Consider the following 144,179-nt stretch of genomic DNA (forward strand, 5'->3'; position numbering starts at 1 on the left):
TTATTTCTCCTTGAAAATGCATTTGTGTTTCCACCTCAGGTTGGGTGCTCACGTGGTCCCATCCCCATAGTCCCTGGACACCTTGTGTTCTTTGATGTACAACTCTAACAACCCCTGTGAGAAGGGAATATGCTGGTTTTTCCCATTGGGCAGATGGGGAACAGAATCCCAGAGACAAAAGGGAGATTTCCCCAAGGCTACATGCTGCCTCATGCACTGGCATCCTGGACCAGCTCCTCCAAGGAGTCATGAAGTGTCCCAAGACTCCTTTAGAACTACCATTTGGGCCTTTTTCATACAGAAAATGTGGTGCCTTTGCTTTTCTAAACTCTAAAGAGGTCACGCATTGACCTGGCAGTGTGAGGCCAGCACGGGCAGGTCCCACTGCTCCATGGCCACTGGGGGACATGAATGGCCAATACAGTGTCTTTGCCCAGGCCTGTGACCATTCCACAGCTTCAGTGTGAGCAAATGCCTTGGCACAGGTTTGGTCTGCATTAACTAACTCTTGCCAAGAGTGTGTCCTGGCACCGCCTGGGGAGCACACCAGCACAGAGCTGTTCCCAAAACTTATCCTCTTGGCATGAGGAGAACATCCATTCATCCAGCCTCTCCTGTGTGCCCAGGCTTGGGGGACAGCCCCTTGTCCTGTTTTATTTGGATTTTTAGGCATCATATCACTTCACTTGCAAAATGCTCCCATGGACTTCCCAGGGAAATGAGGACACTGCTTGACCTCACACTGGGGTGGGACAGGATGTGAGGAGGAACACAGCACAGAGGGAAAACATCTGAATTATGAGCCCCTTTGGGGGAGAGTGACTTCATACTGATGATCTACAAGCAGAAAAACAGGCCAAATTACTGCAATAAACAATTAATTGAGAGGAGATTGCCATATTGTTACTAAAATATTGCTGTGCTGTTTTTCCACCACTGCTCTCTGGGAAGCTGAGCTATCAGGCCATGCATCCTAGACAGGATTATGCCTTTATTCAGGTAAAGCCTTTGGACTGGCACAGCTTTTGGAGCAGTATACAGGAGGAAGAGCTGGGATGGGATGTGGATTAGGGGGGATTCAGACATCTGAGGACTGTGCAGTTGGCAAACAGGCCACGGGCACTCACCTCATCTCATCTCATCTCAGGCAGCACAAACTCTCAGGGTCTTCTGCTTTGCAGGTGCAGGGAGGAGATGTGTTTGTAGGGCACTTCTTAATTCCCAAGGTAGGCAGATGTGCTTTGAAGCAGCTGAGGTTTCTGAGCTGTTCTCATGGCTCCTCCACTTGCCTAAGGACAGGGAACGGGGCTGGGCTTCAAACGATGAGTTGAATCCTGCCCTCTTTGAAGTCCCTGGCAAAAATTCCCAGCCCCAGCTCTGAGGTCTGTGTGGCTGAAGGGGCTACAATAGAGCAAAATGCCTTGTCTGGCCAGTTTAACTGGAGAGCCTGCGACTGCTTGGTCTGGGGGGACAAGATGGGGCACACCAGCTGGGCTGGTCAGGCTGGGCTGCAACAAGCTTCATGGATCCGTGCCCAGAGGACTCCTTGAAGCACCCTGTTAGAACTTAATACAACACATCCCTGTCTTTCTCTCCTGAGAGCCCACACCTTGCTGCTGTGACCAGCACTTGAGTCCTGGCATGTATGGAAATAGTTTAACAGGCTTCAGGCAGGGTTTGCAGTGTTGAAAATGAGAAAAATAAAGAGTCTCATAGAAACAGAGCCAATTGGATCTGGAAGCCATGGAAGAGAGAGAAAAAAATTATCAGCCTCTTGGCACGGGGATGTTTGTGTGTGTTTGCTTGGCTGTGCTTCTGATAGATGCCTTGAGCTTCTGTACAGGGTGTCTGGCATAGTTGGGGTGGGAAGGTGCAACAGGCAGAGGAACACATGTGACAAGGCTGCTGCTGGTTGGTCTTGACTTTTTGGATAGGTAAAGTGGCCCTACATCCTCCACCTACTTCTGTAAGCTTGTCCTGTGCTTAGTTTGCAATGGTCTGCAAAGTTCTCTATAGTAACATATGGTAACAGACCAGTGGGCTGCAGCCAGGTAAGACAAGGGACTGGGGAGCATCACTGTGGGTATATTACACTGGCCCAAATATGTGAAAATGATTGGAAAAATTGACTTTACTGTGTGGTCACAGGTGACACTTATCAAAGCATTCCAGATGTTGTGCTTGCCCCCTGCCCTTTAATATGAAAGACACCAAGAAGGTCCAGAATCTGCTTTCATTTCCCAGCCCTGCACTGACACAAGCTGCCCTGGGCCCTGCGGCCCAACATTTCCTCCAGCAGCAGCTGCGTGCAGTGCTGCTCCCAAGGAGAATCTGTGCTTCATCAGCTGCATGGATGGTCCCAGCTGGCTTGAAAGGCAACACCATGGCTCCACAATGTGTCCAATTCTTTTTAATTTGTTTCTCATTATGCAAAATTTCAGGCGTATGTCTAATGCCACCTTACATTTAGACCCATCCAGTAGATGTTTGCAGGACTAGAAAATCTGTGAGACTGTGGATTTTGCCCTCTGCCTGTTTGACTGCTGTTGTTGTTCCTCTCTGTAATCTATTCCTCCCCCTGCCAAGACAGATTTGCTACTATCGAAGTCCTGCAGCTGACATATTTCTAATCATCCCTTCATTGCAGTCTATCTTCTGTAAACAATTAGTGAACCCCTTCTGGGATTTGGAGTCATTGTTCTGACTTCCTAATTATTTATCTTTTTTTGGCTCTTTTATTTCTTGGCAAGAAAGATTTAGTGGCCAGGAGACATTAATACACTTGCTCTCCAAGTTCCTGTGCTTTGGTTAATCACTCCAGCTGAAACCTGTTGATACTGGATGATTTCTGGAACTTTAATATGTGAGTCTTTACAGCACATTTAACAAAGAAGCAATAAATGAGCTTGGTGGCAGGCATAATTTCTGTGATGGAAATTGCTTTTCCCTTTGGGATGAGATCCAAAGACCACTGAAGTGAGTGAGATTCTTTCCACTGACTCAGTGGCTTTGCTCTGGCTCCTGATGGAGGGACTGTCACCCAGTCACTGATGGTTGAGATACCTCCTTGCACCCTTGGTAACATCTTGATTCCTGGCAAGAACTGCTGGTGAAAAGCCTGAGTTCCTGATCCTGGATCTCTTGGGGATGTAGGAGAACCCAGTTGATGTGAGCTGTGCTCAGTAAATTTGCTTAAAAAACTTCTCCCCCAAGGAACCTCACTATTTACATTGTTGTTCTAGACTGAGTTGTGCAAAGCAAAATTATTTTAAATGTATTTTTCCTCCCAATGCAGCTGTGATTGTCAATTATTACTAGCACAAAATCAGAGCACAGCCATCAGAGCACAGCTAGGTTTGCTGCATGAGATTACCTAAGGAATCTCCAACCTTTGGTTGATCTCAGCTACATCAGCCATAACAAACTTACTCAGACTGGTCTGTTTTTGACTGTTCATGCTGGCCTTCTCCTTTTATCTCCTCAGATTGTGCCATCCTTGTACCTACACGCTGAAAGCTTTCTTTGTTAAAGTGGTGAAAACTAATTATTCATCAGACTTGGAAAGGTTCTGCTGTCCTGTGCTGTCCAGGCAGGCTGCCCCTCCCAGCTAGTCCAGAACACCTTCTTCTGAACTCTGAGGAAAAGGGATTCCTCCCAACCTTTTCCAGACATTTCAATGTCAGCATTATATAATTAATATATTGTTCAAGCCATGTTAACATGGCTCTTTTTCTTGATTACTCCTTATTAAAGGGCTATGTCAGCATATTAGTTTGTTTTCTTTCCCATTAGCTTCCAAGAGCTTGGCTCAATCCTTTACATACATTAATGCTCTCCTCTGACCAGTTACGGGTCAGTGTGTGAATAATCTTTATGCAGGAAAACCAAACATCCACACACTGCCCTGGGAATTGTACAGGGTCATATTAATGAATTTCATGAGGGGAAGGGTAGAGGAAACACTGAGATTTGGTGCCCAGATTGCTCACTTCCAAACAAAACCATTTGATTAATCTTTTTTTTCAGCACCAGAGAATGTTCCTTGCACTCTGGTGGCCAGGAATCCCTCTTCCTTCAGTAAGAAGAGACACACCCCTCTGGAGGGAAATTTGCACCTTCAGTGGTTGCATTTACCTTCTGGAGAAGCCCATCTCTGGCCAGTGACCACAGGGCAAGCTCATTGGAACCCTTATCACACTCACCACCTCAGAGAAGCCTCTGCCATCGCCTTTGGAAGTTACTTCTGCGAGGACTAGAGGTGTCTGTTATGTCTAGCAGCTCAAAGATTGGACTTGGTCTGTGATGCACAAGAAGAGTTAATAATTTCTGTCCACTGAAGAGCTGGAGAAAGCAGTAATGCTGTGCTTTCCTCACTCCTCCCCATTCCCAGACTTATGAAGTATCCATGTGGGACATGGGAGACTCCCATGAGTGATTTTTCTCTGCTTGATGGGACTTGAACTTGCTTTTCCCAAAAAAAAAAAAGTCCAAACAAAGCTCTCAAAGCCTCTCCCAGATTGAAACTTTTAAAGATGTTCCCATTTGTATAAAATAATTAAACTGCCAGTGGAACAGTCCAGGTCTCTCCCCTTCCCAGCTGAAAGCCCTAATAACAGGGTGTAGTGATTCAGGAAACCTGCCCACACAATCTGTGGCTTTTGTTTGAAGGTCTGAGATCTCAGAGGCTCCCTGTGCCAAGAACCCTTTCCTGGCTGGGTTACCAACCCCCACCAGGCTCTGTCCATCAGACAGGGTTTGTTAAGCATGGTGGTTTTCCCTTCCAACAAAAGCATCATGGACAGCAGCTTGGGACCTCCAGAGAAGTGCTTTGCTCAAGGAGATCACCCTGCCTGTGGGCACACCAGGCAGTTCTCCTTAGTGGATGGCACCTCTTTAAAGGGAAAGCTTGAAAAAAGGTGCTGGTCTGCAGGGAAAGCTTTTCCCCAGATCAGACTCAGCGGAAACTGCCTGGCTCCACAGTTTCATGAGGACAAAAGGATCCCCCAAGAGGGTGAACTTTGTGTGCTCCAGCTCAGTTTTGATTTTCAAGCTTGCATCCAGCGAGGCCGTGACTTTTCCATCTCTGTGCCATAGGTTTGCTGCTGAGGGCAGCTTGGTGGGCCATGAAGACTTAGGCCCATTCTGTAGCAAGCATAATATTTCACTCCTAATTTTGTTTTCCTATTAGAAGTGATATAAATAAACAGTAAAAATTTTTTAATGCAGTCAGTAAGAAGCCCTGTATTCCATCGGCATTTAAACAGGGATTCATTAATGTTCTAGTTATATTTTAACACGTTTTTCTAAGCATTAAAAAAATCCATTCACTTTGCAGTAAAATATTTTATTTTCTGGTTGGGGGTTTCTATTTTAAACACACACATTGTGTGTGAGTTTATATATTTTTATATACATATGTATATGCATATACATAAAATATATGTGTGTGTGTGTATGTATTTTCTATAATATAGGTCTGTGTGTGTCTATATTATATTTGGCCTGTATCCACTTTGGCCTGACTGCCCTGAGCTTAGAAACTAAACAGTTGCAGGCTTGGCTGGTGCTGGGCTGGGGGACCACCTGGGAACCTGGGTGCTGCAGGGACTGGCCGAGGAGTCGTGGTTAAACACGTGGTGAATTTTAGACCACAAAAACTGCGTGAGTGGAAAGAGTTCATTTGGCACCATTTCTGCTGTTGAGCTGATGGATGGGAGATTAAAAAAAAAAAGAAATGTATATATTAAAAAAAAAAATCCCTCCTCCTCACGGGTGGGTGTGGTGGCTTATATGTCTGAACAGCAGAGCCTCCCTACCCTCCGGAGCTTACACTCTGAGGCCTTGAACCTGAAAAAATAAAAACAAATACGATTAACAGTATGCATGTGAGAACTTGAATAACTGTTCACAGGTCTGGAGCTCGGGGGGAGCTCTGAGAACTGTGTAGGGATCCAGAGCAATGCTGGCCCTGAGCATCTGGGGCGGCTCCGCTGAGAAGAGGGTCTCCCCTGAATTTTGCCTTTCTGGCTTGAGTGTGGTGAGGATGCAGCTGGTGCTGACACTGTGGGAGGAAGATGAGGCCTTGGAGCTCCTCTTCATTTAAGGACTGCAGCTGTTTTTTATTTTTTTTATATTTATTTTATATATTTACATATGAGTATGCCTGAAGATCAGTGTGTATGTGTTTCCTGCCATCTCGTCCCTTTGCAGGCACCAGGGGAGGAGCACCCAGGAGGGGTGAGAACATGATCCCAGGTGGTTTGGCAGAAATTTGAGGAGAGCATTATGCTTTGGTTTTTATCATTCCTGGAACTGCTTTTCCATTCCCTACAGATAGGAGTGTGCCTGCACTCAAAGGAGCACAGGGGACACCAGCCCATGGCTGTGGTACAGCCTTGTCCTGACCAGCCTTTGGGATGCTGCTCATCCCCCTGGGGTCACCTCTGGGGTCAGTGGGGTGTGTCTGGGGATGCTGTCCTCAGCCGGGATGCATCTGCTGTGCCTTGGTGAAACCTTTCACACAACCTGCTGCCAATGCTCTGACAAGGATGATTTCCTGGCAGATAGCTCACAGATAGTTATTTATAGCTCTATACATCGCAGGGGCCAGCCCTGGTGCTGCGTCTGGCGGGTTTCACCCCCAGCGCATCGCCCACAAAGGCCCCTGGACAAAAGCAGAGATATGAATAAGGGCCAAGGATCATTACCTTGGGCAACAAAAGCTGTCCTGGAGAACAAAAATAGCACAGAAAGCGCCCACAAAAGGCAGAAAATCCTTCCTTCCTGCCGGCTCCTCTGCAGGCCTTGCCTCCAGCGCAGGGGAGTGCAAGGGCAGGCGATGGCCCGGGCTGCGGAGCCCCAACAAAGAGCGCTCGGCACAGCCCCGGCCCCGGGCTGCCTCCGCCAGGCCCTGCCCTGAATGCCACCCCATTGTGAGGGGACACAATGGCGAAGAACCCCACGGTGACACCGAGCGAGTCACAATGCCAACATCTGTGGGACAGTTCCTTTGCCGGGCCATGGAGAGGAGGCAATAAATTCCTGACAGGCTGACTCGGGCGAGCAGTCACCCATGGCAGGGCCAGGGCATGCGGGGACCGAGCGGCCTATTTAGCACTGCCGCGTGTGTCCCCAGCTCGCTGCCCGCGCCTGGAAACGGGGGTCAAATGCTGCAGCCCCCCTGGGACAAGGAGCTGCCCAAAGTCAACAGAGAATTAGGGACAGGCAGCAGCCACCGAGCCATTTAACTCATCTTCTTGTGGCCGTCTGCTCTTTGTTCGGCTTAACGTGAATTGACCCGGCGATTGTTGGACTGTCTCTTTCTTCAAGCTGGAGCCTGGATGCCTGTTTTTTGGTTTCTTGTGGGTTTTATTGTGTTTTTGTTTTTTTTTTTATTTTAATGAAATGACTTTCTCCAGCTGCCTTGTGTCCTCTAAAGGGGTGAAGCAGCCTGCAGGGGTGATAGGAAGTATTGACAGCTGGAAGTTTGAGGAATGTGGGTTGAAATAAAATTCAGTCGAGTTAGGTCTGGCCAATGCAGATATCTGACCTCCCCTGTGCTTGCTCATTAGATATGAAGCAACAGGAAAAGGATATTTTCTATTTTAAAAAAGTGCTACATGTGACCTTAAAATTGTTTCTCTTCTTAATAGAGCGTTTTTCTCTATCTAATGCAGGTTGTGTGGTATCACCCACTGACTCCTGTGGCCAGGTCATTCCACCTGGCTGAGATACATCAAGTCTTCAATAAGAATGTAGAATTTCAACTTTGGGCTGAGATAATATTTTCTCTTCCTGCCAGATGTCCAGCTATTCATTATCAAAGATAAGTTGCCTACTAAAAATAAGTCCTGGCATTTACATTTCCCAGTTTCCTGAAGATCTTGTAAAGAACACAGAAGCACTGATTAACTATCCTGCTGCTAATTAATTATCAGACTTTAAGAGGCCATGGATATCCATACAGCAGCATGATCCCATGTATTTTAAAATATTCTTTCTGCTACATTATACATCATCCTCTTGGGACTACTCCCCATCTTACTTGGGAAGCGTTACAACTTTCAGCTCTTGTTTTTTGCAAAGACCAACCTCACTTTTAATGGTTGAACCTGTATAAACTTGTGGGAGAGCTAAAGCAAGTTTCCCTTCTGAATTCGAACGTCAGTATTTAGTGATGTGCAAAATTGTTTTTGGCAAAGTTCCTCTCCAGTCAACACACTATCTCAAGTTAATTATTATAATTTGACCTAAAACTGTTACATGTTCTGGAGACTCTCTGAGACTGAAGGGAAACCCTTTGAGTTCTTAATCCCTTAGCATGCCATCTAAAATCAACTAAAAGCTGATGAATTGATCTGTCTTTTGATCTTTTCTCTCTGAGACTATAATAAAACTGCTGATCCATGATACCCTCAATTTGTCAGCAAAAACACTGCATATTTATTTATTTGTTGTTATATGGATCTTTGATTCAGCTTGGTCTCCCTAAATCTCATATCTCCTAGGAAAGATGCAAAAAGAATTGCAGAGGATCCAAAAATAAAAATCCCTTCTAAAAAGTCATTCATTGATGGAGTTACAGTCAGTAGGACCAGGAGGGCCAATTAGATCATCCAGTCTCATCCCCTGTAAAATACAGAGGTCACAGAACTTCATCAATTTACTTTTGTATTAAGCTCAATACTTTGTGTTTCACTGAAGTGTATCTTTCAGAGAAGTATGCAGCTTAAATGTTAACATGGAAAGAGGGAGATAATCCCTCTGGGTAAAAGGTTGAGCATGCACAGAAAGTGAGGAAAAAAGAAGAAATAACCCCTCCATTCCCTTATATTAATATGACAATTTATTTAATATATATTTTGTCTTCTTTCATCCAGTGTCCATAAAACCTTCTGAAATGTGACTTCTTTAATTTCCTTTAACAAATTATTCCATTATTAAGGAAACTGTGAAAACAGCAGCTGACATTCAGACTAAATGAGTTATATTTAATTCTGTTTCCTTTAAATGGCCATACTGGTTGTTACTACTCTCGTTTTATTGCATGAGTACTTATATTTGCCAGTCAGGAACAGTGGTCCCCTGTACCATAAAGGAATTACGGAATAATTGTCCCCCACAGGAATTGAAGCCCCTCTGCCCAGCAAAGAATAAAGATGATCCTTGCTTTAAACAACTCATGCTGCATAATTTTTCTCGTTCAGCCCCTGTAAGTTTCCTTTGCCTTGTCAGCAGTGAGACCCTCAATCTGCCTGCTGTCTTTCCACCACGTGGACACTGGAAAGGACTGAGCCACACAAAGGTCACAGCATCTGAAGGTTTTGTTCAGTTTTACTCTGGGAGGTACAATTGCTCAGTTACGCCCTGCAAGGCTCATCCTGCGTCTGGGATGGCTTGGTGTGATAACAGGGTTTGCCCCTCCTCAGGTCCCAAAGTGGTGGGCAAGCTGCTTTGCCGTGACACAGAGCCACAGAGGTGACACCTGTCTTTGTCTTGCCCTTTCCACATATTTAATTCTGTCCCTACATGGCTCAGAAGAACTGCTTGTCCCAGGGGAGGGAGCTCCTGTTATCTGCTTGAATTACTGGAATTGCGGAGGACCAATGTGACCTCCTGTGTGGGACTGGCGTTTGGGCTGAGTAATTTAATCTCCCACCATGGATTGTGGTGTGAAGCTCACCCTTTGTATGGTGCATTTAAGCTAAAATCTTGAAAAAAGGGGTTGTCTTCTGCTGAGAATATATTCAGTGTGTTTGAGGCTCTCTGGACACACTGAACTAATGCAGGAGGTCAGGGTGTCTCATTAGGCTGGGGAGGGAGGTGGTGTGGGTCTTTTGTCATCATGAATGCATTGATAGGTTGGTACATGTGCTCAGACCCAGATCCCCCTCTTCTGTAGGATCCTGCAGGTTGGCTTGGATCCATGGCTGAGCTGGCACTGCTGTGTTCTTTCATCTGGGCTCAAAGATGGCATGATCCTCCTGTACCATCCCTCCAAAACTCCTGAGAACTTTTCCTATGTGGAGAAAAAGCAATTTTGGCTCAGGGATGATCACAGACTTTTTTCTCCTCTCCTTCACAGTGACACCAATGGCCTGTCCAGAGCGCTCGGGGGAGAGATCCCATTGCCAGCTGTGGGCAGAGGAAAGCCAGCACGTCCAGCCTGGCCCTGCTCTGCTGGTCCCCATGGCCACCCTGCTGTGCCTCTACAGTGACACTGCTGCCATTGCAGCTGCTTGAACTGGCCCTTCACCAGGAAGGCCAGGAAGTCCCAGGAAGAAGGGTTTTCTTTGGAAGTGGCTTAATTTTCTTCTGAAAACTACTTGTTATTCCTAAAAGCAATGGAAATCAGACCTACTGAAAAGGGTTAAGCACCCAGAACACCCACTGCCTGCTCTTTGAAAACTGTTCCATGCCTTGCCTTTACAAAATATTTCAGGGGATTTTGGTGTCTGTCGGAGTCATTCCATTAAAACCACCATAGTAAAGAGTTGAGGATATCTTGTATTACCTAAAGGGCTGATTTTAAAAACTATTTTGATTTTCCTTCTCTTCAAGGCTGAGTGCTGCAGTCAGGAGGCTGCACGCAGCTCTTCCTTTCCTGCTCTCACTTTGATGGTCACTTGCAACTTCTTGGCTGCAAAGAGGTCTTGACTCCTGTACTAGAGGTTTCTCCTTTTGGCTTTTCCTCAGGGTAGTAGTTGAGGCAGGCTCATGGAAGCAATGTCTTTGAGTTCCCTCACCCTGAGGAAGCAGCCAAATCCCAGTTTTTTATTTCTTGGCATGTTGCTGTGGCTGCCATGATGTTGAGAGCTTCCCTTGGGATGTGTTTTTGGTGAAGGTGCCAGTGGCTGCTGTGCATCATTTTAGCACATCACATTCAATTGGCCCTGACATTTCATGCTGTTAGAATTCCCTGCTCAAGAAACTTGTGTATCCCAAATGGATTTTTGCAGGAAATTGTTTTTTCCTGTTTTATCCAAGGAGGAGGTAGCTCTGGGCATGCACAGCAACAGAACTTTGATCACCCTCTTAAATATGATGAAAATGTAATTGATTTCAGCAATTTTTTTTTCATCAAATAGGAAATTAAAAACAAGTTGTTCCTTCAGAGTCACCCCGTTGTTAATCCAATATTGTGGCAACACAATTACAGCTGCCCCAGTGTGGGGTCAGCACAGCGGGATCCGGATACTTGTGACACTGGAGATGGAGAGGAGGGTTAGGAAACCTGGCAGTGCTGTGCAGCAAAGCAGGGAAGCCTGCAATGCTTTTGCTTGGGAAACTGTGAGATAATGTGCAGACCTGGAGGGACAAGCTGAACTGAAAGCTGCCATGACAGGAATTAGTGTTGTGCTAATAATCAGCAGACCATCAGGACTAATATTCTCATAGTTCTGCTCAGTCTGTACTTGAGTTAAATATTTCTTCCTGTGTCTGTGGGTTGGGATATAGCTCTAGAATTCTATCCTGGATACTGGGGCATTGACTTTAGCCATTTATTACTTGTAACTTCGCTCAGACTTCAAGAATGTGTTTAATAAACCCCTGCTTGATGTGTTGCACTGGATTTGTTGTGAAGGGAGTGGAACCACGGGAAACAGAACAGAAATCAGAGCAGCGCAACTCACATTCTCTTTGCTGCTGTTAGATGTCTCTGTACCTTGGGTTTATACCCATCTTTTTGTGCCAAAGAGAGAGATAGCTCAAAATATACAAAGTCTGGTTGCAAGCAGCAGGTTGAGAGCTGGCTTGGGTGTTCGGGCAAGTCTCCACAGAAGGAGTGTGGATCCAAAGTAGAAGACCTCTTTTCTTGGAACACTGTCATGAAAATAAATATATTTGAGTTCCTCAGGGATCAGGTTAACTGATCCCTTGTTCCATATTAAGTAGAATTTGTACATTTCCCCTGCCTTTTCATTGTGTCTCTTCGGGGCTGTGTCAGCAGCTGCTTGGGTAAGTTCCAAGTGAGTGGGGCTGTGCACAGAGAAAATCCAGCCAAGCTAACACTGTGCTTGAAGTTCTGCTATGGATATTGATGGAGGACATGAAGATGCCTGGGCTGGCTTTTGCTGTGGTTGTGTAGGATACAAAATGCCAGCTTGGATGCCAAAAGAGCTATAGCAGCAGGATCTGGCAGAGACCAGTCCAAGTTCCTGAGGGATGAACCCTTTCCCCTCTATCTCTGGCTCCTGTAGTAGTCCCACTGCTGCGGAGCCCAGTGGGACCCATAGTAGCATCAGCCTCAGGAGTTCTAATGCAAAGAGATCTCCATGTGTTCTGCCTCAAACAGGATCCTCAGAATTTGCCTGGGGAAGGTGTAAAAATCTTGGCAGTAGTGAACTCCTAAATCCCTTGGTTTTAAAAATGTTCCCTTTAGAGGATAGCTGCTTTCCCTCTCCTACTCAAAGTACTGCAGCACTCAGCTCCCTCCAGAGATATTTCACCTCCCTCTCCTTGATAGTTCAGCCATTCTTCTCCTCCAGGGCTTGTCCAGACTTGGCACAAAGGTGCTAACATGCTTGTACTGACACATTTCCAAATGAAAGATGACATATTTTCAACTGAGCAGCTTTATCTTTTCCTGCTAACACCTGCTAAAAAGCAGCTCCTTCTGTCCACACTGGGATTTGAAAACCTGCTTGTTCAAATATTTTAGCTGACACATTTCAGAAATGCTCTTTTTGCTGCCATCAGACTAGGCAGCGCACTGTGGGCTGTGTTCTGTCCCCACCTGGGAGTGAGGCTCACAACAAAGCCTGGCTGATTTGAATAGTGCAGGATCAGGTTCAGAAAGAGTGAAGAGTCCCGTTTGCTTTCACTTAGCATCCGGGCTGGGGTGGGAGAGGAAAGCTTCACAAGCAAGGCCCTTAGCTACAAACACTGACCTCCTGCAATTTGACACCTCTTTCAGCTGAGCTTCCAAATGAAAACAATTTGTCCTGACCTCTGTCTTCCGGTTCTACTCCTTTTGAATTGTGTCTTCAGCTTTGACTCATTGCTCCTTGCCCATCTAAGAGTATCTGAACTTAATCAGAAAGATGATTGTTTCTTTGTTTTCAAAGAAACTGGCATCGGGTATCTCTGGCAAAGTGCACTACCTCCCAAGCCAATTGGAGTGAGCTCCTTCCTCTTGCTTTGTGAGTCAGGTCAGGTCAGGATTACCTGAGGTCTCATCCCAAAAATCCTCCAACCTCATCCACACATGGAACTGCTCATGTAAGTAAAGGAAGAGCTCTGGGAGTGATGACTGCAAGGCCAGGCTCAGGAGTTCCAGGTCTTTTGCGTAAGGAATCACTACTCGCAGGAGCCAACCAGCAGAACAGCTCTGCTAACAAAATGTATGAGTTAAGGCTCAGTAATGATGTCTTGTCTGGGTTGAATCCTCCTGACTGAGCTCACTGACAGCACCTCAGGGGATCATGTTTTACATAGCAGGTCCCTTCTTGGGAATAAGGAACTGCCCAATGTGGAGGAGATTGGCAGAGTCCTACCATTAGTTTAGGAAATTAACAACAAGGCCTTCCACTGCTCCACACAATGTGTAAGGAATGTAAAATATCCTGGATCCTGGGTCCAAAAATTTAGAGAGGGCTATATCAAGATTTATTTCAGGGAAAAATCTGGTAGAACAGTGTGCAGTCTCTCAGATTTAGCAACACAACCTCTTGCCTTGTCCCCATTCATGCCATGCCCCAACCCACATCTCCCCAGGCCTTGCTTTGCCAGCCTGGAGCTCCACAGAACCTTCTTTGGTGGGAGCTCTGCTGAAGATGGAAGCCTGTGCTGGGAGGGGAGCGCAGCCAATGGGAAGTCATAGAGCCATAGAACCTTGGAATTGCTTGGGCTGGAAGGGACTTAAAGCTTGTCTTGAGCTAACCCACCTGCACAGGCAGGGACACTTTCATCAGACCTGGCTGCTCAGAGCCCCATCCAATCTGACCTTGAACTCTTCCAGGAATGGGGTTTCCCAGGTCTCAGGGATGGTGATGGATAGATAGGTGGTGGGGCCAGGTGGGTTTAGTTGTCTCTTATCACTGCCAAGAGACAAGAAACCTGGTGAACATTCCTTCACAAAGGCCGTGCTTTGTATCCATGTATTCTGTGGTTGAATAACAAACATTCGCTGTGTATAATCTAGAAAAAAGTCTTTGCTTCCCAATATATTTCCTTGAAGATATTAGTGTTCAATAGCATTAACACGGAAAGGAGTTAGGGAAAAAAATCCTCTCTAATTACAACTGCAGTAAGGATTGACTGGCACTGGCTGTGTTCATTGGTTTTCTAACATAGTCCCCTACAGCTACTGATGTAAGCAGATAACTCTGTTTGTTTCAGCTTTCATAGCTTCAAAGACAGTTTTCATTTTGCACAGGAGGAGGATAGAACTGTTTTAGAGTGGTGTCCTAAAATGGAATTTTTAAATATTACTGGGTTTGGGTCAAGAAGTTAATTAAAAAGAAATCTACACCATACCATTACATTCCTCTAAGATACAGATTCCTCCAGCTTCCAGAGAATGCAAATCCCCCAAATACATTGTCAAACCCAAATGTCTTCACAGGATGGCTGTATTATGATATGATGACACATTTTGAGAAACTGAAGATTTTCAGGGTGTTTCCCTTGCTGCCTTGAAGTTCTCTGCACACATTTGACATCTCACATCACAAACCTCTATTTCTAACAAATTAATCCATGACTCAGCAATTCCAGTAAAGATCCTTGGGTACATTCCCTCACTAATTCCCCCATTAAGAAACTGAGCTTCTTCTCCTAAATATATATGTAAGGCTGTAAGTCTACTTTAGCCATTAAAAGCAGATCTATTCACAGAACAGATGCATTTTCCAAACAGATTAATCTTAGGGGGACGATTGTGCTCAAGTCAATGGAGCTAAGCCAGTTTGCCCCCATAGGCCCCTGTTTTAAAATGAAGTGATGAAAATGGGTGACACAAATGATAATTGCCTGATGATTTTCCTTGCCCTGAGCTCACTGGTTGTTCTGTGTTTTGTGATCAAAGAGAGGCGTGGATGGGAGTGCTCTGCTGCTCCTCACGTACGTTCCTCTCGCGGTTCCTGTGCTGGTTGGTTTGCTGTGGATACATCTTTGACTATTCACACGTCACTTCAGAGCTGGATGTAACTACCAGTTTTTATTTGATGTGAGAAGGAGCAGCAATCATGGTGCTTGGAAGCAAAAGGCACTGTTTGTTTTGTGATGCTCACAGGGATTCCTGTTTTGCAGCTATGATGTGCATATTTCATAGCCGTGTAGACAGCTCCTGTCAATTAACGTGAATTATGGCTCCAGAAGCCTTCATTCACCATAAACCTGCACTACATTAACTCCTGAGTTCCAACCGCTGCCAGTGGCAAACTCATTGCAATGCAGATAGAAATCATTTAGAAACTTATGACTGGAAAGCCTTTTCTCTTATGGGATTACTATTTCTAATGCTGGGGGAAGATTTCTGATGCCTCTTGGGGTCACTTTGCATGTCAGACTCAGGCTGGAAGCTCCTCCTGAAGCATGTGGCTTCTTGCCTCCTATTTTGTTCCCAGCTAGAGAGGGAAAATCCCTGCCTCTGGCACGGCAATAGTGGCACAGGCTGGTAAACCTACCCTATCCATGTGTATGAAGAACAGCTGGAGGGAGAGGAGAGCTCCTCCCAGCAGAGCCCAGGATCCCCTCACAGGAGAACCCAAGAGCCCATCCAAGGACAATCCAAGAGCTCATTTAGGACAAATCCCCAGCTTTCTCTTCTTCTTCCCCCCACCTCTGCCCCAGGCTGTGTGGTTTCCTTGCCCTTCCTGAGCTCTGGGGCTTTCCAGAGCCCAGCAGGCTGTTTGAGAGGAAGATTAGTCTCCTGCTAGTCAAGTGCATTGAATAAGGTCATGGAATAGTCTGTGTGTGGCGAGGAGGTGGGAGATGGAATAAGGGGTTTTGTGAAGCCCCAGGGTTCCAAAGATCATGAGTTAAATTTGCTTTGTCTTCTGACATTGAAGGCTGGGAGCTCTGGTCTCTTGAGAACTCTAAAGACCTGTTGGTAATGTTTGATACCTGTCAGGGGGAAAAGATTTGCAGGTGTAAACAAGAGTAAATCTTAGAGAGAAAAGAGAGATGATTGCCTGCAGGGGCTGTATCCATGCAGTAACTCAGCTTGTGTCTTTTAATAGCAAGGAATTCAGGGTTTGCTTATGTTTACAAGCAGAAAGAGTGGAGACAACTCTTTCTTTTTTGGGTCCACAGACTGGATGCCATGTGTCGGTATTTAGGCAGTGTGCTCAGGCACTCAGCTGTGGAGGACAAATGGATTTCAGGTGGGGGTTCTGAAGTGGAGCTCAGCTGAGCTGCCATCTCCACTCTGCTGCAGGCCCTTTTAGAGTCTTTGGTCCTTTACTAAATCTTGCCTGTGTTTCAATTACTGCCTTTGAAACTAAGGGAAGGGGAAGCACTGATCCAGGCATATCTTTGCAGTGCACAGCTCTTCTGCTTAGGGGATCCATGAAAGCACCTGGGCTGGAAGGTAAAGCAAAAGTTGAAAAGATGGTTAGAAATTTCTCCTGACTGTGAGGAAAAGGTAACTTCAGCCACATGGGTTTTTCTGGATGTTGGCCCAAGTTCTTTGCAACACCATCTCTCTGGCTTTTCTCAATCCAGGGCAAATCTTTCTGAATCTGATCTTTTGACTCCTTTGTTTCCTTTTCTTGTAGAGTTTTCCTAGGCAGCTGAGTAAGACTCAGTCAGGCAGAGGAGCCACACCAGCTGCTCCATACCACTATGTCAGTGCAGAGCAAACCAGAAAAACTGGCTAAGCTGCTAAGGAAGAGAGCTTCCATGGGTTGGGGAATCCTCTGGTGGGGCAGAGTCAGGGCAAAACAATTCCCTCTGCCAGCACGTGGACTGGATTACAGATGGGTAAAGAGCCAGTAATGCCTTTATCCTGATGTGTGACAGGTGAACTCGTGTGGGTGGAGTTCAGGTGATGACAGGAACCTTCAGAGACCTTTGATGGTGGCCTGTGTGTTGACTGAGTTGGCCTTGCCATAGTCTGTAGCTCACCAAGTGAAGCCCAGTTGGATTTGATGCTCACAGGTTACTCCTCCAATGCTGCTCTGATGCTGTTGTGCTGACTGACCTCTGCTGAAGAATAATTTCCTTGCTGCAATACAGCACTCTTGTAGCTTTTACATCTCCCAGGTGGGTTACAGAGTGGGTGTGTGTAATTTACACCTCACAGCTGCTCTTCACTGGGTGTGTGTAGGGAATAAGGAGCAGCTGGAGGAAACATCTTACAGACACAGCAAGGTTTATTAGCTCCTTCTGACCAAGCAACTATTCCTGAGTGTGTTGCTCCTTCTGATCAAGCAACTATTCTTGAATCACTGCATCATTTGCACCTCGTCTATTACCTGCTTGCACAGGTAGAGTGCCTGTAACCACTGGAGAGGGAGCCTGTGCTTCTCAACTGAGTAACATGAGACAGCATTTGCTACTGAAACCTTTACGGCATCAGCTTTGGGAGAGCAGTTTGATGGGCACTGGGGTGCACGCAATTTCCCCCAGGTCTGGGAAGTGCACAGGAAGGAGAGTCATGACTGTGGCACATGCACAGGCATAGCCTGCTCTAGTGTCCAATAAGCCCTTTGTAGGGTGTGTACATTGCTAATTTATCTGGTAAACAGACTCTAGAAACTCCCAAGATGGACTGGACGTCCCAGCAATGCCTAATTCTGTGGAATTTTCCTGGGACTGTGCAGAGCTCCTGTTGATGCTGTTGCCATTGCATAGAATTGCCCTGGCTGAGAGAGGCTCCTGCTGAAGTGGGTGTTGACCCAGCCCACACATTTAAAACCTCAGAAAGATTTTCATTTACTCAGTGGCCACCAAAACTGGTTCCTTTGCTATGGCTTGTCTGTTGTGGGAGACTGCCTTGTGTTGGAAAGAATATTATCTGACGTGCCTTTGCTAGCACCATGTTCAATGCTGCTTTGCCCAGCTGTCCTTGCTGCTGCCAAAGGCAAAGTAAAATTTAATATTGTGGTGGTGTTGATCTAATCATGCTAACGAATATATTTGCTAAGATGAACTTTTCCAAGATGAACTTTTCCACTGTAGACATAATCTGTAGTTCCAGACAAGTTGAAGAGTACATAAATGGTTCATCTCTAGCTGGTGTCTGTGCTCATTGTGGTTGTAACTACCAGATGCTTTTACAGAGATGTTTCTTAGGGAGGTGAGCATTGGCCCATTTACCTCAACAGACTTGCTGGTGGGAAAGGTGGGGGAACTTGGACAAAAACTTACTGCTCCCTCAATTTCTTTTCCAGCTTCAGGGCAGGTGGGATACAGGCATTAGGAAGATGGGGAAAGTCATTGTAGGTACAAACTAAGGAGCTGAGAAGTGTGTTCTTAACTTTTCATTGCTGGTTTTTGCTGGCCTGACTCTGTGCAATGCATACAGTACTATCTATCTTGAACCAGGAAAGTGGATTTTGAAAATTGTTTCACCTAACTCTGAGGCCAAGACATGCACAAGGGCTGCTAATTTATCGGAGTATGGGAGCAGTTATCACTTGGTCAGCCCAGTTCATGGCTGAAATATTAGCATTCCCCAGGATGGAGAAGTTGTGGCTGCCTCATCCCTGGAAGTGTTGGTCAGGTTGGATGGGGCTGTGGGCAGCCTAACCTCGTGAATGGCATCCCTGGCTGTGGCAGAGGGGTTTGGAACTAGGTGGTCTTTACGGTCTCTTCCAACCCAAACTGTTCTGGGATTCTGTGATTGCCACTCTGGTACTAGGGATGCCAGAGAGGTCCATGTGTAACTGCCCATTTAATCTTACAGAGATATTAAGAATTTTATTAAGCATGACAGAAGTGGTGCTTGAACTGGATTCAAGCAACTCAGAAACAGTTTGTCACTCTTAACTTTCTCCTGCAAGCCAAAGTCAGCTCATCTCTTCCTGTGGGAGCCACTTTGAGAGTCACAGAGCAGGTGTGGCTGATAAGAGGGCTCTGAGGGTGACTGCAGGGCTTCCCTGCACACAGAGCTGCTCAGGGCAGTCCTTGTGATCACAAAGGGCTTTTCATGGCATGGTCTGGAATCTGAGGGAGCAATGCACTCACTCAGCTGCAGGCAGTGACCTGGAGCATTTTAGGAGCTGAAGATGATGAAACTGTGAGTGAAGCAGTCCAGCAATATCTGAGGTGCTGCCATCACGTATGCCTGGTGCACTAACTGGTAGGAGACCAGAGGCAAATTTGAATAAAAACACACTGCACAATTATGAGAGATTAAATCAAGCTGGATTTACCAAAGCTGCAGGAGTGAAGGGAAGAAACACATGGCTGCAGTTTGAGTAGGTATTACAGAAACTCCCTGACCCTGAGCATCCCACCAGAGGTAACTCTGAGTAACCAGCTGAAGGGGGCTTGAGAAATGACCCCTTTAGCTTTACTCTTGGACCAGGTGGGTAACTCTGCAAAGGACTAAGTAAAAGGCTTTGGAGAGATTTAAGTAGAGGGGTGTGGAGGTCAGAGCTGAGTCCTGCAGAGTTTGTGTTCATTTCCTTTCTTTGGTGCTGTCTACAGCCTGAGTTTTGATGTCAGCCTGTGCCACAGCAGCCATTTAGATGTCAGGGGTTGGGTGCCATGTGCTTAAACAAAATAGTGGTTAAATAAAATAGTGAGACTAAAACCAAGAAGCCCAGAAAGGCTTTTTGCCCATGTCTGCTCAGAGACTGTTGTTTGCAGCCCCATGAGAAGAACACACAATCTCCCATCCCAAAATGAAGCTCTGAAGAACAACCACCAAATCATAGAATCATTTAGGTTGAAAAAGACATTTAAGGTCATCAAGTCCAACCATTAATCCAGCCCTGCCTAGGCCACAACCAAACCATGTCCCTAAGGGCCACATCTGCACATCTTTTAAATGCCTCCAGGTTTTTAAATGCCTTCAGGAATGGTGGCTGCACCACCTGTTCCTGTGCAAGCGCACAGGGCCATTTAAGAGAAGTTTAAGCAACAAAAGACATAGAATATTAAAGTATTACTCACTTTCATATGGCTGAAGAATAAGTGTGAAGCACAGAAGTGACTGAAACAGCACCTCTCACAGAGGTTTTGGTGGCCAGTCACCATCATAATTCTAAAATACTGTTCTACTTACAGCAACATCATTGTCAGAGAGAAAGAAAGAGCAAGAAGTGCATTCAGAACTGAACCATTATCTAGTTTTGCAAAACTTACAAATACGTTCATGTTTGAAGATTGTCTTAAAAAATACTTTACATTATCTTAAATGTGAGTGAAGAGCAGAGCTGGTAACTGTTATATTTTCTTCCTTTCTTTGAGACCTTAGGTACTGGGATTGTGACACTACATAGTGTTTAGGTGTTGTGAAAAAAAGCTGTCAACACCTCTTGGCTCCCCAAATTAAACAATGAAAATTTAAAAAAAGGTGTCCAACTAGTGGCTTAGACTGAAAAGTAATCAGAACTAAAAGTCCTGCTTCTTTGGGTTGGATTTGCGAATGGGTGGGTCTATCAGTATAGAAAACTGCTATAAACCCTTATCCTGCATTTGTCTGGCACAGCAATGTCTGCTGCCATGCCCATCGTAACAGGACTCCTTGTCTTCCATGGAAATTCAGTCTTTGGTGTCAGGGTTTGCTGTCACCACCAGGGAGTTAGGGAGAGTTGTCCTAGCTGGCCAGACAGCCCATTTCACAAAAGCCAAGGTGGAAGCCCAGGTAGCAATCCACCCCCTGGGCTCTCCCTGAGCATGGGTTCACACGGGGAAATGCAGTTCCCAGGGTGTTCTACATCCACACGGTCACTCCGGCCAGCACTGACCTGGGATAATCACAATAAATGCTTTTTGAAGCATATTATGGAGAAGGAATGGCAGGTATTTCACCTTAACCGACTGAATTAAGCTCCTTTCCTTTTGCAAACTGTTTTCCAAAGTACAGCAGTGTTAGTTTGCTCCTCTTCATTCTGCAGTGAGAACAATTTATGTGGAACGTGCTTTCCCTCCTGTTAAATATTTTTTTCTTAGCATGTCAAGCGTGTACATTGCTGCTGGCAAAAAGCAACCAGACTTGTAGAAAGAAAAATTTCTGAAGAATGTGTGGGGTGTTTGGGTGGAGCACAAATGAGCAGATGTTCCCACAGAACAGCAGGGTTTTATGGTGAATGAGCAGAGGTAAAGCCCTGGCTCCAGGGCAGCTGGATGTGTTAGATGTGCTCCAGTGTAAGAGCCACAGATGCAGCAGGACTGCAGGAAAAATCACTGCTGGGATGTGACTGAACTCTTGAAATGCTGTGTCTGGGTGTTCCCTGCTGAGGGAGATTATTGGGATGGTTGGATGTGGGATTACTGGGATAATCGGTGTCCAGCTCACAGCCACCCTCAACTGACAGTGTTTGGCTTTCTGAAGCAAACTAATGTGGAGTTTAACGTCAGGCAGAAGGATGCCTGTAAGAAGTTTCAAACCTGAGCATTTGAAGATGGGCCATGTAAATCCACATTATTTGGAAATAGTAAAATGCCATTTCTTTGGCTTGTAATTACTTTATTTTTGTAATTGAGAGGTCAAAAATTATGAAATATCTCTTTCACCTCACCCAAGCAAGGTCAAGAAGCCCAGAGTGTAATCCTCCATTCCATCCAGTGTGGTCCCTGTGCCCCAGTTCCATGGGTACTGCTGCAATGTGATCAGACAGTGAACAAAGCTATTGCTTTAATTTGCAATTTATTGAATCTCTCAGCTCTTCTGAAAATATGTGCTTTAGCTTCAGTGTCTGTAAACTATGGTAATTACCTGTAGAAACTCATCTTTCAAGTTTGACATCTTTGGCACCATCCTAAAAGATTACTCAGAGGAAGGAAAACCCCCTCCAGTGCCCCCACTTGTCACTGGACCCTGCCTACATCTGCGTTCCTGGGAGATGTGTTGCCACCTCACCCCATTCCTTGAGCCCTACTAAATACTCTACTAAATTTGCCAAAGTCTTTTTCAGCACCTGTAAGATGTGAAAATAGAGAATTTAATGATTAATTTAAATGTTTCTCTGATTATCTGGTAATAATTTAATTTCTGAAATTCCCACTCTCTGCACATTAGATGCTCCACTTGAAATCTGCAGCACTGGTGTCTGAATTTCAAGGTACCTAAGATGAATGTTGTGAGCTGTGCTTCTGGAGTGTTACTGAGAGCTTGGTGATATCTAATTTCCTCTGTCTTATTTGTATCTTGCTCATACATGCATTTTGCACAGAAATCTGGCAAATGTTTAGCTGGACTAAATTGAGATGTTGCATCTCATCTGATATTTAATGTGAACCATTCACACCTTTGAGGCTGGAATGAAGTGTCAGGTTTCAGTCACTGCAATTAGCAGTTGCTTGAAATGATAGTTAAATTCATTTTCTGAGCCAAACATGTCACTCAGATACTGAGGAAAGAAAAATAAACACAGATCAGATCAGAATTATATTTGATAATTTGGAATTATATGCAAAATAAGATGGAAACTTTGAAAGGCAAAGGGATGTAGAAGCTCATCCCTTTGTAGCCACAGATTCTCAATTCTCAGGGGATAAGAAAGCTGTATTATAAGCCATGGGATGGCTTTGCTAGCCCTGTCTGTCCTGTGCAGCTGAATCCTGAGGGTTGATGTGGACTTTGCAGGGAAATAACTGCAGGAACATTTTCAGGTGATTTTAGAAAGGGGCTGTTGCCCTGATATGAGTTGTGAGGAGCATCCCAGATCAGACAAAAACCAGCCAATTCCTGAGTGAAGAATGAGGTCTCAAATTAAATTGTTGCCTTTTTTTTTTTTTTTTTTTTTTCCCTTGCAGGATAATCACTGGTTGATTTGTCACTGAACAACCCCAGCTATAGCATATTTCACAGGTCTTGGCTATCGCATCGAGTCAGAGTGAGATGCAAAACCTCCGTGGAGGTGTTTGAAAAGCATGTGGCACTTGGGAACATGGTCTAGTGGTGGGCACAGTGATACTGGGCTGACTGGTGGACCCAATGATCTTAAAGCTCTTTTCCATTCTCAGTGACTCTGTGATGAGCAACACTTAAATCCCAGGAGGCAGCATTGCACCTGAGCATTCACCCCTAATGCTGCATTGCTTGACTGCTTCATTGCTCAACTTTAATGTTGCATAAACAACTGTTTTTCTGCCCTGCTCTACGTGCTCACACATGCACAGAGGCCTTGCTTCTCCAGTCCCTCCCACGCAAGCAAACCTCTATTGGCTTTGCTGGAAATTTTGCCTAACACCTGAAAGGCTGGTGTTTTACAGGGTTCCTTGAGGCTGACTGTAATAATGAAGACGTGTCTCCCTTTGGAGAGCTGCCCACTCTTCTTGGGCTCATACAGTTTGTACATTCTTCTCTCTTCATAAAATCCGTGAGACTCACTGATCTGGGCAAGGCAAAGATGAGTTGTACCCCTTACGTGAGGATTGTGATGCATTCAGAAAAATTAACTAGCTCTTGATCGGCCAACCAAAATTATTTTGGGTTCTGTAACCTCAGAGCAACCCCTTTTGCCAGTAATTTCTTGCCCTTTCTCTACCTTGTAAAAATTTCTTAAATTCTGCTTTTGAGTACAAGACTTGGAAAAGTCATGCCAACAGCACTCTGTAATGTAATGAACACAGCTCTTATCTTTCTGTTTTGTGAATATCCAGTAACAGCCTTGCTTTTGCAAACTCAGTTCCTGAAAATGTCATTAAAATAATTCTCAAACAGTGAAAACTGATAGTGGGGTTTTGCATGAAATGAACTTGGTATATGAAGGCTGTCAGTGGCTCAAGTGTCTTAAATTCTGTTTACTTTTTTTAAAGAGAAAAAGAAATGATCATCACAAATAAATAATAATTTGAAAAAAAAACCCCAAAAAACAGAGTGTGCATATATCTCCTATGCTCTGAGACCCTTTTGATGCAAAAATCTCATCACAAGTAATTAACAGTTAGGGGGCACAGATGGAGGTGGAAGGAAGTGCATCCAGAATGTTTCAGCCCATCTGAGAGTTTCTCCAGCTTCAGGCAGAATTAGTCTTAGTGGCAAACATCAATAAAACTGGTAAGCAATACTAAAAGCATCCATTTTCTCAGAATTTTTACCTAACAACAGAATTGTTCCTAGGCTGAAATTGTACCTAGAAAGCATATAGATATCACTATATATTAATTACAATGTACTTGTTAATAGCAGGAAAAAAACACTTGCAGAGAAAAGGAGAGGGATGCACACCTGGCAGAGCTCCAGGTATACCCTCCTGCCCTCTGCACAGATGTTGATCTGAGCAGAAACACCAATTTTCTGCTATTATTATCCTGCAGGAGATCCAGCTTCACTCATCCATCATGAACCTCTTTGCTCAGCCTGTACCAGGAGAGATGGGAGCTCCTTTGCCTTCCTCCCCTGCAGCCTGGAGCCAGCAGCTCTGTCTGGATCTTGGTGTTGGTTCAGCATCAGCCTCACAAGGTGTGTTGCATTTATCTGCTTTTTTTTGTTTTCTTTATTATTTTTTTTATCTGATAGTCACTGCGCTATTCAGGTGCCAGATATGGTGGCTTCAGACCTTGGTAGATGATTTGCCAGATGAAATCCCTGGTCATCAGAGCTATTTTGCACGTCTTCTCTTCTTGAGCTATTTGAAAGACGATAAAACTTGCAAAAGCATTACCTAATTTTCATGTGTCTTTTTTGTCGTACGAATATTTCCTTGGGTAGGGCTTGTGAAGGGCTTTTTGGCAGATGATTTTTATTATTTGGGTGTTTATACACCTCAGGCTGAGGCAATAAGTTGTTCTGAGTGGAATGGCTTTTTTGAAGAGGGAGACTCTGCACGGTCTCATCAAGATGGTGCAGGTGTTCTCCCAGAGTTTGACCATAAATGCCTTTGGGAGGTACTTGCAGAGGTTTGGCATGTGTAAGCCATAAACCTCCAGCAGAAGCATTCCGTAGGAATGTATACGCTGACAAGGGCATTTCCACAAAAGCATTTTACAATGCCAGATCAAAAAGGCCTAAAATTTACCTCCTGCATCCCTTTTGTAGGTTAGAGTTGGCTGCATGGTTTCTGTCCAAGAAAGAATATCACCAGATATTTACATTATGTGTACAATAAGAGCTCTGAGATGGCTTCCAGACTATCACAAATTTGAAATTCTCACACGCAGGCTGTAAATGAGTGACCCTTTCTGACAGCAGCACATTCCCAGCGTGTGAATTCACCAGTCACTGGAAAGGTATTGCATCTTTCTTAGGAAATCATCTGACAGCTTGGAACTTTCCCTCCTTTAATGAAGATGATTCAGCTTCCCCTGTGCCCATCTCTGATCTTCTCCTTTTATTTCCATATTGCCTTTACCAGCTGAACATCTCAGTGCCTTTATGCTGACATGCCCAGCACTGCCTGCTCAGCAGTTTCCTGAGGGTTTAAGGTCCATGGTCCTGTAGTTATCACCTGCTGGGATCCCCTTGGCTGGGCCAGGTGTGTGGTGGAGGCCAGACTGCTGCTGAGGCAAGAAACTGCCATCAAATGGGAGAAGATATCCCTGGAAGATGATGTTAGGCAAAACCCTAGCACTGGCACCGGACATCCTATGAAGCCACTGGCCAAACTGAATCAATTAGACACATCCAAGAGCTGATCCTGTCCCTCTGCTCAGCCCTCATGGAGGTGCATGAAGGCATGAATGAAATTCATGAATGAAAATATGGTGAGCATCATCCAGGTAATGTCAACATTTAAGCACGTGTTCTTCCCACGAGGCAGATGTGTGTCTGTCACTCCAGGACAGGGAGGTGGTGGCTCTGGAACCCTGTAAGGTGCAATGAGCATCTGTCAATGCTCTTTTAGTTTGCTCCTCCAGAATGGCCTCAGGCACCATCACCTCTGGGCCTGCCATTGCCTGTGGGACAGACATGGATGTGGGACAGACAAACGCTGCTGGCAGGCACAGGAGGATGGCAACAAATCTCTGTCTCCTGCAATATGAGGAGGTTGCCTGTCAGCACTACTAAAGCAGGTTTAATAGCAGGGTCTGCTTGAAAACCTCTGCAAAGTCAAGCTCATTTCTTGTTTGGGAGAAAATTGGTTTTTTCTGCCTCTTCTGTATTATTGGTGTGAAAGTGGGAAAATTGGCTGAAACCAATAAATGTGTTTTATGCCTTACTGAGCAGAATAAACAAGTGTCTGATGGAAGGTCAGCAGAAAGAGTAATTTCTTGACTAAGTTTTCTTAACTAAGTTATTTTCTCTGCTGGGGGAAAAGATAACTGCTACCCAGGAAAGACAAGGAATGATTTCTCTTGTGCTGGGTTTGGGCAGATTCAGATCTTAGCTACCACACAGAGTAACTTGCTGGCTCCTGGGAAAGTGGCAAGCTGCTAGCTGGATCCTGGTTGTCCAGGCAGCTGTTCTGGCTGTGCAGGAACACGTCAGGAGTGCATAACAGCACTTCTTCAAGGGGCTCAGTGCTGAGTCTGTGCAGGATGTGAGCACTAAGTTATTCTCCAAAGCTCCTTGAGGCAGCTTCATTAAAACTTGTAAGATTTCATTTGGGTTTTTTCCCCAGTTCTACCAGTCTGGCAGAGCCCTCAAGGGATGTGCTATGTTTTATATTGCCTTTCTCAGCCTTGATTTTCTACTGCCCATAGTTCTGCTCCTCTCCTATTAAGAGGTTTTGCTGGTATGAGTCAAAAGTTTCGCCACTCCTGCTTGTAACCTGCTCTTTAATACAGTCTGTAACATCTGGAAGTCTCTCATTACACCAACATCCATGTTGCCTTTGGCTCAGGGTTGGCTGAACCCAGACCCAGTGCCTACCTGGCATGTAAGGCAGTGGTGACACCTCCCAGCCCATCTCAGTGGGATGCAGAGGGTGCCCAGGCAGCCCCAGAGGTGAGTGTGCATGGCATTTAGCTAAATGCCAGCAACAAGGGCTAGGCAGGGTGTGTTATCACTGGAGAGGACATGTGCTGATTATCCACCTTGTTCTGCCCAGTATCAGTTTGTGCTGCCTGATTTTCTGGCCAAAAGTGTAGGGAGTGCACCCTGGTGTGCTGGAGGTGGGGAGGTACCTTATAGTCTCCTGGTGCCACATTTCCTCTTGCTTTTACTGTTTAAATTTTGTGCCCAATGCCTATATGAATGTAGCACTGGGCTGGAAGATGCACTTGGCTTTGTCCCTTATTTCTGCTCTCTTCTCCCAGCTGGGGTCCTTCCTTCTTGATGGAAATGCCAGTTTTTCCTGCACTGGTGAGGAACCTGGAGCAAACCATGGATGGTGAGTGTGATGCAGACTTTGGCCTTAAGCAAAATCATTCCTGTGCCACCCACGGTAAAAAAAAAAAAAAAAAAAAAAAAAAAAAAAAAAAAAAAAAGTCTGGGACAGGGCTGGTCTTTGATGGGCACCATAACCCAGAGTTGTATGTGGCCAGAAATGTCCCCATGAGGCTCTGGTTGCAACACTGCACACTACAACAATGATTTCTTTATTGGCTTTAGATAATAATCTTGTTGGGGCAGGGCACAACGCTTTTTCAGCTTGACATGTTACCGACACCTGAGATGTTTGTGAAAAACAACAGGATGGTTATGAAACAGAGAAACTAAGTGAAAGCTAACATGCCTGAGAAAGTGAAGGAAAAAGAGGGTATAGTGACAAATCCTTTCCCTGTCTCTGGTGAGCCCATGGTCCTGGGCCACAAAGCCCATGAAAGTTCTTCAGCTCCTGGCATCTTCCTCCGTGCCCTCCTGTCCTTAGTAGCTCTGCTGTGCTGAGCAAAGCCATCATTCACCCTTTATTCTCCTTTTTAATATCAGCACCACATGTCTCCATATTCCCTTTTCTGGAGATTATACAGCCCATGGGAGGGATGAACTTGCTCAGAAGAGTCACCAGTAGGAAACATCTCCTTTGAGAGTTTGAAATGGCACCAACCATCAGGAAACTTTGCTGTTCTGGTTCTAGCTGCCTTCTCCTACTGACAATTGCAGGGCTTCAGACTTTTCTTCCTTTTGCCAAATCCTCCCTGTCTCGCCATGGAGCCATGACCAATGGAAATAAATCACAATTTTAGGAATTTATTTGAATGTTGCTATGAAACGGGTCACGACGGCCAGTGAGAGGCTCTATTTGTGCAGTCACCCACAGAGGAAAGAAGACGTTAGTTTTACTTTGAAAAATAACACTTTCATGTGTAAAGGGCATTTTGGTTTGGGTGGAAGGCTGCAGCCACTGATGGGGAGATGAGTTTCAGTGGGATGTCCACTCAGTCACACAGCCTAACCAAGTAAATTTGCAAAATTTTCCTTGAGGTTGCTTTGTGCATTGTTCAATGCACATCACACGCTGCAGCCAAATGCTCATCTGGGGCTTAGGACTGGATGCACTGTAGGGCAATTAAAAGTAAAATATTACCCTCTCCTCCCTGGGCCACAAGCAAACACGGCTGTGGGTGAAGGCCAGCAGAGGAAGAATGACATCATGAAACCCAAGTGGGAAAGCAAACACCAAGCCAGCCCATGTGCAGGTCAGCCACCAGGACAGACTTTCCTCTTTGTGACTTTGACTTCTGTGCTGTTTGCCCAGCAGACTTTTATTGGGAAAGCTTTCAAGCACAGGTGTGCTACACACCACAGCTCACGGCAGCAGGATCTGGCCCTCTCCTGCTTTTCCAGTCCTGGTGGCGGCAAATGGAGCACAACATCCTCATCAGGGCGAAGTGAGTTCCTCATGAGCCAGCAAAAGGAAATTTAGCCATGCTCCGCTCTGCCTGCAGCCCTGGATGGCCAGGGCTTGTCCTCCGGCCCATGCTGCTCCTGCTGGGGCAGGGCTCAGGGCTGGCCACCAAAGTGTGTCCTTAAAGCATGGAAGCAACTCATTTCAGGCAGCAAGACTCCTCTCACAGCACAGTGGTGCTAAAAGAATAGCATCTTTTCTTACCATGGCAAAGAAATTACCTGAACCCCACGTAATTTTTAATATTTTTTCAAAATCTAGGATGGAACAGTGCTGGTGCCCATCCCAGTGCCACAGATATAACCTCCCTGGATGCATGCCATTCCATGCCCAGCTGCTTACAGCACAAAGGTTTGCTGCTGTGGGCAGGCTGAACACAGGTAAGGAAACTTGCATGCCTAGATCCAGGTGTGTGGGATGCATTTCAGCAGGGTCACTTCCAGGAATTAGCATTCTATGAAAGTGCTGGGAGGATTGGCCCAAAGTCTCCCAAGCTGCAACATCCCCTGCATCAACCAGCACAAGCAGGTTTTACCGAGTTCCCTTGTTTAGCCCCCCAAAGTCAAAGCCAGGGCTGACACCTCTGTGCACACAATGGCTGGTGTGGCTATAAATACACCCACTAACAAATACAGAAGACTGCCCTTCAACCAAACTGGCTATAATTTATTATGAGTACAAAACCTGAATTGGCCAGGACTCTCAAAGCAGCACTATAAAAATTAAACCTTCCTGGCACTACAAGTCCCAGTGCCTGGAACACTTGGTTTTGCAAAGGACCCTCACAACTGGGAATAAACCCCAAAATTTATCAACTTGTTTTTTTTTTTTTTTTTTTTTTTTTTTTTTTTTTGGTAGAAGTAAGTTTCCCATGTTAACAAAAGCAGAATAGTTTTATTTAGTGTTCATCTCACACCTGCGACAGCTGCAGCTGTCAGGCACAGAAGTACAGTATTAAAATAAACTGAACAGAGTTGCTCATTGCAAAAATCACACTATGCAAACCTGTGGATTGTAACATCAACAGTATAAAATGTAACAAAATTGGAACTTTTAATTTTTTTTTAAGCTTTTAAAGGTAATAGTCCAGGCTATAAAACTATATAAGCATTGAATAAGAAATGTTAAAGTCAACAAGTCTACAACAGATACATCTTGTAAAAACTCAATAAATTATATATATATTTATAATATCTAGTAACATTTAAAACCATGCACAGTTTTGTACATTTTCTTTTTTCAGTACAGGAAAACTCTTTGCTTCGAGTACTTGGAATGTACACAATTAGCAGACATTTGTAAGAAAATACCAAAAAATTCTTTTTTTTTTATTCCAACAAAACAAAAATCTATAGAAATCTACCTTCTCAAACTTCCACTGAAGTAACCTCAAACTATAAATTATTTATTTTAGGATAAGGATTCTGTGGCTCTAAGAAGAAAAAAAATCTTTAAATGAGATGTTGTCATCCTGTTATTCTGCAACATTGATATGCAATATGCACCAGAGAAAAATGAAAAGAAAGAATTCAGGATGTAATTTGTTTTGCCTCTTCTGGTAGTACATAAAGAAGTCATCTGGAAAAAAAAACCAAAAAAAACCAAAAAACCCACCCACAAAAAATCCTCAGCCCAAACATCCCCCACTGTCAGCTTGATCCATGCTAACATTCTTCAGGTCACTCCTGTGCTTTTACACAGCTATGTGGCATTGAGGAACAAAACAGCATAGCGTTCTAAACACCAAAAATCAGGCATCACTGGCACTTTCCAACGTGTTAGATGCAAAAGAAATATGCAGCTGTAGCAGCTCTCCTGCAAACAGTGTCACTATTTTGCTCACATGGCATTTCTGAAGCCCAAAATACAACAGTACTGGCAAAGGGGAGAGAAAAAAACCTACCCTGCACCATCCAAAGTCAACATTTCACTTTGCTGCATACTTGTTATTAAATCGACCACAAAGAATACCTTCATTTGAAAATAGAAAAATAAACACCCACACCCCCTTAATGCACAGTGGTTAAACTGATGGAAGAATTCTTGGCCCTGTTTTTCTGAAATATGTAAAAATCATCTCTCTGCTGCTATTTGTTTGGTTTTAACCACTGGTGATGTATTGAAAAATAAACTTACCTTTGCTCACTGCAATCCAGGATAAACTAATATTTTTTTAATGAATACATATATATATTTATAACATTAAATGTGATTTGTTAAAGGACTGTACATCTATACATTCTTTCAATATTTCCCATAAACACAAAAGAAAAACTTGATTAATATATTTTTTCTCCATTTTTAATAAGTTAAAAAAAACCACCCTTAAGTTTGGTGAAATTTAAAGTTTACAGTAACGCTATGCTATTTAAACCAATGAACAGATATGTTAATGTCTATAAATAACTTTACAAATATACATGTTAAGGTACAATTTTTAAAACAAAACTGTGAAGATACAAAACAAACAATCAAAAACATCTTTTCTTTTGCCCAGATCAGTATATCCTAGATTGCAATGCTCGTATTTTGAGACTCTCTCTCTCAGTACTGCTCTATGTTGCATTAGTATTATACATTCTTTTCTTTTTAATATATTTATTTATATATATACACGATATATTTATAGATATATACACAGATTCTCTGGAATAAACCTTTTTGATATAAGTTAAAGGCTCTTGCCTACAGGTACCCGTAACTTCTTTCTCCAAGTCACTGCACGTAGCTGGAGCCAAACCTCTGGCGTCGAGGGGTGGGTGGGGGAGCTGCTCCCCCCCACTCACCCTTGGCAAGCAAGAACAGGCAAACCCCAAAAACGAGATTTGTTCCTTTTTTTCCCCCAACTGGCCGTTCTCAAAGGTCAGGGTGTGACTTGAGATGCCGTGTGGGCTCCAGGAGCCAGGTGTCAGGGCACCCTCTGCTCTCAGGAGGGTGATGCTCTGCTCCCCAGGGACCCCACGGGGTCTCTGCCCATGCCTGGGGTCTGCTCCTGCCTTGGCACGGACCGGTCGCTCCCAGCCCCGAGCAAGGGCCAAGGCTGACACTTCAGATGACTTGACCATCTCTTTTTACTATTTTTATTTTCATTTCTCCATGACAATTTGCATTTTACTTAGCTTTCTCTTCTTCCAAAAAGGATTCCTTCTATGTAGCTGGGTAGTACGATCACGAAGCTATAAAAACGACGACAACAAAAATATAGATATTTTTATAAATATATGAATCCCTGCAGGCAACGTGGCTTTTCAGCTCCACCAAAAAGGTTCATGTACAGATTGCATAAGCGAAGAGTTTCCACATTCTTAACGTTTTTTTCTTTTTTGCGTGTGTTTCTTTTTTTTTTTTTTTTTTAAAGGAAGATTTCTTTTTCTCTTTTCTTGGTATTGCAGGCACAGAACGGTTACTGTGGCACTCAGAACACAAGCGTGGAGGCTGGGAGGTCAGCACCCCCCAGGTTCAACATTCTGCGTAGTAAAGAAAAAATCCCTAACAAAATGGAAAGTAAACAAAAAACAAAACAAACAAAAAATCATCTAGGACAGAGATCATCTTGGCAAGAGATTAGTTCCTTCAGGCCAAACAGTGCTTCTTGACTTTTCATACAGCAATAGGGGAAAAAAAAAATTTAAAAGAAAATTATAAAAAAAAAAGTTAAATTTTTTTCTTTCTTTTCTTTTTTTTTTTACCCTGAACAGCTTGTCAACAACACAAATCTCCAGGCACCATCACACAGTTCCACTGGAAGATCCTTCAGTACGGTTTCACGCTCGGCGCCCCGCGCTCGTGCCTCCACGGGCACACTGCCCACCCGCCCGTCCGTCTGCCCGTCTGTCTGTCTGTCCGTGTGCCCTGGGGGTCCTCACGTCCGGATGACGCCGTTGCAGGGCGGGTGCTTGGGCAGGCAGGGCTCATCGGGCAGCAGGTCATGTGCAAAGACCGAGTCGTCCCCTGAGGAGCAGGTGCTGTGGGTGTCCTGGCCGGCCGGCGAGTACTGCTCGAAGGGCACCGAGAGGTCCAGGTACTCCTGCCAGGGGGACAGAGCCATCAGTGCTGGGTGTCCCCCGTGCCAGGGAGCAGGTGACCCCCTCCCAGCCCATCCCACCACACTCACATCGGTGGATGTCACAGTGAGGACCCTGTCCAGGTCTTCCACCAGCTGCTTGAAGGTGGGTCGCTGCGAGGGGACGGCGTGCCAGCACTCCCGCATGATCATGTACCTGCACATGGGGACATGGCACAGTCACGCGTTGTCAGGCCAAGTGACAGCTGCCCACCCATCTCCAAATCGCCAAGTGTTAAGCAGAGGCATCATTCACCCTTTATTCTCCTTTTTAATGTCAGCACAACACGTCTCCATACTGCCTTTTCTGGAGATTATACACCCTGAGCAACCTGGAGCAAGCCATGGATGAGGAGTGTGATGCAGACTTTGGCCTTAAGCAAAATTCCTGTGCCAATCCCACTTGCATATTTGGTGAGATATCTTTCTTCTGCTTGCATGTTTCCCATCCCCTGCTCCTGCCAGACACTACCACCCAAGGAAATCCACCCACCTGCTCACCCATCTCCAAATTGCTGAAGGAACCGCTGTGGCTAATGCCACTTCAGCCACTGCCAGCCGGGGGGAAGAGCAGGGTTTTGTGGAGCCATGGTCCTCATTATTGATCATGTGACACATGACCATGCCCTCAGAGCATGAGAAGGAGCTGTCCGGACGGTGACACACCAGAGCTACACCCCCAGGTGCCACCTGCCCAGCGAAGGGAAGTGCTGCATGTCACTCAGCAGCCTTGGGCTGAGGAAAGCCTACCTGGAGATGGCCACACAATTTCCCAGTTGGGGTGTCCCAACAGCCCAGATCCCAGAGGGTTGTATTTGGCCTCAGAGGGAATGGGGAGTGCAGCAAGGTCAGCCCCCACCACACACTCACAAATCATGGGTGCAGTTTGCAGGTTTGTCCATCCGATGCCCTTCCTTCAAGAGCTTGAAGAGTTCCTCAACGGGAATTCCTGGGTATGGAGACCCTCCCAAAGTGAAGATCTCCCATAGTAGCACTCCAAAAGACCAGCTGGAAACCAAAGAAAGATCTTTAAAATTCAATGAGATTTTTTTTCCAAGCCCCCCCATATCCCATCCCCCTTGCTTGGCTTTATTTCTGTGCAGCCATGCATAGCTAACAAAGTCATCAATAGCATGACTAATTGCCTAGGCCATTTTTACTAGTTACTTGGAGATCTCTGCTGATCCAACTCAATAGCAAAGAAATCCCAGGCACCAAGTCTGAAATTGAAATGAGCATTTAATCAGATAGGTGACAGCCCATCTATCACCGCCAGCTCTTTGTTAGGTCTTCCACCAGCTCCACTGAATGGAACAAATCAAATTATTCATGCACGGCTTCACTGAATTGCAGGCTTGGAACCACAGGCCACTAATTGTGCAAGCTGATACCAAAACTTGCTTGTTACAACACCCATTTCACTGGCCAAGCTGGGAGAAAAATACCCCAACAAAAATCAGCAGAGCACTAATGTTACACACTTCAGTCCTGCAGCTGTGCTCTGGTTAAAAGTCCTTTTTTTCAAAAATATCTTTTGCCTTCTTCATTTTCTTTCTAAAAACAGGGATTATCTGTCTCTGTTTTGCCTTCACACACACTCACTCTCCCATTCTCTAGCTTTGATTTATCTGTCATGCCCTCTGCAGCATTACCTAAGCAAGGAAACTATGATTTAAGATTAATAAAAGCCAAAATATCTGAAAAATACAGAAATAGAAAGGACTTGTTTGTCCAATTGCAAGCAGTGAGCTCTGGGGAGAAGGCAGGCTAGCTATAAAAATGCCATTATTGATCAAATATTACAATAAAAAGCTAGTGTGTATGTGGAGCTGCTTCAGCCCTTGCAAAATTCAGATGTGTTACTGATGTACAAGTAAGGAGCGCTCTGCTGTTTGGTTACTGTGCAGAGGCACTAAGACAGATGAGACAGGATTAGAAAAAATAAAGAAAATAAATGAAATGGCAAAATTAACCTGACACTATATTTGTTGAACATTCTTTGATCAATTCTAACAAGAGACAGAATATTTCAAGCTTGCTCCACATCCTTGACTGAAGTGTAGCAGTCTGGGGCAAAGTGTGGAGGACACCGAGGGTAATTATTTTTCTCGTGAGGTTTTTTCGGCACAATATTTTTCAACTGCTGGATGAATCACCTCATCTATAAAGTGGAAGAAATATCTGCCTGCTTTCCAGTAATTTTTCAGCAGCTCCCTAGAGACCCTCAGATAAAAGCAACCAGATAACAGCAAAATAAAACCACATGCGTGAAGATGCAGCTTGGAATCAATTCCTGTACTTGTGCATCCCCAGGCACTCCAGCAGGGAACAAGCCCTGGTCATGCTTAGCAGTACTTTTGTCTGTAAGATACTATAGGTGTTGGTTTCTCTGTTGTGTTTTGGTTTTTTTTTAAGTGCGGGTTTGCTTACACATCGCTCTGGTGAGTATAGACCCGGTCAAACAAGGCTTCTGGAGCCATCCATTTCACAGGCAGCCGACCCTGTAATTAGGAAGACAATGGGAACATCCCATCAGCATATTCCCCCAGCCACAACGGCACCATCTGAATCTTCTTTTCTAATCCAGTTTGAAACATTTTCATTAACAACCACATCTGCCTTCCCGGTCACCGGGCAAAGCAGCAGTGGCCACATATAAACAGATTAGAGCGTTTGATCCCTGGATCTTCACTGACAATCTCTGCAGTAAATGCTCTCTGTAAAGGACTGTATTTCACTGCCAAGGCAGGTTTAACATATCAGTGCATCTAAATCTTTGCATGGGAACAGCATCCAAGGCTCACAGATGCAGTGAACTCTGTGGCAGAGCATGGGACAACACTTTCCATCTTTTTGTCTGGGAAGTACAGTTGACTCCAAGTCCAAACCCACTTTAGGCTCAGCTTTAAGGGAAACTTCCAAAGAGTGAAGGCAAGGGCCAGGTCCTCTAAGAAACAAATCCTGATCCTGCTGGAGGCTAAAGGAGGAGGTCTGATCCCATCCTACATCAGGGTGATAAACACAGACTGTCATATGAGAAATACAGGATGAGAAAAACTAGATTAATCATAATTCTCTGGGGCTTTGTTTGGCCCCTGGAGGGAGACAAAAAGCATTGTTTTGTGTTTGAACCATAATTTGGATATGGGGGAACTTTGTCCTCTCCTCACCCACTGTCTCACTGTGGGAGACAACTAGAGATGAGACACAGGCAGGATATACAAATGGGATTATGCTCTCAGTTGTTCCACACAGCTCAAACAGGGAAAAATCCATCTGATCTGTGATTAAAATTCCCAAAAATTGTTATTAATTTATGATTAAGAAATCCTGGCAATTAAGGAAGATTTCTGATATGCTATTGAAGTGGATCACTATGGACATGGTGAACTTCAAAGGACTGCTTGGATATTTAAACCCCTTGCAATCCCAGGACCTGCAGGTTCTGCACTGCCCTCAATCTTCCTCTGCCATCTCCTCACTCCGTCCTAGTTAGGTTTTTCCTCAGGGCTCAACATCTGCTGCAGGCTCTGAACCAAGACACAGGGTTTATTCTCTCAGTCCTTCTTTTGTAAATTCATCTCTACAGAAAATATAAACAACTCCAGGCCTCAGCTCTTATCTGGGACCATCTTCTCACTCTTGGCAGTAGAGCCAAGAAGCTCAAATGTAAAAAAGAGAGAAATACATGAAAGACAGGTAGATCCAGGTATACAAGAAATGACATTCCTCTGTCAAGGGCTCTGGTGAGACAGAAGTTAGCTCCTTGGGACCTTTATGAACAGTACTGGAGCAGATTGGAAAGGGCTCCATTCCTCTTTGGGAGAAACCTCAGTTTCTCTTAGTCTAAAGCATCCTGGCCAGATCTGAGACCTCACAACCAGCTGCCAGCAGGACCAGGATCTGTCAGGAAAAAAACAGATGGTGGATAGACTCCTGGAACCAGCCCATCTACAGTTCCTCACCAGGTGAAGTCCCTGTCAGATTTCTTCCTCCTAAGCCCCTCTAGGAAGGGAGATGTGGAACAAGGGTCTCTTGCTGCAGGGATGACCGAGCTCCCTGCCAGAAGGAGAACTGCGTGTGCTTGGCAGCTCTGTACTTACATTGGTGGTTTTCTTGTAATAGTCAATGTTGTGAACGTCTCTGGCGAGGCCAAAATCAGCTATTTTCATCACATTATCTTCAGTGACTAACACGTTCCTGGCTGCCAAGTCGCGATGAATGCACTGTGAAAGGTGAGCAAGCCAATAAGTACGGGCTCGTTAGCTGCTCGCGCCTGGAACCCGCAGCACCCTGTGGTTTATGAGCTGCTGTTTCATTGACTCCCAGGCTCGTAAAGCTGTGGGCACTGCTCAGCTCCTGGCTCTGTGTGTCACCACCCCACCGTGCCTGCTCAGTGGGAACCACCGCTTAGCAACACCTAATTGGTGGCCTCGGAGCCGGCATGGCCACGCACGCGCCTTTCCTCTCCGGATGGGATGTACGGATGAGAAAGCAAACTCCTCTCCCCTGGGATGTGCAGCTGCTTTTCTGTGCTGCTTCCCCCAGGAAGAGGGGGAAAGGATCTCCAAATTAAGGTATCCCAAATACAGAGGCTCACAGAATGGTCTGGGTGGCTGGTGATTTTATAGGCGTTTTGTGGGTGCTAATGGTCCTGCAGGTGACAGCTGTACAGCTGTGTGGTTCAGGAATGCAGCCAGCACATGGGGACTTTGCATATGGATGAAGCCTCCACCTTCAAAACCCCAAGATAAAAAATCTGGCCTCTAGAAGGAGAAGCCTACAATGTTTTGCCTGGGGTTGTCCTGCACTCTGAGCATTCCCTGACTTTGAACACGTGGCTTTGACCAAGGGTTCTACCGAATGAGGTTTCTCAACTCACTTTCTGAGATGCCAAGTACTCCATGCCCCGTGCCACCTGGTAGGCGCAGGAAACCAGGTCCTTAAACGTCAGCTGCTCCTCGGGCAGCTTGCAGGTGTCAAAGGAATAGTCCATGCCAGGTGGGCGACGTGCCCTGAGGTATTCCCGCAAGTTCCCCTTTGACGCATATTCCACCAACACATAGAGTGGTCCTGCAAGGAAGAGCACATCAGCTTCCAGCAGAGGAAGAGCTCACCACCCAAATCTCCTCTGGGCCAGTTTGGGCAGCCAGTAATTGCAAAGAAGGGATGGCCAAAATCTGAGCTTCCCACGACCCTGTTAGTCCCGGGCTGCTCTGCTACATACCATCCTGCGTGCAGGCACCGAGGAGGTTAATAATGTTTTTGTGCTTCCCAATCATTTTCATCATTTCCATCTCAGAGACCAGGTCAGAAAGGTCTTTGTCTGTGGCATCATCTGGAGAAAGCAGAAGAGGAATGCAAAAAAATGTCAGGAAGAAAGTAAGTTTTTAGAGGTGTAGTTACAACTGTGCAGCCATGTGGGGCTTTGATGGCGAAACAATACTCAGAATATGGCAGTAATTGGCTTTATTCTACTTTGGGAAGAAGAATCAAAATAAAAACAAAACCTCCTACCATGGCAACAAAAAAAGACAAAAGAACAAATAAGTGGAGGTAAATGTTCATATGGAAATCAATAATGCCTTTTGTTTTCTGTTTCATCCTCACAAGTATTACAGAAAAAAAATTCACATTTTGGTACCTGCTTTGCTGATAGTTTCTGTCCCTCATCTCTAGGGGTCGGCAGTTAATGATGGTGGAAGGTCAGGGCTGGGAGGGAATGTATTTTTTGGATGGAAAGTTGCAATTTCTCTACAAAAATTGAAAAACCTATCTACTAAAGTAGAAAAATTGGCAAAACTCCCCAAAGGAATGTTTTGGTTTTGGAAAGATGGAAAGGCTCCTACTCGCAAAACCAGCTTCAGAAAAGACTGAAGGAAATGTAAATTAAACAAACCTGTTTCTGATAAGAAATATTACTTTTGTTCCCAATGTCCCTCCATGTAACCTCAAGCCCAGGCTGCTCATTGCCCTGCTTGCTCCAGGTGAACTCCTCAGCTGTCTGTGGTGGGGGCAGGATGGGAAATGGAGACTTATCCAGAGGCACCATTTCTGTCTCCCTCTTAACTTCTCAGGTGTCTGGGACCAAGGTTCTTCAATGAAAAATTTCCTCAAGAAGGAGTTTTCCAGCTAAAATTCCGCGAACTCCATCTGAGGTTGCTGCACAAACTTTTGGTAGATCAGGCAGCGCTGGTTAGGGGAGGAGTAAGGAGTGGGCTGATTCGTGGAGCTGGCCAGAAGTGAGGGGGATTCCCCTTCTTGTCAGGGATGCTATTACCCCTTGGCAGAGAACTGGGTTAATTCCCAGTCCCTCTTCCTGATGGGATTTGCACTTTTGCCTGCTCTCCAGGGACAGCCCTCACCCCCAGGCTATGTGGGTAAAGGGGAAAAAGGCTGTTCCTGCTTTCTTCTGTTGTATCTAGTTTGTATAAAAGACTTAAAAGAGAGGCAAAGAGAGGAAATCCCAGCACAATATGCTGTTCTGTCCTCTGTGGACTCCCCGTACCTTTTAACATCTTGACAGCAACTGTGATGGCTTTGTTTGGCTTGTCCTTATCAATCCCAATTGCTTCTGCCATCACCACTTGGCCAAAACACCCCTCGCCAAGCGGCTTCCCCAGGGTCAGGCTGCAGGAGGAACAAACAGGAATGTTAGGGGGTCCTGGTGTGGGGACACTCCCAGCAGGCACAGAGATCCCAACCCGTGGCTCTGACTGACCGAGACCGTGTCAATTCCCACTTGGGATCTGGAGGTAGTTCCAGCTCGGAAACGTTGGCCAGCATTGGCCCGTCGCTGGAGGAGAGGCGCGTGATCCGGACCAGGGGCGTGTTGGAATTCATGGAAGAGTTGGACTCCAGCGACACCTGCTTGGGTAGAGCAAATGAAGTGTTATTGCCAACTGTATCTGCAGGGCAGGCCGTGCCTGAGATGGATCACTGAGGAGGTTTGAGCTCTCTGGGCCCACAGACAGATTTCTGGGAATTTTTAACTGGGAAATGCCCCCACCCTTGCAGAAATCCACTCGTTTAGGCACTTTGGTCAAGTGTTCAGCAGATGGAAAGGAGGGACAAGTCAGCCAGTGCCCTCCAGCATCAGGAGGTACAATCCATCCAGTTGTTCTACTGCATCTCCACAGCCCATGCAGGCTATGAAGTGACTTCCCCCATCCTGGAATGTCACTGCCCACCGTGAGCTTGCAGCCAAAGCTTGAAATCTGTACCCCTCACTGTGGGGTTTCACATGATGTCTTTTGGTCCTGCCCCTCTGCAATTTCATGCAGCAGAACATCTCTTACTTCACAGAGGACCTTTGCTACCACCACAGGAACAACTTTGGGCTCACCAGTGACATCTGTGAAAGCAGGAATGAGCACCACCCTTTCTCCCCAAATCCCTCCTCCTCCAGGGAGCCTGGACTAGACTTCCCCTGCCAGATGTGCTTTTTGTGGCACTCACAGCTGCACTGCCAAAACCTCTTGGGCAAGGCAAACAGCAGTGGGGGCTGCTCACGAACCAGTCAGCTGCCACCTTTGCCAAAGCTCCATGGGCATAGAAATAAATAAAATATTATTTATTTTACACTTCTAGGTGCAGCCAAATTATGTCCCTCTTAGGCAATGTTTTTCTGATGGAACTTCTCACCTAGAGAGAGAATTTCAAAGAGATGGAGGAGGGGGAAAAAAAAAAAAACCAACAAAAAGAGGGATACCATAGAGGGGAATAGGAATCTTGTATCTACTTTCTGTTACCTGTCTCTTGAGTGGGAATTTGGAGACTTTCTGAACAGTGGGGGTGTTCATGGCTTTTTTGTTTGGCATTTTCATCCTCCAGACAATCACCAAGACCAGCACCAGGAGAAGGAGGAAAAAGCCAGTGCCATAACTGAGAATGCCAGTGTACACTGAGCCCGAATCATCCATCTCCATGAGCTCCTCAGCTGCAGGGTGACAAGAGATGGCAGTCAGGACAGGCTGGGCAGTCGCCCACACACAACTACACACACAGCACAGAGAATCTGGGCAGGACTTGTTCAGCTACGTCAATGTCAGTGACTTCAGTCAGGGGACTCTCCCAGGCCAGTGGTTTTCCACCTGCAGCTGTAGCTAAAACATTAGTTGGCTTTGCCCTTTTTGGGGTAATTTTACTTTGAATTTTTAAGAGTCCCCAGCCCACAGATTGAAAACCACTGCTCTAGGCTGAAGGCATCTTCACACGTCTGTGCTGTCCCTCTGACCAGGATCTTGCTCTCTCCACAAATCCACACAAGGCGTCTGGATGCCTTGGATGTGCAGGACTGGGGTTTGCTGCACTTTGTTGATTCAGATTCTCCAACAAACATTTCCACCAGACCAGTGCCTGCCCTGAGGGACCAAGGGGCTAGAACAGCACCCAGCAGTAAGACATCACACAGGAAGAGAGTGAGAAAGTCTCAAGAGAAAAATCTGATTAATTATTTAATGAAAACTTTGTTCTGCTGGGAAGAGGCTGGAAGGTCTGTCCCAGAGAGGGGGGACAGCCAGGAGGGTGATGGCATGAGCCTATCAGCAGTGGCTACCTGCTTGCAAGACTTCTTAGAGACCAGCAAAGGTCAGCTGTGTTTTCCCCCTTGTTCCTTTCAGGACAGGCATGTTGACCAGAGGAAGGAGCCATGGTGGGACTGATTTTCTGTCCCCCAAAGGTGTGCTGGCATCAGAGGGACAGTCAGCAGTGGGAAGCTTTATGATGAAGTCATGCTGGTGTGGTTAGCTCAGTAATGGGCCATGTCCATTGCTGAGCAGTCCCTTCAGCAAGCAGCAGGAGCCTTTCCCTGGCAGCAGCAGGCTCTGTTTCAAGTATTTGGTGGCAGAGCCCAGGAGGACATGGAGAAAGGGCTGTTGGTGACAGTGGGGGCTGCTCCAGCCTGTGTGCCTGATCCTCGCACAAGACAGGAGTACCAGATCTGCTGGGATCAGGAACTGTGGTTCGTACTGCAGCTGCCTTGCTCTGCTCCCTGTCCCTCCTCCTGTAGCATGGACAGGGCATTGCAAGCTGAAGTTCCCCAGATGGGCTGTATCCTGCACCCCTCTCTGTGGGGGCCTGCTGCTGCACAGATAGCTGTCCTTCACTGCATCTGACTTCAAAATAAAGTTCTACTTTTCGATTTTTGGTGTATTTTCTCCTGCTTATTTTTTGCTTAAATAAGAGGTGTGAATTCATAAACTGTAAAAGCAGAGTGTGAGTCAGGTGAGACAATATCATGATATTCTGAAAATAACAGAGACATTAGTCTTCTAACCAAAGGAAATGTTTTCTCATCCAGTGGCTGTCAGAAACAGAAACAGGATCAGATCAGCTATTACAGAGCTGGCAAATAAACAGGAAAGATCAGCAGATCCCACTGGCAGCAGGGTTGGGCATGGAGGAGACCCTCTTAAGCCCCAGTAAAAGTGATTACATCCAAATCACCTGCACAGATAAAGTCAAGATTAGAAATGCCAAAGTTCCCGGCTCCTAAACACATCCTGAGATTGATGTGTTGTGAGATGGACCCAAATGTGGTCTACGACTGGGTGAATCAAAGTGGGCTCTTTAGAATTTTGGGTGCCTTTTCAGCAGAGGGGTATTGAACACTCAAGGTTTGCTTCTGCACTGTCTGCAAGGCACAGCACACACGAGATTTGATATGAATACTGCTGGTACTTCCCTGGACCATGCTCAAGCCTGCCCTGCAGCCAGAGGCAGATTCAGCAGGTGAAGGGGCAGCACAGCCTCATTCCCCCTTTTGCAGAACAGCTCTCTCTATTGCACATTCTGTGCTGGCTTCATTGTCAATAAGAGCTTTGCACATGAAAGGGCCACAAAATTGAGGTCACTCTGGCCTCGGGTTTCAAGCCCACTGCAGCTTTCATCGATCCCAGCTGGAGCAGGCAGCATGCAATGCCCCTGGGAGCCAGGACTCCTGTGCTCTGCCTACAGATGACTCTCCTTGACCTTCTGTTTGAGATCGCTATCTTGGCCTGCTCATCCGTGAAGTGGAAATAATGCTACAGGCAGGGAAGGGTGTACTCACACCAGACACTTATGCATCTAATTTTAGGTTAAGATATGAGGTCAGACAGAAAGGATCCTTCCTAAGATGATCATGTCCAATTTAGGTGCCCTGGATCATCTGATGGGAAGGTTTTCTTCTCCCTCTGTCAGTGTAAGAAGACAAAGCTCCTTATTTTGGCATTTAACAGCCCTAACAAAGAGGCTGTGAATACCTCCCTGTTATTAGACAAAAAAAAGATTCTGTGTATTTTACTGTATCATTACTGCAATCATTTAAATTTTGAGATGCAATGCAAAAAGAGTCAGCTGCAAGTACGCAACAGGGGTCTGCGGCAAATCCCAGAGAAGAGACCTCCCTAGAAAACACCCCTGCTCCAAGCAAGGGGCAGCCTCCGGGAACTTGGCATTTCCAAAGCAAAACATCGAGGCATCCTGGAGAGGGAAGGAGAGGCCAGCACAGAAGGAAATACCTGGTAGCACCGTCAGCCAAGCAGAGTGATGTGAGAACCCAATAGAATTCCCTGCGAGACAAGTATATTCCCCAGCATCCTCAAAAGTAACATTTCGCAAGTACAGAATCTCTAGCTCCTTATCCGTTGTGTTAACACCTGCCGTCTACGGGGAAAAAAAACACACACATATAGAAAGAGGGAAAACAGAGAATAAGCCACATTCCCAGCAAGTGTGAGGACACCACAGGCAAATTTCAAAAGCAGATTAAGGTGTTTTTTTTTTTTTCCAATGGCCCATCTTCCGCATTTATTTATTCATTCCCCTCTGCAACCTGTAGTCAAAAGCAAAAAAAAAAAAGTTCCCTTCACCAGGTTCTTACTCTGTCCCACTAAAGAAGCATGCAAGCAAAAGCATCCAAATGAAAAATTGCCCCCACAATATGACTGACTTTGGGTTAGTGAGGTGAGTACAGGGTAGGGAAAGAGAGATGGGAAATGAGGACAGACAGAAAGAAAGGGGAAAGGAGGGGAGATGTAGTGGGGAAAGATTCAAGTGCTGATCAGAGGAATACACAAACATTATGGTTCATGAGTTCATTGAAAATATAGAATTTAGAATTCTTAGAATTCTATTGAATTTTTTAGAATTTCTTCAGTGGTAATCTCAAAGCCATATATTGATTACACAGACCTCAACACTGCAGTAGAAATCTGGCTGATAACCAGAGGGTGCTTGTAAGGAACTTTCCTGCAGCAGCACCAAATAATACAGCAGTCAAACCCTCCAGGCTGGAGTCAAACCCCAGAGCCCAGTGATTGGTTCTCCTCTCTAGTTAACACGTTTGCCTGCATGAGCCAATATCGATATTTATCTCTCCATTACCTCTCCAAGGGACAGAACTCACTAATTCAGTTTTGTAGGTGAAAAACTCAAAACAGTTTGGTTTTCCAGAGCTTGGAACGTCACAGGTCATTAACATGCAATTCTGTTATCAGCACTTAATTGTAAGGAAAGGAAAGGAAAGGAATAAAAGTATGAAGAGTTGATAGCAAAATTTGACAGTCATTTTATTGTGGGAATTTTTCCATGGCAATTGCTGTATAGGCGTTACAGTCTTGTAAAAAAAAAATTAGCAAGAAAATAAGATAAAGCCATTCAGCATCAGTTGACAGGGTATAATACAAAATGAATAGTAATTTTAATCACTAGATTCTTAAAAATGTTATAGCTCATTCTTGCAGTTGCCAGGGCCTTGGGACAGAGTCTGTGGTTTACCTGGTTTTGGTTTGCGAATGTGGAGCCAAAATGGCTTTTCGGCTATGCCTACGAAATTGTTGGCTCTACACAGATATTCTCCTTCATCTTGTTCTGTCACATTGAACAGATTTAGGTTAGCATCGGCTTCAGCGTTTTTACTGATCCAAGACTGCAGGAATAGACAGAAACCTGAACTTCAGTAAACCAAACAACAGCTCCATCGCACCTACATCAGCTAGGATTGACTGCGCACAGCTCTGGTGACATCCCCGGCTCACCCTGTGGTGAGACACCTAACCCAGCACCTGGGTGGTGAAAAGAAGTTGCCTTTGGCCCCCAAACCACGAGCAGGTGAGCTCCCTTCCCTTCACACATGTGATTTCTTTTTAAAAACAGACCAGTTTGCCCCTTCTCCATCTGACAGCACCCAAAGGCTCGATGGTTTCTTACTAACTCTGCAGACAGGAGCACCAGAGAAAAGGCTTAAGCAGAGATTTGTGTTTGCAACCCGGTTCAGCAAATACTGTTTCAATTATCAGATTCCAAAATAGAATTTGGAAACAAAATATAAGCAGTGGCGGTCTGAAACTCGCTGCTGACTTTGCCTTTCAGAAATTAGCTGTAATTTTTTCCACTGCTTATAGGAGCCTCTTCTTTACTAAATAAAGTGGTGTATATAAATCAAACAAACTTCAGACTTTTAAGCAATGGGTTTATTTCTCCTCTTCTATGCTGCCACAACAAGCACATCAGCTTTTTCCCTAAACACCGAACAGTTGTTTTTATTTTGATTGAAAATGCATAACTGTTTTAAGTGGCCGCAGAAGAAGCTTCAGTTCTGGAAATGAAAATAAAGCAAATGTCTTCTCTGTTTCAGTCTTACACTCTCCAGTCCAGTCTTGATGCCTTTCATTTCCAAGCCTGATCCTGCCAATATGACTTGCAGCTCATTAAAATCACTGGGGCAGCCAGATCTGATAGGTTATTAGGAACTGAACCCAGAGGAGGCACCAGAGAGGAGCCCCATTGTCCATGTCTGATGACAAACACCACCAGTTTTGACCTGAGCTCATCTCCAAGGCTTACGTGCAAGTCTGTCTGCCCTGACTAGTGGGGAAACGTGCCTGCCTGCTGTTGCTGCCTTGTTTATAATTAAACCAGGCATGTTTCAATGCAGAATGTACTATTTAGCTTTTGACAAAGCTTGGGCACAGTGTTGCCAGCCCCCCTCTGTAACTGGAATGCATTTAGTGCTCTTCTGCAAAGAAAAAGGGGTTTTCTTTGATCACAAATTAGCTCAGGCTTTCAGGAACTGATGCAGGTGATGGCTTGGTTTTGTCAGGCTGTTTAAAAAATGGCTTGAAAGTACAGCATTCAACTTATCCATCTGGACTTGGGTGGGGTTTGACACCCCCTCACCCTCCCCTTTAGATGTAGGGGTGTAGGGGGGGAAATTTCACATGCTGGGCACCTCTCTGTCTCCCTTGCTGCGATGGACACTGGGATATTCCCCATACTTAAATTGCCCCACAGCAGCTCCTACACTCCACAAAATCTCCTGAAAGCAGGAGGGAAGGGCAGGCTGATAAAAAAGCCTTATCTCCCTGAGGCAGCCCAGAGAGAGTAGTTCTGTGGGCAGGGGGGCTGGTAACAGCACACTGCTCCTGCCAGGATGCTGGGGCAAGGCAGCAGCACTGCACGGCATCAGGGACACAAGTCCATAAAGCCAAAACAGACCGGCCCTGAGATGACAGCAAGATCATTTCATCAGATCTTTACATATATAAAAAACAAGCACACCACGTTTAAAAAGGAAAAGAAAAAAAAAAATCCCTGCAAAGCTGGGCCTGACACAGCTCTGTGGAGGCCCAGTACTGGCGCACAAAAGATGCATCCCAAAATGGAAATGCTCCGTGCCCCGGCGCTGATGCCGGCATTAATACAATTCAAAGCATTCCTGATTAACCAGAAGTAGTAAATAGACGTGTGCTGGTCCTATTCAGCAAAAAAACATAAAACCAAACAAAACTTGTGCTTTCAAACGCCTGCCTGTGCTCCCCTTCGAGGAATGTGGAGCCTTTGCCGTCCACAGAAGAGAAGGTATTTGGCAATTCTAATTACCTACCCACCCCGGTGCCGCTCCAACTTAATTTTAAAACACTATTTATAAGGACTATTTATATGTTCTTTGCCACAGCAAAATGGGGGCTTGTGCTTGTGACACAAGGCACTGTTCACAGCTGCTCTGCAAACTTCCAAAAGGTAGCACTTTATCCCACGGGGACCACACACGGAGCCCAGAGACTATATGAGATGGCATGTGACACAACCAGCTATTCAGAGCTTGGTGCTGGGCTGTGAAACCAGGGGGAAATTCAAATATGCATAATTCAAACACATTTGGAGAGGTGGAGAGAAATAAAAAGTTTTCTGAACTCGCGAGAAGCACATGTTGCCAGTCCTGAAGAACTGTCTCCAACCATTTCTTCCAACCAATCTGTTGTTTCAATCTGTGTAATTATTTCCAGGGTCTCTGGCTTTTATTATAATGTATCTGGCTTTGTTACAGTTTTGTAGATACTGTCTGATAAGTGGTGGTTGGTTTTTTTTTAAACTTCATACAAAGAGAAGAAGGGTGTGTGCAGCAGGATGTGCACAGGGAATGTCCACACACAGAGGACAGCCTCAGCTTGAAGCTGCAGAGACAAAATCTGCTTTCAGCACTAACTGCAGAGCCAGAAAAACTCCATTTGGCCCCACATATTTTAAGAAACACCACCATATGATGCCTTTAACTATTTTTTTAAGTATTTTAGAAGTCCAATGTGCTCCTCACTCCCTATCCCCTACTTTTATATTTATATTAGTTGCGGGGAGCCAAATCCCCTGGCTTTGTTAGGGCTGTAATCTGAAAGCTGCCTTTCAAGAAAGCATTTTAGCAAAGTAATGTCTTACTATGTACTTTTTGCTCAATTTAAAAAAAAAAATTAAAAAAAAAAAAAAGCTTTTCTGAGCATTGGTAACAGCACTGTTCACAAATTTAGTGGCTGGAACAAGATTATGTTGGCTCTCAGGTGCTGGTAGTTCAGCGTTATTTGGTATGTGCATGCTGCAATGTGCTTACTTGGAAGAATGTGTTTTAGTTGGGAGACTTTTAGTTTAATAAACCCTGAGAATACCTCCATTGAAGCTGTAAAAAAAAGGGTATTTTTACAATTTTAGGTTAAATGCAATCTGACAGCTCTTTCATTATGCTGCATTTCTCACGATTGCCTCAGCTCCTACAACTTTGCTTATCTGTGCCACCACAGTAGTAATGTTATCTCTGGCAAACAGAAGAGTTTGGAATATCGATTTCAGGACATTTTTGCTGTATCTCCTCCAAAAAGAAGAGTAATCCTCTGGGCAGGCTCACAGAAGGACTGCCCTGAGGGTGAGAAGGAGGAGCGAGTACCAACCTTCAGCACTGTGACATACGGGGTTCCATCGGGTCCATATTTGCTGCCATTGACTTCCACGTGTTTCAGCCACTGGATGTGAGGCTGGGCATCGCTGTAGACCTTGCAGTGAAATTCCACATTGCTCCCTACCACCACAGTCTGGTTGGCAGGGAGCCCTGCTTGCAGGATTGGTCGGTGGGGCGACCTTTCTGGAAAACAGAAAAGAGGAGAAATCCTAATTTACTTGTCTTATTTTTCTCCCAGCAAGTATTCTCCTCTGAAACATTAATCTTTTCAGGGGAAAGGGTACAAATTAGGTTTGTCCCCCTCAGGTTCCTGATCACTGCTCTACCCAGGGCTTCTCAAGCCAGACGAGGAAGAACCACCTGGGAAAGGAGGGGGCATTTCAGCCCTGCCATTCCTCCTCTGGGCCCTCTGCAGACCTGCTAAGTAATTTTCTCATCACAGATGCAAGCCCGAATTGTTGGCCAAAAAGAAGCTTGTTGTTGGTTTTAGTAGACACATGATCCAACACTTTGGGAAAGAAACCAAGCTCCTGCTTCCCATATCCTACCGCGCAGCTATTCCACACCGCCACAGATCAGGTGTTGAGGGAAAGCAGTGGGATCTCACCTAGCACATCCAGCTGGTAGGTGTGCCTGATGTTGCCATATTTGTTCTCCACAACGCAGGTGTAATTCCCTCGGTCTGACGGCACAACGCTCTCCATCACCAGGCTCCACTGCTGGTGTCGCAGCTAGGAGAAGAAACCAACACATCAAGGTCCTGGTCAAGCACCACCGTCACCAGGCCTTCCAAACCAATGAAAAACCACTGAGCTTCCACACACTTGGACCCCAGAGGAAGCCTGAACATCACAAGCACCCATTTACAAGGGTAATTAAAGGAAAAGGAAAAAGTTTTTCATGGGAAGAGTAATGAAGTTCTGGAATGGTCTGCCCGGGGAGGTGGTGGAGTCACCATCCCTGGATGTGTTTAAGAAAAGACTGGATGTGGCACTTGATGCCATGGTTTTGTTGAGGTGTTGGGGGTGGGTTGGACTCGATGATCTTTAAGGTCTCTTCCAACCTAGTAATTCTGTGAATTCTGTTAAGTCTTAATGAGAAAAGACATTAAGACCAATGCAAAAATGACGCAACACAACGGAACATATTGAGATTTCAGTGGGGACTTCTATATGTTTCCACAATAATCACAATAACAAAGCCAGCTGACAACAGAATGTGGCACTCCTCACTAGAATAATGACTTCAGCAGGCATCACATAGGATCTATATTTTATGTATTTTATATATTTTAATATTCTGATCTATATTTTAAAATGTGTGTGCTATGGAGACAACAGGTTATGGCATTTGTCTGAACAGAAACAGATTTCTCCAACTGAGTTAGTCCCCTAAATTCCCTCTAAAAAACAGGAGCAAACAAGTCCAGCCTCAAATCTGGTCCCCTAAGATGCTTGGCCAGCCCTTCTATTTTGGCACTGAGTTTTATACTAGTTGGTTTTCTGGATGTGGCTCATGTCCAGAGCTGATGGTGGTTCAGTAGCAGGAGGGAAAGCACAACCCATGCCTCCACCCTGACCTGCTGCCCTGTGATCTCAGCTAGAATGTTTGTTTCTAATGATTATAAAGGAAATAATGGATATGGAAAGCTAATCTTGAATTAATACAGAAAGCAACCAACAGTAACAAAGATGACTTCAGGGTGCATAGCATATGAAAGCTCTCCAAATCTCTGGATATTAATTTGATGCCTTCTGCCGCCCAAAGCAGAACATTTAACTTTATTAAACATTTTGAAGGTGACCCCAAGGACACAGAAATAGGAGATTTACAATAATGCTGCACTATAGAATGTCAGGGGCTGATGGAAAAAACAAGGGTGTAATTGCTCCTGGAGATTTCTTGCTGCAGCAGGTGAACTCAAATATGAAGTCATTTAACCTCTTTTGCTACACATAAATTGCATCCACATGCTTTCCCTAAGAGGGCCAAGCTGCAATCAAAGCCAGAACTTTGCAAAGAGCAGGTTTAAAAACATAGGACTAGACAGCTTAGTTGCAAGATAAGCAAGCAAATGTCATTTTAACAATTTGTAGACCTCTGCAGCCCTGAAAACAGCACTGCTGAGCACCCAATTTTTCAGAGAACGCTGAATATGGCATTTCTTTTCATTTCAGAGTATGGGTAACAGCAGGCTGTGACCAAACATTTGGTACAGACATCTCAGCTGTGGCAGATGTCTGATCAGCTCTGACTGCACCTCTGCCCACCCAGGATGGCACAAATGGAGGAGCTCAATGAAGGAGCAGAACCAACATCTCACCTTTTGTAAAGCCACATTCCCCTTGCTGCATCTCTGTAACCGTGTGGCAATTACAGAGTAAGAGAAGCTCTGAGAACAGAGAGCCCGGACCCCGAGCCCACAGCTGAACACACCAGACCGTCACGGAAGTTTCAATGCAAATTTGTGGCTGCTCAGTGGCTCATTTCCATACTGGCTTGTCTCATGGTTGTGTCTAAAGGCTTCTTTAAATACGCTTCTCAGCATTGCAAAATGTTTGCATCTGGAACCCCAACAGCAGCTCCAAGGAAATGGGGCTCCAGACACATGGATGACTCCCTAGTCTGACCTATATTCTAAAACCAGGTCCAAATTAGGTGTTTTACAAAGGATGCACTTTCAAAGACATTTCTATGACACTCTCAAAAACTTCATCAGGTTTGTGATGGGAACTTTGTACTCTGCATAGAGAAGAACCTGGGGGCACAGACTCATGGGGCAGAACTTGTTTGGAAACTTAGGAAGACAATTTAGTTTTGAAAACCTTTGGCAAAAGAGTAATTCTCATGTTAGGATAGTCACTGCACTTGATAAAACACTAAAACATGAAGTGACTTAGTGCAGGCATTAATCAAGTGGGTGAGATACTGGAAATCCCTCTGGTTTATTTGGTGTTGTCATTCTTGGCTCCGTGTGAAACAAACATTTACAGACACACTTGGAACCTCGTGTTTGCCAGACTGGTATGCAAGTCAGTGCAATGGTCTGGGGAAGGGATAATCCTCCATCTCCCCTCCCCCTCAATCTTCCCTTCTAGGGTCATTTAACACACACAGGCTTACGATATTAGAGATTCCAACACGGATTTAACCATTAATGCTCTCTGGGAAATTTCATATGATAAGTCATATGAATTTCCTTTCTTTACCAGTTAAAGATGAACTGTAATATAACTAGGTTAGCCTGCCTATCATGTTTTCAACACTCACCCTTCTCCCTTGCAGGCTTTACACTGGCCCAGTCTCACGGGTCTAAATGCCATGTGCAAGGGGCAGATGTGGAAGAGTGGTCAGCTTTCATTTGCTGACAACAGGCTTCTCACAATCAACATTAAAAGTCTTTCACACACTGAAAACAAACGAGAACATTCCCAGCCCAAGGATTTCTGGGTTAAGACCAGATCTCGAGATGAAGCAAACCAACCAAACTCTGCCAAATCTGGATCTTGCCCCTTCTTTTCAAGCTGCCTAATCCTGTTATGAAGTTAAGTTGTAAAAGGGAATTTAAATCTCAAATACATGAGATACCGAGCAGGTTTTCAATCCCCTTTTCTGGTTCAAATCTCAGTTGATATCTATCAGTATATTTACACTGGATGAGATTTACACTAGATTACTTATATCTAACTGTGGCTCATGACCAAAAGCAAGCAAATAAAGGAAGGAAAATTACAGAGAATGATGTCTTTATATCAAGAATGGGACAAAGAACTACACCTAGACAGAGAGCTTAAACCAATCTTCCTGAAATTGTCCTGACATTGCCTTCAATAGCTCTTTTAAGCATTGACTTGTTGCTGAAGGTGCCCCCAGAGAAACAAAGCACAGTGATGCCAAAGACTCACTACTGTGTTTCAGAGGATGAAACGTGTCAATTTAAACTCAAAGATAGATTAAAACTACTGGAAAGTGGGTAGGGGAATTGCTTTCAGCTTCAGATTTTTTCTTCTGCAGGCATAATTTAGTGCAGCTGATGTGACACAGTTTAGTAAAAAGCTGTTGGAATGGCGCACGCAAGCCTGAAAACACTTCAGGATGATCCTTACAGCCTGCAATTAGTAAAAGATGCTTGTGCTTTCTGAATGTCATCTGCTGAAGAGCAGTCTACCCCCAGGAGTTGCCTTCCCACTTCTTTACCCTCCATGGCTTTTCAGAAGATCCAAACCCGAGCGTGTTCTCAGCCTCGTCCAGACTGGAGCAGAGACAGGACTGAGGAAGGAGCTTTAAAGGCTTCACTGAAGCCATCACAAAAGGCTCTTTCAGGAACAGGTCTGAGCTAACAGGAAAGAAACAGCCCAAAACTGTGGGGAGGGGGGACTTTTTCTGAATCCTTCTCTGGTTTCTGGAGCATGGCACGCTTTGCATGCCCAGTCCCCTTTCAAAACACTACGGATGTGGCAGGCATCAGCACACAGCTATTCCGAGTTCTGATGAAGGTGCCTTCCTACAAGGCACCTTTTCCCCTTAGCAGCAGAGTCCAGGGATATGTCAGGGCTGGCAGAGTGCAGGCAAAAGTCGCTGCTCAAGAGTCCTTCCTGCTATGATGATTTTGCTATAATCAGCTGCAGCAGTTTTATTGTCCCCAAATAAAACCAGAAAAAAAAAAAAAGAGTCTGATTGTGACCTCAAGGGGACAAAGTAATAACAACAGTAGCAAAATGTGAGAAAAGCTGATTTTTCTTTTAAAATCCTGCCACAATTCATTGTATAAAGGAGCACAGAGACTTCTGGTTAATTAAATAATTTGACTGCAGTGGAGTTTTGTGTCCCTGAGCTCTATCTGTAGACATGAGCCAGAGCATTTTCCAGAACACCTCATGGTAGAAAGGAAGCAGGAAGAAGAAAGCAGCCAAGGAGCAGATGCTATTACTCTGGCTACAAGGGAATCCAACACTTGACCAAGGGTCAGTGATTTATACCACAAGAATGTTAACGACTACCAGCATGATGATCCAGCTCTTTGGTGAGGTCTTTCCTATACCTTCAAAGGACACTGAAGAGGTTTTCTTTGAGAGCTGGGAGCAGCTATGGCTTGGTCCAACACATCTCAATGTACTGGGCTCATGTCCAGAAATTAGGACAGAAGTTTCTGCTCCTGCTTTTTCATCCCTGTTCACAATGCAACCACAAACGCAGCCCGATTTTTACCTACTCCCTGAATGAACACTATAGACAAACTCAGAGGGAATTAGCCTTTGATCCCAAAGGACAGCAGTCCTTTTTAACACTTTTGGTGCCAAGCAATTCCCAAGACTGCAAGAACCACCTCCATTTCTACACACTCAGGACAGTGCTCTTAAAACTACCCATGTTAATCACCACACAATACAATTTTCTTGTTGGTAGAAATAACAAAAAATTGAGATCCGGACCAAAGCCTTACCTTAATGCCCCCAATCCTGTGCTCCCCTTTGAACTCCTTGCCATTTTTCAGCCAGTAGATGGAAGGAGTTGGGTTTCCACCCGCCGGACATCGGAAGCGAACGGTGTTGGCGGCAGGAACTGCCAGCAGCTTCTTCTCCATCTTATCTGGCCGGGTCCAGAAGGGGACACCTGAGAAAGGAAAAACCAAGCTGAACAGGCCCCTTTCTGCAGCAGAAGATATCAGCTGGTGAGCAGATGCATTTGAGGAGTCTTTGGCATGTGCAGATTGACAGTTAAATTGCTACCTGCTGCTGTTAAGATAAATGACACAGAAACGCTTTCCAGCTAAATGACTCTCATTGACATAGAGAGGGTGTTTGCATTTCAGTTTTGTGATGAAAGGTTCACGACCAGGTTCTTGTCTTGGTAATGCCAGTATAAATCTAAAGTGGCTCCTTTCAAATCAACAAGTAGAGTTATCCCAGATCAGGATGGGAATCTGGCCGCAGTGAGTAAAAAGATACAGATGTACCTTTGGGACATTAGTAGCCAAGAAGCATAAACAGCAGAAAGATGTCAGAACTGTAAAAGGATGTTGATGGGCCAGCAAGGGAGCAGAGAAAACGTATGAGCTGAGTGCACTGGAAAATGTTCCTCCTCAGCGAGTACAAATGTAGTGTATCCTCCTTAAGGGAAGGAAAGAAAAAAAAGCGCCAGTGCCAAACTGGTTTATCGTGTTTATGTTCTTTAAGTACAAGTGATTTTAGTTTTAAGGATTCATGTTACCTTTGAACAGGGATAAATTTTAAAACACCAGTGTTAGCATGAGATACTTTTTATAATCTGCCTCAAGTACAGCTACGTTCCTTGGCTGCGTTACAAACATTACATATTAACTCCAAATTAAGGCAGCAGCAGCGGCAAACTCATTATACTGGGAAGAAAGAAAAAGTTTTTAAAAAAAGCCTCCCAAGCTTTCATTTCTGCTTAAGGCAACTCTGCAGAGCTGCACATGTTGTGCTTCCCCTGCCACACCAGGGCCACATCCAGCCCCCCAGATCTGTGCTGCACACCAAGGGCAAAGGGAGATGGGGGCAGGCAGTGTCTGGGCTGCAAAAGAGCAAGAAGGAGGGCAAGGAGTGTAAATGGCATCTCCTCCAGCTGGGTAGGAAAATCTCACAGGCATGGAGCACCTGTTGCAGAGGTAAGTGTGCTTCTGGCCAAGACAAACTGAAGGCACTGGTCCTCCAAGAACTGCCTTGGAGAACAGAGAACACGATGGCACCAAAGATGTTAGGGCAGACAGCCTTTGCTGCTGGCTTCTCCTGCAGTGGTGACAATGCTCAGAAACACCAGCCAGCATCACAGCCCCATCTCAGTGCTACTCTGAAGCCCCTGTAATTCCCTTTCTGCTTAATGACAAATGTGTACAAAGTTTTCCCTCTTGCTGCATGCCTTTGAGATGCATGGGAGCTGCTCCCTTTCTCCAGCACTCCTTATCCCTGAAGCATTTGGCTGCATGATACCCATCCCATTACAACTCCAGCAAGTCAGAGATTGACCCCCACCTTGGTGTAAGTCCCCAGTGTCCCCCATGCAGGCTCCCTGCTGCATTCCAACTCCAAGGACATTGCAGGAAAGGTCATACAGCTCAGCCAAGGCAATCCATGCACCCACTGGTTTTTAGCACCTGCCAACTAAGTCAGAGATTGACCCCACCTTGGTGTTCCCCCATGCAGGCTCCCTGCAGCATTCCAACTACAAGGATATTGCAGGAAAGGTCATACAGCTCAGCCAAGGCAATCCATGCACCCACTGGTTTTTAGCACCTGCCAACACTTTCCCCATGTTTTCTCCACTTTGCAAAGTCCATGAGGAATTGGAGACCAGGAGCTCCATCCAGGATGCCCCTCCACGTGCTAGAGACAGCCCCACTGGGCACCCCTCACGTCCCCTCTGCCTTTCCACCTCTGCAGTGGGATGGCTGGACACAGTTGCCTCAGCAACACCATCTCAGGGCAGGGAAATCCAGTACTGAGGGTTTGCATCTGCCCTCAGCCTGCCTTGCACAACAGTGTGATGCCTATCAGAGTCAGCCCCACGTATCAGAGGGATCTGTGCTCGCACATCTCGCGTACGCCTCATCTTTCAAATAACGAAACTGCTTAAGGCCCTCTTCTTGCCAGGATCCAGCAGGAGCATGGCTGGCACAAACAAGAGCAAAAGGAGGAATCCCCACAATTCCCATAGCTCTGGAAAATCCCAGCTACCAACTCTGCTGTGAACACACAGCACATCCAGGAGGCCTGAAGTACTACGTGATAAAGTAAGCTAAAATGGGACATCATGCAGCCATCTACTGTTCCAGATGGCAGAACTGCACAAAAATGGGAAATATTCCACAAAATGTTAGAAGGGAGGGTGCAACAGCTAAAGAAAGAACAGGTCTTGATGGTAAAAGGATGATGCTGTTCTAGCACGAGGGAAGGGCAGAAACCAAGCAAAGACTGGGCAGATCCCCAGGCAGCAACAGGGGAGTGAATGCAGAGGACACTTGGGGTGGTGTTGGGAAGGCTGGAGAGGAGAGGGCTCCAGAAACCCATGCTGCTCCTTGGTTTCTGAAGCCTGGGACATTTTCTGGCCAAATGCCTCCTTTTGGCAATGCATCTTTATTTTCTGGGGATGTTACAAGAGGTTAACAGGGCTACAGGGGAGAGGTATGGCAAAGGCCAGGCACAGATGGAAAAGTCCCCTTTTGACACCGCCACAGAGGGCAGCCAAATAACCTGTCCTGTTGTTTAATTAACATATCTGCCCACAAGAAATCCCATTTTACGGTGTTGGTGACAATCATCTAGGCACAGAGGTGTAATTACATCACATGGTCACCTGGTCAGGACCATGCTCCTCCTTTTGCTTTTTGGGGGTCTTCCCTTTTACACAACATCTGCATGTGCTGCAGGGTGACATTTTATCACATTTTTTCATTCAAAAGATGAGTTTGAATTTCACAGGAGATCCATCAACCCACTGGCTGCAAATGTAGTCACTGAAGCCAAGGGGGATTTTGCTATCAGACATCAGGGAGGAGCAAGATGGAGCCCAGGAAAGTTTCCAGCTGGGGATATTCTCCATATGGAGCAAAAGCAGGATTCACTCCTGCCTGCTGCAATTAGACACCACTTCTTCGCTGAGTGCTTTCCCTTGTTTCGGTGCTCTTCTGTAAGATTCAGGGCTTGCCAGGGCTGGGCACCCCTGGATTATTGTGCCAAGACTCAAATAGGGCATTGCTCTCAAGTCAAACTGGAACTGGAAGAAAGCGTCTACACATTGAAAACAGCGCCTTTGTTCTCACTTGCAGGAGCAGTGAACAAAACATCCCTGCTTTTGCTTTGCTCTGCCCTCTGAGTCCCTTCATTACCACTTTTTAAGGGCCTGAAAATGTTGCTAACTCTTCCTTTCAAGCAAAGCTTGCAAAGCTCCAGAGAGTTTGGGGAGCGGGAAAAGAAGAAGGATGAAAGACAGGAAAATTTTCTAGACCCGCTCTCTGTAAATTAATTACCAGCAATGGTTTTGCATGTGCAGGTGTGAAAAAAAAAAGGGACCCCCAAACATTATCACCAGCCCTTTCCCATCATCAAACACTAAGCCTGACGGTCCATTTTGTTCGTCAAAGACACCGGCCACCCATCCAACTGGAATGACCAATTAAAAAAAAACCTGAGAGCAATACTTGGAATAATTAATACAGCCAAGCACTCATTTAGCAATTAGGAGCTGCCACCAAATTCTGTGGCAGACAGAATCAACCCCTAATTGTGTAATTTCCCCAGCTGACGCCTCCGAGGACAGAGCCAGATTTAATTGGAGATTATGGGGGCTCTTTGAAGGTGCTGGGGCTGCGCAGCGGGGGCTCCAAACAAACAGATACAAGAGGGGTAGGGAGCACTGGGGCAGAAGCACAGTGTGTGAAAAGGGAGTTTTGTTTTTGTTTCGGGGCCAGGAAAAACAGCTGTAGAGAACAGAGGTATTAGAAAGCCTCTTTCTGCAAAGGCGGATCACGGCTTGTGACAAGGCTGCTAGAAACGAGCTGATCTGAAGCTGCAGAAGTTTCTCCTTATTCTTTTCTGCTGCCCATCCCTGAAGGATGCTCTGTTTCTGCACTGCCTATCAGAGAGGAAGCTGAGAGTGAGCAGAGCAGGGCCCTCCACATGGAATTTGGTATTTCCAACCCTTAAAATTAACAAGATTGGCTTCAAACTCATGATGCTATTGGAATCAGCTTTCCAAACTCTCCACTATGTGAGGATGAGAAACTCTGTTGAGTAACACAAGCCAGGAAAGTAACTTATCATCACAAGGGGTCAGGACAAAAGGATTTTATTCAGTGATATGCAGTGTGGCAACACTCACTGAGCCAGTGCAGGATGGACTGCCTCCCCCTAAATATGAGACACTATCAGTTATAGTGACTAGTTACCTTTAAGGTCGCTTCCAACCCTAACCATCCTATGAGTCTGTGGTATTTTTATTTTGCATTAAAGCATTTTTTGCCTTTTCTCCTCCAACTATTGACCACAGCTGTGTGTGATGCCTGAGCAGGGGCTCATATACCCCACTAGTAGGGCACATTTTTGCCACAGGAGATAGAGGACTTAGGTCTTTGGGTTGTTCACAGAACATGGCACAGCTACACCATGTGTGCCTGCTTGCTTTGGTCCTTCAGCCCCTGTTCCTGCTGGGATGTCCTGCCAGTGGTGGTACCAGGGTAAACAACACAGCTCCCCAGACTCAGGAGATCTGTGTGGGTTAAGTGGAGAATCTGACATCAAAGAAAGCAACACAAAGCAGACCCATGTCACAAAACGCTGCGAGGTTTCACTGCACTGACACATTAAGCTAATCAACCATTTTTAAAGCAGAAGATAATCCAACTTTTTATAACGAGACCTTTAAGCAAAGCCAGCCATTACCTTTAGGTCTAAAACCAGAGACAGCCTCAAAGTCAAGAAGACCCAGAAAACAGGCTATAAATACATGTGGTGAAATGTGTGTTTTCCTTTTCAGTGAAGAAAAAAGTCTTTCTGTACCATAAGCCAGCTGATGTTTTGTGATACCTGTTGCTAAGAGATTGAGTTCTCTATAAACCACATTAAAAAACGTACAGAACAATCAGTTGTGCTCCCCAGAAGCTGCTCTGCAGCAGAAAAAAAATCCTGACCAAACCAGACCTTCCCTAAGTCTGTACCATTCTTCAGCAGGTACCAGGAGCCCTGAGTACCTCTGTGAAGGTGCCTGTCACCTGGCAGGATTTGGCCCCTAATTAGAAGCTATCAGAAAACCACTAATTGCTGCTGATGGGTCTCCTGGCACTGTAACTCACCATTACTGTCCACACAGCAGTATTAACTTATTGCAGACCTGTTTGAAATAGTCCTGCATGTGCAATGTTACGGGCAGGAGAGATTTTCCAGTCATGTTGAACTTCTGCCAATGTACATAGCTGATTGGGAGTTCAAATGCAAAGACATCTATTTATTTAAAATGCATACACATGGGCAGCTCACTCTGCAGAAGTATAAAGAGCAGAATAAAACCCAGCACTAACACCTCTGAAGCCTGTAATGATCCTGATTAATGCTACTGCACTTAAAGAAAGCAGCAATGGGACTGAAAGAGATTCACTGTGAAAGCACCATGCACTGTCCTGGGACTCTCCTCCTCACAGGAGTGAAAGAAAAAGGCAGTAAAGCCAAAGAGGTTGCTCTCACTTATGCCATCAGTAAATTTGGCCCTTGGCTAGCGTATGTTTTGTACTCTGACTCCTGTCAAGACACTAGTAAGGACCAGAATCAGAATAGTTAAAAGTAAAGCAGTCAAGGTTTGAAATGGTATAAAACTGGTGTAACATCAGTGCAGTAAAAAAAAAATATATATACATAGTAAGTGGGCTTGTCTGGATTTACATGAAAGGAGAATTTGTAACTACTCATCTGTTCAGATTCTCAGCATCAAGTCTTCAAAATACAGTACTGCTGCTGGAGGATTCCACAACAGCAATACCACTCTGGGAGCTGTTCCTAAATTTTTAGATAAATTTCATCGTGGCTCCATCCTAAGGTCACTGATTTCAACACAAAGCTGCTGTGTGACTATGTGAACACCCAGATGAGCTGCACTGCTTGGGAGCCACAGCTTCTGCAAAGAAGGCCCCTGTATCCCAGAAAAATGAATTACCTGTATCTTCTGACTCATCATCGTCATCCTCATCATCACCTGACGAAGGGGAATCTGGAAAGAAAGAGACAAGAAAGAAGTGAAGCAGAAAGAGGACTGCACGTGGGGACACCGTGCTGGATGAGGCTGTTGGTGTCACTCAAGGGACATGCAAGTGACAGCTCACCCTTCCCTGCAGCTCCACCAGCCCAACTGGACAGGAGCTGTCTCAGCTGGGAGAGAGTGCTCTGAAAACGTGGTCCAATGTCAAATACTTCTCCCTGTGTGAAATGTTCTCTTTCTCATAAATACAAAAGGAATTCTAAACTGGAAAATTTATTTCTGCAGAACAAGCTGTCTGACTGGTTTGTTTTTTTTCTTCTGTCTAGCATTCACTCTGAAGACTTTTTATTTTACCATGTCTCAAAACAACAGGTCAGCATTTCTAATTCACTTTCCCTGCATTTTTCTTTTAACTCAATATCCCTCTGCCACAACTCCCTTCATTAACTCCTTGTTCAAACACCAGGACCAAAACTTTTGAACTTCTTGCAATCAAACCTCTCTCCATCAACATTTTGACAGCTATTCCATGAACCAGTTCCCCTTAGTTATACTCCTCCCACAGAGGCACCTCAAGGCTGTAACTCAATACAGGTAAACAGGTGGAAATTTTCCATCTGTACCTCTCCAAAACATTCTGAACTGTTTCTTTTAATGTGGTCTGGCATTTCACCTTCTCCAAGCTGTCTACAATGAAGGCTCAGTCCCTCTTCCCCCCATCAAGTGACTACTGTAAATGTAAATGCCATTATCAAACAGCAGCTTAGTGTTTGATTTAGGTTTACACAGTTTAGTTTAGTACACTTCAGCACCTGGAAGATTTAGCATCACTGATGTTACATAATTTCCAGGAATTTTTCTTTTAAATTAAGGCAGAATGCTAACAATCCAGCAGCCTTTATGTTCTGAGACAGTATAAGAGAGCTTGGCCTTAAACACCAGAAAACAGGAAACATTATGAGTGTTCAACATGTGGCCAGAAATGCAAAGAGCTGCTTTAGATCAAGCCAGGCAGAACATTCTCCACTGCAAGATGCACTTGAGTTTTCTACTGTCTTCTGACCAGCACAGTAGAGGTAAAAATAGGTGGGAAGGGGATAAAAGGAAGGAGAAAGAAGGAAAGGTAACAACAAATAGTTCTTCCCTGCAGAATCTAGAAGGGCCTTCCAGGCATTTTCACCATCCACAGAAACAACACAGGAAACACCTCCCTGCCTCAGACTGCAGGGGCTCATCGTGCTTTGCACCTTCTCCTTGGCAAAGCCTCAAGGACGACTTCAAGCACGTACCTAACTGCAAATCCACAGTTGAGGTCCTGCTGGCAGCAGAACTAGGGAAACGCCATAGGGCTTGCTGAAAGTGAAGTGGATGTTTAGGTGTTCTGGCTGATCCAGCAGGTTTACTCAAGTCCTGGCGAAGGCAGAAACTGAGCCAAATCCCCACCAGCATCGATGGAGAAATCAGCACCTTCTCAGCTCTCAGATTTGGTTACCCATATATTAACACATGATTATAGTTTACCTCTGTTTTCCAATGACTCCATCATGACCAGAGGAGTAGAATCAATTTTTAAACTAATTCAAAATCATTTTCACAAGGTTGAGGGAGGTCTTTTAACTTTGCTTGTTTTTAAGATGAGAAGTGCAGATTTAAGACCAAATATCCCATATTCACAGCTACTGTCCTATTCAAGTTACTAAAACATCACCTTTTTCAAAAGGTGACTAAAAATTATAAGCTATTTGTTTACCATTTACTAAAACAGTAATCTTTAGCAGAAGTTGTTGAAGTATTGGCAAGAACTGCTCAAAAGGGCTTTAATTATGAATGAAAAGGGACTTAATTAGTTCAGTCACCTGTTTTGTAATGCTTGGCCTTGGGTATTTTGAAAGCTCTGCTGGTATCAGCCTGCAGTCCATGCTCATCACAGGGGTGCTGCTCAGCCACTAAATCCAAAGGCTGTTTTGTGCATGAAATGGTTGCAGAAATAGAGTTTCTGCCAACAGGGCTGGATATCAGTTTGGGCATGCAGCCTCTACACGATCCTTTCCAAGTGCTCAGGTTTTAAGGGGACAGTATGTTTCTTTTTGTAAACTAGCAAAACACTCAAGCCCTTGTCTGTCAAGGGAAGAATTTTAAAGAGATCAAATCCTGCTATTAATCAGCCTGGTTCTCAGCCCTTGAATGCCAGCTCCAGCACCTACTTGCTCTGCTTCCAGCATCAAACATCCCCCTGTACACAGACAGAGCCACTGCAGCACAGTCAGTTTGTTGCAGACTCAAATCTCATGGCTCTGTGTAGGAAAATCCTCATATGCCCCTAGGACATGGAAGCAGTCTCAAAATGGAACTTGTGTGTGGATCAGCTATTCCAGCACACCTAACCTAGTTTTGCTTACTTAAGAGCAGAGATCAGAGCAATTGCAGGCTGTTAGTACAGCTTTAAACCAGTTTAATGCAGAGAACAACTCCAGCCCCAAACATCAGATACCCACATGAATATACAACACACTGCAACACATGAACACCTGACCAGATACCTGAGCTAATTGCTGGCATTACCTTTAAGAACTGGGGACACAAACCACAAATCTCCAATCACAATCTCATCTCTGCAGTGCCACGCTGAGCAATCAATACTAATTATAAAGAAATATCTGAGTAAATGAGAGGTGCCGCTATTGCCACATAAAGCAGGGCTTCAAAGTTTAAAACAAGTGCTGCTGACAGCTAAAAAGGAGGCTCCCACATTACCAGCACTTTGGTGGTAATGACAGTGGGCTAATAGAATCAAAGACTCATAATGTTGTCAGAAAGCAGGTTCAGGTTACTCGCTAGTTCTTAAGCTGTTATTAGCTATTATTAGTGAAGAGGAAAAATACAGGGGCTTAAACTTTTTAAAAGCAGAGGATTATCAGTCCTTCCACTATTAAAAACAATTTCTCACTTTACCAACTTTTGGGGCTGGCAGCTGTTTCATTTGAGCATGTAACCAGCTGCCCTCTCCTGCCTCCCCTGCTGCCCCTTGAACTCAAAAGCATTTTCGTGTCACTTAGGAAGAAAAGAGAGAGTAACATTTCTAACAACATGCAGTTTGCTGGATAGTTCCAATAATCATACCTAGTTAAAGAAAGCCTTTCAAGGGCCAAATACTTCTTTAACCATTTAATTGATATGACCTTGAAGCATTCACAGCAATCTCCAGTAACGCTCAATAAAAAGCAGATGTTGCTGAAGGCTTGGTGAAACAAGCTTTTCTTCTCATGATGGTTTCCTCTCACACAAAATCCTATTGCACAAGAAAGTTCTCTATGGAGTGGATGTGATTCACAATTACAAACATCTCTGTGTTTGGTTTTCAGAGAGAGACTCTTAACTTTTTGAGGGAACTCAACTTTTGGAGAAAGGACCTACTATTCAAGGATTCTTGAAAAAGCTCCAGTAGTTTAAGGGCAAATGAAAGTTTTCAAAACCTGAGACCCCCAAGGGGCTAATTCTTCTGAAAATTGAGGCTTTTAACTTGTGATCAGGAGAGTTTTTATCTGCTCACAGTGATCCACCTACCAATGCACCAGCCTGAAATCATGAAAATGACCTTTGTGTTGGTGGTTGGCTATCTGGAAACAACAGATTTTTCTGGCACTCTGTGTTTAGTGATCCAGGCTTGGACAGCTTGTAGCTGGTTCTGATCTATCATCCTCATCACTAAAAATATGGCCAAGCAAATGACAGCATGTGCTTTCCTAACACAGCACTTGTTTGCAATGTATGAATCCCAGTAAGTAACTTTGATGAAGCACATATTTTGGATATACACAGTTTACAGATAAGCTACCTCTAAAACAAGCTAGCAATTTGTGATAACTGTGATGGAGGGTAGAGATTTACCAGCTACAGCAGGGAAACAGTCTTCAGGAACTTCCACCTCTTATGTGCAATTTTGCCACTGGTTTGTCACGTAACATGGAAAACATCATTTAACCACCAGGAGCCACAGCTCGCTCACTCATTGACTCACAAAAAACTTCAAAGCCACATGTAGCATTGCATCTATTTGAGTGTTAAGGGGGATTTGAGGTTTAATCTGACCAGCACCCTTTCTAAGCCTCTCTCAGTATTAACATCAAGGTTCAGCATTTGGTATGGGCATGCAAACATTCTTCAATTGGTTTGTTTTGCCAGTCTAGCCACTGTCAGGAGTTAGCAGGGAGGTACAGACCTTCCAAGGACACACAAACACCCCAAACCACCAATTGTGCTGAACATGTGAAAGGACAAAAATTTAAAAAAAAAGGAAAAAAATAATAGGAAATCACTGAAACATTTCTGCACGTACCTGTAACTCTGACTGTAAAGTTTCCCAGGACCTCGTTGGAATGCCTTGGCTTGCAACTGTACAGCCCTGAGTCATCATATGATACATTGATTATCTTCAACAGTTTTTGTCCAATATGAGTTCTGTTGGTAGGTGCAATTCCAATACCATCTTTAAACCAGAAAACAGACACAGAAGAGCCTTGGGTGTTACAGGAAAGTTCAATGGTATCTCCATTTCCAAACACCAACTCTTCCAGAAAGGCGGTCTCGCTCCTCAAGTATTCTGCAAAGGGAGAAAGAAATGGAGATGAATAAATAAGAGCAGGTGTCAGAGATAGAAGAGTGTTTAAAAAAAGAAACACATCTTGTATTTCCTCTGCTGATGCTTCCATGTGCCCAGACTTCCCCCTTGCCTGCCACAGGCAGGTAGCTGTGCAAAGACAGTCAGGTCTGACCTACAAGGATGGCTTTGACCCTGCTGCAACCAAAACACGTCCACCCCACCATCCCAACAAACAGCGCAGACCTCCAGAAAGGTCACTGCAACACCCAGCGCTGCAGGTGAGGGGGTGATCTGGCAGAAATAAGTGTGTGCTGGCAAGCTCACAGCTCAGTCTCTGAACCTCCTTTTGTTTATTGCTGAGAGTCTGTCCACAAACCCTATGAGACCCAGCAAGGACAGAAAGGAGCAGAACTGGGGATAAACCAAATTTCTTACTGACTCTGAATGACCGAAAGGCAACATCTGTGGGCTGAAGAAAACAGGAGGAAAGGCTGGACAGAAGATAAAGGCTGGAATAGCTAAAATAAATGAAACCACTAGCTTTCTGCTGAACTTATTCTGTGTGCAACAAAGTGCAGAATTCATAGATTATGACTTCACTGGTGAAACCAGTGCAAGTAGTGCAGCTTCAAATGCCTGAGGATGTAGCATTGGCTCCAGGCTCCAGGCTGCTCTTCTGCCTTGAGGTGAAAGAGCTAGGGCAGGCTACAAGAGAAAAATGTATTGCTTTTCTCTTCTTCTCACGTCTTTTTATTCTTGTATAAATGTAAATATTTAAAATATAAACATGTTGTAGTCAATAGCCTTGAAGGGTAGAAAGAAAGGATTCTGGGGCCTGAAAAGGTGGTATTTCATGGGAGGTATTGTCTCACAGGAGGCAAAGCCCACACTCACTGGGATTACAAAGAACCTTTCCTCATACCATGGCAGCAATTCCAACTCAAATATTTTATGGTTTGGCCAGAATGTTGTGGCGTTCATGCAGTCAAAGGTTTAGGGTGTTGGTTTTTTTTCCCTTTTAATAGATTTTTTCCCTGAAAGCATATACTTTTAGTAAATCAAAAAAGAAGACTGAGCTCCATGCAGAATCTCCTCGCTATCAGACTCATTGCTACATTTGAGTGTTTATCCACAATCTCTTCCCAACTGGGATATATCTCCGGGGAAAATATGGTCAATAAATATTCCGGTTTAAATGTTCAAGTTTTTTCTTCCTTCTTCTAGACCATGAGGATTTTTTCACTGGTACCAACCTTGGCTTCAAATTAAAAAGCCCTGTGGACAGCTTTGTACTTGCAAGTCTGAGTACTGGTCTAACTTTGATGGAACCTCTTGCTAATTTAATCTACTGGAAAACAAACCCCACACAACTGCACAACCCCTCCACACAAAACACAGTTTTACCAAAGCTGTTTGCCAGACGATCAAGCCTTGTATATTTTGGCTTTTGTATTATAAACCCACTGAACAGGAACAAGCCCAGACTAAGCACAGGCCAAACTGTACTGGTTAGCTGTCTAAAAGGAAATAACTCTTTTTCAAAAACCATAATGAACCTGGGTTAATGACAAAGCAACAAAGAATTTTTATAAAATGTACACAGGGAATGCTGGAACGAAGAGGAAAGTAAGACTCAGCAGATGGACTGGGGTCTCAAGCTTCTTCTGTGGAATGAAGCAGCACCTCTTGTTTCTGACAACTTGATTTTGGCATCTCTACCCTCAATCTCCCCAGTCAGTCTGCAGCAGATGTTGTAATGCAAAGTTTGGTTCTAGTGACTTCATTTGTACTGACTGGGAGTAATCTCAGGGTAGATGTAGCAGTGAATTAAAAGGAGAACACTACTAATGGTCTTAATCTCACTTCTGTTAACTGTTTTTCAAACTCCTGTTTATGTACTTATGGCTTAAAAAATAAACAGGACCCAAACTAGAGATCTCCACAAAGCATTTAAATGGACACTCAAATGTTTTAAGCACTTTGCCAACCGTGACCTTGGAGAACCAATTTTTACTCTCATTCCTTATATAGCTGTCAAGTACAAAGATAAATCTGAAAGCAGAGACAGTCTTGTTTCCATGCTTAAAACAGCAGGAGTTCAAAGCAGGGAACCAAAGCTCACAGCTCTCACAGGGTGGCTGGAGTCCAGCATCTCCTTCCTGCCCTCCAGCTGCATGTGCCTGGTGTTCCCAACACCTTTTCAACCAGAGACCCCAAGACATGAAGGAGACATGAAGTTGCCCTCTCTGAAGCCAACTCTCTCTCTCTCTCTCTCTCTATAAAAGAATGGGAGGGGACACAGCCATGACAGCTGAGCCCAAGTGACCAAAGGGACACTCCAGACCATATGACATCATGCTCAGCAATAAAGCTGGGGGAAGAAGGAGGAAGGGGATTTTTTGGAATGGTGGCATTTGTCTTTCTCAGTCACCCTATGAGGGAGCCCAGCTGTCCTGGGAAGGGCTGAACACCTGCCCTGGGGAAGTGGAGAACTAATTCCTTGTTCTGCTTTGCTTCTGTGTACAGCCCTTGCTTCTCTTAATACACTGTCTTTATCACCACCTTTATGGGTGGTTTTCTCACTTTTATTCTTCCAATTCTCTCCTCCACCCTCAGAGTTGGGGTAAGCAAGCTGCAGTGCGGGGCTGCCTTCCCAGACAGGATTAAGCCATGACAAGTATAAATTACCAGGGAGTTACCCCACCTAGGGGTTACAGGAGCCCACTCTGACACTTGCCAGCAGAGCAGGGATTAACACATTTGCAGCTTTAACAGGCTCTTCGAGAGAAAGAGGCAGTCTGGGTTGTGGGCTCCCGAGATATGACTAAAACTCAACAAACTATTAGTTTAGCCAAAGCAGTAATGACTTGAGAACCACCAAGAGCCACCAGATCTCCATCTGATGGAGATCAGCACTTGCAGCATCATCACTGCTCTTAGCAAACAGAGAAAGAGACCATTTTTAAGCTGTTCAGAGGAGCAAAAAGGCAGCAACTGGCTGGAAACACCTTCCACAATGAGGAGCAGTTGACCCAGCAACGCTGAAATGCTTTTGTATGTATTCACTTATAAGGATAAGACACTTCATCTCTGTAGCTGCTTGGCTCATCCCAGCAATAATTCACTTTCTGTGTGGTTCACAGCTCCAAGTACTTAAGTGTGTCAGTATTTCCATCAGCTGTCTGCTCCTCTCAGACATCAATACTTGTTACTGGCTGAGCCTGGAAACGTTTTATTTTGGTTTTAACGCATGCAGCTCCCAAGTTTTTTATTATTCAGGCATGAAAGGACGGGAGGAGGTGGAGAGTGGTGGGCTATTCTCAGGCTGCCTATGGTCCCCAAAAAATTCAAGCCAACCTTGAGCCTGCCTGATACCCTCCTGGGTTTCAGGGAGTATTTCCACATGCTGCTGAGGACTGCTCCTGGGCAGCAAAGGCTCACAGCGAGGGGTGAGGGAGCCCCATGGTCCCATGTCACCTCACAGGGTGCTGGTTTCTGGCTCCAGAAAATTTCTTTCTCTTCACCTTTGATTTTCCCCCTGGAATAACTTCCCACAACCCTACTTTTCCAAACACCAAAGTGTTCAGGAGTCTCCTGAGGAACTGCTCTGGTGGGATACATGCATCCCCCATCACCATCATCCTTTCCCCTCAGTGGGCATCCTGCAGCAGGGAACATCCACCACAAACTCAAACTACACTGGGACTCCCCCCACACAGCACTTGAGGCACACAACCTTCAGTACCACCAGCAAGAGATTCCTCACCCCACCCTGAACCCTGGCAGCCCTGAGAGGCTTTCCAGGATTGCTCCACAGCCCAGTGCTGGAATGGACTAAGGCTCAGTTCTAAGCAGATCATATTTTTCCCTTTTCAAGCTGGACAAGCTGTATTTGGCACGTTAACAAGCACAGAGACAGCAGCGCTCCACGCATTTCTCTCGTCAGGTTAATCTGAAATAGTTTCTTGTTCTATGTATTTTACTGCACCAAATCCACCGTGACAGGATACATTATAGGATCACAGAGCAAGAGCCAGGCCAGAGCTTTCTCCTGTTGAGTTTGTTATCCCATTCCCAGGGGGATCATGGTCCCAGGCAGCAAGCTGGTGAATAATTGCTGGAGGTGTATGAAAACCTCCAGCATCAGGGGATGAACACAGCCATGGTGGCAAAGAGCATGTACACTATCTCCAGACTCAGACCAGCACTGTGTCCTGCATATTTAGCCCTGGTTTATTCTAAATGAGTGTCCTAACTGTGTTAACAGAGTATGATTCACACAGTGAATAATATTCAGGTGTTTTCCACAATACCTGTGTGTCTGTTCTTGGGATGGAGTCACTTCCCTACCTCACCTTGGGACTTCTGCACTGGGAAAAGCAAACTTCCTAGAAGGGAAATAAAACACTTTCTTTGCCAAATATTGTTCATTTAAGATTTGTCTAAATCTAAAAAGTAGCCAGGAAAAGTGACAAGTGACATCAGTGTCACCTCCCCATAGGAACCACAACATGCACAGAACCCACATCCCCATTCCCTCTGCCTCCTCCCAGAGAGACAGAGAGACCCTGGGGGAATATTGAAAACTTCCAAAGCTGTCCTGGGCCCTGCAGCACTGCAGCCCCTGTAGAGCTGGGCATGATAAGATCGTGGGATCACCTGTTTCCCCAGAAACCTGCCTTCCCAGGGCAGGTGAAATCAAGGCAGCAGTGCAGTCCCTGCAAACCCTCACTGCTCTGCAGGGAGCTGATGGGGTATTTTATTTTTATATATATATACAGATAAATATATATACACACACACACACACATATGTATACATATATATACACACATATACATATACACGTATACATATGTATATGTATATATGCATGTAAGTATGTATTTGGCAGTGCTTTATGCAGGGCACAGCTTTCCCCTCCTTTCTGCACAGCCATGATGGTGCCAAAGGTGGAACATCTCTTTCTGGCTATGGCCCTGTCACCCCAAAAGGTACCTCACCAGCCTGGCACCGCAAATACATCAAATACAAGAAATTATATAAAGTATTTTGTGTAGATATTTTCTATTATATTATATTTATAAAATAAAAGTATTATATAAAACCTTCTGTTTTTTTCTCTTCCCCAGCTCCTCTCCCCTTGTGGGGTCAAGACCCCTCTTGCACCACACTTCCCTGTGTCAGGCTGCAGCCATCCTGGGAAGAAGGGGCTTGCTCTGGCAATCACAGCAGCACAGGAGGCTTTGCTGAAGCAGTATCACCTCCCAAAGTGGTGTTTTGCTGGGTTATCTCCCCTGCTCAGAGGGGCTCACACCCAGAAATAAAATACTGCAAAAATAAAATATCTGTATCTGTAAAGGTCTAAACTGTGATATAAAAATATGTCTTTAGATAATCATATCTGAAAAGGGTTTGCCTCCATTATTTCACAGATTCATAGAACCACAGAATGGTTTGTTTTGGAAGGGATCTTAAACATTATCTCATTCCAACACCCCTGCCTTGGGCAAGGACACCTTCCCCTAGACCAGATCACTCAAAGGTACCACTTCATCTTTCCTGTATTGCAAGTGTTTGCTTGAGAGGAGGCAGTTCTCCTGGAAAAGCTTAAAACAGCTATAATAATAATAATAGTAATAATAAAAATGCAAAGACTGTTTATACTGCATTTGCACTGCAGTGGCCTATGCAATTGTTACCAGACATTTCTTTCAAAGACATTAACAAGTAACTGCACTGTGTTAAAAGCCCATGGAGATTTTCTTAGATGAGTTTTAGGAGAAGAGCAAACCTTTTTCCTAGAGAATTAGCAAAACAATAACCAGGTTTAATTCTGTCATATGCAGCTTTCTTTATAAACAAGAGATTAAGGAAAGGAATTAAAAAAAATCTCTACTGTTTAGCTTGGCTATCCCCGACTTTGGAAGAGCTTCCAAAATGGAAAAAGCAGATGTTGCAAATCTGCCTTATCTAGGGAGCAACTGTTGACTCTGTTGTGCAAATCCTAATTTACATCTGCATGAAAGGTTTCAGAGATTAAATGGCATTCAAGTAGGAATATTAGCTTTTCTCCCTCCCTCCAGCTCTCCTTTGAATGGATTTACTACTGGCAATTAGCTTTCTGTTCCATCGGCCAAGTAGAAAACAGGATTCATCAGGACTCTACAGTATCCTCCTTTTAATGGACTGTTTTCGTAGATCACCCAATTCAGTCACAGAGAGTTTAAAGAAATAAATTGCCACAAAGCCAAAACAGTTACAAGAACACTTTGGCCAGGAGCGTTTCCCTCTGACACTTGGAAGTCCTAAGGAGGACAGAAAAAAACCCACCAGAGAACAAATCAAAGGGGTCTCCTGGCTACACCTAAAAAGATGGGAATGTAAACCCCTCCAAGAGGCACAAAGCTTTGGTTGCCGCTGAGAGCCCAGAACTGGTCCCGAGCCTTCAGCTGGGGATTGCTGGCTTAAAAGAACAAGCAGTGATGGGGAGTTTTCCTTAAAATCCGGCCCGATTGTACAACCAAACACTTGGTGCCCCACAGAAAACAGGGAAGCAAACACCCCTCATATGTATCTAGTTAGCTCAGAGTCCTTTTTGAACTTAGCATGGAACTTTTTTTAGAGAAATAAAAGAACTGATATGAAATGTCTCCACTTCATCAATGGTCCCCAAAGACAGGGAGCAGCAGACGGGAGGCAGCACAGGCACGCTGAGGTCCCCAGGCTGTGAGAGCTCCTGCTCAAGGATGCCCATGCAGATGGCTCCTGCTCTCCCAGGTCCCAAAATCTCTGTGCTTTCCTGAAGGAGGGCAGCAATGAGCTGCAGCAATGCTCAGCAGCCCACGCTCACAGTGGGGGTGACACCAGCCCCAGCCTGGCACGATGAGCACACCCTTGCAGCTGCTGGCACACAGGTCACACAGGTCACCTCACCAACCCTGGTGCCAAACGTGGCCAAGCCACACTGCTCACTGCTCCAGGCAGGGATGGGAACTCACTGGGCTGATCCCTGGGGGAGCACAAGAGACTGTGCTGTCATCCTTTTGGTGTCTTGCCTCTTGCTGCCTCTGAAGAGCAGTGGCCAACTTGGCCTCAGCTTTTGCTCAGCACAGCAGGGGCATCCCAGCTTGATGCTGACAGACAGATCCCACCACAAAGCAGCTGATGTTTTACATTTCTGCTCCACATGCCTGAGGAAGTCCAAAAAACCCTCATCACTACAGCAAGCAAGCAACTACCACGAGCCCTTTCAAAGCCAGTGGCAGCAGCTATGTAAACTGAGGCACAGAATGAGGCTTCCCAGCATCCCAACAGATCGGGCAAAGCCTGCCCCAAACTCCACTGGAGCAGAACTTGGTCCTGCCAAACTGTGGAGGCCCTGATCAAACCTGTGCTCTTCAGCATCAGTGCACCACAGCATCCCTCCTACTCCAGGGTATCTGGAGGGGTTTTGCAGGTGACACATCCCAAGGAATTAGCAGGGTTTGCTACAAGGACACAGCTTACACAAATGACTGCTCCACAAAGCATAGGGAAAGGAGAGCAGATGTATCTTTGGAAATAGTTTTAAACTTTCTTATAATGTTGCTGAATTATTCTTCTGGTTATTTTTTTTTCCTGGGCTCTTTCTCTATACCCTCATTTCCTTCCCAAAAATGCTTCAAATATTCATTACTGTTGGAGCTTTGACCTCCAGGGTGGGTTTTCAGCTACTTGGCCAGTTCCATCAAAACTTCACCACTTCTCAAGTGCTCTTGCAGATGAATTTTTAAGAAATACATGAGCTCCCCAGACTCAAAAGTTTAGGCTTACCTCAGAGGAACTTTTTAAGGGATGCAAACGCTCCTGCTCCCTTTCCAATTCGCAAGCCAGTTTTGCTCTGGAAGCTACTTGTGATGCTTTCTGAAGCAGGCTTTAAGATCACATGGCGTCAGAAAAAATTTGCCATAAAGCCCCAACCTTTCCCCTTCGGTTCACAGCTATGCAGCTCCCAAATCCCAGGTCCTCTGTATTTCCCTTGCACTTTTAATGTGCACTCCTCTAATCTTCATTTAATGCAGGCAGCTGGCTGCAAATACCCCCAAACAATGACTTTAATCCTAAGTATCCTGAAGCCCCTCTTTCCTTCCCGCACCAAAACTGCAGAAAAAAAATAAAAAGAACAGACTCAAGACAGCAAGATGGAGAAATCCAACCTATCCACTGGGCCAAAGGATCAGAACGACACAATGAGCTAAATTTTGCCGGGTTTGCTAATTAAAAACGGAAGCTTCCCCACTTTGGAGCCAAGGCAGGGAGGTGGGGGGAGTTCTCATGCTATTCAAAAAATCGGCTTCCAACTGGGACCATATTCACTCCACATTAATTGTCATTCCAACTACGAGTGTCCTAGTTTCAAAATGAAAACTACTCTCCGGTGTAGCTAGTGAAAACTAACACCAGTTTTGAGGCATTAAACAAAATTTATTGATTGCATTTTCCCACCCACTAAAACTTTAATAAGCATTAAACCTGAAACTCCTGGCCCCGTTTCCTCCCTCAACCTCTCTCTCCATAAAAAGGGTCAGGCTCCTCTATATGGAGATTAGGACTTAATGTTTGGTATTTGTTTATAAGCCTATCAATTGCCTTTATTTCAGGGGGGAGAAAGGGACATCTTAAAAAAAAAAAACCCTCTTGTACAGGGATTAAGAGAGGGCAAAGGTTTAGGGTAGTTTGGGTGGGTGTTTTTCCAATTGATTGTGGGTTTTAGATATATGAAGGATCATGTTCACGTGAATGAAAATAAAAATATTCCCCTTTTTGCAAGTTTCCCTTGAGTAACATAAAATGCTATTTTCAAAGATCCCTATTTCTCAGTAATAAGATTCAGAATTTCAAGTCTTCTCTGCTGGCCGTTTTCAGCTCTGTAAAAGGGAAAACTAATAATAATTTGGGGGCCACTCTGTCTGCATACTTAGTAAAGAAAACAAAGGTCAAACATTTGAAATGCAAAGGTCGGTGATTAAGCCCAGAAATCCATATCTATGCATCAAAATGAATAGCCAGATTTTGAGAGTGCTTAAACGATTTAAATGCAGAGCCTGACCTGGCTCAGCATCTTTCAAAACCAAGCTTGTTATTTCAGAGTCTCAAGCGAGATTTAGGTGCCAGGTACCCCAGTTGGAGAAATTTAACAGTAATCTCCTTTCAGGAGGTCTGATCCACTTTAACGTCGTGAATGACACAGAAAGATTTTGTTATTTAGAAAACACCTCTAACTAAAGCTGCAACACTCTGTCCTTGTGCTAAACTCAAGTTATCCTCCAGCTCTATTAGAAAGAGTTGTGAGAGATGGCAAAGAAAAGTAATGTCAAAAATTCTTTTATTTCTCCTCTTTAAAGAAGGCTGCTAAAGGGATTAGACAGCTTTGAGTTCACTGCTCTGTTAAATCAACCTTACAATATTTTTTCAGCTTGTTTGACTTGCTGTTTCTGTATACATTTGTGTTTTCACCTTTCTGCATTCAAATCCCACACTTAGCGTTTGTTCTGCGCTTCTCACAGGAAACTTAGTCAGTTCTTTATTTGTATTAAGTCTACAGGGTTATAGAAAACAGACTTGGAAAACAACCTCTAAATTAGCAGGATTTACCAGCTCCCATGCATAGGCGCATACACACAGGGCATGGCATACCATCCAACCTGAATGCAGAGGTTTATCATTTCCAGCAGCAGCACCAGGGCATCAGGTTCACCAGGAGGGACCTTTTAATGGTCTCCTGTAACCCTATCTATTACAGCAGGGCTTGGACTCCACTTTACAAATTAAGACAGAGTTCAAGGAAGTCATGCGTGTCTTGGTTCCCACTGCCTCCAAGCAGTTTTAGGGCTCCCAAATAATCATCTACAACCTGCACTGCATTAGGATCCAGAACTTCTAGAAGCAGGCCCTATGCAGAGATATTTCAGCACTGCTGTAAGGAAATGCAGACTCTCTTCAGAGGGCTATTTCCACCCTCCTACAAGAGGAGGCGGCTGGTCCTACCTGCATGAACCAGGGACCTTCCACAGGCACTTTGGGATATATTCCCCATCCTTCTGACTCTCATTTCCCCAGCTTTTCCTTTTCTTTCCCCACCAGAAAAACGCTTATAAATTCTTCTCTGTGCAAATGAGCCTCTAAGAATTAGATAGATGCTGCTGTGATGCCAAAGATGGTCAGTGCATCCTGCAAGGCAAGGAGGAGGAAAACAGCCACTTCTCTCTGCCAGGTGGAAGATAGAGATGATAAAAATTGAGCCCTGCAGCCACTAAAGGGCTGGATTTGTCTGGAAGTCAGGCACCAAAGCTCCTGCCATGCTCCCTTGGGTGGTATGAACCACCACTGTGCCCTGCTCATGAAAACACAAAGCTGGACAGCCTCCCTTGATGCATAACCCATACATGGAGCAAGAGCTGCACACAGCATTCTGCCCCCTCCACTCCCTTTCCATGGGTGGGTGGCTAATCCAGGGTCATCTTTTCTTCCTCCTTGCCTATGTCACCCCTCCAACTGCTCTGTCTCATGCCCAAAACAGCTGGGCTCAAACACTGGGTTAAGTTATTCCTGCAAAGACTGCACCTCCTGTCTGCACTTCATTTGCTACGCACTGGGAAGAGGGGACAGAGAGGGAGAAAACCTCTACTTCAAACATTTACATGTGTTTTTGAAAGCACCTGAGGAGGTTTCTGTCCCTTTTTTTGCCAGGACTAACACATTCCACAAGACTATCTTGTTCAGAGCAGGGAGATGACTCCCCACAGGAAGGATCTGCATTGCGTGGGGCACCAGACCCAGGCTCAGGCAGCAACCCACCACTGAGACCACAGGGGTGGGTCAAACCTGCACCTTTTTGTCCCTGACAGGGGGACAGGGCAAAGGAGAACCCAGCTGTCCCCTCTGCTACCTCTGTGCTTCCCTGCCCTTCATGAAGGCTTCTCGATGCAGAAGCCCACTGCCTCCTCAAAATCAAGATGCCAGCATGCCTGCACTTAAAAACGAGTCCGAAATCTCATTCCTTCACTAAATAATTCACAGGTTGGAGCCCCAGCACAACTCCATTAACACCTTCCAGGAGCTATTTTCCTTTTTTGATTGGGCAGATTGCAAAGCATTTCTGTAGTGGGAGGCTTCATGTCTGGGTTTCCTTTGCCGCCTAGTTCAAATAATGGCAATACTAACTGAACCACTGGGCAAAAGAAAATTGAGTGGGACCCTTTTGTCAAAACTCTGGTGGTTCCTATTTGCTCCTCCAGCTCTCCTGCCCTAACTGCAACAAGGGCAAGAGAAGGTGCTGCTGTCAAGATGCCCCTCTCTGAGATACCTCAGGCTAAAAGAAAGCATCCGTAACACAGTTCTCTGTATTTAAACTCCACAGTATTTACTGTATTTATATTATATCCCAGGATGGCAGCTGGAGTGCAGGAGAGTGGTTACCCAGTATCTTCAAGGCTAATGCTAGTATCCCCCATTAGCCACTTACACCCTTCTTCCCAAGCTGGGTGAACCAGGAGCCTGGAAAGCTTGAAACTTATTTTTTATGCTTGATTACAGATTTCAAGTGCCTGACACCAGGCCCCCACTCATTATATTTTGACACTGATGACTTTGGGCTGAGCTGGAACAAACGCTTTGCGTTCACTCATCTCTCACTACATCCAGCAGAGTTTAACTCCTGAGAAGATGGGTGATGGATTTGTAGCAACTTTGGGCAGGGATGCAGAGAGGACACCATCTGCTGTTCCTTACTTTCCCCACACTCCCCACCCCACCCCTTCCTTTCTGTAATTAATCAATTCACAAATCAGGAGGAAAGGTTTTCGTGCAGCCTCCTCTTGTGACCACCCCTGCGAGGCAAAGGCTGAGGACACGGCGGGGCAGCTGCACAGCCCAAATGCTGCCTGTGGAGATGGGAGCAGCATTCCAGGCACTATGTCAGAGATCACTGTGTTCCCAGCCCTGCAGCTCCCACCCAGGGGCTTCCCAGGCCCAAACCACCACATGCTGGAAGAAAGAGGCTTTCGGAATTTTCTTTGGGAAAAAAAATTATGTTTTCACAGAAAGCTGTGAATTCATATAATACACTGACTGTAAAAATGAAAAAGTATTTTTAATTTTTCTCCCCCAGCTGCATTCAGCTCTTTTCTTACAGAGTGAATACTGGAGGTTGGAACAAGGTGATATTTAAGGTCCTGTCCAATCCAAACCAATCCACGATCCTATGGTTCTAAATACCAGCTAATTTATGTACCTCCATTTACCAGATCCCCTCAGTTCTGCAGGAATCCCCAGCCTATTAACATAACTATTTAAACTGGACATGTTTTCCTAAAACATTCTTCTTTCATAAACTGCCAAGTGACAGTTGTTTACTGTCAACAAGCCTGGGTACTCCAAGACAGGGAGAAATATGCCCTTGCAAAAGGCAGACATATCAGCTACCAAAGGAAGATTAAAATCTGGTGTTTCTCTCCCTCCTCAGAAATGCTTTATTCGTACAGATACTCATGATACTGATCAGGAGAGATGATACTATGCCTAATTCCAATCATTCTTTTAATTAAAGAAAGGCTCATTGAGGATTTATCTTCACTTGAACATGCTAATTGTCAGGGCACACTCAGAACTCCTTAACCTTCTCACTGCAATTGGTTTCTCCTCTTCACTTTTAGTTGTGAGCCTCCCATCTCCCAAGGCACATCTTGGCTCATCTTACACAGATCCTGCTACTGCCTAGAAACAAAATGCTTTCCTGGGGGAATCTATAGAGAGAAGTTAAAAAAATTTCAAACAAAAATGAAATCACCAGTTTGTTCAGGCCCTACAGTCTCCACACAAGCTGCTGAAGTATTTTGCTGGGAGGGAATTGCTTGTACTTGAGTCTCGCCCATGAAAGAGGGGTTATAAAAAAATAATAAAAAAAAAAAAGAACAATCCTGTGGGAAAACTTTTTCTTGTGCTCTGTCTGCCCAGGAAGTGCCAGGAAAGCTCCTCCACAGGCTGCTGTGTAGTGCAGGGTCCCAGGGCACAGGCTCACCCACAGAGGATTATTAACACTTTCCTGGTGCTCTGTGCTGCTCATGGCGCTGGGGATGATGCTGGCAACACTGATAAAACGGCAGCAAGGATGGGGCAGGAGGGGACAGTGGCCAGCATGGCAGCTCAGCTCCACAGAGGCACAAGGAGCTGGGTTGTGGCTGTCCCCGCTGCCTCTGGTGCCTGAGCTTGGGCTGTGATGCTGCCGTGGGCTCCCATCGCAGCTGGAGTTACAGAAAGAAGATGGGAAGTGAAGGTCTGTGTTACAGCTGGCCAGAGAGGAATGGGAGGTCATTGAAAGCCAGTTCCAGGGACCTCCACCCCCAAACTGGGAGCCCTTTTACATGCCAGAGTTTCCTCTGCTTGTTAAAATGTTTGGGTCATTAGAAAACTTCCCAAACAATCCCTGCTTATGCTAAATAGCTGCTCCCACCATGATCTGTGAAGAGCTTCAGCCTGCTCTCTTGGAAATCAATGGGGGCTTTTTTTTGCCTAGGATTCAATAGGCGCAAGATCAGGACCTCATTATTATTTTTACAGGACTACAAGAAGCAGAGAATGGCAAAACCCCTAAAGAAAGCAATGACCCTCCAAACTGGGAGCCAAATTTGCTGTGAAGGATCTTTACAGGCTCTGTCAAGCATCAAAATAAAATTAAAAATCTAATTCTTGGGATCTTTTCAGTTTTCTGTCAGGGAAAGCGGAAGGTTGAGAAAGGCTGGCCTCATCATTTGGATCCAGAGACATCTCCCGTAGCTCCTTTTTACTCCAAAGAAAAGCCTTCACAGAGGTGTATTTTACCTTCCCCAGGGGGAGTGAGCAAGAGGGGATGAGCTGTCAGTTCAGGGTGATGCCAGTTACCCTGCGGTGCCCTGCGGAACAGAAACAGCTCCAGGGCTTCACATGACCTCCACTGGCAAGCACCACAATGAAACCCCCAGAAAATCCCCTCTGCAGAGGCACCACCAGCAACACAGGGGACCAGGTGGCTCCTGGGACATGGTCCTGCTGCAAGGACCAAGCCTGCATCCCATTTTCACAGAGCCAGGTCCCACCTGCCTCTTGTGAGAGGGGCATCAGAGATGTTCTCATCCTCAGCACCCTCCTTGGAGCCCTCTGACAGTGAAGTCCTCCCCTTCTTGCCTGTTACTTTACACCACTCCTCCCTCTTGGCATCAGTGAGAACTCACCCATGCACCACTTCACCACCACAAGGTCTGGCCCCTAAGCAATAACCAGCTATTTTACTGTCTACCTTACAACCAACTTGAGCCAGGTCAACTCCAAAATGCTTAAAATCCGTTATTTATGGATTCTAGAAAGAAAGCAATGTCCAATCCTTATAACCCAGCACTGGGTCCAATCCTTATAACCTAGCATTGGTCTCCAAAGCTTGACTGATTTAACTACATCAGCAGAAATAATTTAGTGAGATTCCTTGTGAACAGCACAAGGCAGCTCAGTGAAATCAAGGCACAACTATAAAACACTTCACTTTACAGAGCAGAAGTTTTTAATGAAGATAAGCTCACAAACACTTTCATTAGTTGTGAAAAAGCAACAGTTGGGAAGCCACCTCTGGAGGTTTCTGGCACGCCATAGTCAGCTATCACTGCCTGCTGCTGTCTTTCCCTAAAAGCCTCACACTCAAGGAACTCAACTGATGGCTTGGCTCCTTGGGTGAAACGGAAATGAGGGGAAAAATTCCAAGCCAGCATGCTGCCATGTGTCAGTGTGTCATTTGCAGGTAGCTGAGTAGGTCAGAGTACAGCCCTGGCTGTCCTGGTGCAAACAGCAGCGCCGGGTCCTGGTGCTGTGATGTTCCCAGGGAAGAGCCTTGGGCACACACAGCAGCCTGTGGAGCAAAGCCTGCTCCCAGACAGCAACCCTGGGCTGCCTCCTTTCCTCACCCGAAAACTTGGAACCCTTCTCACTGGAGTTATTAATTCTTTTAACCCCTCACAACCTGCAGATATGGCACAGGCCCAGAATCTCACAGATGCTAAACGTGTAAGCACATGGCAATTGTTTTGCATACAGTTCTGCATGATAAAGAGATCTACTTCCAAGTTTCAATATAACCTTTTTATTTAACCAGCTCATTATCTTGCCTTGCTCTCTGGATTTGAGAAAGCAAGGCCAGCACACTAGACCCTACCCTCCACCTCTGCAATAAATACCACCCCTTTTTTAGATTAATACATCTGAAACTGAAGCAGTTACTCGAGAAATGTTTTCTTACTTGACTGTGCTGCAATTCTTCAAAAACAGCTTTGCTACATTGAGTAACCCAAGTGTCACTGCACAAAAAAAAATAAAATTGGTTTATCTACCTCCTGACTAGTTCCTATCCACCTGAATGCAAAAGCCCTGATAGCCTATCAGAATAATAGGGCAGGTTAAAATCTGATTACCTTTCACATTTTAACTACCAAGTTTGCTAAAGGTTTTACTCAGCCCGTATCTCACAGTTCTTGTTTGCTTTTGATACTACAGAAACTTCCTGGTCATTCAAGCCAAGGAGCAGATACTTTAGGGGTAAGCACACCAGGAATACAGCATTCACTGCAGGAATAAAAGCCCTTCTTCACACATATACAGCTTTAAATCACATCTATGGCACTTGGCAACCTGACCTCTGAGCATATGAGAAAGGAGACACTGAGGGAGTCAGCTTTACCTCATAGAAAAAGGGGATTTTTTTAACAAGACCACCAAGATAAACAGCCGAAAGAGGGGAAACCCCTAAAATGATAAGCTATGCAGGAGCCAAGGAAAAAAATTCAGGGTGTAACAAGGTATTTTAAGGTGCTTTCGGCTTTGCATGCATGTCTTTAGACATGGTTTCAGCCCAGCATTTGCAGAGGTGCTTTCAGATTTACCCCTCCTACAGTCTGGGCTGTCTGCTGCCTCATACCATGAGTGGCTGTGCTGAACCAGTCGCATTTGCTGAAAAAAATCCAGCATAAGGTGAGCATTTAGCAGGCACCATCCTCTCTGGCATACAGTCTGGTACATGTACAATCAAGTTTATCGCTAATCACTGTTAAAAGAGATGAAATGGCAAACACTGAAACAGCTACATCAAACCACTCTGTTCAATGGCTTGGAGTCAGCAGGTAATTTCAAGGCTGGAGTGTTTTTTAAGTGTCAGAAAAAAAGGAAGAAACAGATATGCAGAGTCAGACAAACTCCCAGGACACATGAAAATTACAAGCATGTAGCCCGGGAGGGACAAGACAGAAATCTATTCAAACAGAGAAACATAAGAAAAATAGCCAGATTCATTGTTTATCTGTGTATCAGGTTCAGCTGAGCTGGGAAAAACTGCAGAGGGAATTTCAACTCTATTTTTAGTATAAATATCCAAATTTGTTGTAATCCTGATGGGTCTACCTTATATATAGTAAAAATTGCCAGAAGCTAAACTATGACAATACAGCCCCTTCTCCATGAAATCTAATGGCTCATGCTCAGGCTCCTGCACTGAATCCTGCACACTTCAATGACCAGCCAGAAAAAGCCACCAGCAGGCCATGCCCTAACCTTAGCTAAAATTAAGGTGCAGCAAATGCCTTCAGTCACAGCTCTGCATGCCAACAAGGGATCACTGTCAGAAACACCCTGATCCAAGGTTTTTATATACTGAAAATTGTAATAACTGCCCAGAAACCAGGCTGATTCCCTATCCTTTAGGATCCCTAAGTGAATAGCAGATGTACACAGCAAGTATTCAGAAAGGACAGCTTTAAGCATTCAGGTGGATATCAAAGTTCACTGTTATTTTAAAAGGGAAAATTTTGTTTCTCAGCTGTATAAGGTTGGGGCAGAGAACCCTCCTCCAGCTTTATGAAAAATTTCAGCTTCGTGCAACTAGCAGACAGGGTCCCACTGTATGGAAATGGTCTGGATACAGTGGGAATGCCATAATCAAGACCTCTTCAGTGTTCACCTAATTTCAACACCCATGTTCAGTCAGGCTTCAGGAGAGGTTCACCTTCCCAAACAGCACTGAGAATTTTTTTGGAGGAAGTTGTAAAAGTTAACATGCCAGTCAAAGCGGCTTACTTTAATTGCATAATTTAATTAGCAGATCAACACTTTGCTACACAATTTTCAGATCGACTTTCATCACGTTTCCTACTCAGTTGCTAACAAAGCCTTTATTAAAAGAAAAAATCCTCAGATTTAATTGGAGTGACCCTTGTCAATATGTGTAGAAGACATCATGTTATACAGCTACTGTTGAATATATTGAGTCCATCTCTGCACTGGAACAGAGTTCAGTTGCTATCTCACTATTCGCAAGGTAAGAAATAGATTTTTTTTAAAAGAAGTGATGTTTCATCATTTGTTTGCATCCTCTTATTTTACTGCATACAGCAAAATATGCCAGTGTCAATATTAAAGACTTAACTAGCTTTTTAGCTGCTGCTGTTCATGAGAACAAATGGATCCAGTTTTAATCTCAAAACTATCACTCACAGCTGCCTACTGAATATAAAACATTTCTGGTGTATGGCACAAAGTAAGCAGCACCATAAATATATGACAGACTCTCTGCAGAGGGTTGGAGTGCATAAACCCCAAGGCCAGCTCCAGGAACAGCCAGTGCCACTTGGCACTCGCTTCAATACCCCTATAATTTCAGGATGAACTTTGAAACACTCAGATACACAAAGCATGGTGACACAGATCGGCGTACCCTACACCTTGGACCCCTCGCTGAGCTCATGCTGGAAGGCTACAAGAGCCCAGTTGCCATCAGCTGCATGAAAAACACTGCAGCCGGCACATCACCGCTTCTTTCCACACAAAAAAGTCACAGGAACTGGTACATGCCCTCCCATTAAACTTAAACAAAACCCCCAAATGGTCCTTGTTCTGTCCTTCTGGAAAAATACTGCCTGTGCAGTATTAATTCTGGGTGACAATTCCACTCCTTGCACAGGGAAACTTCGGTTCCTGCTCCTGACAGACTGGGAGAGCTCTCCCCTCCCCTTCCCTCACAAACCTGATCAAACATGAGCAGCTCTCTAGACAACTCTTTCAATGCACTCAGACAGCCTCAGCAGCTAGCTAGTGCAACACAAATCCTAAAGAGCCCAGAAATTGCCTTTTTCATATATACCATGTGCAGACACGCACACAAGCCAGTTACAGGAGACAGGATGGTTATCAGAATTTCTTTAAAGTTAAATGCTGCTGTTTCAGTTGGGCTGCTCTCTAAGAAAACAGCCAGCATTACTTGACATTCACAAATCGTACGAAGTAATATCTTTATCTGAATACTAATGCAAATTGGACGGGCTTTTTTATATTGATGTCTATTCTGTGGCTGCTGAATAGAGTGACCGCATGCTCAAGGCTGCAAAGGAGTTCACTGACCTCCCTAATCATCTCTGTCATAGCCCCCGAATGACATACACATTCAATCCTGCCTCGCCTCTCTTACTTTCATTCATAAAAAAAAAAAAAAAAAAAAAAAAAAGAGGGAAGGGGGGAAATTTGACATTGTTCTTCCTACAGCAGCCCCGAGAACGGGAGAGAAGAGAAACTCAGCCCAGATGAGGCCCCTGGTGTTTTTAGTTTAGCTTCTATTCAGCAACAGCCCCGCCATCTGCCTCCTTCCTGCCAACAGCCGAACACCTCCCTGCGGAGATGTTAAAACCTGCACCCCCTCCACCTCTGCTAATAGCCAGTATTCATATTAGCAAACATACACATACCTCGAGAATGCCTCCCTTCAATGTGTGTTTTATGTAGCTGAGTATAGGCACAAAGCAGTAGCTGTTATAGCCTTCACAGCCCCGTGTGGAGAATTAGATCACTGGGGAAAAATCCTTCCAAGCCCCTTTATGGAAAATAAGGCCTTAGACTGTAAATGCAAAGCCCAGCGAACAACAACCCTCAGTAATGAGCCAATACCCCATGGCCCATTTGACTAGGAGAAAGAATTTGCTTTTTACTATTCAATTCAAAAAGACTGAAAAAGTAAAATGTGTTTTTACTTGGCACTGAAGGTTTATATTCTTTACAGTTTCTTTTGCACAACCTTTTCCCCCCCAGGTCGGACAGGCAGCGGGTGCCCTCACGGTGGCAGAGCTGGGGAAGCAGCACTGGATTCACACTTCCCCACGCACGTGGAAGTCGGTGGGATGGCCACTGGCACTGAAAATCTGTCTCTCCCCTCACAGTCCCCCATCCACAGGAGATTTCAACAGCTCACAGTGATGGGGCAGCTCCTGAAGACATTGCTAAGGATTAGGGCTGATGGGAACCCTCCTGGTTCAGGGAGGAATCCCATTCCAGGGAGCAGAGCGGGAGTTGACAGTGCCACCTCTGCTTCGGAGAAAGCTGACCGAGAGGTAAGAGAGCTTGTCCCGAGGATTTCCACGGGAGGCCCTGGAAATCCCAACCCATCACACTTCACAAGACATCACTGGAAGGTGTTTCCCTCCGTGTGACCTCCGAGTATGCCACTTGCTACGACTCCAACAGCGTCACAAAGCTTTAACTTGCGAAAGTATCTTAGAGCACGGGAGGGGTTTAGCACCACTTCAGCACATCATCGACCCCAGCTATGGGCTGAAGGTGAGGGTGGAAGCCCAGGGACCACTGAGGCGGCCACTGAGGTTGCTCCTCACCCCCATGGGATCGACTGTGCCTGAACTGACAGCACCAACACGCCCTTCGGGCTAAGCCAGGGAGAGCTGGGGACACTTCGCTTCTGTCACTCGCACCCTGCGGCCAGCACAGGCTGCTCGCCGCCTTCCGCACACCGACCTCATCTGCTCTGACCAAGTCCCCACGATGTTGCCCCATAAATCAATTCTTTTGGCTGTGAAAAATGAGCCAAACGAGTTACACTAAGAATCTGGTGTTTTATTAGGACTTTCTTGAAAACAAACCCAACCCCCTGTGTGATTTATAGCTTTAACCAAAAGGGGTATGAAAGTAATGCCCCCCACCCCCCAGCTTCCACGAAGTCCATTTATTCCCTTGTCACTTTTTTGGCAAACAGGCTTCAAACCCTTTCCTGAACAATGGAAACTTTCTGCGGGTACATGCAAACCGGAGGACAGGGGGCTGCGAGGGGGCTCCCTTCCATTAAAGAGCTTTGAAAAATAAACAGGGACTCAGGTAGCAGCTGAGGCGGATCAGAGAGACACGATGTTTCAAACCCGCCGTACATTACTTGGAAAGAAGAAGGAAAAAAGCAAATCCCAGCTTTTGCCCGACGTGCTAACTTTTTTTCACTTGCAACTGCGGTGCTGCCACTCCAGGGGTGACCGTCACCGGCTCCCCCGAAACGCAGTTCCCTTCTCAGCACAGCCGCTCATTCAGCTGCAACCCGGTGCCTACCCGGAGCTGTGGCAGCACCCATTCTGCTCCCAAAATGAGGATATAAACGACCTTTCCTTACTTTTCCCACCCGAACGCACGCAGTCAGAACATTTCCGATGAGTGCCGAAGATGCGCCGCTACACACGCACGCAAGCATCTTCCCAGCTGTTACCCACGGCGTGCCCCATGCACTGCCTTGCTGGGAGAGGGCTCCTGGCAGACAGGGATCCTCTTAAAAGCACTTTGTCCCTCCTGGGCGCCTGTGGGACTACCCCGAGCCACGGCGACGTGGAACCGCCGCGGCCCCGCGTTCCTAACTCCCGCTCCACAGCCGGCTCCGGCGCTCTCCATCCATCCGCCCCACTCCGCTCGCTCAGGGACGGGGACTCAGCGCCGAACCCGGCCGGGCCGGAGCCGTCCCCGCAGAGCACGTGTGTGCGCGGCCGCGCAGCCTTACCTGCCGGCTGCCCGCCGCTCCTCTCTGCCGCCGCCACCGCCTTGCTGCCTTGCCGCCGCGCCGCCGGCATCCCGCCGACGGCCGCCGCCAGGCACAGGCACCAGACGGAGCCCCAGGCCGCCCGCATGCCTCCGGAGCGGCGCCGGGGCAGCGCGGCCGCCGCCGCACCGCCCGCCTCAGACATCCCCCGGCCGCCGCATGCTGCCGCCGCTCACCGCTCCGCTCCGCCGCCGCGCTGCCGGGAGAGGGAGAGAGGCGCTCAGCGCGGGGAGGAGGACGAGAAAACCCCCCGCCCCTAGTGCCCACACGGAAGAGGAAGAGGAAAAATAATAGTAAAAAGGCGGAAAAAAAGTGGTGGGAGCAGTAAAAAAGTGCAGGGGCCCGGGCGAAGCCGTGCGCCGAGCGGCGGCGGGGCGCCTACCTGCGCAAGCCCCGCGGCCGGCCGCGCACCGCGCATCGAGGGAGGGAGGGAGGGAGCGCGCGCCCGCAGGAGCCGCCGCTGCCGCCCGGCCCGCCCCGCGCCGCTCCGCGCCCGGACCCGGGGCTGCGCGGGGGGGCGGCCGGTGCCCGCCAAGCCCTCGGGGTGGAGCGGCACCCGCTTCCCACAGACGGGAGATTAAAGTTGGCGCGGTGCTGCCATGGTGGATCCTGCGGCGGTCACCGCGCGTCCCCTTCTCGTGGCCCTGGAACAGCGTTTTCTGAAGAGAGGCGGCGGGAAGGGGAATCAGTGGGTTGGGGACAGCTCTGTGCGTGCAGCAGTTCGGTCAGCCCGGGACTTTCCCATGCACCCATTCCCCCTGCATGCCTGCCACCCTGTACCCCGAAGTGAAGCCACCCGCTTGGAGCACCCTGACTTCACTTCCCCACTCCCATAATCGCTGTGTATGGGAATAATGACAGACTCCCCGCCACTCTGCGTGTTCTCCTCTGCCAACTGGAGTAGGTGTTTTAATAAAGTCTGACTGAATGGCTCTAGTCACATTTACAGTTACAGCTGCAATGATCTAGTCACTACCGTCGCAGTTATGGTTCGGGGCATTGTGGTCATCTCAGAGACCCCCGACACGGCCGAGTTGCTGAAGTGACATGCATCAGTTACTGCTGACAGCGAGCTGAGCTGCCTCATACAGAGAAGTCACAGCTCCGCTTTAATCCCACTTGACACAGCCGCTCATTCGCTGAAAATAGACGCAGATATTATCAGAGCTGAAAATGCCCTGCAGAAGGGGCCCAAAAAACCCAACCTGCATACGAGTCAAGGGGAGTTTTTCTGGGTCAGAGGGAAGGCGGGCAGTGCGGAGGTTTGGCTCGCAGCGAGGGCAAACAGCGGGGATCGCTCCTGGCCGCCGTGGAGGGCTCGGCGTTCGCAGTTGTCGCTGCAACCGGGATCTCTCTTGACACCTTTATCAGGCACAGAGACTCTGACATCTCAATACTGTGGCATTGTGTGGGGAAGCATTGAGACGGGGCTGCGGCGAGGAAATCCTACATGTCAGCGGAGACCCTCGCCAGTGACACCGTTGGTTTTAAATGAAAACAATGGAGGGAAAAGCAGACATATAAATAAAATGTGCTTATTTCACCGTCACAGAGAAGGTTTGGCAGCACGTCAAGCTGTACGATGTTTGCTCTCATAACTGCTGTGCTGGAGGTGCCAGAAAATCACTAAAAATTAAAACAACAGCGGCATAATTATAACACTGCACAAGGAGTTGTTGGCGTCATTACTTTGAAGACAGAATTGCGAAAGCAGAGCCAAATTCTGCTCTCAAGCAAAGCCACCAGGGTAAGATTGTTGTTGTAGCATTATTGTTCCTATTGCTACTAAGTGTTAGTATTGCTACTATTAGTACCCCAATTTTCCAAGAGGAGATCAGCAAAGGAGGACCAGGAGCTTTCCTAAGTTCGCAGAAAAAATAAAAATATCCGTGAGAATTCAGTGTGGTTTTTCACTCTGTGGCTGAGTTTTAAAAGTGCCACAGTGATTGTTCCTTTCTGTCAGGTGAGGGAAAACACGCTCATGCTGCTCCTGGAGTAACAGAATGGAAATGGCAGATCTGAACCCCGCGAGTTTTAAGGTTGCTGGGAGATGTAAAGGTCTGCACCATGGATCAAGTTAGCTCAGCCCTTTAATGGTTTTGAACTGGTTTTCATTTGGAAAAAATCCAAGAGGTTATAACATTTGGAAGCCCTTTACAACAGGAAATCAAATGGGTATTGAGATAGTCCTGTACGAAGGACTTCAAGGTTTGCAGTTTTCCCTACAGCAGGATATTTTTAGATTTCCCATTTATTAACCATGCAGAACACTCATGTGATGTTGGGGAGCACAGACCCGATTAAGTACAGATTTTTTGATGCTGCTTTGTCACAGTGGTGGCCACTGTGAGAGAGCCCAGGATGTAGTGCTGTGCAGCAAAAACTGCAGCTCTGGACTGTGTCTCAGCCACTTTCTTACTATTAAAAAAAAAAAAATCCATGTACATAGGCTAGTAAAGCCTGCACAACACAGTTGCATTTATTTCAGCACTGTGATGCCATAAGCCATATATTAGCCCCAAAGTTTTTCTTCCCCCTCAGGCTCGGAGGATGCACCCCCCCTCCATGCAGGGATACTTTCTCTGCCAGCATGTTTGTTCTCCTTTTACCCTTTATAAGAATTCCCTTCCCAGAACTTTATATTTGTTTATCCCCTTAATATCCAAAGCTGTCTGTGATGAAAACAGACAACCCCCTTTCAGCAGCTCAGGGATGGTGAGTGGTTGCCCTTTTTTGAGTGAGTGGCTCCAAGCCTGTCACTGTCACACACCTCCATCTGCCCAGACCCCACTGGGGGCTCAGCCACTGAGACTGGCTGCCCTGGGACAGTTTTCAGAGACCCTTGCTGGCCCTGGGGGCATTTGCATGGCTAAACCCCCTCTCTCCCTCCCTTCATGCCTCTTCAAAGCCCTACCTTAGAGAAAGGCTGTTAATCTCCTTCTATGAAAGTGCAACCTGTTAATAGTCTCAAATTAAGTTACATGAAGGATGCTGTCAAAAAAACTGGATCAAAATTGGTTCCAGGTGTGAATGCTTTAAGCAGTCCCTTCTGCCTCTCTGTCCAGGAGATGGGGACAGGACAGGCTGTCAGATGCTTGTCCCAAAGCCCTTGGGACTGAGCCTCTGGAGAGGCAGGAAGGGAGAGAGGCTTTATTCATGCCAATGTCAGCCTTGATGACATCGCTGTCAGAGAGCCTGTGATCTCTTCCCTTCCCCTGCAGCCCCCCTCCTGCACTGTGCAAAGCTCTCCCCTGCACATCTGAGCTGTCACATGTAGCATGGCAGTCAGAAGGCTCAGGCACCAGTGCTGGCCTCAGCAAGGATCCTGCAAAAATTACACCGGGGTGTGGTGCCCCCATACATCCGATACTCACAGGAGCTGCTTCCTCAACCAGCAGAAAGCAATTCCTGAATCAGTACTGAGTTGGAGCAGAGCACTGAAGTAGGTGAAACTTTAATTCAAATTTTAATATGCTGGCAAGTTTGATCAGAGTCTCGGTCACTTAAGCTGCTGAATCATATCAGGTTAGGTACACACAATAAATATTCCCAAATATTTCTTATCAAAACTGGGTCTTGTTAGCTGACTTGTGAGCCAGACTGAGTGTTGTGGCCTCACAATGCTGTAACAGGCTGTTCCTTCAGCCCAGCCGAATGCTACGAGCTCACATGAAACTGAATTGAAATATTGGTTCAGAGATCAGTATCAGTGTGCATAAGTAGAATCCCAAGCTGTTCACCCTTAGCCTTCAAGGGTTAAATAGCATCAGTGGATGCCAGCACTGGGGTACATTTTCCAGAGCTCATGTCACTAGCCATTTATATCAATAAGGTGCATTGGAACGGCTAAACCACTTTTTATTAGCTAGCCAGCCCTTACAACTGGAGTTCCAGGCTGGTTTATTGAATTTCAAGCTCAAAAGTCATTGTTGCTAAGATTAAGGATCCAAATGATTGTCAGGGCAAACACTGTGAGCAGTCAAGCACCTTGTGAAGGATCTCTCTGTGTGCCGGCACCCTCTGTCAGCTGGTTGCAACAAAATCTTATCCTGCTGTATTTGTTTCCCACTGAACAGCATGGAACAGACAAGGAATAGAGGGCTCTGCAAGGAGTGAGCTGTTTTATCTGAGGTGAAATAAGAAGGAGCAAGTGAACTGGAGAGGCATGCTGGATCTCTTCTTCAAGAGCTGCATATGGGGTGGTGCTGGCAGAGGTAAAATAATTTGTCAGCCTGGAAAGCAAAGCAGGCAATTGGAAAAAGCAGGGAGAAGGAAAGAAAAAAAAAAAAAAAGAAAAAAAAAGAGAGAAAAAACTGGAGCAAGCCTGTGGAGGGTGTGAGAAGCAAGGATTTAAAATTAGACCTTTAAATAATGCTGACTCAGCACAGCAGCTGTGTGTGTGTGTGTGTGTGTGTGTGTGTGTGTGTGTGTGTGTGTGTGCAGCCAGGGCACTGCACCAGGGTCACAAGTGGCTCTCAGAGGTGTCACTGACCATCTGCACGGGCTGGGTGTTTCCTGTCCTTGAAGTAAACCAAGGCAGTGTGCTGGAGCCTGGAGGGGACGAGACAGAGATCACTGCTGCCTGCCAGACCTCTTCATGCCACGGCCACATAGGATATTTCAGGCAAATATGTGCGCAGCAGGGTTGCACTTGTGTGTGCAGCAGGGCACCTCACTTTGAGGGGCATCTGAAATGAATCCACAGCGTATTTAATCCCTTACCAGCCTGTGCAGGCTGGTGCCTGTAAGGAGAAATCACACACTGCCAAGATGAGCTTCTGGGAGTCCAACAGCTGCCCTTGAAGTCTTCTCTCCTGGATGTGGCCAGAGACCACCAAAGGGCACCAGCTGTCTGCTGCTGCCCGTCCCCCCTGACTGCTCACCTGCAGAAGGGGTTACAGAAACTTCCCTTTTCTGCAGCCCTTCAGAGCCCACTCACATTGGACTCCTCCCCAGGTGCTGCCCCACTGAACTGCCTGGTGGCTCTCCTTTCTCCAGGGGTTTTCCTCTGTTCTGCCCCACTCCAAGGTAGGGAAAGGGATGAGCAGTGAGTGGCATGGGAGCTTTCAGAACAAGCAGCTACATCCTAAAATAAATACAAGCTCAGGTTTTCCATCTATAAGGGACTGCAGAATTGTGATCAATATTAGTCATTATTGCTATGACTTTTAGGCAAGCTCTTTCTCAGTGGAAGATTTACTTACTTGGGGGGAAGCTCAAATATGGGGACAATTCAGTCATGCTCAATTCTGCTTTAATGCAGACTGTATGCTCCCTCAAGCCAGTGCAGACACAGCCTGACATCAGCCCAGCCACATCTAGAGCCTGATTTGAATGGCTGTCTTCTTGCAATTCCCATGGTAGTTTTATTTTTCCAAAGGGCATGGTGCAAGCTCTGCTCTGGGTGTATTCTGCTGCAGAGATAGGGTGGGTGGATCAAACATGTATCAGCATATTAAATATACAGGATGAATTACAGAATTAGGTGACTCCACAGCATTTACTGGCCTTTGAAATAAGAAGCAACAGAAATATGTATTCCAGATTCAGTATGCATGTCCAGCAGCTCTGCAGGGAAAAAGCAATTGAGGGTCTTTACAAACAGATAATCCTGTAGGGAATAGTGAAGTGTTATTATCCCTGTGATATGCTCAGTCATTCCAAAGCCCAGGAAGGTGAAATGCCTTCCCAAATACCAACTCCTGGTCTGCAGCTTGGCTTGTGGGACCATGTCCAACTTTGTCACAATAAAGTGATAACTACCTCAGGGATCTTGTGCTTTTGAAGGAATGTGATTCCCCTCACGCAGCTTGCTGGATGTCCAGATCAAACACAATGAAAATGCAACCTGTGGTCAGGGAGATTTGCCCTCCATCAGCCTTGAAAAGCCTCTGCATAGTAATTGTGGCATAAATAATTTCATTTACCATTAAGGGGAAAACATGTGTGGTGTGGAAAGCAGCAGTTGCATAAGAAATTGGATAGGAGGCAGGTAGGCTTGACTTCAAGACATTTCACGGAGCCAATGCCTTTAATCAACAAGGGAAATGTTTGAATGTTAATAGAACTAACAATGAAACCAGAGTCGTGTTTTGACAAGTATTTCCAAACATTCCAGGAACACTGCGATGCTCTAGCAGCCTCCTTCCTAGGGAGGGAATTGATTGCTTGAGTTGCAGTGCAGTCTGCAATGTTCAAACAGCCTTTCCAGAGGAGCTGGGATGCTGCCATGGGCAGGGGCAGGTACTGGGAGAGATGGACAATTTAATGTTTTTAATAAATGAGAGCACTTTCTTCCTATAATGGACAAATATCTCTTCTTAGAAAAGAAGTGAACTCAATGCTGGGAGTTTTTCTTGTGATAGAAATTCTCTTCCTTATTATTCTTTTATATGAAAAAATTGCTTCTGATACATTTTTCCAGAATATGGTGATGTCTCTGTCCTCTATTGCACTTTGCCCAATTATTTTGCATGTACTTTTAACACATTGGTTCTATCTGTTCTGAAAGGAAGCCCTGCCTCATTTAAAACATGACCAGAAAATTGCTGGGGGACAAGTGTACCAGCCCTGCAAGGCCTGCATGGATTTGCCATGCTTTTCACAGCTAATTTTGCTTCAGGTCAGTGGATCAGATGAATCATTAATAAGCATTTGGAAACCCTGGGTGCCAGATACCACTGATCTTGAGCACCTTGTAAAAGATTCACCGACAGGTCAAAGGTTTTTATTTGTGGAGGAGACCCAAGGCTTACCCCCAGATTTGCCATTAACTGTGTGACTCTAGGAACTCCCCTCCTGCTCTGAGCATTTCCTCTCTCTGTGACACTGTGGTGCCCATGTAGGCTGAAAAACGCACATGATTTCTAGTGAAGCTAGAAACGCCCGAATTAGGAACATGAGGGATCTCAGCTATGGTTGATAAGAACAATATGCCTCCAAAACCTGACTTTTTGAACTTACATTTCTTCTAATGGTGCTTGTCTCTCTCTGCTGATAGTAGAGGGATCTGGGATGCTCAGTTGATGAGGGGGGGTTGTTTTTCATCCCTTTTTATCAGCCTCCAGTGTTGCTTTCTGATGATGGAGGGGCCTGAAGGCTTCCCTGTGGTGTAGAGAGAGAGAGGATCCACTGACTCCATGGACATTGGCTGGAAGTGCCACAGGTGGGTCCAAGGCAGGAGTCCCATGGTCCCTTAAGGCTTCATTTCATACAGCACCATTTCTCATTTGTGCATCACCATTAAATCCAGAGATCACAATTTCATTGCAAACCCCACTCAAACATGTTTTCAGTACTAGGGAAAGGTAAATAGGTCCTTCTGAAAGCATTTTTACAGCATAATTCCAGTCTTCCTTAAAAAAACAAAAACAAAAACAAAAACAAAAACAAAAACAAAAACAAAAACCCAAACCCAAACAGCCAGAGTAGCCAGTGGTTTTCAGGCAGTGGTTTTCAATCTTTTTCATTTGCAGGCATTCACATTTTTTTACCAGCAGAGCTTCAGCCCCTCATATAGTTAAATTGACGCCTACTGACAATATGCTTATTTTTCTTGTGAAGTTTTGTGGACCATTCAGAAGTCAGTGCACCCCAAGGACCTACAAACTGAAGTGAAACTGATTGAAAACTGCTATCTACTTATTCTTCTGTAACGAAATAGGATGGGCAATAGATATTACCATATATTTATGTGAACTGTCTGCCTCAGTCTCTACAGTGTCTGGAATCTGTGGGCTTTCTAGGCAGGGGGGGCAGACATTTTCTCCAAGGCTGAAGGCAAATATTATTTAGATATTTTCAATTATTTTGTGATGTCCCTATGTGGAGTGTAACAGCAGCTGTAACTGGGATCAATTATTAATGGACAAAATCAAGTTACTCCTCTTAATCACCAGTTTCTGAACTTGTTGCAATGAGGGGAGAAAAGACTTTAAATGAATCAGAGTAATAGCAATAATTGCCAAAAGGCTTAATGTAGTTTACCCAGAAATTATTTCTTAATTGCTTATGGTGGGTTCATGGGAGACAGCAGCAAACAGTGCAGATCCTAGGAATTTCTGTAGCCCAGTGATGGAGAAAAATCCTCATTTTCTGTGAAGAAAAAGCACAAAGCTGGGCACTTTGGAAGCATTGACAAGGAGGTGGCTGCAGTATCCTCTCTGGCTCACACAAGTCATTTGATTGTGACAGCAAATTTGTGTCCTTTCCCAAATTTTAGACGTAGTATTAATCATTTGCCATGGTAAGACAAAAGCGTTGTCTATTGCCAGGAATATATTTGCTCCTCTTTCAATTGAGAACACAAGTAGGAACTTGGTTTAAAAGGGCATATTTTCTCTGTGGCTGTTGATGCCTCAAACCATAGAAATATAAAAATATTTGTAATAGTTTGTATCTTACTACAGAGTGGAAGGGGGATAATCACTGTCAGGCTGATTTCTCTGCAGACAGCTGTGCAGCTCATAACAAGGGATATCTGCACATGTAAAAAGGATACCAAAATCAAATTATCTGAACTTTGAAAATATATTCCTCTCTGCAGCTGACAGTGCTAAAGTTAACCCGGGAGCCAGAGAGAACTCTGTCTGCAAAGAAAATTAAAACCACTATTTGCTTCCAGCCATATGACTGGCTCATGGGGTAACAAGAAAGACAAGGACACTAGAGTAAAGTTATCTTTTTTTTTCTTGAAGGCTGTGTGAAAAATTTTCAGTCACTTATTTGCCAAAATAGTTTTGTAAATACTGGAGACGCTTGATTTTATCCACCCTGAACTCATCAAAATGTTGAAGCATGTTCTCACAGGTAGCCACAGTTAATCTGTGTAATCTTGAAATGGCTTCCAGCTTTTAGAAGTTTACATTAAGTAAAGATTATCCAATTATAGTTTTCCTTAAAGATAATAAAGATAAGGTTGATGGAGAGACATGGTAGATGACTGAAGTATGCTGCTTTTATTTCATACATTTTTTGCAGTGTGCTGTGAGATGATTCAAAGTTAAAGCACTGATTTTGACTATGCAGGAGTGTATGACATAACACCGTAATGAAACATAAACACAACAAAAGATTACTATCATGGTCATCACTGCTGGTATCTCAAACACATTATGGCACAATGGATACCATCCAGAGTTATACATTAGCTTTCAAATTCCTCACTTCATGTATTTGTTTCAGCCAATAAATTACTTGAGGCCTGACTCAGCCACTTGAAAAATAAATGTTGACTTTTCAGGAAATTGCAAGCATTACTGGAAGGTCTGAAGTCTGATAAACAGCTGGTTATGGATGGTTTTGTAGGAGGAATATTGTGTTCAGAGAAATTAAAAGAGCATTCGGGAGTTTGGTGGCAGGAAATGGACTCATGTGCTAACTTTGAGTTCTCTTGCTCTCTCACTATGTGTGAAATATACTGTATTTGCTTCTACCTTACTTCAGCTTTCAAAAACATTCCTTTCATAAGCAGGCTTGGACAGATTTGAAATACCAGGTGAATATTGGTCCAGAGAAGACCAAACCTTAAGTTAATAACCATTAAGTTAATATCCATTTCAATTGTATCAGTAAGGTATTTAATGGAATGATTTGAAAAATAAATATTAGTGTAATGTGTCAAACTGGTAATAAAAACAATTTAAAACAATGTATTGTGGCTTATCAGAATTAACCTCCCAGCTGAAAGCCAAAGAAAAACCTACCTGCAAGTGGAAACACAGGATGTACCTTAGGGAAAAGATGTTTCTCCTGAGGATGCTTGCTCCCAGGTGGCCAGGAAGGCCAATGGCATCCTGCCTTGTATCAAGAAGAGTGTGTCCAGCAGGACCAGGACAGGGATTGTCCCCGTGTGCTGGGCACTGGTGAGGCCACACCTTGAGTCCTGTGTCCAGCTCTGAGCCCCTCACAACAAGAGGGGTGAACTGAGCACAACATTGAGGTGCTGAATATGTCCAGAGAAGGACAATGGAGCTGGGGAAGGGTCTGGAGCACAGATTTTATGAGGAGCAGCTGAGGAAGCTGGGGGTGTTTAGCCCTCAGAAAAGGTTGCTGAAATGCCAACCATATGCTCAGGCCTAAGAATGAACAAGGAAAATTCTCCAAATCATAGTCTCTCGCAGCACTTTTAATGTCACAAATATTTGGGGATTTTTTTAGGTGGATGATGCTGGAAAACTAGAGATCTGTGGATTTAACTGGTGTCAGCTAAATTTTCAAGGTGAAATTCATTTTGCCAAAAGGCCGTGATGCTTGTTTGGGGAAAAAAAAAAAATATAAAGATATAGACTTTAGCTTCTTCCTTGTCAAAAGTACTGGAGGGAGAAAGACTCTAAAATGTTATTTTTCCTTTGGTTATTATATGCAATAACCACTTGTCCTTATACCAGCTTCTTTTATTCTGTTGCACTCAGTCTTTTTCTCTGTCTTCATTTGAAATGCTTCAGCCTTACTGGTGTGTTTGCAATGACCCAGGTGAAAGGGAATAAAAATGCTGTGCCATTTTCACACCTGCAGACTAATCTTTATTTATACAAAGCTTCTGTGTTTTGGGACCTGGCTGTGCTCTGACACCACAGGTCACCACTGGCAAATTCAAGTTAGAAGTTATTTGTGGGAAAAAATGGTAGAGGGCATTGCCTGTCCCATGGCAGTGAGGAGCTCAGGGGGGTCTTGAGGACTGTTCTGAGAGAGCATCTGGGGAAAGAGTTGTGGGGGATTCATGCTGAGTTCTGCAGATCCAGAAGAAGCAGGAGAGATCATGCCATGCTTAAGTCAAATGTGTCACTTTTGCTCTAGTACACCTGGTGGTACTTGCTTTGGTACTTGGTCTTTTCTGTGTTTCCCTCCTTGGTCTGTATCTTAATTTTTACTTTCCAAGGATGTTAAACCTTAAAGGGAAGGCATGAAGGCTGCAGCTCTGTGCAAAGGCAATGAAAGGTAACCCTTCTCTTCCTCGAAGCTCTGAGTATGACCTTTTCACTGGGGCAGAAAATGCAAGAGCTGAGCTTCAGGGAATTTGGGCCAGAATTGGTGCAAAGTCAGTTTTCACATCTCACCTCTCTATATTCACAGTGAGTCTAGAAATTGCCTACAGCAACTCTATTTTTAATTCCAGATGAAAGACTTTGCAGATGGAGGAGCTGAGCTGAGGGTGAGTTTCTCAGAAATGAGAGAAGGTGCAAGAAAATGGAGAAGCATGGAGTGAAGGTCTCTGCTTACATATTCTTCACAGGGATCATTTCCACTGACCAGTGCAATGCTACAGCTTGGCAGTGCAGCCTGCCAAGGGAATACCAGAGTTTAGCAGAAAAGAGAGGCTTGTGTCCAGAGTAAATGAAAATATGAGGAGAAATCAGGGCAGGCCAAAACCTCTATGGTGCACAACTCCATCATGGGTGTGTGAATCTTCAGGGCATTGCAAAAGAGCCAGCAAGTCTCTTTGCAATATCAGGCATCCTTTGCCCACAGACCTACCTCAGAAAGTGGAGTTGTTTTCTGACTCCCTGCTCTGACCTCCTTGGGATGCTGTGAATCTTCTAAACAGGAGAGGGTTTGGTCACGTTTGTTTGCAGCTATTTTTCTCTGAGGCCCTTCCTCAGGATTTTGTTAGCATTGCAAATTCCCATTTCACAATCTGCATTCTTCCAAGAGGCAGACAAAGGCATCTGAAACCAGCAGCATTTATCACTAATGCTCGATCTGGATGAAAGAGGCCTGGATGGATCCTCAGGCACAGGGGTTTCGCCATCCTCCATCCAGCCTGGGGGAGCCGTGCTGATTTACCACAGCTGAGGATCCGCTTGGGGGAATTTAATCTGGGGAGGGTTTGGCGATGATCTGATCAAAGACAGCCTCTGCTGAGGCCGAATTCAAAAGGCTGAAGGATGGGAAGGCTGTGCTCTCGGGACATGCTCCACTCTTGCTCGGGAGATGGCGGGAGGAGGACAGTCCGGCTGGGCCTGTTGCACAGCAGTGCTGCTGCAGATAACAACCAGCTGCATACTTGGCAGGCCCTCCCTGCATGTCCACCCCCGAGGCAATCGCTGTCCCTTGGATGGCCTGTTAGACCAGGTTTAGGCAGACTGATAAGATTAAAGAGGTGAAAGAAAAGATACGGGCAGCAGCATTCACCCTTGAAAGTGCGCTTGCTCAAGGGCCATCCTGCAGAGCAGTGCTGGGGAGGACCTTTGCTCCCAGCTCTGTGCCTGGACAGCTGGGTCCCCCTCAAGGGATGTGGTGAGCAGGACCAGGCAGGTAGCTCTAGCAGCTGGGAGCAGGATTACATCCATGCAGACATGTCCTTGGGGTCCAGCAGGTTTTAAACTCTCTAACTAGTTGCAAATAAGCAGCTACTAGTGATGTTTTCAAGGAGCAGACTGGGTTTTGGGTTGGTTTGTGTTTACCCAGCTGCACTCAGTCACTTAGTTTTAGCTCTGAGGGCACTGAAGGACAGTAGTGGAAACAAGATTTAAAATTAATTATTTCCTTTTGTCTTCGGCTTCTGCTACCCACTTACAAGACTGAATAAACTGAATTTGGATGCTTCCCTCACCATCGGGTGCTTGAGACAATTTCTTAGTCAGTCCTGTCTGGCTTGAGCTGCTCTTTGAATGTCTCTTCCTCTGAGGAGCATTTTGCAGCCATCCCCATCTGTGCTTCCTTCCAGGTGCCTGGTGGCAAGACAACCTCTGCAGATGTTCTGCTTTCATTTTTGGCATATATCTGCTGTGTACCTCTCCAGTACTGGGTAATGCTGGAGTCTCAGAACTCTTGAGTCCTTACTGCCATCACTGTTGTGGCTGAAGCATTGAGCAGATTAATCCAAACCGTACAATTTTAGCAGCAGCCAGGTCCAAAGTAGTGACAAAACCCACCCAAAGAAGAGGTGAGTGTGTGGGTAGTTACTCCGCTATGCTTTTGGCTTAGGCTGCTGCTAATTATATGTTTAAAGCTGCTTCAAGGTATGTCTACAGGTTATCTCTTCTACAGCAGAGCCTTTGATCAACTTCTGCACTGTCTGAAATAAACTCCTTTAGTCATATATCATTCTTCCCAAGGAGTTTGCATCCAAAGTCCTTTGGCTGGCTCTCCGGACCTTCAGAGGATTTTTTCTGGTTTTCTACCCGTTTGCTAACGTGGGAATAACATATGAACTGGAGCCTGAGTGATGGCAATTTAAGTTGTAGATTTTTGAGGCTCAAATCTTGGTTAACACTGCTGTGCTGACTGTGGATGTGATTTCCTTCCAGACATTCCTACTGAGCTGCACATTGCTGCCAAGATATGTAAATTGCCTCACTTAGATTCCTTTGCTTTCTAATATCACATTCAGTTAGGCATTACCTGGCTTCTCATTAAGTTTTCTTTTTTAAAATAGCTAATTATTTAACTTCCTTTTTTGCTGATCTGGACAACATTTTGAGCTCTGTTTATATGTGAGTACAGCTCTCATCTAAAAACTGTGCTGCTAGTAAAATCTGAGTGATGTAGGGCACTGCTGCTGAGCCACATGAGGCCTGTGTTGCATCTGTGTGTGCTTTTTCTCCTGATGAAGTCCTGGGCAATGCCAAGGAGGAGAAGTGAAGGAAAAAAACCTTGTGTGACGATAGTTGTCTGTGTGAAGGCATTTAACGATGCACTCTGCACCTTGATATAAAACATTAGCAATGCTCCTTCATGTTGCTGGCACACAAAAACGGGGTGAATCATCACAATGGCATTACCTGAGACAAATAAAATATATTTAACAAATCCTTCAAAGCCAGTGACCTCTGTAGACATGCCACAGTCAGTCATGCTGGTCATATTTTACTAACATCATTCCTAGAGAGAAGTGTCTCTTTCCTTAAATAGAGCAGCTGACTTTAGGGAAAGAGGCTGGAAGAGTAAAGACCCAGTAATGGTTTATGGGTGGAGCTCACCGGGAAACAACCCAGCCAAATGGGAGCCTCAGAGCCTCAAATGGGAGTCAGTTCAATCTAAAACTGACCTTGAGAGATTGTTCTCCAAACCCTGTGTTGCAAAAGTGTTAGCTGTTCTTGACAAAAGGAAGGTAGATATTTGATTACAAGGCTTTTCTCAGTTGTTTAATTAAGAGAATTAATGATTAATTTCATCAGCAGTTTCTGGGTTGTTTTGTCAGTGCCCTGTGGCTGAAGGACAGCAAAACTGCTTGAGCCTTTGGCTGGGAACAACCATAGTTTATTGTGCATTTTGCTTTTGTCAGCATTTCCAATAATTGAACCAATTTCTGATCAGAATTACTCTCTCCCTCTTCACTCAGCAGTCAATATTTGCAGCAGTCAGTTCTCTTTGGATACACTGATACTTTCCTATTCATTTGGATCCCTCTGTGCTGCATCTGGGTCACCATGGTTTGGTTCTTCAGAAGGAAATAAAAATGCAAGTTTGAGGATGCAGAGATGCCTTAAATGCTTGGCTTTTGGGACTCTCCAGTCTTCAGAGGCTGTGGATCTGCTTGGAAGATATGTCCATCTTTCCATTTGTTGCTAATGGAAATTGTATACTTCTAGGCTTCCAGAAAGTTAGTCAGTGTACGAAACAGTGCTGAATTCTCTGTTTTATTTTGAGTTCACCATAATGTCCACCTTTGAGCACTTTGGAAACTCCTCACCTGATAAAACCTGAAGGTATCAGCCCATGGCTCTGCAGAAGTGTCCAAAGCTGTACCCCATCACTGTCTGCAGGTTTGTTTTCACTGGGGAGCATGAGTCAGTATGCCCCTAAGTACACAGACTACAGCCTGTGTCCAAAAATGCATTTGAAGAGTGGGATGTGTGTCATGTAGTTTTGAGTGGCTACATGTAGACACTTTATAGGGGTAGGCATCTCCTCCAAAGGATTGGGATTGGCGTCTCCACAGAGTGAGTCACAGAGCCCCTTGGACCTGATGGAAGGGGATTTTCAGGCTCCTTGGACTCCTTTGGGGGATGTCCTTGACTGAAGCATTTCTGGATTTAGGTCAAAAAGCTGATTCAGTAGAAGTCTAAACTTCTGTCCTTATGGTGTTTAGGAAACATCCTGGTTTACTTAATTTAAACAAAGGCAGATATCCGGTTAAAATCCCTGGAGCTGCAGCCAATAAGTGCCTTATTTCAGCACTGTGCTTCCACAGACGGCTACCCAGCATAAAAACATGGTTCAGGGGAATAAGAGTATTAAGAAAATAAATGGACGTAATACTTGAATTAAATGCAGATTTGAAATATGTGAGGAGAGATGGAGCAAGCAGAAAGAGCTGACAAAGAATAAATAGACAGGGCCTGGTGACAGCATGCTTAAGCCAGGCTGATGCACAGGGTGTGTTTTTATCTCGTATTTGATTTCTTCCCTCACACTGTGTAGGTGAGAAAGGGCTTGCACTGCCAGACATCTTGGAAAGAATTTGCAGAAGGGTGATCCACGGTGTGGAGAGGGCACAAGGAGCTGCAAAAGGAGCTGCAGGGGAAGAGCTCACTGTTGTTAGTGGATGCATTGAAGAAGACTGGATATGGGCAGGTTAGGGACAGTGATAGGGTGTATTTGAGACAAATTAGTACTTTCTCAGGTTACTCTTGCAACTGTCCATACCTGCTGGCCAGATGGATACTTCATATCTCCAGCACCACTATGTAAGTATCTCACTATCATGAATGGATATCATGATTTAACCCCAGCCAGCAACTCAGCCCCTCTGAGCTGTTCACTCACCTCTTGGTGGGGTGGGAGAGAGAAGCAGAAGAGTAGAAAGGAGAAAATTCATGGGATGAGATAAAGACAGTTTAATGGATAAAGGAAAAGCCCCAGACAAGTAAAGCAGAGCAAGGAATAAATGCAGCACTTCCCCAGGTAGGTGTTCAGCCATGCCCAGGACAGCCGGGCTCCATCACATGTAAGGGTGACTTGGGAAGACAAATGCCACCTCTCCAAACAACCCCCCTTCCTCCTCCTTTCCCCAGCTTTATGTACTGAGCCTGATGCCATCTATACGGTGTGGAATATCCTTGGGTCATTTGGGGTCAGCTGCCCCAGCTGTGTCCCCTTCCAGCTCCCTGTGCACCCCCAGCCCCCTCGCTGCTGGGGAGGGGTGAGGGCAGGAAAGGCCTTGGCTGTGTGAGAGTCCTGGGCAGCAATAACAAAAACACCCCTGGGTTACCAAGAGTATTTCCAGCACAAATCCAAACCACAACCTCATACCACCTTCTATGAAGATTAACTCTATTCCAGCAAAGCCAGCACTGTGGGTCTGTCAGTACACATTGTCATGGGTTTGGAAAGGCAAGAAGAGGTCAGATGTCCTCCCAGGGCTCATACAGGAGATTTGGCATAACGACCCAATCTCCCCAAACCCACATCTAAATGAAACAAGTATGTGGAACTGTAAAGAAAATTATGAAGACCAAAAAATTGTAGAAGACCTTGAGAGGTCAGTGAGTCCTTCCCCAAGGCCCTCCACTGCCTAATGAAAACAGTTGATCTTGTCCTCCCTTTGACACAGCTCTGGGTCACTGCTTTCGGAACAGAACAGATTTGGTAGTAGGGCAGGGAGGAGAGTGATTTCTTGGTTTATTTTCTGACTCTTTCTAGTGGCTGGGACTGATTCCTGATTAGGATATCTGTGTGAGAAGACAGTCTGACTGCAGCCTGGGCTGGCACCCTTTGTCCCTGCTGAGGAGAGTCAGTGGGTCTGCTGAGATGGCAGGATCAGACTCGGTGTCCCTTGTTTGAGCACTTTGTAGAGACTCCAGCATTGAGACTTGAGACACGGTCTTTTCTTTGCCTTAGGCTAATGATACGAGCTGGAGTCATCCTGACTCTGAGGTTAGACTCATCTGGTATAAAAAAAGGCGAGTTCAGAACAGGCCACCCTCAGACTCTAAACAAGAATGCTGTCGCTCCGTTTATGAATTCAAGATGTCAGGTTTTACATCCCCAGATCTATTTTCTGCTATGGTTTCTATTCAAGAAGGGCTGTGCCTGTGTAATGAGTAGCAGCTGATGAGGTCTTACAGCTCAGCATTACGCAACCAAAATCAATCACATGTTATGCAGGAGCCCCTGGCATGGCACAGTGAGGAGCTTAACCTGGGGCCAGCCCTGCTTTAGGATCCTCCACACTGTTCCCATGTCTGTCTGTCTGTCTGTCTGACAGCTCTCAAGTGTATGGATAGGGACAGGATTTGATGCCTTTTTTCTCAGAGGGCAAGTTGTGAAACCTGTCCATCCTGATTTTCTTTCCAAAGCCCATAAAATCTACTCTGTCAGGATGTTATGGTGTCCTTTGGGACAGAGCTGGGCGTTAGCAGTGACCATGCCTCATCTTCCAGGCAAGGTAAGTCTTGTGAGTGTAGATAATATCTTTCATCAATCTTTTATTTTAGTCTAATAAAAAACCTCACTTCTGCCCACATCTGCTTCTTCTCCTGAGGGCACTGTGGGAAATACAGCACCTAAGCTCTTCTCCTGGGATCAAAAAGCCCAGACCCCACATCAACCATCCTGGCAACAGCTCAATGTGGTCTCTCTTAATCCCCTTGATCTCCTTAATTCCCCCAAGAAAAGGGTGCCAGGGAGCTGATGAGTTGATCTAGGTAAACAATGGTGTTTCATGTTCCAAGAATGATAAATAAATTGCTTCAGGTCAAACCAAAACAAATTATTTGCATTTTCTTGGCAAACTGAGGGGAAAAAAAAAGGAAGAGATTCCTGTAGGGTCAAGACGAAGTATTTTCTTCAGTCCAAACCCCAAATGTTTTATTGCATTTATTAACCTTTTCATTCAACTTTGTTTTCTTTTGATTTATGTTAGTTTGTAAAACAAAAAAGCTGTTTTGAGACCGAATGGGAAAATGTCGAAATGAAGCATTTTTGTATTTCAGAAAAAAACCCAACCCATTTTGTTTAGAAGATTTTGAAACAATGTGTTTTGAAATTTTTTCAGAATTCTCCTCCCACTCTATTCTCTTAGTTTCCTTTTTTTTTTATTTCCCCCCTCTGGCTCAAACTATTAGCCCAGATCACCCTGAATCTGCAAGCAAATTAATCTTCCAAAATCTTAAATTTCTGATTTACTTGCTGTTACTGAAAAAAAAAACCCAACCCAGAATAAAACAAATATGAAATGCCCTGCAGTATCTCTGAGAATCAGCTCTGGGTGCTGCTGTTGTATAGATGGGGAGGAAGAGCAGCTGGGTACCTCTGAAATGGATTTTGCATTGGCCCAGGACAAGGACAGTGGATAGCTCTGCCTTTAAAAACTCTGCTGCAACCACTACAGAGAGTTTTTTTTTTCTCACTCTGGGGGATATGAGTGCCAAATTCAACAGTCCACCCTCCAGCAAACCAGGTGGGGATGGTGACTCTCTTACTAGCTCAAAGGGGTGGAGGTGATGCGGTTGGTGAGATTGGTTACTCCAGAGGTTGCTGGTATCCCTGAGAAATTGCTGAGGAGCAGCAACTTTAGCTGATTTCCAGTCACAGAATCATAGAATGGCTTGGGTTGTAAGGGTCTTAAATATCACCTTGTTTCAAGCCCCTGCCACCTTCCACTAGACCAGGTTGCCATCCAAACCAGCTGTGGTCGTTGTGTTTGAGTCATTTCCACAACTCATGGCACCCAAGGCCTGCAGTGCTGTCTGCCTGGACCTGATCCTGGCTGCTTGGCCTCTCTGGCAGCCAAACCCATCTTTGGGCAAAGCCCTGGGGTGTCACCACCTCGGAAAGTGCAGTCGGGGATGCTCTGAGCTTCACCACGTGCTGTGCCCTGAGACAGGCAACCCTGGGTTTTTTGTCTCTAACAGGGCAGCCTCTACCAGCAACACCCAAAACTGAGAGAGAAGAGGCAGGAGGAAGAGAAGGAGCAGGAGCATGGCCCTGGGTGAGATCACTGTCTCGTACCATAAGGGCTACGAGAGACAAAAGCCAGCTTTGAAGATTACTGCTTTCACTCGTACCCAGCTGCTCTTCAGACCTTTCTCTCTTCTCTGTGCTGGTATTGTCCCTGCTCTGCTCTTGCCCACAAGAAGAATGGCATGAAATGTGAGAGCTAGAATAATTAAAAAAAAAAAAAAAAGAGCTTTTCTTTTTGAATAAAGCAAAAACCAAGTAGCCAACAAATTGGTTCTTTGAAACTGATGGGGTGGAAGGAATCAACTGGAAATAATTCTTGCTATATAGCCTCAAGACTATTTCCCTTAAGACCCTGGCAAACAAGTAATATATTTTCTTTTGCATTTATAAACAACAAGTTGCCTTTTTATTTTAGAACATTTGGGCAAGTAAGTACAGATTAGTTTGTGAGACAAAGGGTGGTGGCACTGGTGGGGGGTACAAGCATAGTTAGGGTTTTTTAACTCTGGTGTGAGAGAGCCCAGGGAATGCAAGGAGGGGTGTGGTGGGAAGGGTTGAGGTTGTGTTGTGTGTGATGGTGCCCCTCACACAGACGGACATCCACGGTCTTTGCTGGCATGGAGGGAGAGCCCAGCTGTCTGCAGCTCCCCCAGGGAATTTTTGGGACTGCATCTTTGCTGCTGCCACCCTTCTGCTTATTGTCTCTATATTCATTAACCACAGTAGTTTTTATTCATAGACCACAATAACAGCAAAACTGATCTCCAAACTTTGGTGCACCCCCATTGTAGGGGTATTTGAGTGCCTTGATGGCTACAGTCACATGAGAAATGGTATTTCATCCCTGAGAGCAGAGTTAGAATTCCACAGAAGCACTTAAGGAGCATCAAGTGGGAAGATGCATGGCTCAGCCATGGCATTGGTGCTTCACATCTGCCAGTTCCCTGCATCCCATCCTCACCAGCAGCTGGGACCTCTGGACCTCTGCCAGAGCTCTGCCATCACACCTCCTGCCAAAATTAGGTGACTCAGCCAGGATCATATGGGAAGTTTGTGGCAAGGGGATGAGTCCAGAACCTGCCTCCTTCCCTTCCCCTCCTTTCCTAACCACAGTACTTGTCCTTTCCCTTTAATCTGCTGATCCACACACAGCACAGTGGTGCACACATATATTCAGGGGGTGTAGGAGAGGACTGAAGGAGGACAAAAGGAAGACATTTGGGTTTGGTAGCGTTTTACATCCACTTTGCACCGCTTGGAATAACTGCATGCAGTGCAGAGCAGTGGAGAAATAGACTCCCTTACCATGGGACTATTATATTACATATCCCATAAAACAAGCCCTTCATTTTGCTCATTAAAATCAGGCATGCTTGTTTGTTCGAGTTCAGCAGTACAGTATTTCTTCTATTTGTGGGTTTAGCCATAAAACTGAAAGAAAACTTTTCTTATGCTTAATTTTCTTTTTAATTGCTTGTAGTAGAGTCCTTCTGACTCCAGACCATTTCTGTAATTACTGGACTGGATTCTTGCCCCCTGTACATTTTTTATAGGGTAGGAGCACTATTTCCCTCTCCTGGGTCCAGAATCCGTGTTGAGATGAAACTGTAGAAATACAAGCACAAATCAAGGCTTTCAGCTCTTGTGTGTTTGTTATTATTCCAGCCAAACTGAAAATGGCCTTTTTCCTTTTTTTCTCCAGAAATAAAATAATTTTTTTTTAAATCCAGTTGAGATACCTTTCTTGCATTCTGGGTCTACAGTTGAGTGAGAGGCTGTGCTCTGGCTGCAGTGAGGGGATGGGGACTCCAAAGTGGTTGAGGGTGCTGCTTTGGCCACCAAGTTGCTGTGTGGCCCATGGCTCTTCCCAGCAGGCAGGGTTTCATGGCAGAGCAAAGTGAAGCTCAGCACAGCAGCCCTCCCAGGCTCCCTGTCCCAGCAGAGCTGCTTTTCTGTCCTGCTCCAGGCCATAAACCCTGGCTGCAAACCATCTGGGCAGTGTTTCACAGATCTTTGGAGAGCAGTAACACCAAGCTGGTCTTCAGGGGTAGTTGGAGATGTCTGTTCTTTGGGAAAGGTGAAGGATCTCACAGAAAGGCAATATTTGGGATGCTTTCTGTCTGCACCTCCATTGCAGAAGAAAAGCAGTGTCCTACTTCAATCCCTGTTAGCTTTACCTCTTTACCTTGTGCCTTACCTCTCACCAACCTCCTCTCCTCTTTTTTGAGGATTGTTCATGTCTCAAATATTTTTTCCCACTCCACATGTGCCAGAGACTGATCTCTGCTCACTACAACTATGAACAGTATGAGAAAATATTCAGTTTAATTCTCTACCTGGTGCCACAATGACGATTCAAAATGTGAGCCCAAGGCATGGCCTCAAGCCTGGAGTAAGCCAACCAACAGGACTTACACTCTAATTTTCATCAGCCCAAACTGCACAGAGTCAAATTCCCCTTAACTGGCTGAAGTTCAGTTGTGCTGCCACCAAGGTGGCCAAGGATGCCCCAGGGCTCAGGAATTCCTGCCATGGATTAGTCAGCCATGAGCAGGTATGACCAGCAGTAGTTTAGGTGAAAGGAGTTGATGAGCTCATATCAGCTCCTATCTCTAGATTGATCTGTCCCTATGATTACTGGAAAAGGACAGGTTTACCCAAAGGCACAGCAGGTGGGACAACGAGGGCAGACTCACAGCTCTGGAGGAGCTGTGGACAGCATCATTCCAAGAAAGCACAGGGAGCCCTCATGGACATCTCACCAGAAAGAGACAAAAAACGAGGCACAAACTGAATGCTTCTCGTGGTCTGTTCCAACCAGAAGAGCCTCAGAGTGGCTGGTTGTGCTGCAAAGGGCGTGCTGGCCATGCTGGCTGGGTTGAAGGTGGGGTGTCTCTGGCTGCCCTGCCGTGCAGGGACACTTTCCAGGCTGCACAGAGTCCTTGAGCAGCACTGACTGCTAAACCCATCTCACACCCAGCCAGGGAAGGGATGAGACCCCTCTAGGGATACAGCACTGGGAGAGGATTCTGATGGTTCCCATTTTTCACCTTGGCCAGCTGCACATCTGGTCTCAGCTGTGGATCTCGAGTCTCTCTGCTTGTGCTTTTGCCATATGTCTCTGAGCTTGTGACAGCTTGGCTCGTGCTCCAGGGTAATGCTTATTTACTGGCAGTAGGTTCAGCAGTTGCCAGGGTAGGCAAGTTATTTGCAGAGTTTCTATTTCCTAATAGTCTTATAATGCAGCCCACTGTTGATAGTTTGTTTGAAAAGTCAGTTTTCATATATAAACATATTCCAGTCAGTTATTATTTGCTTTTCTAACTCCTGTTATCAATAGAATTTATTATTAACACCCCTCCCCACTTCATTAGAAAATGTTGTTCTGGAATATTTGTGTGTCTGAAAATGATAAATATTGAGATTTCTGCTTTTTATATTTGTGAAAGGGCAATTCATTTATTCAAGTACTCAACTTTTGACCCGATCTTTGGAGTAGTCACTTCTGCTGGTTGAATTATTCATTGTGAATAAATTATCCCATGGATTTATCCCCTCCTGTTTGTGAAGCGTATGCTGAGTAATCCTGATTTCTGAGAACAGAACCATCATTTGTGAGAATTCACTGAATAGTTGCATATCCGATGCTTTCCGTGGCAGCCACAGTCTGGTCACCTCCTTCCCCGTCTGCTCTCCTGGAGACAGCCAGGAGAGCTGAAATGGAGGGAGAAGATTAAAGACAAGACCCTCTTTCTGGGGGAAATAAGACCACTCTTCATACACATCAGCTTGGAGGGGCTGGGATTGAAACCCACAGTCAGTGGAGCAGATCCCACATCCCAGCTCCATCTCCTTTGCTCGAAGTTTCTCCACTTCTGCATTTGACCAAACATGCATAACTTCAGTCCTAGGAATCAGGAAGAAAAAAAAAGAAAACAGCATAAAACCTAAATACAAATCCATTCTGCAGACAGCCATGCTTTCAAGCAAGGTCCTAAGGAATGTTTTTCGTCACTCCCAGTGAAATTCTAGGACTTTCATCTCCAAATGCTGGCAGAGCTGCAGATGAAAGGCTCCTGACTGGAGCTCTGCTTTTGATCTCCCCATTGCCTGCTTGCTCGGCTGAGGAGCGCTGCTGCAGCTCCACGTCCCTCTTCCAAAAGAAAACAAGTGTTTTCTTTGCCTCTCCCCGTTTAATATTATCCCAGTTTACCCAAGGGATGGATAGCCCTATTTTCTGAGGGTCAAATATTATGACAGCTTTGGATATCAGTGTTCTCACAGTACCTCTGGCAGTGGTCTTCCAAAATAACTTCACTTGTCCTTTTTAAGGAATAAACTTTCAATAATACTTCAGCTTTGATTCTTGCTGGGTTTTGGGTAGGGTTTTTCTCTGAGGAGTGGGGTTCAGAGCTTTATTTATTTTTTCAGAGGAAAACTCTGGCTGTTTTGAGACAGCTCTTAAATGAAACATGGAGCATTGCCAATCTCTGTGTAAGACAAACAGCCTCACTGATGCTGAGCTGTCACTTGCTGTTGGAATTTTGAGGGCCAAGGACTGAAAAAGTGAAATAGGAAGGATTTCCAAGGGAAATTGTGTGTGTTTATGAGATTCACTGCTTGGAATGGTGCAAGTGAGGGCTGCTCTCCACTTAGAGATCTTGCAGATAAAGTTAGGGAGGGAGGAGCTAATTTTCCACTGTTGCATATGGTATCCTTTGCTGCTACAGAAATGGAATTTAAACCTGTGACATACCAAAAATCTCTGTTCAGGAGTTGTTATTGATTTACACCCACTTAGCACTCAATTTGTGCTGGCTTAAACATCTGCTTAAGACAGTGGCAAAACAGGATAATTTTGTGGCAGTCCTGAGTCAAGTAACAGTGTAATCAAGAGTAATGACCTTGGAGCACTGGTGGGTTTATTTTTTGTCCATGCACTTGCTGTTTCTCCTCAGTGGAAAGGGCATTGTTGTGAGGAAGGACCAGCAGGTGCTCAGTGCATCTCCTGGCACAGCAGTGCTCCCACGCCTCCGATGGCTGAGCAGATCATCATCCCATGCTCTGAGATATGTTAAAACCCACCATAAAGAAATCCTCTGCCTCTAAAAGCTGTGACTCCAAAGTAACAGGATGCAGAAAGCTGGTTTTAATTAGAGGGAAAAGTGTATTTTAAGAGCATTTCAGCTAATGCATCCTAAAGCCTCCTGTAGAGGGACCAGTTATATTTTCACACCTGCTGTGTTACTGAGGGGAACTCCCAGGGATTGCTCTGATCAGCTGATGTTAATGCACAGTTTAACCATCTCAATTAGGACTTTTGGCAATTTTCACTAATACATTACATGCATTTTTAAGCCCAGTTGAGTAAGGCTCTATGTCTCCAGTAGTGAGAGGGAGTAAACTGGTTACAGGTTAGCTAGGATGTGAGAGGAAGCACTGCAGTGCCATGGCATGACTCTCTGGACACATTTAGCAAAGTGGTTAAAGAAAAAAGGAGTAACTTGTCTTGCATTAGTTGTGCCATTTCTGGGATCGTGATGGGAGCAGATCTACTCACTCCCGAAGGACTTCTACCTTTCCCTCTCTGATGGACAAGAAGACAAAGGTTGTCTCTGCTTCCCTGAGCTTCACGAGCTTTTCTCTTTATTCTCATGTTGGGGCTCCTCCCAGGCTTCCCCAAAATCCCTGCAGTGATGTGGGATGTTCACTAATGTCCAGAACAGTCAGTGAGTGAAATGCCTTAGAGTCAGCACAGATGTACCTTGAGCACCTGGTGAATGGGAAGGGCTGTGCTCATCCCATGTCTCTTGTCCCACCCTGAACCCAAATTCAGTTCCCCTTTTTGCTGTGGGATTCTCAGCAATGAGCAGCCCAGTTTTTCTTTCCTCTGTTTTGTCAGTACAGCAGCACTCTTCCTCCCTTGGAACTCTAAGGACACACCAGGAGCACTTGGATGTTGCTGTTAGGGCACCCACATAATTCCATGCACCTCCATGAACTGAAGGCCTGGGATAATTTTTCAGGGAATAATCCCACTCCAAAAATTAATTGTGTCAAGTGCTGTGAGGTTTTGCTGAAACTCCCCTTTCAGATTTATAAGCCTGACAAATACAATTTTCCCCCAGCTTGCTGGCCATCTGCTGATCCTCTATAAATATAGCTGATATAGTGCTTCGTCTTAAAAAGGAGTAAGACACACATTTACACACAACCTGTAAGGGGGTGCCTATGAAAGGTATTAGGAAATAGAGCTGCCCAGGACCCATAAATCACACAAAGCAGTATGGCTAAATGTGCTGTGGGATCAATTCACTCTGAGGGCTGAACAATCTTCCAAAACAGCTTGATTCAGTAAACCAAAACCCAGTAAAGGCCATGTTGGTGACATTGCTTGTCTCTCCTCTCACAGGATTTGGTGTTCCTGTGAGTGGTTGCACTCAACCCAGCTTTCACCTTTCCAGCAAAGTGCCAGATGGCTTAAGGATTGTGCCCCATGTCAAAAAAAAGAGGGAAAAGGGGGAAAAGGAAGGAAGGAAGGAAGGAAGGAAGGAAGGAAGGAAGGAAGGAAGGAAGGAAGGAAGGAAGGAAGGAAGGAAGGAAGGAAGGAAGGAAGGAAGGAAGGAAGGAAGGAAGGAAGGAAGGAAGGAAGGAAGGAAGGAAGGAAGGAAACAGCAGGTAAAGGTCACTACCTAACAGAAAAAGAAGGTGTTACTTGTGTTCTCCTGGATTTTGCTGCATGTTTTATCAAATTGTACGTACACAGAGGATGTCTTACCCCTGCAGAGGTGAACATTCAAACATGCTGGGTTATAAACTGGCCCATCAGCTGGAAAACAGCCCCATCACCATGCTGATACCCTCATGCCCCTGCTCCTCCTCACTCCTAAAGAATATGTGAGTCCTTGGCATACAGATGTGTATTCCTCTTACATAGCTCACAACCAGGAGCTGCCTTTTTTGCACATAAACATTTCCCCCTCAGTTTCTGGCCACTGAAACTCAGAATGAATTTGCTGTTGGGTTTTGCAATAAAGGGAGTTCTTGGCAATTTATTTTCCCACCCTGCCTTGTGAATCCAGTGCTGGCTTGTGGGGAATCCCTGCAGGAAGACACAAGCAAATGAGAGGCACAGCATCTCCCCAGGTCATAAAGAAATGGCCCTTGCCTGGTTTTGCAGCCCGAGAAACCATGGCCAGACCCTGCCACAGGATAGGAAGGACAGGGGCTGGGTTTTTCTCCAGGGAGCTGGGTCTGTGAACAGTCTCATGGCACTGGGCTGGAGCCTTTTGTGGCTGCTCCTCTCCCCAGGACTTGCCTAAGCCAAGTGGGATGAGTTACAAATTTCTCCTCCGAGACCAGTGAGGAAAAAGCTCTTCCATTGCTGCAAAGCAGCCTCAGGACAGCATCTCCATGACTGCTCCTCCATCCTGGAACCAAGAGCCTCTGCAGCTTTTTCATGCCTCTGTGTGAGGTCAGCGTCAGTGTCCTGGCCAGGGAGGATCCCTTGCCCAAACCCTGTCTGTCCCCTTGCCTGCCCTCTCTGCACAAGCCCCTGAAGTGCACAAGTGGCACTTGGGCAGATGTTCCATGGCTCCTCCAGTGTCCCAAGACCCCGCAGGAAGGGTCCTGTGTGCCCGTGGAGGGGGAGACGTGGCCCATTGTGCATTGACAAGGACTGGAAGACAGTAAATAAATGAATCAAAAATAATTGAAATGGCACCATGGGAAATAACTCCCTGGGGCTTGCAAGTAGACAACTTCTTCCCAAGGAGAGTTACTTGGGATGCTGCGTTGGAGATGTCAGTGTAATGACAACAAAACCAAACCCACCCCAAACTGCAGCATTTTACTTTAACTAACGGGTCCCTTTTAAGTGTAGGATATTGACATTGTGTTTCAATGGGGGCACCGTAGGAGCCCAAACTTGCCATACATGTATTTCCAAACCTACCACCTTCTGCAGAAACATCAAGGGAATACATTTGAATAGAAATAAATTCAGCTAACGCCTATTGATGCAAATGGGTAATTTCAAGTGCATTAAAGAATGCGGCCAGAGACGCTTCAGCAAACAATCCAGATCATGTTTTAATTAAGGTATTTTCTTTCTTCTTTTTTTCTTTTTTTTTTCTCTTCCTTTTTTTTGTCCCCTCCATTTGTGGGCACAATAGCAAAGAATCCTCTCGGTGCCTGAGAAGACAAAATTACACCTAAAAACCAAAGCTGTCTAAAAACATGTGCTTTGATAAACATACATGGACATGAATTTAATTGTGCCTGTGCGCTTTCACTCTGCAAAGGTGACAGCTGAGCCAATCATCTAACTAATTAACATACACTGCAAACGAGATTCCTCTTTTCTCAGGCCCGGGACAGATGGCCTATGCCACTCAGCCAGCTTCCTGCACCTAATCCCCTGCTCCTATTTGCTCCAGTGGCTGCAGATATTTGCATTCACTCAACAATAACCCATTGAAACAAATCACTCCCTTTTTTCTTGCCACCTCCAAGAAAGCCCCACACACCCCTGCCAATGTGGAAATGCTGCCACAAAAGAACCAATTATTATTTACAGGAAAATATCTGAAGAACAAAACAAAAAAAAAAAAAAAACCAAACAAAAAAACCCAAACAAACAAACAAAAAAAACCCAAACAACAAACCAAAAAAAAATCAAACAAACAAACAAAAAAAAAAAAACCCCAAAAGAGGATTGCTGCTAAAAATAAAACCAAGCCCTTAAAAAAAGTGGGGGTGGGGGACAAGAAATAAAATAACATTTTTGAAAGATTTTAGTTCATAAGGGCTGTATTCAGATTGCCTAGAGAAGGTTTTCATATTTTTCTTGCCTACTCCTGTTGCAGTTGAATCCAATAGCCTGCTTTGCTTGTTAACAAGTTTTATGCTTTATTTTGGACAATCATTTTCTGCCCTGGCCAACAATACAGATTCAGTTTTGTTTTCTAACAGTCCTTTTTCCAGTGGCCCACCCATTGCCAAGAGTAAAAACGGTTGGAAAGCAAGATTTTTCTCAACAATATCTTTTATCTAAGCACATCCCTAGATGCTTCATGGAGAAATCCAGGACTGGCTAGCCCGAGGCTGTATTTTGTGTGTTGGAAAGTTCTGGTGCTGCAACATCCCCAGCTGCTTCCCACCAACTGTTGCTGTGCCCTGGGGGTCCAGGGTGGACTCTTAGAAGGGAGTTCTGAGGGATGGGCAGACCTTAGAGTGGGGTAATGTAGCTGCCTTTGGTATTGTTCGGGTTTTGGGCACCCTACTCCAACCTCTCCCACAGCCCAGGGCTGGAGGTGTCTTCCCAGTTTCCTCAGAAGTCAGGGTGTGCTGGTTTTTTTGGATCCCATGAGAAGAGCGGTTTTAAGAATGTGACAGAATGTGTAATGTGATGCCCTGCAATGTGTTTTCAAGGGTGCAGAGGCTTTGCCATGGCTGTGAGAAGAGTCCTCCTCCAAGCTCTGGGAAGAGGCAGCTCCCTGAGCCCTTTGGCAGCGCAGAGCAAGGTGTAGGCAGTGTGGGGAAGAATAAAAGGTAAAACCAATGGGGCATTAGGGAGACCAAAGAGAAAAATTTTGGAATAATCCTTCAAAATGCACTAATACAATCAAGGATAAGATTCCTCTAGAAGGGCTTCTTCAGGCAGTGGTTAGTGCTTGGGTACAAACCAAGACTGCTAGGTCCCAACAACACACCTGTAACATGTCTCAAGTGTCCATAAAAACATTTCCAGCTGCTTGGATAAGGTTTGAGATGATTGCTTTGGGGTTTGTTTGGTTGGTTGGTTTTGTTTTTATAATACAGGGGAAGTTCAAAATATCTGACATTCAAAATCCTTCCCTGTGTTATTTTTGGTACAACTTTAATCACTGGTATGTTTGGTACAACTTTAATCAGTTTCATAAAATTTATGCTGTGCTTTATTTCAGCTGACTGAGATGAGCCCAGCAGTTGATTCAAGTGCTGAGTGATGTGACCAATTAACTGAGTCTTTCCTGGATTATGAGATACTCTTGGGGGTGGCATGGTTGGTTACATGGCTTCATGTGTGGCTATTGGTGCCTTAGGTGAGCCCTTCTGGGGGGAAAAATGGCTTTCTGACATCCATCTGCCCTGGTATATTGGTTCACATAGTGGGATCACAGTCTGTGATGGGTTAATGCCATCATTAAGATAGTATTAATCACACTCAAAAAGGAGCCTGCAGTGATAAATTGAATAGCCTCCTCTCCCTCTTGCACTCTCAGTTCAGTGGAAACACTTGCAATGGTTCTGGAAGATTACAAACTTCAGATTTTCAATGAAATTCCACAGGAGTATCCACTGAATAATTTAAGATACAATTCCAGACCAAGGACTGTCAGGGAAACTCCTCAGCAAATATTTCCAGATCCATCAGAAGAGTTCCATACATGAATGTTTACTTTTAGTTTGCGAAGATCTTTGCCCAGGCTTTGTGTCCAGGCACTCATGTGCTTTGCTGGTGAAATGAGGATTTGCAGAGATGTTCACAGCCTGTCCCTGTGGACAGGTAGGTCAGGACACCAGGGCAATTTTGCCCCTTGAAGGTGCAACAAGAGTACTTTATAACAAAAAACAGAGCTTCCCAGTGATCTCAAACCCCAGTTACTTTTACTTGCTTTCACAAAATTTATACTACTTCTCTCTCTGTTGTCAGAGTCACACGGAGAGACCAAAGCAGAGTAGGAGAGGCTCTTCTCCATAAATCTGCAGTTTGACCAGAGTGATGACAAGCAATATCTGAGCAGGCTGTGGTGAAACTTCCTGCTTGGCTGTGCAGTCTTTCTGCTTGCAGATCAGCAGCCATGCTACAGGGTCCTTATGTGACCTGCAGTTCCTCAACCTCAATTTTCAAAGGTTGGGTGGCCTAATTAAAACCAACAGAAAATGAGAATGCAATGTTTCACACTGCACCTCAGCCTACAGGCTGGTTTGATCATTCTTTTAACCTTTTCCGCACTTCTAATATCTTTTTCACATCCATCCAGCATACGAATAGTTACAGGAACACAGCTAAGAAACCCATTACAGGGGTGGTGGGCCCTCTTGCTATTCCCTCTTATCTTTCCAGCAGATCCAGGCCCTTCACAGGGGCAGGAATCCATCCCTGCTATTTTTCCCCCGGAGCAGTCTCCTTCTCTAGGCATCGAAATGAATATGCAAGGTGGAAAGATTGCAGCCTGGTGAAAAGCTGTGCTCTCCTTTGCATCCTAAACAACCACTGATCTCTCTGTAAAAATAACTTCTCAGAGGAGTGCATGGTTTGCATGCAATTAAAAGAAACCCAACAACAACAAGAAAATCCCCTGTATTTTTAAGACACAGCTATTTTTCATAGCAGAGCTTTAAAACTCCTTATAAATGTGAGATGCCAGTGGTTTCTCATGAAAACAAAAGATCCCGGGGCTTAGCTCTCTGCTGAGAGGGGAGGAAGCGCCAGGCTAGGAGTGAGGGAACATTCAATCGGGCTGCTCTGACAGCTTTATAGCCCAGATACAATGGGCAGAGCCCCGGGACCGACGAGCCCCATCCCCGCGCCTTCGCTCCGCGCTCCGCCCGACCCGACACGGCGCGTCCCGGGCGCGGCCCCGCACCGGGGCCCCGCACACCTTTGTGAGACCCCCCGCCAGAAAAAGCGGCTGTTTAGCAAAACAAAAGCACTCCCATAATCTACTTATTGTGCCTCATTAGGATTGCGGGCGCCCTCTTCTAATGGGAAAGTTATAGGATCAAGCCGGCGGCGCGCTGCGGGGTTACCGCGCCGGGTAATAAAGACATTTTTTTTTTCCCCGTTCATGTCCAAGCATGACAAGACACGGCGGCTCGCTCCCGAGAAGCCACTTGACATCTTCATTGTTCTACTTTCGCCGCAAAACACTTTTTTTCCCCACCGTTTCTTGGGGTGAGCGTCACGGATCCAAGCGCGGCTTTTCCAGGGAGAGCGGGCTTGGTTTGGGTTTTTGTCTGCAGAAGGGAGCTCGCTCGGGCAGCATCTCTGCTCATTTTCAAAGGAGAGTCCTGGGCTGATGTTATCAGGGATAGTTTATATAAATCCGAGCCTAGGTTAATTCAGAAAATATGTCGTTTCTGCAACAGCTGTGAGCCACACAATGTTATCGTGCTCCTGATATGCCGGCGCTTAGATAACATGACAGTCCCTAGGTGATAGGGTCATATCAACCTTTGATGCTGAAACACATGCAAATTCCCCTTAGAGTTGGAAATGCAGTGCTTCTGGGGGCTGTTTAAAGAAGACATTGTTCAGATAGTGTTTCTCACTGAAGTTGCAGTTTCTTATTTCCAAAGGAGGGGAGCCAGCTCTGTTGGATATTACAGAGACCCTTAGAAACATTTGAGAGAGAGATTGAAATTAACCATTATAGCCCAATTTAAATGGATTTATGGAACATAAAATAAAACAAAAACTTGGCTTGTTTAGGAAAGTGTAGAGTCAAGAATCTGACGTGTTCAGTAAATACAGCAGCCAGCAGCCTGCTGCAGAAAACATTTGTGAAACACTGAGCATTTGACTTTTTCTTCATATGTATTTAATTCTAATGGACCATTTTGTGTCATCAGTTTTGAAGTGAGAATACTTGATGAAGTCTTCAGGGAAAGGACTTAAAAAAAACAGTGACATGGTAAGGACACAAGGATTTCAATGCTCTTCAGCAGCCTAAAAAAGCCTCAGTCCAGAGCACTTTATTAAGGTGAAACACAGAGGTTTCCAGCATCTGAACTCAGACTAACCACACAGCCTTGTTTAAAAAAAAACATTTAAAAGTAGATCACCCTTGTAGGAAACACATGTATTATTTAATGGTTCATGACAACGCTGCCTTTCAATTCATTGAAACACGAATTTGAATCAGTGATGAGGACTATCACACCCAGGGGACACTGGGGAAGGAATTTTGGATGGTGCAAAGTCATTCCCTACTTTGCCTGAGATAAACCTCCTTCTTCCAAATGCCCTAATCTTCTCCTGATATCCTAGCGCTTACAGAAAATCACTATGGCTTCTTAAAGACAATGAATGGTCAACGTTTGTTCTACTCAAAGATAAATTCAGTTTACTATCTCATCTGAAGAGGAGCTATCTGTATGGTGGTAAAATAAAATAAAGTATTAGATCGCTTTTATATTGCCAGTGTGGTAATATTAAGGTGGATTTCTCTTTTGTTTTTTTCGGTTTTTTTCCCTCCCATACCTTTCTGAAGCACCCCTTGCACACACAGTCACTGGAGGTAGGTGTGTTAGGGTTTCTGTGAGGGATCATGGTATTGAAATCTTTGCTGTGGGTGATGAAGAGCCCAGGTCTCAGCCCTGGCACTGCTGCTGCTGGGTGACACATAACCCAGCTCTTCTAACTACGTACAAATGTTTGCTGTCCAGTAAGTGCAATTTCAAACGCAGTCTGTGCTTGCATGTGTGAAGTGCGCAGAGCCTTCAAGCAAAACGCTGTAGCCAGCAGGAATGGCCTTCCCAGGAATGCAAGGAGCAATGAGGAGCAGTCACTGTTCTGTGGAAGCATTTAGTGAAACAGCCCAAGTGGGAGAGCAATAACTAGGGAGGGACTGCCAGGGTGTGTAACCTGGGAAGATGCTGCCCTTTCGGGAAAAGCAGATGTGTTTTGCAGAGCTCAAGGAGGCAATGACAAGTCTTGGAATGTCATGGCTAATGCTCCACCCAGTAGTCTGCAAGGATACCAAATTTCTTGGAAATACAACATTTCTCATGGGTGTCTGACAAACAAATTATTCTTACTGCATCCACTAAGTTGTCCCTTCCTAGGAGAGCAAATACACAACAAAACTCAACCAAAAATGAAGTCGAGCTGTGCCGGCACAAAAGGCAATGCATGGGCTGAACCTGGAGTGATGCCATTTTCCTTAATCTGCTCGTAGGGAGGTAACAAATACCCAGTTTCTCTTGTGCATCAGCAGCTTTGAGGCCTCTTTGTCAGCAGAGCTAAAGTCAAGTGCATCAGTAATGCCTGTTATTGTGGCAGACACCACAGAGAGAGCATTAGGAGCTCCCTCCTCACCCAGGGAACACAAACCAGGGTGTGTTTATGGCCCAATAATTGCTTGTTTGTGTAAAGTAATGATGTCCCTGTTTGGCTTTTAGACCAATTAGTAGAATAAAGGTGGTAAAAACACCAACATAATTAGTCTAATGACTATAAACCACTGACACTAAGTGTAAAATCTCTAGCCTTTTTGACACCCCGGTTTTATAGAGCAATATAAGGAGGGCAGTAATGTTAGCATGTAGGGGAGTTCCTCTGCTTTTGTAGCTGACTTTGAATGCCCCTGCCCGATCCGATGTGTTTGGATTGCCTGGGGTGGCTGGCTGTGTCCTCATATTAAAGGAAAGTTTCCTCTGCTAATTATTCTTTGTACTGCTTTTCTCCCTTGCTAATTAAGAGTGGCAGAGAAATTTGATTGTCATGTTTTCCTAATAGTTAAAAAAAGACAAAATCGAACCTCTACCCACCCCAGATCCCCAGGCTGAAACAGATGCTGCTCCTTGCATCCAGGGTTTCATTGCTTTATCAATATGTTATCAGCTGAGATTGCCAGGGACTTGCTACCAGCAGCTGAAGGCATTAAAAATCAGTCTTCTAGTGCCAGCCACGATGCCAGGGCTGTGTTTGGTGGGTAAACAGGTAAACATCTGGATGTGCAGCTCCCTCTGAAAATGAAAACACGAACAGCTTCACTGTGGCACCAAGCTCCCTTCCCAGTGCAGACTATGGAGACTGGGAAGGCCAAGAGTCACCCCAGGATAATTATTCACCCAGAGACTCGCTTGAAAAGAGCAATGCAAACAGCAGAGAGCCAGCCTTAGCTCCCAGATGTTGGTTGTTGCACCCACTGCTGGTTCTGCTGTCCAACAAACCCACCAGCAGGGTTTGCTTCCCTCCTGATCCATTAGGGAAGATGGCCTGTGGCTGCCTTTGCAGAGGAGCAGAATAATGAGACAAAACAACAGGGACCTTTCACGTGGCAAATCATGTAATAATGCTTTAAAAGTAATTTTTTCCTAAGGACTCAGCTAATAAGAAGGAATTGGGAGTGGTAGCATTTAGACCATAAGTCTGAACTTCTCAATGCCTAGGACTCCCTGGATTCAGGCTAGTTTTGCTGAGGGGTTTTTAGAATTTTTTAATAGTTTCAACAGATGTCAAAACCAAAATTTGTTGAATTAAAGATGATAGTAAAAAGGATATCTCTTGCTCAGAAAGCTCAGCTTTGGGGTTTTGAAGCATTTATCTTTTAGCAAGAGGTACATCTTTCTTCCAGCCTCTGCTGAAGCTCAGCCCTCATGCTCTGGGCTGCTCTCTTTCTATGGCTTATCTAAAAAAGGTTCTGCCTTCCTTCACTCTTTTCAGATCAAAGGGAACATTATCAGTTTACAAAGCACTCCTGTTTCTTCCTGTCTCCCAGCACCTCTGTCTCACTAACCTTCTCTCCAGGGTCAAGGGATTGGGACCCAGGCTGCTGGGAGCTCTGGCTCCCCTGGAACAAGGGTGGCCATGGAGCTCTTCTGCACTGTGAATTAGAAAATCATGCCTAAATTTCCTATTCCCAGGAAAAGGTGCTTAGTCTGATGATACAGGCCAGCAAACATCTCTGGTAGAAGAGCACTGAACCCAGGGAATCCTGAGGGATTCAGTTTGACCCCCTGTCCTTGATTTGCACTGCTGGGGAAGAAAGGAATAAAAGGCATAAAAATGTAAGTTAAAGACAGAGTGTCACACAGCTTTGAGTTTCCTGCCTTTTGTCAGGCTAAGTGCCCAATGTCATTTAAATGCAAGTTTTCCTAGGAGAATCCTCCCCCAGCCAGGCTGCCAGGGAAAGTTTTGCAGTGCCCATTGCCTTCATGGCTGCAAGCTGGGGAGCAGTTAATCCAAAATCGTCTCTCATCAGAGAGTTCACTCTATCTCGGGGTGTCATTATGGCTGGATGATATTTCCTTGGGGGCTGGAACAAGAGAGGAGGAAGCACTTCATCCTCTGACAGGTTTTGTCACACAATTGTATTACTTAACCACCTTCTGCCTCAGTTTACCTGCCAATTCAATGGTTAGCAACAGTTTCTGTGAGGACATTACAAATCCATAACATTTCCAAGTGCCTGAACATCTCTTGTGGGTTGCATTTAGGTTGGAACATCTTCAAAAATCTCTTTTGCTAATGCTGCATTTTTTTCCTTGCCAAGATGTCCAGATGGATCTTAGTTAAAAAAAATAAAATTAATTTTTTTTCTAGATTCTCATTACAATATGTTACTGATAGAACACTTGCTTCTTAAATATTTCTCCCTTCTATCTATCCCACCCCTGTCCTGCCCCCAAACAGATTCTCAATTAGCCACGAGAACAGATTCTCAATTAGGAGTGGGCAAAACTCACAAGCTCATTTTCACATATTTATATGGTTGGTCAATGTTTTTCTGTCTCAGATGATATTTCTCATTGGTTTTCAATTAAATAAAAGCATCTGCTCACTGGAAAAAATGTTTCAGCACAACTGAAGCTACAAACCAGTCTTGATCTTCGGTAAAATCTGTACTATGTCTTTTTTTCTGTTGTTGGTGACCCTAATTTTTTACTTTAATTTTTCCCAGTGGTTATTGAATCCTGAAATTTCCCCCTGGTTTAGTAAGGTATGAGGTAAGGACCCTCTCTGAAAGCCAAACACATGAAAATAAGTGATAATGCAGTTATTCAGGTGCCTGCATGGACTGGATATTCCTGATTACATCTGGTTTCACCTGGAGAGCACACAGGTTGTTCTTCACCTTTTAGGTTTGGTGGAAATCCAGGATAACTCCATCAGACCAGTGGAGCTGTACCCAGAGAGGCCACGCAATTTCACGGCTGAAATTCCTGCCTGAGCAAATCCCTGAGATTCGTGCTGTGACTTGGAAATGCAGTGGATGTGCTGGAGGCCAGATCACCCCATAAAAAAGCCCAAATGGCCTCTGTATTGGTCACTCATTCTTTCTAGTGGTCACTCTGAGCACAGTCCAGGAAGGACAGAGAGGGATTAATTCACCTTCACCACGCTGAGCTCGTGCAAACCCCAGGCAAAGCGGATTTCTCAGGGAGCAGAGGCGATGAAAAGTTAATTTATCTGCTCAGGTGAGACCATCCTTCCTATTGTAATTTCATGTTTAAAAACACAGCCCTGCCTAAAGCCTGTTTTCAGGATTTCAGGCTGTCCCAGGTCAGCCCTGGAGCAGCAGGAAGGTGGCACAGCCTGTCCCTCGGTGCGGGATCTGCGGCTGGGTTTAAGCACCGGATTAGCTGCAGAATAGCTAAGCTCCTATAAGGCTTGGGAAAACATGCTGCCCTTCCATGCTTAGTGGGTTTGCCAGGCTCTCCTGTCACTTAGAATGAATGGGGAGAGAAATCATTATTTAATTATCTGGGAAGCCCTTTAAAAGACTAATCAGCAAGGAATTTCTCTCCAGTAGTAACAGCTGGCTCTCACACTATGAGTCACAAAGAGAGATATTAAAAGGCTGTTTTTCTCAGTTAGTGAACTTATTAACTGTGCTCTCCTCTTTTATAGAAATGCTGCTTTGTTCTCTAACAATGGTCCCCAGCCCTTGAGAAACATGACAGCACGCTGAAGGGGAAGGGGAACTGTCTTACTGTAAACTGGGGTTTGCCCAGTCCAGGGTCTCACACTTCATGTCCCAGTTCTGCTTTTTGGGGGTTCATATGAGGCTCTTCCCTGCAGCCAGGTGGCAAAGGGGTCTGTCAGAGAGGAGTCAAGTAGAGGATGCACCAGGAAGGGGCACAGCAATTCGTGCAGTGACAGCCAGCAGTTGACTTCCCTGCTGCCCTTGCATCCAAGCTGACTTCCCCTTGGAGAAGCAGTGGTTTGCATCAGAGAGGAATGAGCTAAAAGTAGTGGGTTGGGCAGGATGAGATGGAAGATATCTGAGACTGGGACATGGAGATAGAAAGGGAAGAGGTGTCCCTTCCAGGACAATAGCTCCCAGTGGATGGTCTTACTCAGGGCTGTGAATTGTCACCAAGTTGGGAAGACCTGACCAGCTCTGCCCAGAAACCTCTCTGCAGGAGCTCCCCTCATGCCAGTGCTCAACTGTGGATTCAGGAATGATCAGCCACAGGGCACCTATTAAACCTCAGTGGAAAGTGGCTTTAAGTTCATGTGGCATCCTAAGTGACATTAAGTGAGGGAAGCCATGTCTCAGGCAGTGTAATTCCAGGCTACCTGTCCCTATCTCTAGGTTTACACTTTGGGCACCAGGTTTGCTCTCCTCTGCAATCTGCAGTTGTGTAATGAGCATTTCAAACCTCAGCAGAGCCCATCAGCCCCTCCAGGTCTGTCAGCCAGGACCTTGGCCTGATCAGAGCTTTGCAGAGGGAAGAGCTGCCTCCCTTCCCTGGCCTGTCAGCCCTCAGAGGGTTTAAACATGCAGCTCTCCAAACACAACAGTGCAGTGTAATTGCTGTGGGGATAGGGACCAGATCCCTCCAGGAAAATGGGGCACAAAGGACTGGAGAGGTGCTGGTTGTGTGGGAGAGCAGTCGGGCAGGGGCCAGGGGTGTGCTTGGCTCTGGTGGGGACCTGAGGTGTTGGGGTGTACATGTGTGGTTGTGTACCTCTGTGGGTGGGAAGGAAGGCAGCAAGGACTGAAAGGGATTGGGATTGCAGTTTACTCAATTCCCATATGCACAGTGATTTGCTGCTTGGAATTTTTCTTCAAAAATATTTTTCTCTGTGCATATGTATAAATTTCAGACCTCCAAAAGAGACTTCCCTCTCCCCCAAGATTGAGCATTTAAATGTGAAAGATATTTACAAGGTCAAATTGAATTCCTGCTATTTCAGCCAGTGTCCTGGCACAGCAGAGAGGAGGAATCTTTGCCCAGGTGACATTGGGCTCTCTGCTGCAGGGGAAAATGAGCAATAATATTTACCTTGCACAGACAAAACCAGTATGAACACAACCATCCTCTCCTCTTCTGGGGCCCTTGCTGAAGACAGACGGCTCAGCAGTCTGGCAGTAATGGATAAATCTCAAAGGGCAATATTTCAGCTTATATAAGGGGATGGGGCTTCCTGCCAAGAGAGCTTCTACAATTTACATCAGGGAGGATTTGGCTGGAGATAAATCAGGTAATCATTCCCCTGGAGGAGCTGCGGTACCATCAGCGCTCACCTGTCTGCTCAGCATCAGAGCCAAGCCCGTCCTGCCTCGGGCAGCTCCAGGTATGAATTGCACATTTGGGGTGCTTTGGGAGAGGGGGAGGCCCTGGCAGTGATGAGAGGCATTGGCACACTCAGACATGCATAAACATTGGAGAAATAGGTGTTTAACTGGAGTGCTTTTCCTTAGAGAGGAGACCCTGCCAGGTGGGGAATTACCCCAAGGGATCCATGTCCAGCTCCCTGCTTTGCCTCTTTTTTCTGTCATCAGTCTTTTGGTCTTGGTCTGCTGCCTGCCAACACCTCCTTCAGTGTCCTGGCCTGTAGCTCAATAATTAAGCAGGACTTCTCCTGTTTGTCCTGTCTGTGCAAGAGATGGGATGGAAAGCAGGGCAAGCAGTGAGCAGTTTTCCATCTCCCCTGGCTCACATCCCTGCACAGCTGCTGCTGTGGGGAACACACATCATCCTTGTGGGGTTGTGCAGACTCACCCTTCCCTCCTGCTCCAGGACAGATCTGGGTGAGTCAGAGCTGTGTGCACCAGAGCTTGTCCTGGGGCTGCCCTGCTGGAGCTGCTGGAACCAGCCCTCCCTCACAGCACTGCCTCCAGCTGCAGCTTTGGGAGCAGACATATTTCCAGCTCCTGGCTGTCTGCATCTGTGCAGGAGTGGGATTCGCTCCCAAGATTTTGCACATGCATCTATCACTGGTAAAGCTCAGGTTGGTAGGGTGCAGGCCACAGGACTCTGGTGCAAACACAGCCCTGCTTCCCCCTCTTCCTTCCACCAACCAGTGCTTTCCCTGGAGCTGCTGGATGCTGATGAAGCCTTGCTGAGCTGAGGCTCTACCTGATGCTCACAGGGAGGTCTCCAGCAGGCAGAGAAGGAGCTTCCTTTGCCTCTGCCCTGCTTGCCTGCAGCTTTGTTGTATAAATAAAAAACAATTTGCTCCTTATTGTTTGTATTTTGTTTTCATACTCAGTGGTCTCACAGCATGCAGGGGAGGTACCACACATGGGGAGCTCTCCAGCATCCCAAGGGAGATCAGTAAACCTCTAATCAGTGCTCTGGGAAAGAGCTCTCCTCTAGATTGGTTTGGTATGTGTATGAGGGAACGATATGATGGTGCCTGCTTAAGAAAGAGCCTTGCTGGAGATCCCATTCCCAGATCTCCCAGGCTGTTTTAAAAAAACGAGGAGGAGAAGGTATTTCAGTTCTTGCAAACTGCAGCTTGATGCACAGAGGATTAAGAGTTCAATCTGACCACCCTTAACTGGTTATCTGCTGCTCTGGACAAGACTGGGAGTTTGCCAAACACCTGAAGGTGCCCAGCAGATCAAACAGAAGGGATGGGGACATTTATGTCACCTGGGGGCTAGAGGGATCCTGAAGACCATGTCTGATGGCACTGGATGCCTGTGCATGAACAACTGGATTAAGCTGTCTTTAATCAAGTCACTGTCAGAGGAGAAGACTGAGACAAGATTTCCTGCAACAAAAGCTCGTGCCTGTTTCTGCAAAGAGCACTCACATCACTGGATACTGTATAGTATCAAAGCATTTCTGGCCTAGGCTGCTAAAGCTCCTTAACAGATAAGAAAATATGTCTTTATATTTGCCATTTGATTATGAAAAGAGACATTTTAATCAACATTTTTCAGCCTGTCTGATGTTTAAATAGTGTTTTTTTCTGCCCTACAGCCTGTTTGCTGACAAACAGCAGAAATTATCTCATCTGTAGGGAAATTGTGGCTTTCTTTTTCTTAGTTGGGCAAAATTCCTGCTGAAGTTCTATCAAAATTGGTGGGTCCCAGCTCAGGTGAGTGTCCTGGGGGACAAAAAGAAGAGGGGTCAGACACAAAAGTATTTCAGAGCTAAATTCAGAAACAAGAGGACAGGGGTGGCTGGTGTAAGAGGTCCAAGAGACAGCCACCAGGTAGGAGGGACTGGACCCCCAGGATGTGAGCCTGGTGCAGCTGCAGCAAAGGTGTTGAAGATTCTGATATTTGTGAGATACACAGAGAAAACCCTGGAGTGCTGCTTCATCCTTTCTTCTCCCTCCATCTGCCTTTGACCCATGCAGTGAACCTGTGCATCTCCCTGTCCTGTCCCAGTGCCTTTGCCCATCTCTCTGTCACGAGCACCTGCAGATCCACCAGGAGAAGTGTATGAAGAGTCCAGCTGGGTTGTGCCATGGGCTAGCTGGTGTTTTTCCCACCCTAGGTAAATAGATGCTTTGATACAGGAAGGCACTTTGGGGCTGTGGTGACCTTGGATGTGTTTTGACCTCTAATTACCTGGAGGCAGCTGTGCCTCCTGGAGAGGTGATGTGCTCTGACTGTGTCCTAAAATAGTCCTGCTGGTGGGGATTCAGCCAGGATCATGGAAGTGCTGCCTGCCCTGTGTCCTGCAGCATGGAGGGAATGTTTGTACCACGTGTTGCTGCACATCCTTCACCTCAGATACACAGTCTGCAGCACCTCAGCTGGAACCCAGGTTATCTCCAAGTGGCATTGTGGTTTGCACCTTTCAGATGTGACAAATAGGGATTTATAATGTTCAGCTGCATTGGTGCTGCCTACAAATTCCTCTTGGCTTTTCTTTCTGGTATTTGCAGTGTCCAGGTCTCTCTCTGTACTGCTGATGCTGAGGATGGATCTGATTTGTGCTATGAAGTCTTGTAAGCAGTGGGGACTCTCAGTGCTTCAACACAGAGATAGAAATCTTACCAGGTCTGAGAGATTTCCAAATTCCAAGTAAATGCCTGGTGGCCCCCATTTCTGCAAAAACAAAGCCAGACACCAAAGGCACCTGTTTAGGAGCAAAGCACAGAGCAAGATCTAAGGCCATGGCTTGATGCTATTTCTATGCCTTCTGCAACAGCTCAGTTACAAGGCATTTTTGCAGAGAAAAACATGACACTTAAAAGGTAACATATTCTTTTCACCTTCCAGTTTCCAATTCAGTTTGTAACTTAGCCCCAAGAAGTGATCAGGGGCTGCTTTCTTTTCAGCTTAAAATCTCTTTTTTTCATGCACTGGTTGTCAGTGCTCCCGAAAAGATTAAATAAGGCAGAGGTAATGTAGATTTAAAGAATTTTCCAGATGAAGTGCCAGAGCACTTTGAACTGAAGAAGAAAGGGGTTGCTGTGAGGGGACTGGTTGGTGCTGGGGGAAGGCACAGTGGAGCTTTGCTCTGTAAATGTGGGTAAATGTGCCATGACCGTGGAGTGGTGGGGGCTGCCAGAGCACCACGAACTCTGCTGTGGGGCACAGCGTGGTGCTTGCAGCGTGCTGACCAAAAAGCACACACTGCACTGTGTGCCCAGTGATGCTCCTGGGGAATGGACCTTCCTCAGAGCTGCAGAGGAATGCTGTCCATCGCTGGGGGCTGGAGGAGACTTGCTCAGCTGCTGTGCTGCTGTCACATGGGGTTTGAGCGGTGCTGATGGGGCAGAGGTAGCCTCAAACCCCGGAGCTCTTGCCCAGAGATCCAACTCTGCCTAAAGAGCAAAACCCCTCCAAGGGGAGGGAGCATGGGAGGAAAAGCTGGAATTACAGCAAGTATGCTTTCTGTGTCTGTTCTGTGGCTTTTCCAGCCAGGGAAAGGGCATCAGATATCACCAGAGCCAAATGTTGCTGCTCCCAGCAGAAAAAGAGGTATCAAGAGCAATTTCTGCTTCCTGTCCTCCAAGGGAAAGATTCCATTCTGCTTCAGCACTGAGGATATCTGGGCAAGAAGATGAGCTGCCACAAAGGATAAATTACCCCTGTTATCTCCAGATGGATCAGATCTCTGACTGATGATACCAGCCCATGTGGAGGAAAGTTCAGGGAGATTTGTGGAAGCACTTGCTCTGTAATTCTCTCAGAAGGTGCAGAGGAACCTTCTGGCCGTGGGCAGTGGGTGGAGGGAGTAGTGGGGAGAGGAGGAAGATTTAATAAAAATAATAATATTTTTCAAAAATCCCCTTTGTATTTCAGTAACAGCTCTTCCAACATTCCCAGACCAAGTTAATTAATGAAAAATTCCTGGCAGGTGGGTAGGAATTCCATAGATAGGTGAAAAGAGATTTGGAGGTAGAGTGAATAAATAATTTTGAGTCATGCAAATTGGTACTGGAGTGGGTAGAAGAAGAAGCCAGGACTCCAGCTCCTCTCTGGCTGTCTTTTCCACATGCATTTTGGCCTTCAGGAATACTGTGTGCTCCGTGTGAGTTTTGTGTCTTTTGTGGGGGAATCTTTGTCTGAAGAGCTGCAAGGCAGCATGGATAGCCCTCAGGAGACTGGAGCACTTCAGGCGCCCAATGCCAGGGAGCAGATTCTCATCTCTGCCTGTTCAGGCTTGCTCACCCTTCGGGGTACGTGGGTGTGAACGTGTGGGGCAGTGCAGGATTATTTGGGAGCAGAAGGCAACATCAGAACTGCAAGTCTTGACAACAACTCAAGGGCTGAATTTTGGGTGCTCTGCACCTGCAATCAGCTTGCTCCTTTCAGAACTCTTCATCACCCTCCTGGGCAAACTTTCAGGGTGGCTGCTGACCTGGTGAGCTCTGGTGAAGAACATTTGTTTTGACATCTAGCCACGGTTTGAGTTGTGAGCTCTTGGGGAGTTTGACACTCGATGCATACCCAGATCAAGTACAAAGCCACTGAGTGTATGACAACAGATGCTCATATCCTGCTCCTGCAGAGGTACAACACAGTTGTTGAGATACTTTGGATCCCTTTCATCAGTTTTGGGTGTCTATTTATTTGTTTTTTATTTTACTAAGGGAGAATCCTACGCTAGTGGCAGGTGTAAGATTGTGTCTGGGCTCCCAGCACATCAGTCCCTGCCCTTAGCAGAGTAAACAGAACTGACAGCAGACATGATGATGCTGATCTTGTCTTCCTTCAGTCTTCCTTCATGACAGGCAACTCTGCAACACATGTCCAGTCCCAAAGTCACCACTGGGCAGCTGTTCCACATGTCCAACTCCATGGGATAAAAACATTGCCCTGCAGTAATAATCTGCAGATTTACAGTCAGAGAGTCAGAGCTGTGCTGTTGGTGAAGGATTCCTCAAGGGCATCTTTGATCACATCATAGGAGAGAAATTGTGAAGTAGAATTCCCCCTTGACTCTACAGAAAGGCTCACAGCCCTTACTTCAAACAAAAGGAAGGAGCCCCACAGCTCCTGCCAGTCAGAGCTGAGAGAGGCTGGCTGCTGGTCTCAAACGTGGTGCCAAATGTAGCCCTGAGTGGGTGACCCAAGACAGTGTTCAACACCTCCATGAGGATCAGTCCCTCTGTCCTTCCCTTCTTCACATTTCCAGTTCTTGTCAGCCCCACGTGCCTCTGAGGGAGGTGAGGAAACCCCCAAAAAAGAAAGGAAAGCTCCTCACTGGTTCTAGGGGCACCCATGGATGGCCTCAGGTGACGATCAGTCCCACGTGGAGAGGGACATGAACCTGCCTGGCCACCCAACAGCCCTTCTCACACACGACCTAATGGGGCTGTCAGGGGGTTTTCATCATTTTGAGGCAGAAAGGGCTTGCTTTTTTTAGGGTGCTGGGCATCCAGACCCCCTGAACCTCACACCCAAATCCTCTGGGAATCACTGTGGCTTCACAAGTGCAAAGCAGGCAGCTGCAGGCAGACAAGACTGAGGGCAAAGGCAGGATCCTTTTCAGCTGTAGCCTTAAAATATTGCAGCAGAGGTTGGATTTTACCACTGGAATGGGGCATTGCACACTTCCTTGGGTGCCCAGGAGCAGACAGTGGCATCCTGCCTTCTCTGTGTCCCCTCCTCAGACCCTTCATAAACACAGATGTTCCTTCTCCTCTGACAAAAATCATTCATGAAAAATTCAATGGGACGTTTCTTCCCCCTCTTTCTCCCTCTCGTTTTTGTTGTATTCTTGACAAGCTTGAACTCCATAGGGGGGGAAAATAAAAGAGCAGCCCAGCCCCTGATCCTCCCCGCATCCTGCTGCAGTGCCCATTTTACATGGTACAAAGGTCATTTAGCATAGCATGGAGCCCTCAGCAAGTTGCACAAGGCAATTTCATCTGATCCGTGATGGAATTCCACTCAGCCAAAGTCCTTATTATTATGCATTTTTTACACATTAGGATTTTCCTTTTGTTGGCAGCCAGATCTCTTCATGAGGTGTTAAAAAGTGCAGAGGGGCTCTCTGCTCCACTTCGGGTAGCTAATCCTGCCTTTAAGGCTGGGATAACTGTTTCATTACGGGATGGGCTCAGCCTTAGAGCCACTGATGTTTGCTGACAAGGATCTCAGAAACCAGCTCAATACCTGAGATGGAAGAAAACCCATCTCTGCTTCTTATAGGACAGCCACAACCCAGCAAGGTCCCTGAGACTGACTGTAGTCTCTTAAGTTTCTTTTCTCTTCCTTTTTATTTTTATTTTTTTTTTTACCCTTCCTGAAGTTCTAGCCCCTAATTTTCTAAATGTTTTCCAAGCTGGCAAACATGTGATGACTCATTTGCACCTGTGAAAAGCAATCCTCCCAGTTTGATGGATGATATTGCAAACTTTAAAAAATAAAGGTTAACTGGTGAAGTTAAATAAATAGATTCTCTCCCAGCACCGAATGGAGCGATGTCACAGGCAGAGCAAGCATCTGCTTCATGCCAATCACAGCCACGTGTCTCTTGAGTAGTCAGAAAAGCAGCTTTATTAAGTAGTGTGGTCCTCAAGTAATAATTAGGTAATACCTGAGCCTAAGAAAATACATAGCTTTTGTTCATAGCCCTCATAAAATAATACTGAGCTTTATTAAGATGCTTCTGGCTGGAAAAATAATCAAACCCAGTCCTTGAGTCAGTGGGATATTTCAGTGATTTTAAACTGGTTTGACTTTATCACAAAAGATGAATTCAAGCAGGAACAGGTGCAGAGAAAAGCAACTAGAATGGAGGACAATCAGGGCCTGGAAAGCCTGTTTTATGAGACAGGACTAAAAGAAATAGGCTTGTTAAGCCCAGCAAAATGAAGGGAACATGACTGCTGTCTATAAATACAGCAGGGATGTAAATAGAAAGGAGGGAAAAGAGCTATTAAAGCAAAAGGCAGAGTTGGCACAAGAAGAAATGGCTATAAACTGGTCACTAATAAACATAGCCAGGAAATCAGGAGATATTTTTCAGCCACCTGAGCAGCTCTGACACAGCAGCAGTGGAGGAAGAGAGGGTTGGGTTGGGCTTGGATGGTTCCTGGCCAGTTTCTGGCAGGGATGGCATGTCCTGAGGGCCAGGACTGAATCCAGAGCCCTGGGAGAACCCTGCTGTCCCACCTTCATCTGTCAATGCTAGATACTTCATAACAAGTGGGGCTGGAAGGAAAAAAAAAGATGGAAAACTGTAACAATGCTGGCAGTTTGCAGGGAAAATATTGCTTCTGGGATAAATAACTTCTCATTGAATAGAAATAAACAGTGAGAAAAATTCAACCAGCAAGATAAGAACAGATAATGAAATGTGGGGTAGCAGTGAAATGCTTTTTTTTTCTGGTTTATATAGGAAGCAGATAGAACTGGCACAGCTAAATAACCTGAAATCTCATTTCTTGAGGACAACGTGAGTTTTCTCCCCTGAAATACAGCAAAACTCAGAAATATTATACAGGAGAAGATCTTGTAAGACCACCTCAGTTGCTAGCAATGAGCTGATAGCATTTGGTAACTTATGAAAGGATAAACTCAATTTATCTCTTTCTTTCTTTCTTCCATCTTCCTCATTGAAAGGATGGACAAGGACTTCCCTTTGACACACTGCCCAAGGAACACGGGGAAGGGGTAAATTAGTGCAACTATTTAATTCCCTTGCTGAAAGTGCCTTTTTTCCCTTTAGATTTAGACAAACGGAAAAGTTTGAGCGAATTCAGCAGTCTGGCACAGTCTCTTTGGCTGGAGCTGGTCTGCTGCATATGAAATCCTTAAAGGGATTTTGGCTCAACAGAAACACACTGTTTTTGTTTTGTGAGTAAACCCCAAGTGTTATTTGGAGTCATCCTCTCACAAACACAGGCACAGAGCAGCGTGTTTTGGTCAAGCTGATTCAGTTCCTGCCTCAGCAAAAGGATTTTGGTTAATGGGTTTTTAAGTGATCTAATGTTCATCTTGTGAATGATGAGAGGACAAAAAAAAAATAAAAATCCTCTGTTCTGGTTTTATTTACAGACCAGAAAAACCTCTCGTATTCCATGGAGACATGGGCAAGAGGGAAATAACTGGGAGGAGATCTTGATCCCCCTCTCAGCAGCTCCTCTACCACGTCACTGACTCTGTAAGAACAGTAAGTTTCCCTCAAGACATTGTTCCTATCCTGTTTTTCTGGTTTATCAGGTACATGTCCAAGTCTTTTTTGCAATTAAGAACACACTGGTCCCCCTTCAGTAATAATAAAGGCAAAGAGAGGTAATGCAAATAGTTACCAAAGGGAAGGAAAGCAAGCGTGACGCCTCTAAATAGGCAAGTATCCCCTGGTCCTGTGGCTGCAGGATATCAACACAGGCACACATCACTACCAGTCAATGCTGTGCCAGGAGCCAGCACCCAGCACTGTCCCACAAGCCTCTGCCACTTGTATTTCAGGCACCCAAAAGCAGCCCAGGTGTCTGCCCTGGCTCCATGAGGCACGGAGCCCTTTTTCCTATGACTCAGTTGTTAACTCAGGTAATGCCACGGAGAAATTACACAGACCCAGCATTAGTAACCAGGTAATAACCTGTTCCTAATGGTCCAAATGCAAGATCAAAGGTGTTTAGAGAGGCATGGGCAAGGAAAGTGTTGTGTTAAAACACAGTTAAAATTAAATGACAGCCCATCACTAGGAGACATTTGCTGAGAGACAATTACTCAGAGGCATTTACTGCACATATTAACAGGGGTAAAGCAGAAGGGACAAATTCATTACCTGGGTAATGATTTTACATTACTATTTGCATTCAGTGGATTGTCTCCAGGAACCATTTTTTCTCTGTCCATACGTACATACTATTATTTGTCCTCGTTTTCTTTCAAGAATATTCAATCTGCAGTGAAACTTGAGAGAAAGGCAGAACATAGAAACGTGGCAATGGCCTTCAACTCTTGATTTGCTAAAAAGCGGGATGAAAAATTACTCTAACTTGCTTGCAGACTGAGTAGCTGTCAGGACATAAAGAAGCACAGGTGTTATAGGTCTGCAAGCCAGGTAAAATCTCACTGAGGTTTGAGGGTGAGGAGTTCACTGAAGGTTGTGCAGTAATTGTGGCGTGGCAGTTGCTTAGTCCCATTGATCTTCTGAAAAATGCCTTTGAGTGAAGAAATCATCCATGGTATGCACTGTACAGAGGAGAATAACTTCTGGTTTGTGAGTTACCTCTTGGAAGGATGCACTGATAACATGCCATATGCATAAATTAATGATTAGTCTGCTGCAGGAACACTTATTGATCTGGTTTGTAAAGTGCCTTTTCTTTCTGTCCCAGAAAGAAAAGGCACTTTACTCATCCTTTAAAATTAAATTCTTTGAGACAATGGAAATCTTCAAAGTACTTCTGTCCCAGAAATGCCCTTGCTGCTTCTGCTCATCCTTTAAAATTAAATTCTTTGAGACAATGGAAATCTTCAAAGTACACTTGAACTTGAAATTAAACTTTCTATGACAAGGCCATCATCTATAAATGGGACAAGGTGTGCAATTTCATTTGGAAAGATAGAGAAAAGGTGGGCAGGATGGGAGAGAAGAAGAAGGAAGAAAGGAGGAAGCTGTAAGGAAGGAAAATATATAAGGAGGAATCAAAAGTGTCAAGCTCAGATCCAGTTCTGGAGCCTGGCCTATCCTTGCACCAGCCCAGCTTCAAATAACCAATTTTTATGGAATGAATTGATATAAATTGAAATGAGGCTTTTGGGTTTTGAGACCCAGGACTCCATGACAAAATGCAAATCAAGGTGCAAATTTGGATTTCAAATGTCCTCAGACCTGGGTGTGTTTAGATGTGCAGTTTGGCATTACATTCTAATAATGAGTTTCCTGAACAATCATTAAGCCTCAGGAAGTAAATACTTTACTTTGCTGGCCAGGCTGTTCTTTGCAACTGCCCCATGCTGACGTGGCCCCCCTTGCTGCCAGCATCTTTTTTGTCCTGTACTGAGGAAGATCCTCCTCAGCCTTTATCCCACAGCCATTTCTCTGCCTGGAAACCAGGAGGAGCCCATTGCAGAGAAGGTGCCTGGCCAGACACCCACTGGTGGATAGATGAGGATCCACACACACCAAAGTACACCTAAACAGCTTTTTTGGAGTGGTGCTACACCAAAGGACTTGAGCCTGAGGATGACAGAAGTTTTGCTGGCTTCAGCCCAGTTTTTAATTTTTTTTTTTTTTTTTTCCAGATCACTCCTGGTAATTACCTGTGGCCTATTTTGCATCTTTCAGACTCCTGGGGTGGAGGATTCTCACTGTTCTGGACACGAGGCTGACTCCACACACAGGGAATCACACTTTGCAAAGGCTCAGGGTGAGCACATCAGCTCTCTTGGTACCTGTGGCCAGCCTGCTGAAATGTCTGCCATGAAGGTGTTCAACACTCTGTCCATGGACTGTACAGGCTGGAAGTCAGATGGGAGAACAGGGTGATGCTGCTCCCATGAGACGCCAGCCTAATGTGGCATTGATGTCAAGCAGCTGCTGCTCTTTCAGGGCTTCTTGCTTTGTGTTTCAGGGCTTCTCACTGTACCCAAACTAAAATAGGTGTCTTCTGGCTTGGATGTGATCTGAAAGCAAAACTAGACAGTGTGTTCAGATCACCAGAGCTCAGAGGGCTACATCTCCAATTCTGATCCTTTTATTATCTATTTATTCCTCATATACATTAATAATTTCTGCCAGATGCTGAAAACATTTTGTGTCATCTGAAACTTAGAAAACTTACAGAAAGGAGGCTAATAAATCTTATTTGCATAGCACTGCATTGTGACTGCCTGCTCCTAGATGATCACTGCAAGGACCCCCAAATTTCATGCTGCCGAAATGTATTTAGACATGAATATCAATTTGAGACTTCAGTTCTGATCATGCTAGATGACTCTTAACAACCATGACCAGCCTCTCCCCAAATCATTACCATTCGTATAGCCACAAAAGGCAAACTTGATGAGAGAATGAGAAGCTAGTAGGGTCTCAGGCTAAGCATACAACAGTGGGATAGCTATAAATGAACCTTTTCAACCATAAATTACATGTGGCCAGTAATTCCCTTTTCTCCCTCTCTCCCTCCCTCCCCATCCTCCCCCTCCACTCTGAAAACCCTGGGACAAAGGCTTGCCTCTCTGAAGGATGCCTTTCTGGAGGATTAAGCAGCTTTTGTTGACAAAATACAAATTACAACTCCTTTGCTTGGTGTCCCGCCTTCTCAGCTGGGCTCCAGTCCCTGAGGGACAAGGCTCTATTACCCCTGCGTAGATGAAGAGCTCAGAATAGGCAGATGTAATTATTAACACCATTCAATGGAGTGTCTTTCTGAATTATCAATTAAAAATCTCTACTGTTTTTTCCTCACACTAAATAGAAAGCTGACAGCAGTTAATCTATTGTGCAGCAGAGCTTTATATGCATATTTAAACAGTGTGCTTCTCTGCTTTTTTATTCCAGGGGCAGTGTGGGGTGAGAGGGACTCCCATGAGGTAGCACAAAGACCCCTGTCATTTGATTGAGAGAAGAGCCTTTGGAAAAATATTGTCGCTTTCCACGCTGGCAAACAGGTCCCGTGGAGATATCCAAACAGCCCGAGCTGCCCGGTACTGTGGGAGGTGACAAAACAGCCATTCCTGCTCGTCCTCCAAAGCTCTGAGCAGCCCTGGAGTGCTGCTGTTAAAGTGCAGAGTTCATGGGCAGCAGACACAGAGCAGGAGTGAAAACAGAAATTAAGGGATGTGATTAAAACCAACAGCCACGCCGAGCCGGGCTGCCAAGAGCTGTCAGATTTGGGCTGAGGGGGAAGAGTGGTGAGCTGGGTTTTGGGGAAGGGGCTGCGAGGATGAGCTGGGTTTTGGGGAAGGGGCTGTGAGGATGATCTGGGTTTTGGGGAAGGGGCTGCAAGGATGAGCTAGGTTTTGGGAAAGGGGCTGTGAGGATGAGCTGGGTTTTGGGGAAGGGGCTGTGAGGATGATCTGGGTTTTGGGGAAGGGGGTATGAGGATGATGTGGGTTTTGGGGAAGGGGCTATAAGGATGATCTGGGTTTTGGGGAAGGGGCTGTGAGGATGGCTCAGGAGCAGGAGATGGTGGGTATAATTCTGTTAGCTCTCCTGTCCCACAAGTATGTCTCCAGTTCTCATCAGATAAACTGCTTTGCAAACCTCCCCAGCATGTTTCAACTCTGCTGAGACCTTAAAAATTTCCTTTGGTGGCACCGGGATGTTGAGCTACCACTTATTTATTATCGTGTACCCCTAACCACAAGTTACTGCTTGTCAGTTCCAAAGTCCAGCCCTAACATTCCTAGAAATATTTTTATTTTCTCATCTCCTTTTTTTCTTTTGGGCAACTTCTCTCCAGTCATAAAGTTGGACCTACTGCTTGCACAGAGCAAACTACTGATATGTGGGTAAATGATATAATTTTTTTTCTTGTATGTATTGTGTATGTCATCTTTTTTCATAGCTGGGATTCCCACCAAATCCACAAGTAGAGTGAGACAAGTTTTTCAAGGTTGGAGAAGTGGCATTATGCATAGCAAGAATTTCAGTTCAAGGGTTTCAATTTCTGGATTGGTGTGAACTGAAAAAGCATCCAAAGAAAGACAAAACAAGCCAAATTTGGGAGTATCTCATGCCTGGAGAAGTAGAGTTAAAAATGCCATATCAGACAGAAAAAATAACTGCTAAAGAACTGGAAAGCATTTGGGGCTGGACATGTGCCTTCAGCAGTTTAGAAGCTTATTTTATTAGCACTTAAGTCCTAGAAGTAGCACTGAACTCTTGACCTGTTGGACCACTTCCACCTATTGCCTAATACAACCCTTATTCTCTTTTTCTAGCACTTCAGAGTTACCTAAGAGCATTCAATACCTGGGCTGGCAATTTATTTTTCCCTTTTCTTTTTAATGATTTAACTCCCTTTGCCCCTAAAAGCCAGACCCCAGTAATGGACCCTAATGCACATGCAAGTGTTTCCAAGCTGCACGGCTCTGCTCAAAAGCCTTTCTCCAAGATGAATAGCATTTGAACTTTGTCCAATTTTTCTTATGTGGTATGTGCCCTTTATTTACTCCATCATGTATATCTCACTCCATTTAAAATATTCACAGTTTGTTTTCAGAGCTATCTGGCTGGCCTTCAGTCTGGGTTTAACAAATGTTAGACGTTATATTCACTTGCATATATCAGGTTTTGTCATGAACTAGAAGAGGAAAAAAAATTTAAAAAAATTTGCCTTCACCATGATTTAAATAACATGTTCAGATCCTTTATTTTTTTGTTTTAAATGCCTTCATCTCTTGGCCTTATAAGGTGCAGACTGTCTCACACTGAACTCTAGCTGGGTGGCCTCAGTCAGCCAACAGCACCGCAAGCTCATCCCATTAAAGTCATTATGTTTATGTCTTATTTCAACAAACCAACCTGGATTTTGAGGCAGGAAAAATTGAGGGAAGAAACCCTAGGTCTGTTTCAGAGAGAAAGGCTGTGAAATTCAGTCGCTGCTAGGCTGCAAAATGAAAGATCTCTGCATTTGCTGCTAAAAATGCCTTTTTTTTTTTTTTTTTTTTTTTTTTACCCTGTCAAGGGCTGTCCTTTTGCTCATAAGATCGAAGGCACCAATCAGTTCTTATCTGAGTACCACCACTTAGAGCACCTCTGCACCAGAGCTCTGGTCCCACTCCATGAGGAGAGTGTGTTCCTTCATAACAGCACTGATAACCTCACTGAAACGCTTCCAGTGGTTGGGAAAACTGAGGCATGGGCACTCCAACACAAAATTGCTGGACAAGTCAGGGAGCACACTTGTGAAGAGCAGTGCACTGGAGACTGGAGAGGCTCATGTGCACCAACAAGTGCCACCTTTCACACTGGGGACACAACTTTGCCTCCTTGCACAGGGGATGCCTCTGGTGCCTTGTAGATCTAGGGAGATTGTGATCCTTCTCCCAGGAATTTGTGGTCCGGGAGTCAGAGAGAAAGGACCAGAACCTGCTGACAACAGGCCTAGAGGCCAAAGGCCAGTGCAAAGGAAGATGATTGTAAGGCTGTGGTAAAGGGGAATGAAGCAATGAAAACAAAGAAATCTGGGTTCCTGGTAGAGCGCCCTTGCTGAGTGGCTGTGCCATCATGTCGTTTAATTTCCCAAAATATCTCCTACATTTTTCCTGGGGCAGGGGTGAGTTCCCGAGGCAGCTGGTGAAGAAGAATGGTTCTTCTGGACTGCATATAAAAAGCCAGGAGCGGGTGCCTGGGAGGTGTGAGGTAATCCCTTCAGTGCTGGACACAGCCCCAGCTACCTGTGACTTCCCTGGGGCAGTCACCATGTGACCCATTTCCCTCCCTGCTCCAGATAAATAGGATAATAAAAGGAAGATTGAGGAGTTGACTTGATAGAGTGTCCAAGTACATTCCAGAGATACTGGGCACTACAAGGGCTTTTCAAATTCAGCTGGAGAGCAGCACAACAAGAACCAGTAAGAAGAAGCTCAGCCTGGAATTTCAGGGCAGTCAAATTCACAGAGGAGATAAGGCATGGAAAAACAATTTAAATAATTAAACCAGCAAGGCCGATTAACCCTGAGCACAAAATATGGAGGGGAAGTAAGGCATTTTCAAATCTATTTCCAAATTCTTCATTCAGTCAAACCCCTTTCTGGAAGGCATGTTTTGATCATAATAAAAGTGATTGTCTCAACAGAAAGAAACCAGGGTGAAATCCCCATGGATGGTGATTTCCAGAAGACCTCCCCAGCTGAGCAAATGGATTCTTTTGAGTTTAACAATATCCTGAGCTCTTCATTGTCGAGATTTATTTTTATAAACTCAGTCCTGTCAGTTGTGTGGCAAGAAGTGTCAGCACTAGCCTGGCAGTTTATAGGAGAACTTTTATCCTTTTGTGTCTCCCAAATGTCTCTGTGCACAGGGAGCAGGAGAAAAGGGGAGGAGGGAGTGCTGAAGTGACTCATTCCAAGGAGCTGGAGAAGAGTCCCAGCAGTGTCTGGTGGAAGGCTGCACCCTGCCAGTGCTTGCAGTCGGGAAGAATTGCTTAGCAAGCTCTTCTGAGGTGAAACAGCAAAGCAGCAAATGCAAATGGGTGAGCTGGATAAACAAAAACATCCCCCGAAGCAAGCTCTGGGAAAATGGATTCAGGCTGCTCCATCCCAGGGCTGCAGTCTGCATTCCTGCTCAGCAGCAGGAGCTGGCCTTGCTGCTGGCCCTGCAGGAAGATCCAGCCTGTGCCTGGAGAGGCTCTGCAGCCACTGGAGGGATGTGTTCGTGTACCAGCTCAGACCCGGGGCTTTGCAGCTGGAATGAGCACTGCTGTGCTGTTTGGAGCTGTGTTAAGAGCCATGGCCTCGTGCCTCTGCCCCATGGAGGAGCTGCCCATCATTCACCTGTTTGACACCTAAATTAACTGATGGTTTCCTTGAGGTCCCTGCAGGCTGAGGTAGGATCAGAGCAAAGGTCTGACCCTCCATAGCCAGACTCATCCACTGTGACCCACAGCTTTCAGAATTTGCTGCAACAGGAGCCTGACTCTGGACTTTTCTTTTTGGCCTTTGGTGCTGGACCCACATTACAAGGGAAAACAGCTTTAACCTGAAAGAGACTTGATTTAGATTAAAAATTAGGGTGAAATTCTGTCCTGTGAGGGTGGTGAGATTCTGGGAGAGGTTGCCCAGAGAAGTTGTGGATGCCCCATCCCTGGCAGTATTCAAGGCCAGGGAGAGGTTGCCCAGAGAAGTTGTGGATGCCCCATCCCTGGCATATTCAAGGCCAAGCTGGGTGGGGTTTTGAGTGAACTGGTCTGGTGGAAGTGTCCCTGCCCATGGCCTGGGGGTTGGAATGAGATGCTCTGCAAGGTCCCTTCCAACACAAACCATTCTGTGATTCTATGGCATGCATGCTGCATGCAGACTGATGGATCGATCTCTGTGACTGCCACAGAAGACATAAAATTCCAGCTTTTGTAGGTGAGGTGGTGCCTGTTTCCTCTGTGCAGAGGTGCCAAGCAAAGGCATTGCTCTGGCTGTCCCCAGGTCACTCTTGGATATAGGGAAGCATATCCTGAACCACAGCACTTGGAATAATTTTGCATCTTGCCAGTAGTTGTATCTCATGGGTTTCCTACAGTAACCTTCCAAACAGCAAGGCTCAGAGGTGTAAAAGGTGATGTTACAATGTGCTGCTGTTTATATTGCAGCTTTATCATTCACATTTCACTGTTGCTTGAGAAGAATCCAAGCTTGTGCATTCCTTGAGTTGCATCCCAGGTTTGCAAATTGGGACCATCATTGAATTACACCTTTAGAGGATTCTCAATGCTCCCAGAGCTTGCTGCTATTAATATACAGGTTTTTAAAACACGTACATACTGGTTTGTATCTAAACATCACCTGTAACAGAGGCGCATGTTCAATTGGTGTCCTCCCTGTGTAATTAACTTCAGATTTTGCCCAGATCAGCTCAGCATTTTGGAGTATCACTAAAATCCCGATCCCATGGCCTAACCCCTGAGCCAGGCCTTTAGATCTCAGAAACTCACTTGAAAATGTAGATATTTCACTGTAAAAGTCATGCCTTTAAGATCGGAATCAGCATCTGAGACTCACACGTATGAACATTTCTCTGCAATGTAAAAGCCTGGATGTCCCTTTCTTTTCCAACTGAAAGCTGAATTTTCAAACTCGTCTCTTTACCCCAGCTGATGGACCTTTAGCAAAACCACAGAACATAGTGCGACTTCTAGGACCATGGAAGGTAGGACCATGACATTCCTGTCTGCATGTATCTGGATAAGCATTTGACTGAACCAAAATCTCCAGCCTCTAGGAGCTTTTTATGACTGTTTTTCTATGGGTGACTATGCAATGATTCACCTTTAAAAAAACCCTCCAAAAAAATAAGCAGCAGTTGCAAAGAAGAGGCTGAGAGTATGAGCCATGATGCTTTAATGTTTAGAATTCAAAGTAGTAAAAGTTTTTTGTTCATGTATCAAACAAGTCACAATTTTTAAAGAAAATCTCAGGGTTTTGTAAAGAGTGCTTATCTGTAATTTTTCTGATATGAAGTGGGCAACATGTGAACCCTGAAAATACAGAAGTTACAACAGGACCCAAATAAATAATCACTTCAAACGTTTCCTTCCCATTCTGTTCAATGGCTTTCTTTGCTCACTCGCTTTTTTTTTTTTTTCCAAATCAAGCTATTTGCATTGAAGAGATTGGAGGCAGAAAACAACTTGCAGCCTGGGTGACGGAAAAATGACTATGCTAATACTGCCAGCATTTGCCACTTCTGTTTCCAAATGACTGAGACTTTCCAGAGACAGAACACCCTCATGCTGCAGAGAAACAGCTTCTTTACCCAGGCAGCTTATACAGTAACCTGGAAAGAATAATGACATTGCCTAGAAGGATGCAGATCAAGTGATAACCTGAAGAGAATAATGACATTGCCTAGAAGGCTGCAGATCAAGTGACACAAGCCTTGATGCTGCTGCTCCTCTCTCATCTACCCTCCCATCCAGGATCTGGAATGATTTTTTTCCTCGTGAGCAGTTTCCTATTTCACTGACAGTTACATGTATACGGCTGAACACAAGTTGTAATCATTGACTGTCACATTTGGAAATTCCTCTTATAGTCCTCCACCAGCTTGGCTTTTCATTTAAAGGGAAAGCTGCTTTCTGTATTATTCATCCTAGGCAATTTCCAAACTCTTCAGTATCCTGAACTCTTTCTAGGAGGCATTTTGCATGACACTAATTGAAGCAGATTGGGTAAGATCAAACAAACATTATTACTGTAGCTGCATAAGCATATTTATAATTAGAAAACATAAAATATTTGTTTTCTTTTCCTATCATTAAGTCTCACATGATTACATGTTGGTAATCTATTGGCTGGAGTGATGTTTGACATGCCTCATTCCATGCTGGTCATTAATATTTTGGGTGATATGACACAAAAAGTCCTGTAATGGCAAAGTGGGGCAAGGAAGTGTGAGGGGTTGGCTCAGCCTCTGTGACTCCTCCAAAACACCTTGACATTGCAAAATGGACTTTTCAAAATTCAGGGCTGACTGATGCAATGCTGTGGAAGTGAAGCCATGTGGTTTGAGCAGAGCTTTTGTCTTTCTGGTGTCTCTGGGTTGAATTAAGGTTACAGTAAAGAAATCAAGTTGTGTGTAGAAATGTAGAACAGCTTTGGCACTCGGATGTCCTTGGTTTGAGCTCAAACTGGGCATCATACTGGGAAAGGCAGCAGTCTTTAAAACCAGGCTTAAATTTCCAGCAGAATGTGGAATCAGAGGGTAAATGTTTGGAGCAAGTGGCAGTGGCAGCAAAGACCCCACAGCAAGAGCTTTGGTGACAACTCTCCTGGGACCATGATCCTCACTGGCAGTGCCATTGCTGAATCCAGCACCACCATGTGCCAGTGCTGCTGTGAATGTTCTGCCTGCATTGAGCTGCCACGGCTGCAGCCACACCTTCTGTTGAGTTGACAGTCCCAAATTCACTTCCTTTGTGGATGAGACAGAAATTATACTTTATGAGCACACACAGATCAGTGCTCCACCTAAAAGAAGAAACATCCTTTCTTCCTGAAAGCAATACAGGCTCATCACTCACACAGATTTGTGTTTATTATAAAATGGCAGAAATAATGTATTATAAAAGCTCAAGAACATAGGAATGATTTTATAAAGACCCTGGTATCCCACTATCTTATTTCTAATCCTTGGCCAGGAGCAGGTGCCTAAGAAAGGTGTAGGAAAAGGGTAAGTGTAAAGAAGATTCAACAATTTGTACTTCAAGGACTTCCTCAGCTTAGTGACATCTTTGAAAATATGTAATGTTGGAATAGTCAAGGGATAGTTGGAGGGAAATAGACTTCCAGAAACATCCAAAGTGATTTGACCCCAGTGTGTCATAAGGTGAAGAAATTAGGTATAAAGTCCAGGAAAACAAAGGTGGTTGTGGATGTAGCTGAGGATAAGCAGTGGGGCATGACTTTAACTTCACTGCTGGGAAGGGGAGCTGGCAGCAAGGGAAGAGCTGCAGCCCAGCAGGACATCCCCTGCAGCCTCTGGAGACAGGTCTGCCAGGGAGAAAGGGCTAAGGGAACCACTGGAAAAATTATGTTGCATTTAATGAGAATTTGACAGTTGTCCTCCTTCTCAAATCACCCCACAGTACTATATATGAAGAGCCTCATTCATTTAGAAAAATGTAATTTAGTTGCCTCTTAGACTTGATGATCTTTCGTGTTAAGATTTTTAGCTTTAAACTCCAGTGTGTTGGTCGATTTTTAAAATTCCTTCTGTTGGGCCAGGTCTCCAGTCCTTGTCCCTAAACAACATTACTAAAAGCTGGTGAAAAGCATTGATCCTGCCTGGTTGTCTGTAGCTCCAGCCATGTACAATCAGATGAGCCAAAACAAACACAAACTGGGCAACTATTCCAAGAATGAAAACACCTCATTTGTTGAATCTCCAGGTCTCAAAGAAGCTTTGTCCACTTCTACTCTAAACTTTCCAGAAAGAAAAACCCGTTCTTCCAAAAGATCATGGATGTAAAATTCCAGATGGATTGTTGCAGACTTTGAAAGTTAGGAAAAAAAGTTGTCTGAGACTGGGAAACTACTGTAACATGAATACTGCTTTGGACTTATGTCTCTCCTCAAAATGGTCCCAAATATAGCAGCATTGGACAATATGATATATTTGGTAACTTGAACAAACCTGCAAAGTGCTTGTATTTTCAGGATTTAAATGTTACATATTGCATTTCAGTATGCTAGAAACACTGGAAGCATTATGAGATATTTAAATAAAACATTTTACTGAGCATTAAATGAGGAAGCATTCAGCTGGTTTTGGCTGGAGAGTCATGCATTTAGAAAACCTGGGCTTTTTTACACACTGTAATATTAGTTATTTGGCAAGAGACTCTCTAAACCCTCATTAGTAAGATTGCTGATTTGGCAGCAGTGAAATGTGTCTGTTTATGAGTAAATCCTCACATTATCTTTCTCTGCTCTTCTATTTTGCTTTTTTCCATTAAATATTTCTCTCTGGAGCCATTCCACCACGGCTTTTCTCTGATAACCCACTGGCCCTTCTAAATGCAGGACTTCCTGCAGGTGATGAATGTCTCCTTCCATGAGCTGCAGCTTTGAAGCCATGCTGAAGAGCCCATCTCCTTCCCTTTTTAGTGCTTTAGCATCAGTCAAGCCATGACTAGCATCTGACACTTGTGCGTGGGAGGAGATTTTCCCCTGGGATGATGTATAAAATTTGCTTGTTTATTATTCTTTTTTAGGTCCTTAACAGTCCCTGCTCCTCATTGTGATGAATATTTCTGTCATGTTTAGGGCTATAAAGTGAGTTATTGTTTGTTTTGCCCACCTATAAGAGTCCTGGATTAGGAAACTCACCCCACATGTGGGATCTGGGTCTCTTTAGCAGTAGTTTGCTGTGGATTCAGTTTTGCCTCTGCTTCCCTCTACTTTTGTGCCATAAGTGGAAACCTGGTAGAGGCGAGATGTACCCATAAAAAAGAGTCTGAGTGGAATATTCCTCTTTCTAGGTCATTGCTCCAAGATTCAAATGTGCAGTTTAGGAGCACT

The 144,179-nt window shown here is 45.3% G+C and overlaps 1 protein-coding gene across 2 annotated transcripts; it reads right to left on the bottom strand.

Moving 5' to 3' along the window:
• Nucleotides 1–32,630: 32,630 nt before the first annotated feature.
• On the bottom strand, nt 32,631–85,414 carry FGFR3 (fibroblast growth factor receptor 3). Of its 2 annotated transcripts, none has more exons than XM_041402673.1 (17): nt 85,231–85,414; nt 64,104–64,367; nt 59,726–59,779; nt 53,508–53,677; nt 48,672–48,795; nt 48,057–48,247; nt 43,359–43,503; nt 40,608–40,795; nt 39,578–39,726; nt 39,365–39,486; nt 38,084–38,194; nt 37,739–37,929; nt 36,960–37,082; nt 35,287–35,357; nt 33,727–33,864; nt 32,908–33,013; nt 32,631–32,820 (listed from the first exon to the last, which is right to left on the bottom strand). In XM_041402673.1, exons 1-17 carry the CDS (start codon nt 85,412–85,414, stop codon nt 32,656–32,658), a joined length of 2,496 nt encoding a protein of 831 aa, XP_041258607.1. In that variant the 3' UTR covers nt 32,631–32,655. The 2 variants fall into 2 exon arrangements, with proteins under 2 accessions (XP_041258607.1, XP_041258608.1); XM_041402674.1 differs by having other exon boundaries at nt 39,578–39,723; nt 85,231–85,357.
• Nucleotides 85,415–144,179: the final 58,765 nt, after the last annotated feature.

Source organism: Onychostruthus taczanowskii, unplaced genomic scaffold, assembly GCF_017590055.1.
Source record: "Onychostruthus taczanowskii isolate IOZ18803 unplaced genomic scaffold, ASM1759005v1 scaffold2, whole genome shotgun sequence".
NCBI classification, from domain to species: domain Eukaryota; kingdom Metazoa; phylum Chordata; class Aves; order Passeriformes; family Passeridae; genus Onychostruthus; species Onychostruthus taczanowskii.

Bases quoted from the DNA above. Each gene is read 5' to 3' on its own strand.
- FGFR3 (XM_041402673.1), bottom strand. From the start codon at position 85,414: ATGTCTGAGGCGGGCGGTGCGGCGGCGGCCGCGCTGCCCCGGCGCCGC. The intron at 59,780-64,103 runs GTACGTGCAGAA...CTTTCTTTCCAG, and splicing joins CTTTACAGTCAGAGTTACAG to ATTCCCCTTCGTCAGGTGAT. The intron at 38,195-39,364 runs GTACGGGGAGTC...TGCTTTCTCCAG, and splicing joins TGCTGTCAAGATGTTAAAAG to ATGATGCCACAGACAAAGAC.